Source organism: Mobula birostris, chromosome 10 (assembly GCF_030028105.1).
Source record: "Mobula birostris isolate sMobBir1 chromosome 10, sMobBir1.hap1, whole genome shotgun sequence".
NCBI classification, from domain to species: domain Eukaryota; kingdom Metazoa; phylum Chordata; class Chondrichthyes; order Myliobatiformes; family Myliobatidae; genus Mobula; species Mobula birostris.
In genome coordinates, this window is record NC_092379.1 from 3,345,075 (window position 1) to 3,489,253 (window position 144,179).

General features: G+C 46.1%; 2 protein-coding genes across 5 annotated transcripts in view; one reads left to right on the forward strand and one right to left on the reverse strand.

Annotated features, from left to right (window-relative positions):
• The window catches only part of LOC140204424 (regulator of microtubule dynamics protein 3-like), a 39,737-nt gene extending 28,182 nt beyond the window's left edge, over window positions 1-11,555 (reverse strand). For all 3 annotated transcript variants that reach the window (XM_072271146.1, XM_072271145.1, XM_072271147.1), the window contains exons 1-3: window positions 10,990-11,555; window positions 8,464-8,586; window positions 4,126-4,369 (exon numbers count right to left, since the gene is read on the reverse strand). In XM_072271146.1, coding sequence (XP_072127247.1) covers window positions 4,126-4,369; window positions 8,464-8,586; window positions 10,990-11,456 — 834 coding nt within the window. In that variant the 5' untranslated portion in view covers window positions 11,457-11,555. The remainder of the gene's footprint in view (window positions 1-4,125; window positions 4,370-8,463; window positions 8,587-10,989) is intronic.
• Window positions 11,556-24,957: 13,402 nt separating this feature from the next.
• Window positions 24,958-113,510, forward strand: LOC140203762 (cdc42 effector protein 2). 2 transcript variants are annotated; one of them, XM_072269821.1, is made up of 3 exons: window positions 24,958-25,068; window positions 25,174-25,541; window positions 108,060-113,510. In XM_072269821.1, exon 3 carries the CDS (start codon window positions 108,241-108,243, stop codon window positions 108,967-108,969), a length of 729 nt encoding a protein of 242 aa, XP_072125922.1. In that variant the 5' UTR covers window positions 24,958-25,068; window positions 25,174-25,541; window positions 108,060-108,240; the 3' UTR covers window positions 108,970-113,510. The 2 variants fall into 2 exon arrangements, with proteins under 2 accessions (XP_072125922.1, XP_072125921.1); XM_072269820.1 differs by lacking the exons at window positions 24,958-25,068; window positions 25,174-25,541 and adding an exon at window positions 72,887-73,250.
• Window positions 113,511-144,179: the final 30,669 nt, after the last annotated feature.

The window sequence follows — 144,179 nt, forward strand, 5'->3', positions numbered from 1 at the left end:
TGAGACACCAGAGAGTAATCCTTGAGTACAACCTGAAGTCAATATTGGTACGATTATAAAACCCTGGTCCTTCCCTAGTTCAGAGAAAACATACAAGATACAATTGATACATGACAGCTGTATGTACTGTATATCAGCTGAAGGCATCACAGATGGCACAGTGGTTAGTGCAACACTATTACAGCTCGGGACGTCGGAGTTTGGAGCCCAATTCTGATGTCATTTGTAAGGAGTCTGTAGGTCTTCTCTATGGAATGCGGGTGGGTTTTTCCAGCTGCCTCACCGGAATTGTTTAATATCTATAGTGAAATGATTCTCAGAGAAACAGAAGACCTAGATGGGATAAAAATTGGAGGTGTTAACATCAACAATATAAGATATGCAGACGATTCCACCCTAACAGCAAGAGCTGCAGAAGACCTACAAATCCTCCTGGACAAAGTAAAACAAACAAGTGCAGATTTTGGTCTAACCGTCAACTGTAAAAAAACCAAATGTATGGTAATATCAAAACAGCAGGATACTCCCAACTGCCAATTGTACATCAGTAACCAAGAGATTGAACAAAAGACCAGCTTTAATTACCTTGGTAGTTTTATATCACAAGATGCTAGAAGTAAAGTAGAAATAAAAAGAAGAATTGCCATTGCTAAAACTAACTTCCAAAAAATGAAACACGTTTTTACCAACAGACACATTTCTATGACAACAAGGCTTAGGCTACTAAAATGTTACATCTGGTCAATTTTGCTGTATGCTTCCGAAACATGGACTATAACACCAGAACGCCAAAGAAACTTAGAAGCAACAGAAATGTGGTTTCTTAGAAGAATGCTGAAAATTTCATATAGAGATAGGGTAACTAGTGAGACAGTACTCCAATGTGCCCAGACAAAAAGATCTTTAATGAGAACATTAAATGAGAGGAAACTTAAATTCCTGGGCCATGTCATCAGAAAGGGAGAAATAGAATGCCTTACATTACAAGGCCGTATGCCTGGGAAATGCGGAAGAGGAAGGCAAAGAAGAAAATATATGGACACTGTGAAAGAACAGATATCATTGTTTGTGCGAGATATCATTGACGCTGCATGGGATCGCTCAATGTGGAAAGCCATGATCGCCAAGCGTGTAACACGCAAGGCACATGAAGAAGAAGAAGATCCTTACAAAGATCTGCGGTGCACTGTCATAGGAAAGTAGCATCCATCAACAAGGACCCCCACCACCGAGGACACGCTCTCCTCTCACTGCTGCCATCAGGAAAGAAGGTACAGGAGCCTCAGGACCCACACCACCAGGTTCAGGAAGTTATTGCCCCTCAACCGTCAAGCTCTTGAACCAGAGAGGATAACTTCACTCAACTTCACTTGCCGCATCACTGAACTGTTCCCACAACCTATGGACTTACTTTCAAGGACTCTTCATCTCATATTCTCGATATTTATTGTTTGTTTATTTATTTATTATCATTAATATTATTTATTTTATTTCTTTTTGTTTTTGCAATTTGTTGTCCTTTGCACATTGATTGCCTGTCCAGCCAGTTGGGTGCAGTCTTTCATTGATTTGACTGTGTTTCTTGTATTTGATGTGAATACTGGCAAGAACATGAACCTCAAGGTTGTATATGCTGGCATAAATGTACTTTGATAATAAATTTACTTTACTTTTAAATGGGTTCACTGTAATGCCACTTTGCTAGTCTTACCAAGACCTATTGGCTGGGAGAAAAAAAGCATTATTGATACAGACTTCTATTATTGCAGATTTCTAAACAGCAACTGAACATGAACAAAGTTTTTGGAAACTGCTGCGATCTATTTATCCTTGCATTAGATTTGTAACATTTTGCTAATCTCTAGATTTAAAATAGAAAATGCTAGGTCAATAATCCTTTATCTGCATTATAACTTATTGCTTCCCTACTTCATAATCAAGTGAAATTAAATGAATCTGTTTATAATAATACCTAACTTTTTAGTTAATTAGCAATTTCAAAGGATTCAAAGTACGTTTATTATCGAAGTATGTATGCAGCATTCAACCCTGAAATTCGTCGTCCCACAGACAACCATGAAACGAAGACAGCCACTGAATCCATTCAAGGAAAAACATCAACCCATCCCCCATGCCCAAAAACAAATCGGGCAAATGGCAAAAAATAACGAGCAAAAACACAGAATATAAAACACAATAGCAAAAGAATCCATACTCAGTTCATCTCAGTGTTCATGATCTGCAGGGCGTCTTGATTCACAGTCACCCAACAATAGCAACAGAAAAAGGAGTGACCAGGAACCAGAAAACACATCGGTTTCTCTAGAGATTCACGGAATCAATGTTGAAGCTACAATTTTATTTATTTATCTATCTATTTATTTATTTATTGAGATACAGTGCAGAATAAGCCCTTCCAGCCCTTGGAATTGTGCCGCCCAACAACCCCATGATTTAACCCTAGTGTAATCACAGGACAATTTACAATGACCATTTAAGCTACAAACTGGTACGTCTTTGGACTGTGGGAGGAAACCCACACACTCCATGGGGAGAATGTACAGATTCCTTACAAAGGACGTTGGAAATGAATGCCAAACTTCGATGTCCCAAGCTGTAATAGTGTTGCACTACCACGGTACCCAGAGAGGATGTTGATTTTCACTCGCGATTAATTTCCTCTGTTCTGAGAACGTGTCTGGTGATGACAGGGCTATATTTATTCTGCATGCCACCATTTACAATGTGGCTTCCAGGATGACCTTTGAAGTTAATTGCAGGGAGTGGGTGTCAGGCAGGGATCAGGGGAAAATGAAGTGGGCACATTGATATTAAAGTATTATTGTCGGAAACTTTGAATTCAACTGGTTAAACAAAAAATTTAACGAATCACTTAGTCAGTTGATCAAAGCATTACTCTCTGTATTTGTCCATGATTCATGGTATTGGAATAACTGTAAAGAATCAACACAGTTGATTCTGGTTAATTGAGTCATCAGTTAATCAGGGCAGCAACTTATTTGTGACAACTCTTACATAACAAAAACTAATCGAGAAAATAGATGGGATTTCCTTCATGTATTTGGGACAGGGGACAGTTGCCGAATAGGTTCTAACTAGTGTCAGATGCACGCAGTTCTGTAGCTGTTAGAGACTAGATAGTGTTTAGAGTTAACAGCTTTTAAATAGTACCAGTTGTGTGTGGTTGTGTTCAAAAAACTGATTTTTGTCACTGATAGTTGGCGAGAAATAAGTAGCAAGACAACTCCAAACTGTTTTGCTCACTGTGGTTTCAAGCATTCGGGCTTACAGATCCCAGAAACAGCTGGGAGTGAAAATGAAACAATTTCACTTTGAAGTGAAACTACTAAGAATTTGAAGGTATTGACAATCTACAACCTTCACAGTACTTTGCATACAAAGCTAGACAGGGAGTTACACACCTTCTCAAAAATCAGCTGAGCCGGAAGCTTTCTTCAGCGTTGTTAAAGAAAAAACTGTGAAAGTGGATATTGCTGTTTCAAGGGAAAATAGTGGATGAAGTTTAATGTCTTTCTACTGTCTGTGCTTCAAGTGAAAATCCAAATTAATCCGTGCAGGAAATGATGTAAAAAATTGCTTATGAATAGAAAGTAACGTTTGTACAAAACAAACTGCATACCAAACAACCAGCATCTCTCGAGGCTAGAACAGCCAATCACCTCGAAAGTTATAATTAAAATAAAGATTTGGAGGATGTAGTCATTGAAAGCATTGTGTGAAGGCAGCCGATTATCTACACTATGTATCTGCGCTAATTTTGTTCCTTTACAGTCAATCACAAGAATGTGGCAGCCTACACTGGATGAATTCCTGTCAATAACTAATAGGAACTAATACACAGTTTTATGGTGCTGTGGTAATATTGGTAGTGTTCGAATTTGTTTTGCAGTTCACTTAAATACATAATTTGTTACTCAGTTTGTTTGTTTAATACTTTTTTAATGATTTTCATGAAACTTTGACTAATTGGGGTAACTGCTTATTGGGACAAAACGTACTGATCCCAATGACCGAAATCCACCTGTGGGTATTACAATAATTGTAAAGAAGTGAATCGAACAAACTATTTTGATTTGTTGCTACCTTATTTTTATAGTCCAAAAGGACTTTGAATCCTTGCTCTTGTTCTTCCTTGGTTCCGTCATGCAACCTGTCAATTTCATGCAGCAGGGAGGTAATTTCACTTTTATCACCTTCAGGAGGTTGCAGGCACTGTATGGAGTTGGCCTCATGCTCCAGTGGAGGGGAGAAATTCAGAGCCTGTACCAAGTCGTTGACATCTTCTTCATCCTTTTCCATTTCTGTTTCATTCGTTGCCATTGCATGACTGGAATAAATGAATTTCAGAGTTCATAAACTTAATAACATTTAGAAATGTCAATGGAGTTGAGAAACTTTGTAAACTTGGCCCACAGAAATTCCTAAACAACAGGAATTCTGCAGATGCTGGAAATTCAAGCAACACACATCAAAGTTGCTGGTGAATGCAGCAGGCCAGGCAGCATCTCTAGGAAGAGGTGCAGTCGACGTTTCAGGCCGAGACCCTTCGTCAGGACTAACTGAAGGAAGAGTTAGTAAGAGATTTGAAAGTGGGAGGGAGAGGGGGAGATCCAAAATGATAGGAGAAGACAGGAGGAGGAGGGATAGAGCCAAGAGCTGGACAGGTGATAGGCAAAAGGGGATACGAGAGGATCATGGGACAGGAGGTCCGGGAAGAAAGTCAAGGGGGGGGGACCCAGAGGATGGGCAAGAGGTATATTCAGAGGGACAGAGGGAGAAAAAGGAGAGTGAGAGAAAGAATGTGTTCATAAAAATAAGTAACAGATGGGGTACGAGGGGGAGGTGGGGCCTTAGCGGAAGTTAGAGAAGTCGATGTTCATGCCATCAGGTTGGAGGCTACCCAGACGGAATATAAGGTGTTGTTCCTCCAACCTGAGTGTGGCTTCATCTTTACAGTAGAGGAGGCCGTGGATAGACATGTCAGAATGGGAATGGGATGTGGAATTAAAATGTGTGGCCACTGGGAGATCCTGCTTTCTCTGGCGGACAGAGCGTAGATGTTCAGCAAAGCGGTCTCCCAGTCTGCGTTGGGTCTCGCCAATATATAAAAGGCCACATCAGGAGCACCGGACGCAGTATATCATCCCAGTCGACTCACAGGTGAAGTGTTGCCTCACCTGGAAGGACTGTTTGGGGCCCTGAATGGTGGTAAGGGAGGAAGTGTAAGGGCATGTGTAGCACTTGTTCCGCTTACACGGATAAGTGCCAGGAGGGAGATCAGTGGGGAGGGATGGGGGGGGACGAATGGACAAGGGAGTTGTGTAGGGAGCGATCCCTGTGGAATGCAGAGGGGGGGGAGGGAAAGATGTGCTTAGTGGTGGGATCCCGTTGGAGGTGGCAGAAGTTACGGAGAATAATATGTTGGACCCGGAGGCTGGTGGGGTGGTAGGTGAGGACCAGGGGAACCCTATTCCTAGTGGGGTGGCGGGAGGATGGAGTGAGAGCAGGTGTGTGTGAAATGGGGGAGATGCGTTTAAGAGCAGAGTTGATAGTGGAGGAAGGGAAGCCCCTTTCTTTAAAAAAGGAAGATATCTCCCTCGTCCTAGAATGAAAAGCCTCATCCTGAGAGCAGATGCGGCGGAGACGGAGGATTTGCGAGAAGGGGATGGCGTTTTTGCAAGAGACAGGGTGAGAAGAGGAATAGTCCAGATAGCTGTGAGAGTCAGTAGGCTTATAGTAGACATCAGTGGATAAGCTGTCTCCAGAGACAGAGACAGAAAGATCAAGAAAGGGGAGGGAGGTGTCGGAAATGGACCAGGTAAACTTGAGGGCAGGGTGAAAATCCATCCCCCATCAGGAAGGTCACAAAGCTCTACGCTTCTTTTTGGATTCCAGACCTAATCAGTTCCCCTCTACCACCACTCTGCTCCGTCTAGTGGAATTAGTCCTTACTCTTAATAATTTCTCCTTTGGCTCCTCCCACTTCCTCCAAACTAAAGGTGTAGCTATGGGCACCCGTATGGGTCCTAGCTATGCCTGCCTTTTTGTTGGGTTTGTGGAACAATCTATGTTCCGTGCCTATTCTGGTATCTGTCCCCCACTTTTCCTTCGCTACATCGACGACTGCATTGGCGCTGCTTCCTGCACGCATGCAGAACCCGTTGACTTTATTAACTTTGCCTCCAACTTTCACCCTGCCCTCAAGTTTACCTGGTCCATTTCCGACACCTCCCTCCCCTTTCTAAATCTTTCTGTCTCTGTCTCTGGAGACAGCTTATCCACTGATGTCTACTATAAGCCTACTGACTCTCACAGCTATCTGGACTATTCCTCTTCTCACCCTATCTCTTGCAAAAACGCCATCCCCTTCTCGCAATTCCTCCGTCTCCGCCGCATCTGCTCTCAGGATGAGGCTTTTCATTCTAGGACGAGGGAGATGTCTTCCTTTTTTAAAGAAAGGGGCTTCCCTTCCTCCACTATCAACTCTGCTCTTAAACGCATCTCCCCCATTTCACGTACATCTGCTCTCACTCCACCCTCCCGCCACCCCACTAGGAATAGGGTTCCCTTGGTCCTCACCTACCACCCCACCAGCCTCCGGGTCCAACATATTATTCTCTGTAACTTCCACCACCTCCAACGGGATCCCACCACTAAGCACATCTTTCCCTCCCCCCCTCTCTCTGCATTCCGCAGGGATTGCTCCCTACACAACTCCCTTGTCCATTCGTCCCCCCCATCCCTCCCCACTGATCTCCCTTCTGGCACTTATCCGTGTAAGCGGAACAAGTGCTACACATGCCCTTACACTTCCTCCCTTACCACCATTCAGGGCCCCAAACAGTCCTTCCAGGTGAGGCAACACTTCACCTGTGAGTCGACTGGGGTGATATACTGCGTCCGGTGCTCCCGATGTGGCCTTTTATACATTGGCGAGACCCGATGCAGACTGGGAGACCGCTTTGCTGAACATCTACGCTCTGTCCGCCAGAGAAAGCAGGATCTCCCAGTGGCCACACATTTTAATTCCACATCCCATTCCCATTCTGACATGTCTATCCACGGCCTCCTCTGCTGTAAAGATGAAGCCACACTCAGGTTGGAGGAACAACACCTTATATTCCGTCTGGGTAGCCTCCAACCTGATGGCATGAACATCGACTTCTCTAACTTCCGCTAAGGCCCCACCTCCCCCTCGTACCCCATCTGTTACTTATTTTTATGAACACATTCTTTCTCTCACTCTCCTTTTTCTCCCTCTGTCCCTCTGAATATACCTCTTGCCCATCCTCTGTGTTCCCCCCCCCCCTTGTCTTTCTTCCCGGACCTCCTGTCCCATGATCCTCTCGTATCCCCTTTTGCCTATCACCTGTCCAGCTCTTGGCTCTATCCCTTCCCCTCCTGTCTTCTCCTATCATTTTGGATCTCCCCCTCCCCCTCCAACTTTCAAATCCCTTACTCACTCTTCCTTCAGTTAGTCCTGACGAAGGGTCTCGGCCCGAAACGTCGACTGCACCTCTTCCTACAGATGCTGACTGGCCTGCTGCGTTCACCAGCAACTTCGATGTGTGTTGCCACAGAAATTCCCCATGTGGACCACAGAAAACTGGAATTGCTACACGATGAACAGAATTACATTCCACAATTGTGGATGGTGAAATAAGCAGCAGAGAGATGTGAACTCAGCCAGCTCCAGCAGGGGCACTAGCCTCCCCAGCATCCAGGACATCTTCATGGAGCGATGCCTCAAAAACGGTTGTATCCATCATTAAGGACCCCTGTCACCAGGACATGCCCTCTTCTCATTGCTACCATCAGGGAGGAGATACAGAAGCCTGAAGGCACACATTCAATGATTCAGGAACAGCTTCTTCCACCCTGCCTTCAGATTTCTGAATGGACAATGAACCCATGAACACTACCCCTCAATACTTTCTTTTTCATTTTTTGACTTATTTAACACACACACACACACTTCTTACTGTAATTTAGTTTTTATTATGTACTGCTGCCACAAAACAACAAATTTCATGACATATGCCAGTGATATTAAACCTGATTCTAAACAAAAAAAGGGGTTATTGAATCAAGATGGAATGCAAACTATGGGATGATATCCTGAAATTGGTGCGGCATCCTCAAGTTTTTAAAATCGTTTACTACTTGGTGACTTTCAGTTGGTGATCCTCACTACTGTGAAGAGTTCTAGAATAAAAAATATAATTGGGAGGATATTTTTATTTCCTGAACAAGAGAAAATCTGTAGATGCTAGAAATCCAAGCAACACACACAAAATGCTGGAGGAACTCAGCAGGCCAGGCAGCATCTATGGTAAAGAGTACAGTCAACGTTTTGGGTTATTTCTACTATTTTTGTACATATCATACAGAAAGGTGTTAAAATAACAATGAACACATTACCCAATTTCCTCTTGAAGCTGAAGAGGTAAAGGGTCAGCATCCAGGGCAACCCTGTCCTCTGTGAGAGCTGCAGTTGCAAATGTGAGCATAGAGCAGTCTGATCCTGCAGGGATTTCTGTTTGACTGTTGATTACAAAGGAAGTATAAGTTCTTATTTTCAAACCTATAAAATGATTTGCAAAGCTCAAACACTGTTATTTTCCCTTTAAGTATTCAGTTAATCTAGTTATTTTGTATTAGAGTGATACAACTATCACAGCAAATCTCAAAGTCAAACATTAAGGTCTACATGCTGTAATAATCCAATTAAAAGTTTTATATTTGAAGTGTCTCTATCTGGTTTGATTCTGAAAAAAAAAACACAGCCTCTCTTTAACAGCATACAACCATGTACTTGTACAAGTACCATCAATTAATGAGAAGATCTCCAAATTAGAATGTTAAGGTCAAGGAAAGGTCCAAACCGTCATATTATCTACAACACACGCAAGGTAACCGGAAGACCACAATCTGTGCAGATGGGAAATACCATCTCCTTCTCGCTGATGATCAACACTGGTGCCTCAGGGATGTGTCCCACTGCTCTACTCTCTCTACACCCATGACTAGGTGGCTCAAATGTCATCTATAAATTTGCTGCTGATACAACCATTGTTGGCAGAGTCTCAGATGAAGACGTAAGTGAGATATACCAACTAGTGGAGTGGTGCCGCAGCAACAACCTTCCACTCAACGTCAGTAAGACCAAAGAACTGATTGTGGACTTCAGGAAGGGTTAGATGAGGGAACATGAACCACTGCTCACAGAGGATCAGAAGTGGAGAGAGTGAGCAGTTTCAAATTCCTGGGTGTCAATATCTCTGAGGATCGATGTAGCTACTTATAAAGAAGGCAAGACAGCAGCTATATTTCATTAGGAGATTGAGGAGATTTGGTTTGTCACCTAAAACACTCGAAAACTTCTACAGATGTACTGTGGAGAGCATCCTGGCAGGCTGCGTTATCAGTGTCTGGATGGGGGTGCTAATGCATAGGATCGAAAGAAGCTACAGAAAGTTGTAAAACTAGTCAGCTCCATCATGGGTACTAGCCTCTGTAGTATCCACCACATTTTCAAGGAGCAGTGCCTCAGAAAGGCAACGTCCATTACTGAGGACCCCCATCATGCAGGACGTGCCCTCTTCTCATTGTTACCATCAGCAAGGAGGTACAGAAGCCCAAAGGCACACACTCAGCAATTCAGGAACAGCTTCTTTCCCTCTGCCACCTGATTCCTAAATGAACATTGAACCATTAACACTATCTCACATTTATGTTTTTGTACTATTTTGAATTTAACTATTTCATACACACACACACAGTATATATATATATATATATATATAAAATATACATTTAATTATTTATTTCTCTATATTCATTGTACTGCTGCCACAAAGACAACAAATTTCATGACATATGTCAGTGATATTAAACCTGACTCTGAGGTACTGAGAGAATTGGAACATACGCCAAGGTGTTTTTTCAAGCTGAAAAGACTGGAACATGTGTGGGCTGTATTTGGAAAGGATTTGTTCAGTTAGAACTGAGATCGTGAGAAATTCCTTTCATTAAGGATTGTAAATCTGGAATACTTTACTCCAGAGACCTTCAGCTGTTCAGTCAGTCACTGAATTAATATATGAAATCAAGAGATACTGAGACATTCAGGAAACTGCAGGATATGGGAACTGGTTGGGAAAACAAACTTGAGCAACAGCATCAGTCACCTGAATGGAGCTGTCTCAGAGAAACAAAAGGTCTACTAAGCATTGTGCAGGAAAGACAGAATGCCTGGAAGTTCTTGCACCAAAGGTTCTTTCCCTAGGGCTGGGGAAACCAAGAACGATGGGGGCATAGGTTGAAGGTGAGAGGGTGAAAAGAGGCCTCTTCACACAGGTGCAACCATCAGCTCGGCCTGCACATCCCTCTGTGGCAACAAGTTCCCACAGATTCTCCATCCTTCGCAAGAAGAAATTTGCCCTGTGGGATTCGTTACCACTGGCGGCTGTGGAGGCCGAATCATTGGGGTATACTTAGGGCAGGGGTTGATAAGACTCTTGATTTGTCAGGGCGTGAATAGACAATAGACAATAGGTGCAGGAGTAGGCCATTCGGCCCTTCGAGCCAGCACTGCCATTCACTGTGATCATGGCTGATCATCCACAATCAGTATCCAGTTCCTGCCTGATCCCCATAGCCTTTGATTCCACTATCTTTAAGAGCTCTATCCATCTCTTTCTTGAAAGCATCCAGAGACTTGGCCTCCACAGCCTTCTGGGGCAGAGCATTCCATATATCCACCACTCTCTGGGTGAAAAAGGATAGGAGAGAAGGCAGAAGATCGGGGCTGATATGAAAAATGGATCAGCCATAATGAAAAGGCCTAATTCTGCCCCTATGCCTTTATTCTGCGGCCATGCACTCGGATTCCACACTCTCTGCTTCTGGACACCCTCTATCCATGCCCATTACAGTACGACTAACCCTGCTTCAGCCTCACTCTCTGAGGTTTTCTCAGCATTTGCTGTGAAGTAGATGGAGAGAGACTCTGCAGAATCATCGCTGTCTCTCCTGGATTCGTATCTCTTCTTCTTCCTCCTGGCACTCTTGCGCTTCTTCCCGCTAATCTGCTTCCCTACGAAGCCTTGGATGCACTCCTTCAGGGAGGTCACCTCTTCCCTCAGACCGTCCAGGCAGCTCTGGATGGAATCGAGGTGCCACCGGATTTCGGCCTGCTCCTCTGAGACCCCGCTGGGGGGCTCCTGGGCATCTGCCAGGGTGGAGGTCTGCTTCGGCCCACCTGGCTGGACCACGTCTTCCCCCTCCTCCAGGGCTTCCAAGAGGATGGAGCCCCTCTGCTGCCTCCACAAGTAGTAAATACCCAAGGCTCCCGAGGCCGCCCCAATCCCTGCCAGCAAGCCCGCGGGCCTGAAGTGCTGCTTGCTGAACATCGGCCTACACGCCCGGCCGCGCCATTGCGCCCATTGTGGTCAGGCGACGCCGCGCCGCCCGTTGCTAGGGACGCGCGAGCCGGGAGCAGCGGGTCAAATCCCGGGCGGCCCCGCCAAACTCTCGCGAGACTCGCCTCTCCGGGGAGGGGGTGCGGGACAGCACTGCGTTGTTATAGCAACGCGGGAGATTGACTGTTACCAACCCCGTAGGCCCCGCCCCCGTTTCTGTCTGCTCCCCAGGGTCCACAAACCCGCTAGTCCTGAACTCACATCTACTATAAGCCTACTGACTGTCCCAGCTATCTGGACTATTCCTCTTCTCACCCTGTCTCTTGCAAAAATGCTATCCCCTTCTCGCAATTCCTCCGTCTCTGCCGCATCTGCTCTCAGGATGAGGCTTTTCATTCCAGGACGAGGGAGATGTCTTCCTTTTTTAAAGAAAGGGGCTTCCCTTCCTCCACTATCAACTCTGCTCTTAAACGCATCTCCCCCATTTCACGTACATCTGCTCTCACTCCATCCTCTCGCCACCCCACTAGGAATAGGGTTCCCCTGGTCCTCACCTACCACCCCACCAGCCTCCGGGTCCAACATATTATTCTCCGTAACTTCCGCCACCTCCAACGGGATCCCACCACTAAGCACATCTTTCCCTCCCCCCCTCTCTCTGCATTCCGCAGGGATCGCTCCCTACGCAACTCCCTTGTCCATTCGTCCCCCCCCATCCCTCCCCACTGATCTCCCTCCTGGCACTTATCCGTGTAAGCGGAACAAGTGCTACACATGCCCTTACACTTCCTCCCTTACCACCATTCAGGGCCCCAAACAGTCCTTCCAGGTGAGGCAACACTTCACCTATGAGTCGACTGGGGTGATATACTGCGTCCGGTGCTCCCGATGTGGCCTTTTATATATTGGCGAGACCTGACACAGACTGGGAGACCGCTTTGTTGAACATCTACGCTCTGTCCGCCAGAGAAAGCAGGATCTCCCAGTGGCCACACATTTTAATTCCACATCCCATTCCCATTCTGACATGTCTATCCACGGCCTCCTCTGCTGTAAAGGTGAAACCACACTCAGGTTGGAGGAACAACACCTTATATTCCGTCTGGGTAGCCTCCAACCTGATGGCATGAACATTGACTTCTCTAACTTCCGCTAATGCCCCACCTCCCCCTCGTACCCCATCCGTTATTTATTTATATACACATATTCTTTCTCTCACTCTCCTTTTTCTCCCTCTGTCCCTCTGACTATACCCCTTGCCCATCCTCTGGGTTTTTCCCCCCCTCCCTCTTTTCCTTCTCCCTGGGCTTCCTGTCCCATGATCCTCTCATATCCCCTTTTGCCAATCACCTGTCCAGCTCTTGGCTCCATCCCTCCCCCTCCTGTCTTCTCCTATCATTTTGGATCTCCCCCTCCCCCTCCAACTTTCAAATCCCTTACTAACTCTTCCTTCAGTTAGTCCTGACAAGGGGTCTTGGCCCGAAACATTGACTGTACCTCTTCCTAGAGATGCTGCCTGACCTGCTGTGTTCACCAGCAACTTTCATGTGTGTTGCTTGAAATTCCAGCATCTGCAGATTTCCTCGTATTCACATCTGCATACCTCGACCCTGTCTCATTCCCACCCCAGTTCAATCCCTTCCTACTTACATCCATGACACCTCACACTCTCTTGATCTTTTAAATAATTTCAAGTTCCCTGGCCCCAACCATGGATGTCCAGTCCCTATACACCTCCACCCCACACACCCCCCCACCACCGGGAAGGCCTCAAAGCTCTCCGTTTCTTCCTCGTTCCCCTCCACCGCCTCTCCCCTCCACCTGGCAGAACTTGTCCTCACCCCCAGTAATTTCTCCTTCTGCCCCTCCCATGTCCTTCAAACAAAAGGTTTTTGCCATGGGCACTGGCATGGGTGCCAGCTATCCCTGCCTTTTTGTCAGCCACGTGGAACAGTCCATGTTCCAAGCCTACACTGGTGACCATCCCACACTTTCCCTACGCTACATCGATGACTGCATTGGTGCTGCTTCCTGCACCCGTTGACTTCATTCACTTTGCCTCCAACTTCCACCCTGCCCTCATATTTAACTGGTCCATTTCCGACACCTCTCTCCCCTTTCTCCATCTCACTGTCTCTATCTCTGAAAACAGCTTATCAACTGATGTCTATTATAAACCCCCGGACTCTCACAGCTACCTGGACTACTTGTAAAAACACCATCCCCTTCTCTCTGTTCCTCCGTCTCTGCCACTTCTGCTCTCAGGATGAGGCTTTTCATTCCAGAATGGAGATGTCCTCCTTCTTCAAATAAAGGGGCTTCCCTTCCTTCACCGTCAACGTTGCCCTCAACTGCATCTCTTTCATGTCATGCATGTCTGCTCTCACCCGATCCTCCTGCCACCCTACCAGGGATAGGGTTCCTCTTGTCCTCACCTACCACCCCACCAGCCTCCGTGTTCAGCACATAATTCTCTGAAACTTCTGCCATCTCCAATGGGATCCCACCACCAAGCACATCTTTCCCTCCCCCCCACCCCACTTTCTGCTTTCCACAGGGATTACTCCCTGTGCGACTCCCTTGTCCATTCATCCCTCCCCACTGATCTCCCTCCTGGCACCTATCCTTGCAAGCGGAACAAGTGCCACACCTGCCCCTACACCTCCACCCACACTACCATTCAGGGCCCCAAACATTCCTTCCAGATGAGGCAACACCTCACCTTCATGTTTGTTGGTGTCATATTCTGTGTCTAGTGTTCCTGGTGTGGCCTCCTGTACAGCAGTTTGACCTGACGCAGACTGGGAAACCACTTTGCCGAGCATCTATGCTCCGTCCGTCAGAGAAAGCAGGATCTCCCAGTGGCCACACATTTTAATTCCACTTCCCATTCCTATTCCGATATGTCAGTCCACGGCCTCCTCTACTGTCACGATGAGGTCACACTTAGGTTGGAGGAACAACACCTTATATTCTGTCTGGGTAGCCTCCAACCTGATGGCATGAACATCAATTTCTCAAACTTCCAGTAATCCCCCTCATCCCCTTTTCCCTCTCTCCTTGACCACCCATCACCTCCCTCTGGTGCTCCTCCCCCCCTTTACTTTCTTCCATGGCCTTCTGTCTCTTTCACCCATCAACTTCCCAGCTCTTTACTTCATCCCGCCCCCCTCAGGTTTCACCCATCACCTTGTGATTTTGTCTCTCCCTCCCCCCCCCCACCCACCTTTTAAATCTGATCCTCAGCATTTTTTCTCTCACAGAAACTGTCCTGTCGAAGGTTTCGGCCCAAAACTGTACTCTTTCCATAAATGCTGTCTGGCCTGCTGAGTTTGCCCAGTAGCAGATTTTTCCTTGTTTGTAAGACAATTCCGAACCATTCTGCTCTCTGCAGGCTTGGAGACGCTGGAAATGGCCGGGAGTGAAAACGAAACAATTTCACTACTTCAACAAGTTAGAAACCACAAAAAATTTGAAGGTATCAACAATCATCTTAAATGTTACAATGAAAATGAAGATTTGGAAGATGCTATCCTTGAAAGCATGGTATGAAGGCAGTTTATTATCTGCACTAGATGTCTGCTCTGATTTTGTTCATCAAAAGAACAGTGCAGCATACATTGGATGAGCTGTTAGGGACTAACACACAACCTTATAGTACTGTAGTAGTATTTATAGCATTCTAATTTGTTCTGTATTTCACTTAAATACATAGTTTGTTACTCATTTAAACAGTAGTTTGTCTTTTTTGTACCTGTTTAACTATTTCCATGAAACTTCGACTAATTGGGGCAGCCACTTAATTGGGCCAGAAAGTACTGGTCCTGATGTGTTCCAATTAAACAGAATCCACTAATTACCCCTTTAGTGAAAGGTGTTATGATACACTTCTTTAACGTGTGTATATATATATACAGCACATCACACAAACCAATCTTCCGTCCGTGGACTCATTTTACACCGCACGCTGTCGGAGCAGTGCTGCCAGGATAATCAAGGACACGACCCACCCAGCCAACATACTTTTCGTCCCTCTTCCCTCCGGGAGAAGGCTCAGGAGCTTGAAGACTCGTACGGCCAGATTTGGGAACAGCTTCTTTCCAACTGTGATAAGACTGCTGAACGGATCCTGACCCGGATCTGGGCCGTACCCTCCAAATATCCAGACCTGCCTCTCGGTTTTTTTGCACTACCTAACTTTCCATTTTTCTATTTATGATTTATAATTTAAATTTTTAATATTTACTAATTTTTTACTATTTTTAATATTTAGTATTTGTAATCCAGGGAGCGGGAAGCGCAGAATCAAATATCGCTGCGATGATTGTACGTTCTAGTATCAATTGTTTGTTGACAATAAAGTATAAAGTATATAAGTATAAAGTATACATTTAATGTCAGAGAAATGTATATAATTTACATCCTGAAATGCTTGTTCTTCGCAACCATCCATGAAAAACAGAGGAGTGCCCCAAAGAGTGAACGACAATTAATTGTTAGAACCTTGAAGTCCCCCCCACCTCCCAGCTGCCCTCCTGCACGTAAGCGGCAGCAAGCAACGATCCCCCCTCCGGCCACCGAACACTCAAGCGTGCAGCAAAGCATTAACAAGGACTCAGACTTTCACCCACTAACGTCATTTACAGACTTGCAGGCAATGCTCCCCCAGAGATCCGAAGACACACTACAACAAAGATTGAAAAAGGTAAACAGAACTCGGATCCACGGCACCCACTGCATCATCATGTGCCAGTTTCCAACCGCCTAAACTCGAGGAAAAGCTTTGCTACAGTGGAGGAACTACCGCACAGAACATCCCCCCAAACACACAGGATTAACCTCTGGCAACAAACAGAAGCCAGAACCCACCAAACAACACAGTGCAAGACCCCACAGAAATGCTACCAGACGGGGCACTGCTTGGCAGACGGAAGAGGTGCACTCTCAACAGAGCGAGAGAGGGAGTTTGTAGGACGGGAGACAATATGGTGAAGTGGGGTTTAAAGACCAGAGAATCCTGTGAGTGTGGCGAAAGGATGCAGAACATGGAACACGTTCTGCGCAACTGCCCACTTTCACCTGATTTAGCCGACACTGACCTGCTCAACGTCAACCAAACAACACGAGAGCGGCTGGCTGTCTGGTGTGACAAGCTATGAATGAAGTACTCCAAAGACTGCTTGTTCACCCGGTATTCAACATACCACAGGCTCTCTCTCTCTCTCTAATAAAGGAGAAAGAGGCGTCTCTGTTTCACAGCAAGAGGGGGGACGTAACAAACAACTTGCTGGTTTGTGATGCTAGAAGTCTGTTGTGTCATTTTTTCCGAGCTCTGTGTCCAAAGATTTCGGGTCTCTGGGTGCACAGCCTTAGATCTTCCATCTCCCACGACACACCGATCTCCTACCCGGATACCGATCTTCGACCTGCCCATCTCCAGAGCCTCAAGATCTCGGCCCCCCCCCCACCGAAGGGAAGCTGGGCTCCTAGGTTGTGCCCTTGGTGTGTCGGATAACGGCCAGATGTGAAACCCTGAGAACGTGTCCCTTTCCCGCAAAGAACCGTAATCAGCGTGTAACTCCAGGTCAGGGTCTTCAAAGAATCCTTAAAGGAAAAATAAAGATATTAAAGATAGAAATAGAGCTGTTTCTGAAGATACAAGCAAGGAGTTGTCATTAGGTGCCGCTAATCCTCCTAAGCTCCTCCTCCAATATTCGTGGTAATCCGGAACTTCCTACTCCCAAAATTGTTTGGATTGAATCCGTTAATCCTGGGGTTCTTGACATTATTCATGCCATGGACCAATACTGTTAAAGAAGGGTCCGTGGAGCCCAGGTCGGGATTTTTTTTTGTTCCTCTCACAAGCCGCCTTTCCATTTCTTCAGCACCTGTCTGTTTTTTTATGGGACCGAGTTGCTCGACGCTAAACCCAGCACGGATAAGAAAGCGTGCAAGGAGCCGCTGGATCCACTGGCTTCAAAGTCCGTTGCGGATGACACGACACGACTGGCCGGCTTTCTCCGGGTGGGAACCTCCGCTTTATCTAAACCTTCCAACCAGGTGTTGAGGGTTTGTTGGTGAAGAAATGGGAATTAAACTAAAAATAAGCCATTCTGTATCAGGGCAGAAAATTCCTCTTTTTAATTGATGGCACTTAAATGCTGAGATTGGGATAGCACAGTGGCCCAGACAGGAGAGCTGCTGGCCCACATCTCCAGCGACCTCTGGTGCTGTCTGTGTGGCATCTGTACATTAATGATTAATAGGTGAAAGCAGCATGAATGCAGGCCTTTCGGCCCAGCCAGTCTATGCTGACCACAGTGCCCACCCAGCTAGTCACAATTTCCTGTGTTTGGCTCATACCCCCGTAAATCTCACCCCTCCATGTACCTATCCGAGAGCTTCTTAAATGATCCTACTGTACCTGACTCAAACACTTCCTGTGGAAGCTCGTTCCATATCCTCACCACCCTCTGCCTGAAAAGGTTGCATCTTAGCTCCCTATTTAATCTTTCCCCTCTCACCCTAAATCTATGCCCCCTTGCTGTGGTCTCCTACCCTGGGGAAAAGACACCATCGCCGGACAATTTTAAATATCTATATAAGGTCAGCTCTCATTGTCCTACATTCCAGGGAATAAACACCCAGCCTGGCCAACCTCTTCCTGTAACTCAGGCCCTCGATCCTGGAAACATTCTAATAATTCTTCTCTGCACTCTTTCTACTTTAACCACGTCTTGCCTTGATTTCAGAGGGCAGGCTTCAACCATTTTGGTTAGCTCCACGTAATGTCAAAGAACAGTTGAGAGGTTTGTTTAAGGTCCTACCCTGACCGGCCAAAGCTCTGTAAGTCACCACACTGACACCTACCCAACGAAGCGCAAAAAGTAGGAGTAATCCATTCTGGTTTATTACTACCCAATGTCTTCACACAATCGGCAAAGTGAGGGAAAGTTACACCAATGACATTATCAAGTGATTCTTACCCTCCAATAATCCACTCACTGACGCTTGGCTGAGGTCACTGTGCTCCAGCCATGGTGAATTGCCCTGCACAGCACATACTGCAAGTGCAATTACGAAGAAAAAATGGCAGCACCTCTACTTCCTTAGGAGTTTGTGAAGATTCGGCGTGACATCTAAAACTTTGACAAACTTCTATAGATGTGTGGTGGAGAGTATATTGACTGGCTGCATCACAGGCTGGTTTGGAAACCTCAATGCCCCTGAATGGAAAATCCTACAAAAGTAATGGATAAGGCCCAGTCCATCACAGGTAAAACTTTCCCCACCGTTGAGCATGTCTATGTCATGAGCTGGTGCAGGAAAGCAGCATTCATCACGAGCGAACCCCACCATTCAGCCATGCTCTCTTATCACTGCTGCCGTCAGATAGAAGGTACAGGAGCCTCAGGAGCCACACTACCAGGGGCAGGAACAGTTATTACTCCTCAACCATCAGGTTCTTGAACCAAACTTCACTCACTCAATCACTGAACTGTTCCCACAACATACGGACTCACTTTTGAGGACTCTTCATCTCATGTTCTAGATATTTATTACTTATTTATTTATCATTATTATTTCCAGACATCCCACCTCTCCTGGAAGTTCTGGGAGTCTCCCGCATATTGATAGTGGCTCTCTGATGCCTGCAAATTATATACAATATCCCGGAAATCAATTTTTCTGAGAGTGAGAGAGAGAGAGAGTAAGAGTGAGCGCGTGAGAGAGTGAGTGCGCACGAGAGAGAATGAGAGAGCACGAGAGAGAGCGACAGTGCGCACGAGAGAGAGAGAGAGAGAAAACGAGAGCGACCACGAGAGAGAGAGAGAGAGAGAGTGTGCGCCATGGCAGAGTGTTCCAAAAAAAGAAAACATAAAATGTACATCACCCCAGACTACACTAAAGTGTACCCCTGCCTAATAGGGGTCAAAAATAATGACAGCGTTGCTCGCTGCACTGTTTGCAACAGTGACTTTTCCAATCCTCATGGTGGGTTAAGACTGTAAAAGACAGGTTGAGGTGAGTTTAACAGGAGTCATTCGTTCATTAGCATAGCTAACGTTATTTAAACTAGCTGGCTAGCTGCTAAGGAGCTACTCTATTGCAGACATCCCACCTCTCCCGGAAGTTCTGGGAGTCTCCAGTTGGTAGTGCTACCTCCTTGAAATGAGTTTTTGCAGGGTGGGATGTCTGTATTTCTTCTTTTTGTATTTGCACTTGTTGTCTTCTGCACTCTGGTTGATCACCCTAGTCAGTGCGGATTTTCATTGATTGTTATGGTTATTAGTCTATTGAGTATGCCCAGAGGAAAATGAATCTCAGCGTTGTGTATGGTGACATATATGTACTTTGATAATAAATTTACTTTGAACTTTGAATTCAAATTCAATTTTATTGTCATTAAACAAAGACATGTATACAGCTAAATGAAACGATGTTCCTATGGGGTGTAGGTGTAAAGCACAGTACACATGGTCACACATGGTTCGTATAGTTATTATCCAGCACATGGAGTCACAAAATAATATCAGAGAGTGACACGGCCTGAGGATTGACAGGCTGACATAAAGAGCGAGGTGCATGTCTATGTAAGACAGTATAATGTCACTGACACTATCACAATAAAACAAGCAGTCGAGTGAACAGTAACAATGAAAGGTGAAAAGTGATGAGTTAGCTGGGGAGGGGTAGGGCATTCAGATAGGATATGCGTATGTGCTAGGTGGCAGCCTGATGTTAAAAGGTCTAACGTCCCGGGGAAAGAAGCTGTTACCCAGCTGGACACTTCTGGTTCTCATGTTATGCCATCTTCTGTCTGATGACGGGAGGTCAGGGAGATTGTGAGAAGGACGAGAGGGGGCTTTGACAATGCTGGAGACATGGTGTATGCAGTGCTTCTGATATACGTTCTGAGTGGAGAGAGGTCGCGGGGAGAAAATCACGATGGGGGTGGGGGAGAGATGCTGATGCTTTCAGCAGTCCTCATTATGCTTCGGAGTGTCTTGTGATGTTACAAAAAATTCCTGAGAGCAGTCCAATGCCCAACCGACACCAGTTACCCTACAGCTACATTCTGAAAAGTCAATTGAATAATAATCAATGATTTTGCTGCCTTCACTTTATAAGTTTGGGTGGCAGGGTGGAAATATGTCTCTACCAAAGGAGGTGTAAGGTGCTCCTTCCCTCCGCTAGCCTGCAGGTCACCCTTGGGCAAGGTGTAGCACCTGCTTAGTCCCCCGACCCTGATCAGGGTCACGTGAAGCCATGGGAGCAGGTGGTGGATGGTCGTGTGAGCAGCCGGTGCAGATCACAAGTCCTGTTTATGCGACCACTGACACCAGGCAGACAATCTCTGAAGAGTATCGATAATGGCTGGGGTCACCCATCTTGTAAAGACACTGCCCAGAAGAAGGCAACGGCAAACCACTTCTGTAGAAACATTTGCCAAGAACAATCATGGTCATGGAAAGACCACGATCGCCCACATCATACAACACGGCACATAATGATGATGATGACTTCGGTGTAATCCTGATATCATTCTTTAAAAGCGGTTCAGTGAAGGAAAATCAAGTCACAGTTCATCATATGACATGGCATATAACAAAGGAATACTTCGTAAGTAAAACCAGGAATGGGCTCTGCAGTATCGCAGACCTTGTTCCACAATTCATGGCTAACCTTTTACCTCCTTCACTTTCCATTGATACTTAAAATCCTATTGATTTCAGCCTTGAATATCATCAAAGGCTGCGTACACATTGTCTCTTTATAATCCTTTGAACAGACAATTTTGTTTACATCTCAGTAGTTATCCTGAGATTTATGCACCCAGGGTTTACTCTGTGGAGGCTGAGAAAACAGGCTGTCAACCTCTAATGTATCAATCACTCTCTAATCTTTATATTTCATTAAGATCACCCCTCACTATACTAAACACCAATGGATTTAAAAGGCTGGGATTTCCCATTGCCCTGCCCCCACACCAGACTAATATCTTGAAACCTCTGTAAATTTAAGATTATTGAATAGTTCCGTAGAAGGGTAAGATGGATTCCTATCTTCACAGTCCACCTCGTTATGATTTTGTATGTTACTGATGCACTTTCTCTGTAGCTGTTACACTTTATTCTGCAAACACAAGAGATTCTGCAGATGCTGGAAATCCGAGACAACACACGCAAAATGCTGGAGGAACTCGACAGGTCAGGTAGCGTCTATGGAAAAGAGTAAACCGTCGATGATTTGGGCCGAGACCCTTCATCAGGACCCCTCGTCTAGTCCTGATGGAGAATCTCGGCCACCAGCATTTTGTGTGCGTGTGTTGCTAAAATGTTGATTTCCAAGTTCAGTAAACCCTGCAACATCAAACACCTCAACGTGAACTACCAATGTTCACAACCGTCCTAAACATTGGATGTTTGTCACTCCTTGTTTGTGTGCAGTTTTTCATTTGATTCTATTATATTTCGTCATTCTACTGTGAATGCCTGCAAGAAAATGAATCTTAACGTAGTATATGTTGACATATAAATAAATTTACTTTAAACTTCATGAGCTACTTAGGCTTTAGGTCTGGCAACATCTCAACTTTAATACTCACATCATTGTTTTTAACTTCCATAATGGCCCTGTTCTTTTTACACACAATCACATTCATCCCTTCCTGCCTATCTTCAGCTACTCAGAGTTTGAATTTCAGGAAAAAGTTGATCATTGGATGTACGACCACAAGGGGGCGCATGAGAGGCAATGGTGCTCATGCAGCAACTACGATACCACTGTGTACAGATCCAGCCACACTGAGGGCATTGACCAAACAGCACCAAGAATGTAAACAGCTTACTGTAGCACTGCCTTCCTTTGTTGTATATTTGCTTTTCAAATAAAGTTTACTTTTGTAATTTAAAAATTATTCCTTTCCCCCCATATGTCTGTAGGGAGTTTGCACATTCTCCCCGTGACCGCGTGGGTTTCCTCCGGGTGCTCTGGTTTCCTCCCACAGTCCAAAGACGTATGGGTTAGTAAGTTAATTGGTCACAGAAGTGTAACTGGGTGACGTGGCATTGTTGGGTCAGAGGTGCCTCTAAGCTAAATTAACTAAAGTTAACGACGCTCAGGCTGCAGTGTTCCCCCAGCAGATTGTTGCTCCAAACGCCAGTACTTGCAGATTCTTGCATCCCTCCCTTAACCTTGTTAATTCACTGCCTCTACCCTTTCCTTTACAGTGACCTTGAGAACATAACTTTTAGAACAACCTTTTGGTCATTTGAAGCTTTATGGCCTGAAATTTTAATTTTATTTGCTATGTGGAGAGCATCCTAACTGGTTTAATTGCCATCTGGTATGGGGTGGTACTGCACAGGATTGAAATAAGCTGCGGAGGGTTGTAAACTCAGTCAGCTTCACCACAGGGCACCAGCCTCTGTAGTGTCCAGGACATCTACAAGGAGAGATGCCTCAGGAAGGGGGCATCCATCATTAAGAACCCCCATCACCCAGGTCATGCCTTGTTCTCATTGCTACCATCAGGGAGGAGGTACAGGAGCCTGAAGACACACACTCAACGATTCAGAAAAAGCTTCCTCCCCTCTGCCATCTGATTTCTGAATGGACATTCAACCCATGAACACGACCTCACTACATTTTTATTTCTTTGTTTTTACACTACTCATTTATTGTAACTATTTAGTATATATCTATATCTATGTATCTATTGCTATATCTATCTACATGTAATTCACAGTTTTATTTCTCTGTTACCGTGTATTGCATTGAGCACAAACTCTTCCCATTAATGCCAGGTTCTGTTGTAACTGAAACAGCCAGTAGGTGGCGCTTTTGTACCAATTAATTAACGATGAATCACAGAAACATAGAAACATAGAAAATAAGTGCAGGAGTAGGCCATTCGGCCCTTCGAGCCTGCACTGCCATTCAGTATGATCATGGCTGATCATCCAACTCAGAACCCTGTACCTGCCTTCCCCCCATAACCCCTGATCCCTTTAGCCACAAGGGCCATATCTAACTCCCTCTTAAATATAGCCAATGAACTGGCCTCAACTGTTTCCTGTGGCAGAGAATTCCACAGATTCACCACTCTCTGTGTGAAGAAGTTTTTCCTAATCTCGGTCCTAAAAGGCTTCCCCTTTATCCTCAAACTGTGACCCCTCGTTCTGGACTTCCCCAACATCGGGAACAATCTTCCTGCATCTAGCCTGTCCAATCCCTTTAGGATTTTATACATTTCAATCAGATCCCCCCTCAATCTTCTAAATTCCAACGAGTACAAGCCCAGTTCACCCAGTCTTTCTTCATATGAAAGTCCTGCCATCCCAGGAATCAATCTGGTGAACCTTCTTTGTACTCCCTCTATGGCAAGGATGTCTTTCCTCAGATTAGGGGACCAAAACTGCACACAATACTCCAGGTGTGGTCTCACCAAGGCCTTGTACAACTACAGTAGAACCTCCCTGCTCCTGTACTTGAATCCTCTTGCTATGAATGCCAGCATACCATTCGTCTTTTTCACCGCCTGCTGTACCTGCATGCCCACTTTCAATGACTGGTGTATAATGACACCCAGGTCTCGTTGCACCTCCCCTTTTCCTAATCGGCCACCATTCAGATAATAGTCTGTTTTCCTGTTCTAACCTCACATTTATCCACATCAAAAAGCATTTAGAGCCTCAAACTCAAACTCAAACTGAGATTTCAAATCCACTAGTACAACAAAGAAAGCGATTTTCAATGTATGTAGCATCTGAAGTAATTTTTTTAAAATTACTGTGGATATAGCAAGAATAAGGCCAGGAATAATGGTGTATTTTGTTGCCAAGTGGACTGAGATATCTATAATGCTTTCGCTCTACTTCCTTTAGCAGATAATTTTGGAACTAGTTCAAGACCAGTGTACGTCTTGTGCAGTATTTATTGTTTAATCAGTAGTTGGAGTTCTGTCTGGATTTCTGTAATGCTTTTAACATTGCAAAATTTTCCAAGGCATTCAGGAACATTGTCGCTAAATATATGACACCCAGCCACAGAAGGAGATATATTTAAAAAGTTTGGTAATGGGAGGTAGGTTTCAAGGAACATCACAAGGGTAAAAGGAGACAACGAGGAGAATAGATTTAATAAGGAAAATCAAGAACTTTGTACCCTGCTAGTTGAGAACACAGAATATATAAGACCATAACATGTAGGAGCAGAATTAGGCCATTTGGCCCAACGAGTTTGCTCCCCCATTTCATCCTGGCTGATCCATTTTCCCTCTCAGCCCCAATCTCCTGCCTTCTCCCCGACTAACCTTTCATGCCCTGACTAATCAAGAAATTATCAGTCGCAGACTTAAATACACTCAATGACTTGTCCTCCACACCCACCTGTGACAAAGAATTCCACAGATTCACCACCCTCTGGTTAAAGTTCCTCCTCATCACCATTCTAAATGGACTTTCCTCTACTCTGGGGCTGTGCCCTCCGGCCTTAGACCCTCCCACCACAGAAAACATCCTCTCCACATCCAGCCTGTCGAGGACTTTCAACATTCGAAAGGTTTCAACGAGTTGAAGGAATGAGTTTCTGAATTCCAGTGAGTAAAGACAGAGATATGATGTTGCCAGAGTGAGGCTTCTTGGAGCTCATCTGCGAGACAGCATAATTTCTTCCCTTTAATTCCTCTTTTTCCCTTTTCTAGGTGGATGGGGTTCTGTCAGAGTCTGTGATCTACAGCTGCACTCAAACTGTTGTTCCTTACAGCGATGGTTCCTGCTCCCAGAGCTCACCGACTGGCCGCTTTTTGATATCCCCAGGATGAGGCCTGGAGGAAGTGTGCCTTCGGGGTACGGTGTGAATGAACCGATTCCGCGCTGGTGTTGACAACTGAGGCATCGCGGGGGAAACGGAACATCACGAACAGAGGCTCAGCTGTTGGAGGCCTCTGTATTCGGGCAATTGCCCTGTCTCCTCTTTCTTTCTCTTGATGGTGGGGGAGAGTTAGCTGCTGATTCTCGAGTTGGAGAACCTGGAACAAAAGTGACGTGACGGACTGCAACATCGGAGCCAGTGAGTCGTTTTGTTTTATTGGCGTCCCCTCTTGCTATGGAAAAGGGGCGACTCCTCTCTGACCCTGTTAGTGAGAAAGAGCCCGTGGCGTGTGGAATTGTCAGGTGAACAGCAGTTCTTGTTGGACTGCAGACCATGGTCCCCCTCTGGGGGCTTTGCTGTTGCTTGCTTGGTGGGTGGTACCTCCTGAAATGTGGGGGAGGGTTGGTGTTTCTGTGTGGGATGGGGAGAAGGGGGCTTTGGGATTCTAATGTTTTTCTGCCATCCATTCTTTGGGGTTCTTTTCTCTCTGTTTTGCGCTGTCTGCCGAGAGGAAGAATTTCAGGTTGTATGTTATATACATTCTCTGATATTGAATTGAACAGGCCCAGAGCCCGTCAAACGGTCCTGATGTGATAATCCAGTTAAAATCATGGATTGACAACTATTAGAACTGTAGACGCAGGGAGGTGTTGGAAGTTTGTATTGAGGTACTTGTACTGAGGTATGACGTCATGGAGAGATCTGCCAACAGAGTTAAGGACTTTAAAGTTGAAGTTTCTGGTCATTGAGCACAGCAGTGATGAACCCGAGGGTGTTATTAGTGTAAGTCAGGCATCACGTCATACCAACCAGAGCACTGGAGTCCTGTGCATTCACAGGTTTGCATTAACTACCCACCCAACCTCGTGATTAACTGATTCTCCCCTAATTCAAATGATTTTAAATTGCATCGATGATGCCAATGACGGTAAACATTGAGGACTCACATTGAATTCTGCAGTCCTCTCTTGTAGCAAGAGGATGATGTTGATAGATTAAATGCCAGAGAAATTCCAAATGAATGTTAATACAGTGGATTCCAGTTAATTGGGACACGTCAGAACCAGTGCATTTTGATTCAATTAATTAGCTGTCCCAATTAGTAGAATTCTCATGGAAACAGGTAAAAGGGTATAAAAAAGACAAACTACTATTTAACTGAGTAACAAATTATTTATTTAAATGAAATACAGAACAAATCAGAACACTATCAATACTACTACAGTACTCTAAAACTGTGTATTAGTTCCTAATAGTATGCTACTGTGGTTTTTGATTGACTGTGAATGAACAAAATCAGCACGGACACTGAGTGCAGATCATGGACTGCCTTTATGCAATGCTCTCGATGATTGTATCCTCCAAATCTTCATTTTCATTGTAAATTTCAAGATGATTGTTGATACCTTCAAATTCTTCGTAGTCCCTAACTTGTTGAAGTAGTGAAATTGTTTCATTTTCCCTCCCGGCCGTTTCTCCATTCTCCAAGCCTGAATGCTTGAAACTGCAGTGACCAAAACAATTTGGAATTGTCTGACTGCTTATTTCTCGCCAACTATCGGTGATAAAAATCACTGCTTCTTGAACACAAACACATACACCGATACTAATTAAAAGCTGCTCACTGTAAGCATGGTGTAATGACTAACGGCCATGCAAGTGCGTGTGACTGACACCAGGTAGAAACCGATCAGCAGCAGTCTCCTGTCCCAATAAAGTGCATAGTGTCCTAAGTACATGAACGGAATCCCGGCTGTTTTCTCAATTAGGTTTTGTTCTTTAAAAGTTGTCCCAAATAAGCAGCTGTACCAATTAACCGGAATTCAGTGAATATCCATCATTAATACTACAGAGCAGGCTTCAGCTCTTTATGAGATTGCAAAGCTATAAGAGTGGAACAACAAGATTTGTATCAGTGTAGGATGAATTTACTTTTCCATCCCTGTGCCACTGTATGAAGTGATGGAATGATTACTGGTTCCTAAGGTGTGGTAGTGGGGACAAGCTCCCGCTGCCTATAAAGTGCTCTAAATGGCGTCCATCTCTAACAGCCTCTGACAACCAAGTCCGACTCTCGGCCTTCACCTGTGGCTTAGCTACCAGTCCCGGTGGAGCTGTTTTTATTGACAGGAGAAGGGGCAAAGGTGGACCACTGGCGCCTCAAAACCAGTTGCTTCGGGCAGGTGGGGCTCGTCAGCCTTGGATGGCAGCCCGCCTAGGAGATGGAAAACTCTGATTTTAAACCTCCGCTGGCTTGCGGCCATACCCACCCATGGGAAAGGCTTCGGGAGTAAACCCCGAGGAAGAAATCTGGAGCCGGGGTCCCTAAGTCAGTTTGATGTTGTTTACAACCTCACTCTGGCAACCTCTGCGACGACACAGGTGCCGAGCTGTATTGGCTCTTGCCCTTCCCTTGGATACATCAGTGACGTGGAGAGGGGGATCCCGCTGCATGGGCAACAGCTGGTTCTTCATGTCTTTCTGCCCAGGCTTGTGCCCTGGAGAGGACACAGTCCACCAGAGGCGCAAATCCATGATCCTCTGGGATCGACGGCAGCCGACTACTACTTCTAATGATTATTATGATTCCATTGCACTTTACTGCATCTTACAATCAGTTATTTGTCCTTCTGATTCATCAGCATGTTAATTCAAACGCCACTGCACAATATGTCTACGATGTGGACACTTCAGAACGGACCAGAGAAACCCTGTAGATTATTGTGTTCCTGAACCAGCCCTGTCAGTCCAGAAACACTTACACACTTCATTGCTTCTGCTGGGCGCAACTGAATGAGTGTTCTTCACATTTATACCAGCGAAATCATATAAAAATAATTAACCAGCTATTTCGAAGATTCAAAGTACATTTATTATCAAGGTATGTATGCAGTGTACAGCTCTGAGATTTGTCTTCCCCCCAGACTGCCGCAGAACGCATTCAAAGAATAAGCACGCACACAAACAACAAATCGGTCAAGTAGCTTTAAAAAAACAAGCAAAGAGCACAGAATATAAAACACAACATGGAAAGAGTTCAGGCATATCCAGTTCAGCTCAGTGCTCGTTACCTGCAGGATGCCTCGATTCAAAATCGTCCAAAATAACAACATGAAAAAGGAGTGACTGGAAATTAGAAATACTTAGAAATTAGAAATGCCCCATAATGTGAACTGCAGAGTCCAACTCATGAACCACTTTGATTAAGCCTTGCCCAAGAACTCCGGCGCGATCCTCCGACAGCACTGAAGGAGAAAGGTATCTTATCTTGTTGTTTATGGGAACTTCCCGGTATCCGTGAACGCATTGTGTTTAGAATGGTTTGGGATGTTTCCTGGGAGAGGCTATAACCTATCGCACGCATGCAATTCCTTTTCAAAGTTCAAAGTAACATTTATTATCAGAGTTACAGATACGCCACCCACTTACAACCCTGAGATTCATTTTACTGTGGGCGTACTCAACAAATCTACAGAACATTGACTGTAAACAGAATCAATGAAAGGTGAAATAGAGGATAAAAAACAACAAACTGTGCAAATGAAAATGTAAGTAAATAATGAGAGCGTGAAATAACAAGATAGAGGGTCCTTAAAGTAAGATCAACTGGTTGTGGGAACATCTCGATAGATGGGTGTAATTATCCTCTTTTGTTCAAGAGCCTGATGATTGAGGGATAGTTGTCACAACCATGGATTCGGCTGCGCAGTAGGTACAGCAATTGTGCTTGTGAACTTACACTAATTATTATTTAATTGTGACAGTATTTAACTCCATACTTGTCATTGTAGTGCTTGTCGAGACTTGGACAGAGCACAGCAACGCTTTGCTGCTGTTTTGCATTGGGCCTTCCCTGAGATGTTGGACTTTCAAGTCAACTGACTCTGAAGACCAGCGGTATTGGTTTAATGTTTCGATGTTCTTTTCGGCCGCAGTGTCGGCTTCGTTTTCCTTTTGAGGGTTTTAGTTAACGGCCCTGTTTGGCCTAGCGTTTATTATTTTATTTTCCCTTTAACACTGTTCGCATTAAAATCTGTGATCTAGCGACCTGCTGCAGTGTCTCTCACTCCACACTTGGGCCGTGTCCAAACCTGGTGACAGTAGTAACTGTTCTTGAATCTGGTGGTGTGAGTCCTGAGGCTCCTGTACCTTCTACCTGATGGCAGCAGTGAGAAGAGAGCATGGCCTGGGTGGTTAGGATCTGTGATGATGATGCTTTCCTACAACAGCGTTTCGTGTAGATGTGCTGGTTGGCAGGGCTTTACCAGTCTTGTAGATGGTTGGCAGGGCTTTACCTGTAATGGACTGAGCCGAATCCACTACCTTTTGAAGGATTTTCACAGTACAAATGACATGTAATCAAATTGATTGCCACATATAACCTGGTTTTAATTGAAAATATGACAAGCATTAGAAAGCTGCAACTTTATATCATGTGATTATACATCTGAAACAGTATGAAGTGCTGTTTAACACAGGGTCTCAGTTCCAAGATATAGACCGTTTATTCCCTTCCTGACCTGCTGAGTTCCTCCAGGTGTGGGGGTGTATGTGTTCCACTTGCAAACAATCTGTTTCAGGGATTTTTTGATGGCAGATCCATGGTAGGTTGCTATCAATTCCAGTTTAATTGTCATTCAACCATACATGAATATCCATGAATACAGAAAAACAAGACAGTGTTACTCCGGGGCCAAGGTACAAAACGCAGTACCAACAGTCACACACAGCACAAAGCACACACAAAATACAAGCACAAATGGTAGCACAAGCGTACAATAAGAGTCTCGAAACTTGTGCCATCAATCCACAGTCAACCACAATAGAGTTTGACTCCCACCGAGTGAACACTAGGGGGCAGCACCGACTCCAGCCTGGGTACCACACCACACCACCCATGGTAGAGAGCACTCGCCCCCCCCCCCACCCCCTCCTGGTAAAATATCAGTAAAATACAACTATGCTAAATATATCCATTGGACAACTCTGAAAGGTCTTGGAAAAATTCATTTGACATCTCAGCCATTAGTTATCAAGCTAAAAGAAGCTGGCAATCGAAACTATCAATAAAGAGAATGTAGTTCTCAAGTATAGAAACATAACTTGTCACAGAACGACAACTCTGCTCCCACCTAGATATCTAAATTGTGTGATAATGCCGATAATAGACATCTTTTAAGCACATTGTGTTGTTATATATACAAGCTCTGGGCCTGTACTAACTGGAATTCAGAAGAATGAGGGGAGACCCAATTGAAACCTAATGAATGGTGAAAGGCCTCAATGAAGTGGACGTTTTCTATGGTGGGGAAGTCTAAGATCAGAGGACACAGCCTCTGCATAGAGGGGTGTCCATTTAGAATGGAGACGAGGTGGAATTTCTTTAGCCAGAGAGGGGTGAATCTGTGGAATTCATTGCCACAGGCGGCTGTGGAGGCCAAGTCGTTGGGAAGATTTAAGGCCAAGGTTGATAGATTCTTGATGAATCAAGATATGAAGGGATATGGGGAGAAGGCAGGAGCTTGGAGCTGAGCAGGAATTGGATCAGTCATGATAAGATGGCAGAGCAGACTTGCTGGGCCAAATGGGCTAATTCTGCTCCTATATCTTAAGGTCTTATGGTCTCATATCCAAACAATAACTGATGTTATTTATTGCAATTGAATGTTTTCTGAACCAAGCCAAGCAGCATACTTCTCCAAATGGGACAGTAGGACTCAAAGTGAAGGACTACTGTGTGATCATTTGTCCAGAGCGGAGGGGGTGAACCAATGCCATGTGCTGCCCAGGATGGAATGGGCAAAAATTTGGTTGGCACGCAGCATGCAGTGCTGCTTCTCAAATCTTTAAACTCCACCCATAACAAAAAGATGCACAATGATTGTCTTTGCTGCCAAACGAAGTGGCGAATAATTTTTTCAACCCGAGAACAATGAGATGCTTTCACAGGAAACATCTCACACCCTGGCTTGGCGTCAGCTAGATGGCTGCGATGGTTGTGATGTTGGTTGATACGTTTTGAAATCCTTCCAGACCTGGTGTACACACAGTACAATAACAGTATTATTCAGAAATGATGTTATCTTTCAATTGTCTCTTCAAAAGATTTATAGTAAGAATTTTTTAACGTTTTCTAAAATGCTTCATTGATTTTAATCAGTCTCCTTTAATCTTTTATTAATAGTAACACAGTAAATAAGCATACAATTCCCATAAAATGTATTCACATCCCCTTGGCAGTTTTCATGTTTTATTGTTTCACAACATTGAATCACAGTGGATTTAATTTGGTTTTTTTGACACTGATTAACAGAAAAAGACTCCTTTGTGTCAAAGTAAAAACAGATCCCTAAGAAGTGATCTAAATATAAAAAAAAAACAAAATAATTGATTGCATAAGTATTCACCCCCTTTAATATGACACAACAAATCATCACTGGTGCAGCCGATTGGTTCTAGAAGTCACATAATTAGTTACATGGAGATCTGTTTTTGGAGACCCATGTGCAGTCAAGTTGCTTTAATTAATTGTAGTGAAAATATGCCTGTATCTGGAAGGTCCAACTGCTGGTAAGTCAGTATCCTGGCAAATACTACACTGTGAAGACAAAAGAACACTCCAAGCAACTCTATGAAAAGGTTATTGAAAAACACAAGTCAGGAGATCCATACAAGAACATTTCCAAGTCATTGAATATCGCTTAGCAATCATCAATAAATGGACAGACTATGACACAGCTGTAAATCTGCCAAGAGCAGGCCGTCCTTAAAACTGAGTGACTGTGCAAGAAGGGGACCAGTGAGGGAGGACACCAAGAAATCTATGATGACCCTGGAGGAGTTACCAGCTTCAGTGGCTGAGATGGGAGAGACTGCGCATATAACAACTGTTGCCCGGGTGCTTCATCAGTCACAGCTTTATGGGAGAGTGGCAAAGAGAAAGCCACTGTTGAAAAAAACTCCATGAATCTCAGCCAGAGTTTCCCAGAAGGCATGTGGCAAACTCTGAAGTCAGCTGGGAGAAGGTTCTATCAGACATCCCACCCGGCAAAAACTCATTTCAGGGAGGTAGCACCATTAATTTGCGGGAGACTCCTGGAACTTCCGGGAGAGGTGGGATGTCTGCAATAGAGTAGCTCCTTAGCAGCTGGCCAGCTAGTTTAAATAACGTTAGCTATGCTAATGAACGAATGACACCTGTTAAACTCACCTCAACACGTCTTTTACAGTCTTAACCCACCATGGGCAATAGAAAAGTCACTGTTGCAAACAGTGCAGCGAGCAACACTGTCATTATTTTGACCCCTATTAGGCAGGGGTACACCTTAGGGTAGTCTGGGTGACGTACGTTTCATATTTTTTTGGAACACTCTGCCATGGCGCGCTCTCGCTTGCGCGCGCTGTCTCTCTCTCTCTCTCTCGTGGTCGCTCTTGTGTTCTCTCTTGCTTTTCTCTCGCTCGCTCTCAAAAAAATTGATTTCCGTGATATTGTATATAATTTGCAGGCAACAGGGAGCCACTATTAATATGCGGGAGACTCCTGGAACTTCCGGGAGAGGTGGGATGTCTGTTCTATGGTGTGATAAAACCAAAACTGAGCTTTTTGGCCATTAGCCTAAACGCTGTGTTTGTTGTAATCATCAAAAACACCCCATCCCTACCATGGAGCATGGCGGTGGCTGCATCATGCTCTGGGGATGTTTCACTGCAGCAGGTCCTGGAAGGCTTGTGAAGGTAGAGGGTAAAATGAATGCAGCAAAATACAGGGAAATCCTAGGGGAAAACCTGATGCAGACTGCAAGAGAACTGAGACCTGGGAGCATGACGATGACCCCAAGCAGCCCCAAGACCCCAATGTCCCCATGCAGTCACCAAAATGCTTTTACAGTTATAGACACTTGCAGCCACAGTCCATTATATTGTATCTTTGAAAGAGGTTTCATGCAGCATTTCTTTGCACATCGCCCTGTAACCTTTTTATTTCCATTAAGAATTTCTGAAGCCCCTTTCGAGAGTGCTGCCTCCAAGAAGACCACACCTTGACATTGGGTTTGGAGGCTTGCGTGCCTCAAAGACCTGGAGAGTGATGTTGGCTGGAGTCAGGGCTTTATGCTTTGGCTCATGGTGGGGTCACCTACAGGTCAAAGGGTAGTGGTCAAACTAAGAGTGGTCCTCTGGTCCTCCAGGTTTGGGGGTTCATCTCAGGGCTAACAACTCTGACTGGTCAAACAAAACTGTTATGGAAACAGCAATGATGAATCCTTCTGCATCTGAGTGTGACGGTGTTCCTGAGTCTCCAGCCGGGACTGGCATGACTGACAGTAGTGAAAACTGAGAGGAAGCTACCGACACGATGAAGGAAGCCCTGAATACGCCAAAGTCAAGATGAAAATTGGCCAAGGGCAGACGGAGATAGAAACATAGAAACATAGAAAACCTACAGCACAATACAAGCACTTCGGCCCACAAAGCTGTGCTGAACATGTACTAACTTTAGAAATTACCTAGGGTTACCCACAGCTCTCTATTTCACTAAGCTCCATGTACCTATCGAGGAGTTTCTTAAAAGACCCTATTGTATCCACCTCCACCACCGCCGCGGGCAGCCCATTCCACGCACTCACCACTCTCTGCGTAAAACACTAACCCCTGACACCTCCTCTGTACCTACTTCCAAACACCTTAAAACTGTGCCCTCTTGTGCTAGCCATAAAGATGGAGGACCTTCATTGCTGCCCTAAATGTCAGTGGCATAACAGGCAGTAAGTACCTAATAAATCTGAAACTACCACCTGAGGAGAGTTAAGACAGGTGTATACAGTCGGCCTCCCGTATCTGCGGGTTCCGCATCTGTGGATTCAACCAACCGTGGATCGGGATCGGAAAAAAAACCTGGAAGTTCTCTCTCCAGCACTCGTTTGAGCACAGTTCGCCTCACGTCTCGTTCGGTCGCTACTTGTGTTGTGTGCACCCTTTGTTTCTGTGAAAAAATGGCTCCTAAAGAGCAATTAAGTGGTCAAAGCAATTCCTCAAAGGCTAAGAGGGAGCGTAAAGTACTGTAAACTAGAGATGATTAAAAGTATTTACTCATTGTTTGAGCATTGTTCGCCTCGCGTCTCGTTCGTTCGCTACTTGTGAGCGAGAGGAAGGAGTTTAATTGTCTTACACCATTTATTTTTGAAATTTATCAACTTTACGTCCTGCTCTGTACCTCAGAACAACACATTTGTTCAAAGTACATTTATTATCAAAGTATGTATAAATTATACAACCTTGCCATTTGTTTCCTTACAGGCAGCCACAAAACAAGGGACCCAAAAAAACCCATTAAAAAAAAAGGCCAATAGACACTCAGTGAGCGAGTGATAAAGACACACACTCCATGCAAACAACAGCATTCAGAACAAAATTAAGTCCATAGGCACAAAGAAAACCCTGAGCGGCTGGAGTAGGCCCACAGCCTCGGCCTCAGTTCATCACACTGTGGGGCAAATCACCACGAATCTCGCAGACACAAGGCCCGGAGCGGCCAGAGCAGGCCTTCAGCCTCGGCCTCAGTTCATCACACCTTTCTGTGATCACAATTCTGATATTGAATGTGAGATGTGAAGCCTCCTTCTGAGCCATCATAAGCAGTAGTTGGAAGAAGCGGAGATGTATAAAAGTCTTCGCAAGGAAACTTGTGTAAAACTTAAACCAACCTAAGAACAACTCTGCTGGAAAGAAACATTGATGTCAGCATATGCTGGACAAGCAGTGTGTGTCAATAGGGTTAAAAGGGGTCTGGCCTTGGATTACTTCAGTAGCTGTTATCAGCTCTATGAGGTAGGTGTGAGATCACATACAGGATGTTCTCACAATACCAATAAGGAAAAGGAACTCAGATGTCAAATGCAAACACTTTGTCTCCTTGGGAAACTCCAGTATATTATCTCATTTTTGAGAATAGTACATCCTTAGTTATGTGCCAAAGAGTTCTCTTTCTTTGGGGCTTCAAAGATCGTTGTGGCAAATGACATTTCAGATTACAAAAGCATACTAGCTTTTTCTTTACACTTAAACTGAAATAGCTCAATATCCTTCACACAGTAGCCTAAGTTCAAAGTTCAAGAAGTTGTTATGTAGACAAACGGTGACTCTTAGTTATCCTGCTAATATTTTCAGGAGCAAAGCTGGTTGCCAGCCAGTTTTGTTGGCCCAGCTGGAAGGTGTCGGCTGAACTTCCTAATATTTTACCAAGATTTCTTAACTAAGGAAAAAAACTTATTTCACCTTTTAAATCTATTCACGTTTCAGGATTTGGGTATCACCAATAAGACCAGCATTTGTTGCCCACTAATCTAAAGGTAATGGACTGCCTTCTTGAAATCTTCCTGGCAAAAGTACTTGGGAAGATGCAGAAACCGCAGAGGAAGCAGCAGAGCAAGGTGTTTCCGTGCATTTGTAATCCTTGCCTTTCCTAGAAGAAGAGGTTGTACATTTGGGAAGTGCTGTCATCGTAGCCAAGGCTAATAACTGCAGAGCAGCTTAACAATACGGTCACTATGCATTACTGATGGCAAGAAAGAATAATCAGACTACATCGACCTTGTAGGGGCTGCAAGTGTCGGACTGTGTCTCAGGCGCCATGTTCGTTCGTTCATTCATTCTCATTCATCTCTCTCATTCATCTCTCCCTCTCTCATAAGAACATAAGAAATAGGAGCAGGAGTCGGCCATCTGGTCCATCGAGCCTGCCCCGCCATTCAATAAGATCATGGCTGATCTGTCCATAAATTCAGCTCCATCTACCTGCCTTTTCCCCGTAACCTTTAATTCCCCTACTATGTAAAAATAGTCATAGTCATAGTCATACTTTATTGATCCCAGGGGAAATTGGTTTTCGTTACAGTTGCACCATAAATAATAAATAGTAATAAAACCGTAAATAGTTAAATAGTAATCTGTAAATTATGCCAGGAAATAAGTCCAGGCCAGCCTATTGGACCAGTCAATCTATCTAACTGTTTCTTAAATATATTTATTGAAGGCGCCTCGACTGCTTCCCTGGGCAGAGAATTCCACAGATTCACTACTCTCTGGGAAAAACAGTTTCTCCCCATCTCCGTCCTAAACTTTCTTCCCCGAATCTTGAGGCAATGTCCCCTAGTTCTAGTCACAGCACTAGAAGCTCCAGAGGGACATTCTGTAATGATTAATAACCCAATTGTTTGGAATCAAATGACCTTGACTGGTGTCTCAGGGCTGGGTGTGTCTGTACCCACCACCCACTGCCCCAGCACCTCTCCTCTGCCACCTGTCCCACACCCCTCCCACGGCACTCCACCCTCACCATTCCCAACACCCTTTGCTCCTGCCAGATTGACAAATTTGGTCTCTGTTCCACATTGACAAATACAGTGCTGTGCACCACAGGTGTATGTATGTGTCTCGGACTTTGGGACAGTTCTGTGTATGGACAAGAGAAGAATATTCTATCAAGCTACCGCTTTGCGCCTTGTACTTGTTGAACAGGCTTTGGAAAGATCCCTTATCTCACCAAACCTGATCCATGTACCATGAGGCTAGTCCAGTTGAGTTTCTGGCCATTGGGAGTTCTCCAGGGTGTCAGGATGTTGATAGTGTGAAGGAATTCCCAAACATATGTGTTTCATCTCTGTCTTGTTGGGGAGGATTCCTATCTCACCAGTTTTCACAGACACACGTAGGAAGCAGTCCATCCGGAACATCATGGCCTGGTACGACAACTGCTCTGCCCAGGACAGCCGGAAACAGCAGTGCTGTCGGCTCCAGTCGGCACATCCCAAAAACAAGTGTCCCCTCCATGGACTCTGTCTCGCTGCCTCAGTAAAGCAGCCAAAATAATCAAACCCCACCCGCCCCCACACATCCTGGATATTCTCGCTTCTCCCCCTCCCCCCCGTCGGACAGAAGACACAAAAGCCTGAAAGCACGTACCACCAGGCTCAAGGACAGCTTCAATCCCACTGTTGTCAGACTATTGAAACCCATTATGGCCTTGTACTTTCATGTCTGCTGGTACTGCTCTTTCTCCGTAACTGTGACACTTTATTCTGCATTCTGTTATTTTTCTCTTGTTCTACCTCAATAATTATCATCAACAAATCACTTGTACTGCCAGAGGAACCAACACACTGTTATGCCACATTCAAGAGAGCTTACCGTGCTACTCCACGCCCTTGCTTTGGGAAGTCTGATCACCTAGCTGTACTTCTACTCCCTGAGTATAGGCAGAGACTGAAGACTGCAGCACCAGTAGTGAGGACCAAGAAGGTGTGGAGAAGGGAAGCACAGGAGCGCCTACAGGACTGCTTTGAATCGGTGGACTGGACTGTATTCAGGGATTCATCTTCGAATCTGGACGAGTACACCACAGTAGTCACCGATTTCACTAAAACCTGTGTGGGTGAGTGTGTGCCTACAAAGACTTAAAGTACATTCCCAAACCAAAAGTTGTGCAAGAACCAGGAGGTACATCGTCTGCTGAAGGCTAGATCTGTGGCATTCAGGTCTGGTGACCTAGGCCTGTACCAGAAAACCAGGTATGACTTGAAGAGGACTATTTCATGAGTGCAGAAACAATTCCAAGCGAGGCTGGAGGCACCACTGGATGCACGTCAACTGTGGAAGGGTTTGCAAGACATAACTTCCTACAAAGCGAAACCCAACAGCATGAATGGCAGCGATGCTTCACGACCAGATGAACTCAATGCCTCTATGCCGGCTTTGAAAGGGAGAATGAAACTACAGCTGTGAAGATCCCTGCTGCACCCAGTGATCTCTGGAGGCCAACGTCAGGCGGTCTTTCAGGAGGGTGAACCCTCACAAGGTGGCAGGAGTACCTGGTAAGGCGTTATGCCAACCAACCGTTGGGAGCATTCAAGGACATTTTCAACCTCTCACTGCTACGATCAGAAACTCCCACCTGCTTCAAAAGGGCAACACTGTACCAGTGTCCAAGAAGGGCAGTGTGAGCTGCCCTAATGACTATTGTCCAGTAGCACTCACTTCTAGTGAGTGAAATGCTTTGAGAGTTTGGTCATGGTTAGAATCAACTCCTGCCTAAGCAAGGGCCTGGACCCACTGCAAATTGCCTATCACCAGAACAGGTCTACGGTGGACTCAATCTCAGCAGCTCTCCACGTGCCTTGCATCACCTGGACAACACAAATACCCATGTCAATATGCTCTTCATTGACTAATGCTCAGCATTTAACACCATCATTCCTACAGCCCTGATCAAAAAACTATAGAACATGGACCTCTGTCCCTCCCTCTGCAATTGGATCCTTGGGTTCCTAACCGGAAGACCACAATCTGTGTGGGTTGGTGATAACATCTCCTCCTCGCTGACAATCAACACTGGTGCACCTCAGGGATGTGTGCTTTGCCCACTGCTCTACTCTCTCTACCTATGACTGTGTGGGTAGGCACAGCTCAAATTCCATCTATAAATTTGTGATGATACAACCATTGTAGGGTAACTAATGAGACAGTACTCCAACATGCCCATACAAAAAGATCTTTAATGAGATTAAATGAGAGGAAGCTTAATTTCCTGGGCCATGTCATCAGAAAGGGAGAAATAGAATGCCTTACAAGGCCGTATGCCTGGGAAACGTGGAAGAGGAAGGCAAAGGAGAAAATATATAGACACTGTGAAAGAACTAACAATTCTGAAGGTGTGAGATATCATTGACGCTGCGAGGGATCGTTCGATGTGGAAAGCCATGATCGCCCAAGCATGTAACGAGCAAGGCACATGAAGAAGAAGAAGACAACCATTATTGGTAGAATCTCAGGTGGTGATGAGAGGGCATACAGGAGTGAGATATACCAGTTAGTGGAGTGGTGCCGCAGCAACAACCTGGCACTCAACATCAGTAAGACAAAAGAGCTGATTGTGGACTTTACGAAGGGTAAGACAAAGGAACACATACCATCCTCATAGAGGGATCAGAAGTGGAGAGAGTGAGGAATTTCAAGTTTCTGGGTGTCAAGATCTCTGAGGATCTAACCTGGTCCCAACATATTGATGCAGCTATAAAGCAGGCAAGACAGTGGCTATATTTCATTAGGAGTTTGAGGAGGTTTGGTTTATCACCTAAAATACTTGAAAACTTCTACAGGTGTACCATGAAGAACGTTCTGGCATGTTGCATCACCGTCTGGTATGGGAGGGATGGGTGACTGCACAAGATTGAAATAAGCTGCAGAGAGTTGTAAACTCAGTCAGCTCCATCATGGGTACTAGACTCTGTAGTATCCAAGACATCTTCAAGGAGCGGTGCCTTAGAAAGGCAGCGTCCATCACTAAGGACCCCCATCACCCAGGACGTGCCCTCTTCTCATCGTTACCGTCAAGAAGGAGGTACAGACGCCTGAAGACACACACTCAACGATCCAGGAACAGCTTCTTCCCCTCTGCCATCTGATTCCTGAATGGACACTGAACCCATGAGCACTTCCTCACTACTTTTTTTTTCTGTTTTTGCACTACTTAATTTAACTATTTAATGTACATATTTACTGTAATTCACATTATTACGTATTGCATTGAACTGCTGCTGCAAAGTTAACAAATGTCACAACATATATCGGCGATATTAAACCTGATTCTGATGCTGATGTGCTGACGTGATGAAATAGTCTGTGTGAAAGGAATGCTAAACAAAGATTATCACTGTACCTCAGCTCACGAGACAATAATAAACCGATTTTCTTTTTCATGGCATAAATGTAATGCCACCTGCCATTTCTCAACCCGGTCTGAATGATATGTACTCTGGCTGTGTACGTTCACTGGCTCCTTTGTTCAGGAGTCGTGAACAGAAATAAGCACTGCATAAACCTCAGCAAAGTTCCCCTATGATGGAACGAAGACCTTCGACAAAGCAGCTCTGACACCACCCCGAGAAGCCTTGCAATAATGGGGTGGGACAGTGAAGACTGACCCTCAGCAAGCACAATCATTTTACTTTTGAAAGGTATGATTTGAGACACTGGAGTGTTACCAGTCGTTCGATGGTTCCATTTATTATCAGCGAATGTATATAGTGTACAACGTGACACTCTTATTCTTCTCGAACATCCACAAAACAGAAGAGAACCCCAAAGAATGAATGACAGGAAAACATGAGAACCCCAAAGCCCCCCACCCCTTCCCACGCACAAGCATCAGCAAATCATCAACACTCCCCCCCCACTCATTCTGGCAAGAAGCATCAGTTCCTCCCCACCATGCAAGCAATAGCAAAGCCCCCCCCCCCCAAAGAAACCATGATCTAGAGTCTTGACGCCTGTTGACTTTGGACAGACCAGGGCTTCAATGGTATGATGTTCCCACCGTGAGGTGAAATTACTCGACCAACATTCCACAGAGCTGAGTTACAGCAGCCTAGGAATTCTAAATTACTAAGTAAAAACCTCTGCAGCAACCACAAGAGTTCTGGAAATCTCCAGAATTAAAAGAAACTACTAGACGTTTGATGTTGTGGGATTCGCCGAGCTTGGTAATTGGCTCGCAGGTGTTTCATCACCAGTCGAGGTGACATCCTCCATGCGTAGTTGTTGGTGTTTCTCCCTGGGAGAGCTCACGTTTACATAGGCCCCCGTTCACTTGCCTCGGTCCTGATTGGTTACCCCTTCAGTTGACCTTTGAATTCTATTGGCTTTTTTTTTTGACTCTTAGGCATCTATTTCGATAGGTTTGTTTACGGAGTTATCAGAAGAGAACCACGCTTTTAAAAGTTCTCGTGTCTGCTTCATGCTAGCCTCTGCCAGAAGCTCTGCGGTGTCCCGGTTAAAGTAATTGCCAAGTTCAGTGAACACTGCAAACATCGAACACCTCAACCAGAGCTCCCACTATTCACCACCATCCTAAACTACCGGACTATTTCTAGAACCCACCAGAAACCTCCTCTGGGGGTAAGAAATTTTCCATCCTTACTCAGTCCGGCATAAATGGGACTCCAAACCAACCCGTCCTATGCGAATGTCTCTGAGCGGTGCAGAGAGCTGGTCGGCCGGAGATGGCTTACCCACCACTGCTTCACAGACAGTTAAAGAAGAACAGTGAATGCTGGTTTTGCCAGTGATGTGGCAAAGAATTCACCACCATCTGGCTAAATAAATTCCTCCTCATCTCCATTCTAAAAGAATGCCCCTCTATTCTGAGGCTGTGTCCTCTGGTCTTAGACTCTCCCACCACAGGAAGCATCCTCTCCACATCCACTCAATCAAGGCCTTTCACCATTCGATAGGTTTCAATTAGGCCACCCCTCATTCTTCTGACTTCTGGCGAATACAGGCCCAGAGCCATCAAACGCTCTTCATATGACAAACCCCAGAATCTTTTTCGTGAACCTCTTTTGAACCGTCTCCAGTTTCAGCACGTCTTTTCTAAAATAAGGGGCCCAAGACTGCTGACAGTACTCCAGGAAAGCCACACTCAGTCAAATGCAGCATTAATGTCAAGCGCTATTCCCACCTGGCCTCTGGACCTCCACTCGGTGGTCTGTGCTTGGATTGAGGCTGAGTGGTCCTGAAGAAACCCAGGCTGGGGTCTATGAGCACGTTATTGATGAATAAGCCCCACTCGATAGCACGGAGACCTTCCATCACATTAGATTTTGGATTCTGAGTTAGAGATACAGCACAGTAGCGGCCCAATGAGCCCACGCCACACAGTTACACCCACGTGACCAATTACTAACCCACAAGTCTTGGGAACCTGGGAGGAAACCCACACGGTCACAGAGAGAAAATGCAAACTACTTACAGACAGAGTTGGGAATTGCAACCGATGAGCTAACTGCTCTGCTGCTGCGTCACCCAATGCAAGTTCAATGGGCTGGGCAGTAATCATTTGGAGTAGGTTTGTCCTGCTTTTTGTGACTAGCGTCTGAGCCATTTGCCGTGCTGTTGCGTAGATGCCAGTGCTGATAAGTGTTTTGTAATAGCTTGTGTGGAGGCACAGCTGGTTCTGGGGTGCGAGCCTCCATACTGCATACTGCCACCAGGAAGCAGGTACAGGAACCTTAGCTCCCACACCACCAGGTTCAGAAAGAGTTACTTCCCCTCAACCATCATACCAGTGAACCAGCGTGGATAACTTCACTCACCTCAACACTGAACTGACTCAACAACCTATGGACACACTTTTGGGGTCTTTACATTTCATGTTTTCATCTTCCTTCCTCTCCTTCTCTCTCTCTTTCTTTTTTTGAATTTGCAGAGATTGTCTTCTCTTGCACATTGGTTGTTTGTCAATCTTGGTGTGTAGTTTTTTTATTGATTCTAGTGTAGTTCTTTGTCCTATTGTGAATGCCTCTGAGAAAATAAATCTCAGGGTAGGATATGCTGACACATATGTAACGCTCTGTAATGTTTCACTGATAATTCACTGATGTTTCACTTGAATCCTAGGGGGACCAATATCCTGGCAGGGAGATTAGCGGGGGCTACTGAGGTGACTTTAAACTAGAATGGTTGGGGGGTGGGAATCAAATTAAAGAGGCTAGGCGTGAGGAGGTTAGTTCACAACAGGGGGATGGGAACCAGTGCAGAGAGGCAGAGGGGTGTAAAGTGAGGGTAGAAACAAAAAGTACTATGGAGAAAAGTAAAAGTGGCAGGCCGACAAATCCAGGGCAAGCATTAAAAAGGGTCACTTTTCAGCAAGGGCTAAGAGAGTTGTAAAAGAGCGCCTGAAGGCTTTGTGTGTCAATGCAAGGAGCATTCGTAATAAGGTGGATGAATTGAAAGTGCAGATTGTTATTAATGATTATGATATAGCTGGGATCACAGAGACATGGCTCCAGGGTGACCAGGGATGGGAGCTCAACGTTCAGGGATATTCAATATTCAGGAGGGATAGACATGAAGGAAGGGGAGATCGGGTGGCGTTGCTGGTTAAAGAAGAGATTAACACAATAGAAAGGAAGGACATAAGCCGGGAAGATGTGGAATCGATATGGGTAGAGCTGCGTAACACTAAGGGGCAGAAGACGCCGGTGGGAGTTGTGTACAGGCCACCTAACAGTAGTAGTGAGGTCGGAGATGGTATTAAACAGGAAATTAGAAATGTGTGCAATAAAGGAACAGCAGTTATAATGGGTGACTTCAATCTACATGTAGATTGGGTGAACCAAATTGGTAAAGGTGCTGAGGAAGAGGATTTCTTGGAATGTATGCGGGATGGTTTTTTGAACCAACATGTCGAGGAACCAACTAGAGAGCAGGCTATTCTGGACTGGGTTTTGAGCAATGAGGAAGGGTTAATTAGCAATCTTGTCATGAGAGGCCCCTTGGGTAAGAGTGATCATAACATGGTGGAATTCTTCATTAAGATGGAGAGTGACATAGTTAATTCAGAAACAAAGGTTCTGAACTTAAAGAGGGGTAACTTTGAAGGTATGAGACGTGAATTAGCTAAGATAGACTGGCAAATGACACTTAAAGGATTGACGGTGGATATGCAATGGCAAGCATTTAAAGGTTGCATGGATGAACTGCAACAAATGTTCATCCCAGTTTGGCAAAAGAATAAATCAAGGAAGGTAGTGCAACCGTGGCTGACAAGAGAAATTAGGGATAGTATCAATTCCAAAGAAGCAGCATACAAATTAGCCAGAGAAAGTGGCTCACCTGAGGACTGGGAGAAATTCAGAGTTCAGCAGAGGAGGACAAAGGGCTTAATTAGGAAGGGGAAGAAAGATTATGAGAGAAAACTGGCAGGCAACATAAAAACTGACTGTAAAAGCTTTTATAGATATGTAAAAAGGAAAAGACTGATAAAGACAAATGTAGGTCCCCTGCAGGCAGAAGCAGGTGAATTGATTATGGGGAGCAAGGACATGGCAGACCAATTGAATAATTACTTTGGTTCTGTCTTCACTAAGGAGGACATAAATAATCTTCCAGAAATAGTAGGGGACAGAGGGTCCAGTGAGATGGAGGAACTGAGCGAAATACATGTTAGTAGGGAAGTGGTGTTAGGTAAATTGAAGGGATTGAAGGCAGATAAATCCCCAGGGCCAGATGGTCTGCATCCCAGGGTGCTTAAGGAAGTAGCCCAAGAAATAGTGGATGCATTAGTGATAATTTTTCAAAACTCGTTAGATTCTGGACTAGTTCCTGAGGATTGGAGGGTGGCTAATGTAACTCCACTTTTTAAAAAAGGAGGGAGAGAGAAACCGGGGAATTATAGACCGGTTAGCCTAACGTCGGTGGTGGGGAAACTGCTGGAGTCAGTTATCAAGGATGTGATAACAGCACATTTGGAAAGTGGTGAAATGATCGGACAAAGTCAGCATGGATTTGTGAAAGGAAAATCATGTCTGACGAATCTCATAGAATTTTTTGAGGATGTAACTAGTAGAGTGGATAGGGGAGAACCAGTGGATGTGGTATATTTGGATTTTCAGAAGGCTTTTGACAAGGTCCCACACAGGAGATTAGTGTGCAAACTTAAAGCACACGGTATTGGGGGTAAGGTATTGGTGTGGGTGGAGAGTTGGTTAGCAGACAGGAAGCAACGAGTGGGAATAAACGGGACCTTTTCAGAATGGCAGGCGGTGACTAGTGGGGTACCGCAAGGCTCAGTGCTGGGACCCCAGTTGTTTACAATATATATTAATGACTTGGATGAGGGAATTAAATGCAGCATCTCCAAGTTTGCGGATGACACGAAGCTGGGTGGCAGTGTTAGCTGTGAGGAGGATGCTAAGAGGATGCAGGGTGACTTGGATAGGTTGGGTGAGTGGGCAAATTCATGGCAGATGCAATTTAATGTGGATAAATGTGAAGTTATCCACTTTGGTGGCAAAAATAGGAAAACAGATTATTATCTGAATGGTGGCCGATTAGGAAAAGGGGAGGTGCAACGTGACCTGGGTGTCATTATACACCAGTCATTGAAAGTGGGCATGCAGGTACAGCAGGCGGTGAAAAAGGCAAATGGTATGCTGGCATTTATAGCGAGAGGATTCGAGTACAGGAGCAGGGAGGTACTACTGCAGTTGTACAAGGCCTTGGTGAGACCACACCTGGAGTATTGTGTGCAGTTTTGGCCCCCTAATCTGAGGAAAGACATCCTTGCCATAGAGGGAGTACAAAGAAGGTTCACCAGATTGATTCCTGGGATGGCAGGACTTTCATATGAAGAAAGAATGGATGAACTGGGCTTGTACTCATTGGAATTTAGAAGATTGAGGGGGGATCTGATTGAAACGTATAAGATCCTAAAGGGATTGGACAGGCTAGATGCAGGAAGATTGTTCCCGATGTTGGGGAAGTCCAGAACGAGGGGTCACAGTTTGAGGATAGAGGGGAAGCCTTTTAGGACCGAGATTAGGAAAAACTTCTTCACACAGAGAGTGGTGAATCTGTGGAATTCTCTGCCACAGGAAACAGTTGAGGCCAGTTCATTGGCTATATTTAAGAGGGAGTTAGATATGGCCCTTGTGGCTACAGGGGTCAGGGGGTATGGAGGGAAGGCTGGGGCAGTGTTCTGAGTTGGATGATCAGCCATGATCATAATAAATGGCGGTGCAGGCTCCAAGGGCCGAATGGCCTACTCCTGCACCTATTTTCTACGTTTCTATGATAAGGACCAGACCATCAATGAGGGTAATGAAAAAATGAATATGCTGAAAGTACTCTCATGAACAGCCATTGCCTCAAATTATTAACTCTGTTTCTCTGATTGCAGATGCCTTTTTCAGTATTTTCTGTTCCAGTTCCAGTTTCCAATGTCTGTGGTGATAGTTATAATTATCCCTTGATACCTCTGCAGTTTATTGCAGTCCCATCTAACAGGTAGCCTCAGCTATTCTCCCTCCTGTCCGAGCAATGCACACAAAATGCTGGAGGAACTCAGCAGGCCAGGCAGCATCTGTGGAGAGGTGTACAGTCAATGTTTTGGGCTGAGACCCTTCAGCAGGAAATCTTCCCTCTGATCCAACTTAACCAAGCCCTTTGGCCCATCTCCTCCATACTGACCAGCACAAATAGGCACAGATGCAATGAAAAACCTGCTTGCCACAGTATCACCAACACATGGCATTGTATGAGGAGCACTCACAAGAAAAGCACACATTGAGCACAAATTATGCAGAATTTTTTCAACATAATTCATAATTAGAACAAAAACAAAAGGGTTCATCATCGAAGAGGGGTGGTGTACGTTCTCTTGTTCTTGTCATTAGAGCTGAGGTCAAGAGGGCTGAGACTTTCAAGGTGCTAAGAGTGAACATCTCTGCCAGTCTGTTCTAGTCCAACCAAGAAAGCTCACCAGGGCCTCGACATCCTCAGGAGGCTAAAGAAATTTGGTCCTTGACTCTCACAAATTGTGATGCATCGGGATAGAGTAAAAATTATTATCGATGCTCCGTGGAAGGCATTCTATCCCAAGGCATCTCAATTTGGTGTGGTAACTCACAAACACGAGGCATTCTGCAGATGCTGTATTGGCAAGAACATCTCCTCTGCGATCTCCATCAGCCCGGGAGCACCAAGGGACGTGTAGCCCCCTGCTGTACTCAGTTTACACCTACGAATGTATGGCTAAGCACAGCTCCAACACCGTATACAAGTTTGCTGATGACACCACTGTCGTGGGCTGGGTCAAGGGTGGTGATGGATCAGCATTCAGGAGAGATTAAAAATCTGTCTGAGTGATGTCATAACAACAACCTCCCACTCAATGTCAATAAGGCCAAGGAACCTGAATGTAGACTTCAGGAGAGGTCCATGAGCCGGAAATCAGCAGAGGACCAGAGGTGGAGTAACTTTAAATTCCTGGGTGTCACTATCTCAGAGGACCTGTCCTGGACCCATCATATAAATATATTTGCAAAGAAAGTACAGCAGCATCTCTACTTCCTCAGGAGACTGCGGAGATTCAGCATGTCATCAAAACTCTTGGCAAACCTCTATAGATGTGTGGTGGAAAGAGTGCTGACTGGCTGCATTACGGCCTGGTATGGGAACACCAATACCTTTGAGTGTAAAATCCTACAAAAGGTAGTGGAACACTCAGCAGGTCGGGCAGCATCCGTGGAAAAGATTGGTCGACGTTTCAGGCCGGAACGGTTCCGAAGGGTTCCGGCCCGAAACGTCGACCGATTGTTTCCACGGATGCTGCCCGACCTGCTGAGTTCCTCCAGCGTGTTGTGAGTGTTGCTTTGACCCCAGCATCTGCAGATTATTTTGTGCTTACGAAAAGGTAGTGGATTCGGTTAGTACATCTTGGATAACACCCTCCCAACCATTGAGCACATCCACATGAAATGTTGCCATAGAAAAGTAGCGTCCATCATCAAAGATTCTCATCTCCCAGGCCTTGCTTTCTTCTCACTGCTGCCATCATGAAGAAGGTACAGGAGCCTCAGGTCTCACACCACCAGGTTCAATAACAGTTACTACCCCACAACCATCAGGCTCTTGAACAAAAGGGGATAACTACATTCATTAACTGATGTTCTCGCGTTAACGACCCTTTATCTTGTTATTTCATGCTTGTTATTTATTGCTATTTATTTATATTTGCACTTGCATAGTTTGCTGTCCATAGATCCTGTCCACAGTTACCGTTCTATGGAATTGCTGAGTATGCCCACAGGAAAATGAATCTCAGGGTTGTATGTGGTGATGGGTATGTACTCTGATAATAAATTTTACTTTGAACTTTGAATCCAAAGCAACACACACAGAATGTTGGAAGAACTCAGCAGGTCAGGTAGCAACTAAGGAAATGAATAAATAGTTAACGTTTCGGGCCAAGACCCTTCTTCAAAACTGGACAGGAAGGGGGAAGATGTCGGAATAAAAAGGAGGGGAAGGGGAAGGAGGCTCGCAAGAGGGTGATAGGTGAAGCCGGGTGTATATGAAAGATAAAGGGCTGGAGAGGAAGGGATCTGATAGGAGAGGAGAACGGACCATAGGAGAAAGGGAAGGAGAAGTGGACCCAGGGGAAGGTGATAGGCAGTGAGCAGAGGTGAGAGGATGCTGCCTGACCTGCTGAGTTCCTCCAGCGTTTTGTTTGTATTGCTCTGGATATCCAACACCTGCAGAATCTCGAGTGTTTGAGTTGTGGACACAGCCAACCACACTACAGAATCAAGCTCCCTCTTTACGGACTCTGTCTACACCACTCACTGCCGCAGTAAAGCAGCCAGCGTCACCCACCCCGGATATTCTCCCTTCATGCCCATCAGACAGAGAACACAACTGCCCGAAAGCACTTACCACCAGGCTCAAGGGCAGCTTCTATCCCGCTGTTATAGAAGTATTGAATGTTTGTCTAGTACACTGACCTCACAATTGACCTCATTGTGACCTTACTCCTTTTACTGTCTCCCTGCACTGCACTTTCTCTGTAAACGTAACACTCTGTTCTGCATTCAGTTATTGTTTTACCTCGAGGGGTGTCCAGCGAGGGCAGCACCTCTGCTGAAGGGGCTTGTCTATTGTATGGCAGTGTGGGCACGTGGCCAAGTGGTTAAGACATTCGACTAGCGACCTGAAGGTCGTGAGTTCGAGCCCCAGCTGACGCAGTGTGTTGTGTCTTTGAGTAAGACACTTAACCACACATTGCTCTGCGACGACACCGGTGCCAAGCTGTATGGGTCCTAATGCCCTTCCCTTGTACAACATCGGTGGTGTGGAGAGGGGAGACTTGCAGCATGGGCAATTGCCGGTCTTCCATACAACCTTGCCCAGGCCTGCGCCTTGGAGAGTGAAGACTTTGCAGGCACAGATCCATGGTCTCGCAAGACTAACGGATGCCTTAAAAAAAAATTCTATGGCAGCTCTCTCACCTTTGGTCCCCACTGGATCACCTCTGGCTCCAAGTCGCTGTTTGCATGTGAGAGCAGCCACACCCCGGTGCACCACTTCGACAGGCGGGCTAAACCAGGTGAGGGTAGCCGGCGGCCTCATACCCCAGTGAGATAGGGACATGCCTGTCCTAGCCTGCAAAATCAGCTCACTGGACAGGGCGGATGAGATCTATACTGCAATCCAACAGCCAGGAAGGCAGTATTGCGACGCTCCGTGGAGAGCGAAGGGCGTGACGAGGCACAGAAGACGTCACGGTCATCCACAGCAACCAAGGAAGACCCCAGCTCGAGATGCTTGTTCGTACCACTGGACCCGGACTTCTGAGGTCGACAGAGTGGAACTGCCCCAGGGCCACGGCTTTTCCACTTTACAAACTCTCCCACACAGGTGTCCTGTCATCGTCAGGCCCTTGTCTGACAATCACCACCTCGATGCACCGTTTTAATGATTTGATCTATATGGGTGGTATTGAAAACATGTTTTTCACTGTACCTCAGTACATGTGACAATAATAAACCAATTTAAATTTACAAAAATAACAAAGCCTATTTATTAATTTATTTATTTGGCAATATGGTGCAAAATGGGCCCATATGGCCCAACAAGCCACACAGCCCACCAACCCACCTATTCAACGCTCGCCTAATTACCGGACAGTTTACAATCAACACCCGAGTTCTGGTTTAGGATGGCACTACCGAAGGTGGATGACAACTTACTGGTGGTTTTCAAAGCAAGAAATATGACAAAATTATTAACAACACATTTTAGGTGGAAAACTGTGGTAGCCATAAGCAATGAAGAGGTGAGCAAAGATGGGGCTGGTCCGAGGCAGATGCGAGGCAGAGTTGGAGACGTGTAGCCCAGGTGTGTTCGGGTAGCTGGAGTGAAGAGGTCGAGGCATATTCAAGGAGGAGTTAGAGATGGAGCTGGAGCAAGCACAGTGGAGAATGGTTGACACAGAGTTGATTTGGAGCCTGTCCACCTAAACCGGGAGTGAGGTTTGATCTATCGAAGCTCTGGGCCGATTTGGAAAGGTTGAGGATGGACTGGAACCGGCCCTGAGGGTATCAGTGCGGCGGGGCCCGAGTGCGGGCGGAGCGACCTGGCGCTTGGACAATTTAAGCGCTGGGCCAGATGGGCTGAAAAGGCAGAGTGCCAGGACCAGAGACGAGGGCCGGAGCCGGTTCTATTCGCCGCCCCTCAGCACTGAGGTTGAGGCTGCGTCGTGCTCTGGCTGCTCCGGGTTTCGTGTCTGCACGCTTCGCGATGATTTGCCCCACAGTGTGACGAACTGAAGCTGAGGCTCTGGGCCTGCTCCAGGCTTCAGCTTTATGGACTCAATTTGTTTCTGACTGCTGTTGCTTACTTCTATTTTTTACAAGATTTTGTTTTTTTTTCTCCTTCTCTGCACATTGGGTGTCAGTCTTTCTTTTTTAAACTGGGTCCTTTCAGGTTCCTTGTTTTGTGGCTGTCCGTAAGCAGCCCAATCTCAAGGATGTATAATTTATACCCACTTTGATAATAAATGTACCTTGAACTTTGAACTTTGGGTTTCTTCCAGGTGTTCTTGTTCCTCCTGCAGTCCAAAGACTTACCAGTTAGGTTAATTGGCATTGCAAAGTGGCGATAGGGTTGTTGTACTGAGGGTGGTGGTGTGGAGGTGTGTCTTCACCAAAGGAGGTGTCAGATACTCCAGCCGGCAGCTCCCCTTTGGGCGAGGTGAACCTCCTGCTCCGCCTCTTAGAGTCACGGAGCACTACAGCACAGGTCAGATGGTGGCATGTTCAGTCGCTGCGGCCTCTTCAGGTCCAAACAAAGGCGTAATTGTTCGTCCTTTGCATCCTTTGTGCAATCTCAAGACACTGCTGGACACCGAGACCATCAACTGCAGCAGCTCCGTCCCACTGGCGAGTTGTCGATGGCGGTGGAGCGCCGTCGTTGAGCACCGTGTTGCCAGCGCCCAAGGGGAAGGCGTCAGGGGTGGTGGGCAGTCCAGCAAGTGACTACCTTGGATGTTTTTCTTGCGAACGCGAGATAACGTCGGATGTTGGTAATGTGGAAAATAGCAAGTCCAGTCCTCTGGTTCCTTGGTAAGACTGATGGGAAAGGAGCTGTGTGGCTGTTGCTCAAGCCAAGCCCTCACTCTTGGCAGGGGAATAGGAATCAGGATGGTAGAGCCGAGGATGAGCCAGCAGCTTTACAAGTACTGTAGATGATGGGTGTAACATGAACGTAAGAAAGGACAAGCCAATGATTGGGTACAAATGGAGACAAAGCAAAGAGTAAAATCATACCATCCATAGTGGAGTTTCTATCTATCTATCTATCCATCTATTTATCTATCTACCTATCTGCTTGTTTGTTTGTTTATTTATTGACTGACTGGATTAGGCCCTGCTTGGCCCTTTGAGCCGTGTCGCCCAGCAACCCCCAGCTTAACCCCAGCCTAATCATGGGACAATTTACAATGAACACTTATCCTACCGATCAGTGCGCCTTTGGACTATGGGAGGAAACCAGAGCACCTGGAGGAAACCCACGCAGTCACGAGGAGAGTGTACAGACACCTGGGTCGCTGGTCCTGTAGAGTGCCATGCTGACCACTACACTGCCGAGCCGCCACGGTGAAGTTGAAGGAAAGTCGCAGAGCTGAATGAAGACCACCCATCTGGAAATCCTGGACATGACCTGCTGCCGCTGAGGACACGGCTTAAACAAATACTAAACAAGGCTATAAATAGATGATTCATTGTTAATCATCTTACAGTCTGACCCAAGTTAAGCACTTAGTCTGATTGGAATGTACTCTTGCTAGAAGCATTATCCAGACTGTTGCCAAAAGCTGTCCCAGGTGTACTCTTTTCCCAATTTCAGAAGAATGGAAAGGAAAAAATATGTGTTTTGTTAGCAACTTTCACCATCTCCAAATGTCCTGAAGCCGCTGTAATACTGGAAAGACGGCGGCTGTTTTGTAGACACCATGCCTTAACGGACAGTGAGGCGTGAGGCCCTCGGAATCGATGTAGCAGTCGTGATTCAGATTTAAGGTGATGCTGCTGAAGCACAGTGGCGACTTGCTGGCCGGCAGAAACAACTGTCGGCTACAAACACGAAAGAGTGTGCGGATGCCGGAATTCTGGAGCAAAACCACACACACAATGCTGGAGGAACTCAGCCAGCCAGCCGGCATCTACGGACATGAACGTTTCGGGCCGAGACCCTTCAACAGCAGTCCTGGCTGCTTGTTCATTTCCACCAGTGCTGCCTGGCCTGCTGAGCTCCCCCAGCAATTTTCTGTGCGTTGCTTTGGATTTCCAGCATCTGCAGAATTTCTCTTGTTCATCATTGATGTCTGTCTTTGCTGAGATATGAGAGGTGGTCCATACTTTCTAGGATCACGGTCAGCAGAGCAGCGTGTTTTGTAGTTGGGTGTAAGACCCATCCTCTTGTTTGTATCAGTGAATGGATCGTCTGCTTCCTGGAGCTTGGGCCATACGCATATGAATACCCTTGATCTCAATGCCCCCCCCCCCCGAGTTTAATTATTACCAACTTTATGAGGAGTGAGGCCCTCCCCTTGGTTGGGTTCAACCACGGATGTTGCATGGCAGCTATCTGCGTGATCTGCAAGCAAGCTAGGCCGGTGCACTATGGAGAGCAAGCTGCTGGCCATGCAGGAGTTTCTTGCTCTCCGTGCATCTGATGAACCCAAAGGAACAGGCGAGACCGATACAGTTCAGCACCAGCAGCGTCATAGGAGCTGCTCATCAGCGTTGAACTCAATGTGGGACTTAGGGACACCAGCTCCGGATTTTTCCCTCAGGGTTCACTCCAAAACTCTTCCCCGTGAGTGGGGGTGACTGCAAGGCAGCGGAGGGTTGAGATCAGAGATTTCTTTCTCCGAGACGAGCTGCCCACCACAGCTGACAAGCCCCACCTGCCCGAAGCGACTGATTTTAAGGCGCCAGTAACCCACCTTTGCCCCTTCTCCTGTCAGTAGAAACAGTTCCGCCGGGCTTAGTAGCTAAACCACCCGTGAAGGCCAGTTGGACTTGCTTGTCAGAGGCTGTTTGAGGTGTATGTCATTGGGGGTATTTAACAGGTAGTGGGAGCTTGTCCCCATTACCACCCCTGGCTATGACAACTTCAAGGAACCTTTACGAGTTGTAAGCCAAGTTAAACTGTTCACACTGACTGGAGAGGGGGCAACCCACACGATATAAGCCAACACAAAGAGAACGAGGAATGGTTCTTACGCAAGGTCCAGCACACTGTGCCTTCTCCCACTGCAAATTCAATAAAATATTGATGACCCGTTGAACTGCAACATTAAATAAGGCTTGATTACATTTTTTGCTTTTTACTTTTATCATATTAGTGTTTGGCAAAAATTGCACATTTTTGTTTCTTTGGGAAGCATCAACTGTTGTCCAGGTCTCTGGACTCCTCCCACATTCCAAAGATGTTCAGGTCAGTAGGTTAATTGGCCACATGGGAGTAATTGGACGGTATGGGCTCTAAATAAAAATAAATAAACTAATTAAAATTAATAATAATTTCAGACAGCTTCAGAATTGAAAATTTTTTTTCTGAAGGTCCACACAGCTTTCACATAATGAAGAACATCTTTTGCTTTACTCTATTTCTCTCTGCACTTCCAATCTTTACCACCATGAAACCAACACATTCCACAAACAAATAGTGGTCGTTTTCAACGTTATGAAAACCATATGTGGAATTTGTAAAGCAAACAGCGTTGCTGGTCTTTGTCGTGGAGTGTAGCTTTATGAGTGGAATAAACCAAAACCCGATTTTTTTCAGGGAAAACGTTGTTTTTCTTTTGGTTACTTTGTTTAAGAGCAAAGAATTCCAGCTTGAGCATTAACAGGTGCTGCCCATTACGCTGCTGGTCTTTAGGGCAGCAATGAAGGTCCTCCATCTCTGTCGGATTCAGAGCTTCCTTCATCGTGTCGGTAGCTTCCTCTCAGTTTTCACTACTGTCAGTCATGCAAGTCCCGGGTGGAGACTCAGGAATACCATCACACTCAGATGTAGAAGGATTCTTTATTGCTGTTTCTGTAACAGTTTTGTTTTACCAGTCAGGGTTGCTAGCCCTGAGATGAACCCCCAAACTTGGAGGACCGGTGGACCACTCTTAGTCTGACCTCTACCCTTTGACCTGTTTGGCATGGATGACCCTACCAAGAGCCAAAGCATAAAGCCCTGACTCCAGCCAGCACAGCTCTCTGGGTCACTGAGGCACAAACCTCCAAACCCTACAACAGGATTGTGGTCCTCTTGGAGGATTAACGGGGTAGATTCAGTGGCGATTTTCTCAGTTACTGAGTGTCACAACAACCAATAACTGAACTGATGAAGACCTACAGAGGATAAAGTAAATTTTAGATACATTTTCACATGCCAAAATGGAAAAGGTTATGTTGGAATATGCTGTATTCAGGCCCATACAGCAGAGATAATTTCAGGGGCCAAACTTAGATGAATTCGAGCAAAATGGATGAAATTAAAATCAGAATCAGGTTTAATATCACCAGCATGCCATGAAATTTGTTAACTTTGCAGCAGCAGTACAATGCAATGCATGATAATAGAGAAAAAAACATGAATTACAGTAATTATATGAGTTAAGTGGCTAAATTAAATAAGTCATGCAAAAATAGAAATTTAAAAAAATGTAGTGAGGTAGTGTTCACGGGTTCAATGTCCATTCAGAAATCAGATGGCAGAGAGGAAGAAGCTGTTCCTGAATTGTTGAGTGTGTGTCTTCAGGCTCCTGTACCTCCTCCCTGATGGTAGCAATGAGAAGAGGGCATGTCCTGGGTGATGGGGTCCTTAATGATGGACGCCCCCTTTTTGAGGCACCCCTCCCTGAAGATTCTAAGATATTACAGAAGAGTATCAGGGAGTATTAAGTAGCAGTCATTTTTCAAAATGTACTTCAGAACACATTTTGGATTTAGAGCTTGTTTGAGGCTGATTAAATGCAATTTTGACAGCACAACATCAGCCTTCCGTTCCCACCGGCTGAAACGCAGACCAGGTGTTTTCAGTATGATCATATTTTCCTCGGAAGGGCCTCTTCCGAAATCCTAATCCCACACGAGTAAAGACTTTGTCATTTACAATTCATCTGGTGTTGAAACAGATTCATTTTTTTCTGGCCAAATATGGAGCCAAGGCAGAAAGCGAAGGTAAATTTAAAACTACTAGGTCGCAGGGTTAACCCTGTCAGAACTAAATCCCTTGCCACTCGGGACAAAGTTAACTCTTCTTAATAATCCCCTCGTGTCTAATTACACTTGCAATGACCCTCGATAAAACTTTCTGCAAACAGCACATACAGTAAATTGCACGGCATCTGTTGTGAGTTTTACTTCAGCAGGCAGATCTCCAGCATTCCAGAGATGACTGGGCCATCTCCCGTGTGTGTAAAAAAGACAGCAACATGTTTTTTGAGAAAGACCGAGGAACCCTCCTCAGTGTCCAGGCCAAGTATTACCCAACTCCCTCAAGTGCAGCGCACAGCAATAGGAAAATCTGATCATTGAGGTGGGGCAATCTCCAGCCATGGGGAAGATCGACCCCGAACAGCATGAAATACTGTAATATTCATGAGGAAATTGACTCACTGGCCACTTTATTGGGTATGCCTGTACTCCTACTCATTAATGCAAATATCTAATCAGCCAATCACGTGGCAGCAACTCAGTGCATTAAAGCACGCAGACATGGTCAAGAGGTTCAGATGTCGTTCAGATCAAACATCAGAACGGGGAAGAATTGTGACCCAAGTAACTCAGAAACTGCTGATCTCCTGGGACTTCCGTGCACAACAGTCTCCAGAGTCTTACAGAGAATACCCTGCTATCTGATTCCTCTCTCTCTCTCTGGCTAGGCTGATGATGGTTCCTTTCGGTCAGTTAGTTGGGTTTGATATGTGCGTCCTGCAGTGGCTGTACAGGCCGATCCTTGACAGGCACTGCTTGCCACGTACTCGGCGGGTGAGGTCTGGAGGGGTAGCAGGGGCAGAAGCTCTTAAATCCGATTCCTAAATGGACGTTGAACAAAACCACACTTTTATTATTTCAGTTTCTGCACTATTTTTAATTTAGCTATTCAATATACAGATATATACACATACTGTAATTGATTTACTTATTTATTTTTTCGGTGTTTATCACGTACTGTTTTGTGCTGCTGCTGCTAAGTTAACAAATTTCACGACACACGCCGGTGACATTAAACCTGATTCTGATTCTGAGAAAGGAAGAGCACCCAGTGAGCGGCAGCTCTGGGTGAAAATCCTTGTTAGTGAGAGAGGGCGGAGGAGAACGGCCAGACTGGTGCAAAGTAAATATATTATCAAAGTACTTCGTGCTTTGATATCCTACCCTGGGATTCATTTTTTGATGAGCACTCACAAAGCAATACAACAGAATCATTGAAGAACCACATACAAGATGGACAGACGACCAATGTACAAAAGACAACAACTGTGCAAATACAAAATGAGAAAAACAAACAAATTAATAATAATAATAAATAAATATCAATAAATATTGGGAACATGAGAAGAGTCCTTGGAGTCCATAGATTATGTTCAGTGTTGGGGTGAGTGAAATTGAGTGAAGTGATCCCCTCAGGTTCAGGAGCCTGACGGTTGAGGGGTAATAACTGTTCCTGAACCTGGTGGTGTGAGTCCTGAGGCTCCTGTACCTTCTTCCTGATGGTTGAGAGATAATGACTGTTCCTGAACCTGGTGGTGTGGGTCCTGAGGCTCCTGTACCTTCTTCTTGATGGCTGAGGGGTAATAACTGTTCCTGAACCTGGTGGTGTGGGTCCTGAGGCTCCTGTACCTTCTTCCCGATGGAGGCAGCAAGAAGAGAGCATGGCCTGGGTGGTAGAGATTCCTATGATGGATGCTGCTTTCCCATGACAGCGCTCTGTGTAGACGGGCTCAATGGTGGGGAAGGCTTGACCAGTGATGGACTGGGCTGTATCCACTACTCTTTGTAGGACTTTCCATTCAAGGGTATTGGTGTTTCCCACACCAGGCTGTGATGCATCCAGTCAATACACTCTCCACCGCACTTCTTTAGAAGTTTGTCAAAGTTTTAGGTGGCATGCTGCAGCTGACAGGTAGGTGGCAGTATATCAAAGAACCACCATTACACCAGTGGAGTGCAGAAGAGCAAACTTCAGCACACAGCACTTTGAACCTGACATAGATGGGTTACAGCAGCAAACGACCTCGAACGTACACTCAGTGGCCACTTTGTTAGGTACTGAGTGTATATGTACAGTAAAACAATGATTTGGATGAGGAAGGCGTAATTAGTAAATCTGAAGGTGACACTGAAAGTGGTGGTTGAGCAGACAATGAAGTTTGTCAAGGGTTACTATCAGATATTGATCACCAGGGAAAATGAACAAAGGGAATTGGCAGATAGTATTGAATCACAAACAGGAGAAAATCTGCAAATGCTAGAAATCCAAGCAACACACACAAAATGCTGGAGGAACTCAGCAGGCCAGGCAGCATCCATGGAAAAAAGTACAGTCGACGTTTCGGGCCAAGACCCTTTGGCAGGACCGGAGGAAAAAGAAGATGAGGAGTAGATTTAAAAAGTGAGGGGAGTGGAGAGAGAAACACAATGTGATAGTGAAACCAGGAGGGGGAGGGATGAAGTAAAGGGCTGGGAAGTTGATTGGTGAAAGAGATACAGGGTTGGAGAAGGGGGAATCTGATAGGAGAGGACAGAAGGCCTTGGAAGAAAGAAAAGGGGGGAGGAGCACCAGAAGGAGGCAATGGTCAAGTGAGGAAATAAGGTGAGAGAGGAAAAAGGGGCTGGGGAATGGTGAAGAAGGGGGGCATTACCAGAAGTTCAAGAGGCGGATACAATAGTGTCTTTTAAGAGACTGTTAGATAGGTACATGGAGCTTAGAAAAATAGAGGGCTATGCGGTAAGGAAATTCTAGGCAGTTTCTAGAGTAGGTTACATGGTCAGCACAACATTGTGGGCCGAAGGGCCTGTAATGTGCTATAGATTTCCATATTCTATGATATTCACATCATCAGGTTGGAGGCTACCCAGACGGAATATAAGGTGTTGCTCCTCCAACCCGCAACGGTAGAGGAGGCCATGGATTGATAATATCTAACTTGGCCAAGTTGATGCATTCTGGGAAGTTAAACCAGGCCAAGACATACACAGTGAATGGCAGGGTACCGGGAACTCTCATTGAACAGAGATACTTAGGGGTGCGTAGATAGTTCCCTGAAAGTGGCTACTATCGGGGAACTATCTACCTACTCCTAAGTAGTTAGATAGTTCTACCTATTTAGAACTTGGGGAGACAGGGTGGTGAAGAAGGCATGTGGCATGCTTATTTTCATCGGCCGTAGCTGCACGAAATGTTGGTGAGGCCTCAGAAAAGTACGGTGTGCCTTCTGGTCGCCATGCTATAGAAAGGGTGTGATGGAGCTACAGAGAGTGCTGAGAAGACTCACAGGGATGTTGCCTAGACTGGAGAGCTTGAGTTATAGAGGGAAATTGAATAGGCTGTGACTTTTGTCCCTGGACCAGTGGGTGCTGAAGGGTAACCTTAATGGGGTGCATGAAATTTTGAGGGGGATAGGGGGACAGAGGGGAGATAGTCACAGCTTTACCCTGTTGGAGTCTAAAACTAGAGGGTCATATGAGGAACGTTTGATGGCTCTGGGCCTTGAGTCACTGGAATTCAGAAGAGTGAGTAGTGAAAACCGAGCCACTGGTACTGAACAATGCCAGAGGTGGAGGACTTTGCTTGCTGCCCTAATGGGCAGGAAAGAGCTAGCAGTGGTGTGCGGAAGAGCATCTCTGAACGGTCAACCCATGGTTCCTTGAAGCGGATGGGCCACAGCACTGGGAGACCACACCGGGCCCCACTCCTGTGGCTAATAACGCGGATGCCCTCAAGCCGTGGCAACCAGCCAGAGCACAAAATCTGAGCGAGTTGTTAATTGTTGAGAATTCCAGAGCTGAAAAATAAAACAAGCTGCTGCAGGAACTCGGTGGGTCTGTGGAGGAGAGGAATGATGGACATTCTAGATCGAGTCGCTGCATCAGGACTGCTGAGGACGTGTATCATTTCCCACTGGATACAGGAGGAGACATTGAGTGAGGAGAAATCCATTTCCAACATCTTGCAGCAATCAATTAGGAAAGCAAACAGCAGGTTGGCCTTCATTGCACCAGAATTTGAGCAAAACAGAGAATGGTACAGCACAAGAAAAGGCCCTTCAGCCCATCAGGTCCGTGTCAACCATGAAGCCTATCTAAATCATTCCATCTGCCCACATGTTGTCTATATCCCTCGAATCCCTGCCTTTTCAAAGTTCAAAGTAAATTTATTATCAAAGTGCATATACATCACCACATACATCCCTGACATTTATTTTCCTGTGGGCATACTCAATAAATCTTTAGAGTAGTGACTGCAACCAAACCAATGAACGACCACCCAACTAAGGCGAACAGCCAGAGTGCAGAAGAGAACAAACTGTGTAAATGCAATAAGTAGAAACAATAATATAAATAAGTAAGTAATAAATATCAAGAACACGAGATGAAAGAGTCCTTGAAAGGGAATTCATTGGTTGTGGGAACATTTCAATGATGGGGTGAATGAAACTGAGTGAAGTTATCACTTTTGCTTCAAGATCCTGATGATTGAGGCGTAGTAACTGTTCCTAAACTGTTCTTGTGTCTTTCTAAATGTCCCTTAAATGTTAAGAGGCACTTAGACAAATGTTAATTGCTGTAACATCTGCTTCCAGCACCTCCCCGGGAATGAATTCCAGTCACCTACCACTGTCCTTTCCAAAAACTTGCCCTGCGCACACAAAATGCTGGAGGCGAATCCCAAGTCAGCCGCTATCTATGGAAGTGAATAGGCGTTCGAAGTTTCGAGCCAAAATCCGTCTTCGGTACGGCGAATCTTATCTCTGTCTATCGGGTCACCCCTCAGACCCCCGGTGTTCCAGAGAAGAATAAAGATGGAGCCCCAGTAACATGCATCAATATTGAGTTCAGATCCGGTCCCCCAACCAAAGAAAGGATACGTATTCAGTGGATCTAGTTAATTGGTACACCTTGAGACCGGTACATTTTGGCCAATGAAGTGGCTGCCCTCGCTTGCAAAGTTTCACGGAAATGGTTTTCCATCAAAGCCGAAATTTCATGAGAAGAAACATAAGATAAGGCAAGATAAAACTTTATTTATCCCGAAGGAAATTATGGTTGCCAGGTTGCTCGGTCAGAAATATATACTTTAAAATACAAAATGTAAACATTGGGGAACGAAAAAGAATACAAAATGTGCATTGCAAAGTAATCGTGCAAAATGCAGACGTGCAATGAAACCATGTGCTTATGTACTCAAGGAGGAGGGGTTGTAGAGTTTTATAGCCACAGGGAGAAAGGATCCTGTATTTAAACTACTTAAAATTACTTAAACAGCAAAGAATGCTGAATCAGGCAATATATTGACAGTATGACTTAATTAATACTGAAATAGTAAATATACAATATCATTCTCTTGCCTTCTCCAATAACCATTTACACCAGGAGGAACAAACCAGAGGTCAATGAGCCAGTGGCCACTGGGGGAATTAGAAGCGGAGGGGGTCAGTAACTTTAAATTCCTCACAGTTATCATTCAGAGGACTTGTCCTGGGAGCCGCACATAAGTGCAATTATGGAAGCACAACAGTGCCTCTATTTTTTTGAGGCATCGCTCCTTGAAGATGTCTTGGATACTGTGGAAGCTAGTGTCCATGATGGAGCGGGCTTATCTGTGGCAATGAATTCAACAGAATCACCATCCTCCGGCTAAAAAACAAACAAATCTAAACAGAATTAATCAACTAAACTAAAAAGACCTGGGCAATTTTAACAACGTAAAAATGGAAGAAAAGAAAACCTTCATGTCGACGACTCCGTCCCTCTCAACCAACACTACGGAGAAGTAAAATAAGTTTGGAAATGTCAGATTACATCATATGAAAATGCTGAATAAATGGTCTCCAAGTTTTTTCAAATTTAATGGAAGGGTCATAAACCACACTTCTAATTTTTTCCAAATTTAAACACAACATAGTTTGTGAAAACTAGTGAAATACAGTAGGAGGGTTAATCTCTTTCCAATTCAGCAAAATGGATCTTCTAGCCATTAAAGTAAAAAATGCAATCATCCGACGAGCTGAAGAGGTTAAATTCATTCTTCTAAACTCCAGTGAGTATAGGCCCAGAGCCACCAAATGTTTCTCGTACGTTGACCCCCTTCATTCCTGGGATCCTTTTTATTCTTGATTGTGCTGAGTGCAGCCGCCACAGGATAGGCGCAGAGTGTCTGCAAACACTGGCGTCAAAGAGGGAGTCATAATCTCCTCTGGACCCTCTCCAACATCAGCACACCCCCTTCTCAGATAGCAGGCCAAAACTGCTGACAATGTTCCAAGTGTGGCCTGACCAATGCCTTATAAAGCCTCAGCATTACATGCTTGCTTTTATGTGGTCTAGTCCTGCCCAGTGTCTTTGCCAGCTTGTACGGTGACTTTTGTTATTACATGACACTCAGATAGTGTATGAACTCTGCCATGAATAGTCCCATGCCAGACTGGGAAAGGTGGAGGGCTGGGCATGGAACTAGCAACCTCGTCTCGTAAAAACTCAGTGCTACAGAAACTCCTCATCCCTGGAAGAGGAGGGAGAGCACAGCCAAGAAGGGCCAAAAGGCCTGTTTCTGTGCTGTAGTTTTTCTATGGTTTCTATGGTAAGAAGGGCCACACCTGGGATAGATATCTTGAAAACCTGAGCCGGAACAGAGAACTCTGAACCAGAAACAATCTGAACCAGCTTTCATATCACCGGCGTGTGTTGTGAAATTTGTTAACTTTGCGGCAGCAGTACAACGCAATACATGATAATAGAGAGAAAATTACAGTAAGTATATATATGTCTATCAAATAGTTAAATTAACTAAATAGTGCAAAAACAAACGAAAAAGTAGTGAGGTAGTGTTCATGGGTTCAATGTCCATTCAGAAATCAGCTGGCGGAGGGGAAGAAGCTCTTCCTGAGTCGTTGAGTGTGTGTCTTCCAGCTCCTGTACCTCCTCCCTGATGGTAACAATGAGAAGAGGGCATGTCCTGGGTGATGGGGGTTCTTACTGATGGATGCCACCTTTCTGAGGCATCGCTCCTTGAAGATGTCCTAGATACTACGGAGGCTGGTGCCCATGATGGATCTGACTGAGTTTACAACTCTCTGAAGCTTACCTCAGTCCTGTGCAGTGGCCCCCCCCACCCCACCCCCACCTCCATACCAGGCAGTGATGCTGCCAGTCAGAATGCCTTCCACTGGAGAAATTTTCGAGTGGCTTGCTGCTGCCTGCGGCCGATGCCCCGAGGGGTAATGGACTTCCCAGTAAAGCCAGAGGCTGTTTGATATTGAAAGAAGGAAAGCAATAATGAATCGGTTTCAATTTGTTTGGCATTGAAAACTATCATCCACTCAAAACTAATCAATAAGCTTCAAGACCTTGGCCTCAATGCCCTCTTGTGCAACTGGATCCTCGATTTCTCACCTGTAGACTCCAGTCAGTTCAGATTGGTAACAACATCTTCTCCACAGTGTCCATCAGCACAGGTGCACCACAGGGCTGCGTGCTTAGCCCCCTGCTCGACTCACTTTACACCAATGACTACGAAGCTAGGCACAGCTCCAATGCTATACTTAAGTTTGCTGACAACACCATTGTTGTGGGCTGAATCAAAGGTGGTGATGAATCAGTATATAGGAGGGAGATTGAAAATCTGGCTGAGTGGTGCCACAACAACGTCCTCTTACTCAGTGTCAGTAAGACTAAAGAGCTGGTTATTGACTTCAGAAGGAGGAAGTGGGAGGACCATGGGCCAGTCCATGGGGGATCAGAGGTGGAGAGTGTCAGCAACTTTAAATTCCTCGGTTTTATCATTTCAGAGGACCTGCCCTAGTCCTGTACATAGGTGCTATTACAAAGACAGCACAGTAGCACCTCTACTTCCTTAGGAGTTTGCGAAGATTTGGCATGGCATCTAAAACTCTGACAAACTTCAATGGATGTGTGGTGGAGAGTGCATTAATTCACTGCATCACAGCCTGTATGGAAACATCAATGGCCTTGAATGAAAATTCCTACAAAAAGTAGTGGATACGGCCCAGTCCAGCACGGGTAAAGCCCTCCCCACCATTGAGCACATCAACACGGATCGTTGTTGCAGGAAAGCAGCATCCATCATCAGGGACCCCTCCACCCAGGGCAAGCTCTCTTCTCACTGCTGCCATCTGCAGGAAGATGCCGGAACCTCTGGACTCACACCACCTGGTTCAGGAACAGTTGTTACCCCTCAGCCATCAGGCTCTAGAACCGAAGGTCTAACTTCACTCTATTTCACTCACCCGATTACTGAACTGTTCCTGTGGACTCATTTTCAAGGACTCTTCATCTCATATTAACCATATAACCATATAACAATCACAGCACGGAAACAGGCCATCTCGGCCCTTCTAGTCCGTGCCGAACTCTTACTCTCACCTAGTCCCACCGACCTGCACTCAGCCCATAACCCCCCATTCCTTTCCTGTCCATATATCTGTCCAATTTAACTTTAAATGACAACATTGAACCTGCCTCAACCACTTCTGCTGGAAGCTCGTTCCACACAGCCACCACTCTCTGAGTAAAGAAGTTCCCCCTCATGGTACCGCTAAACTTTTGCCCTTTAACTCTCAACTATATTTATCCAGAGTAACCCCTAAATCCCAAAGACAATCACTCTAAACATTGCCTTGTGAAGAAATGGAAGGAATTGGTACATTGTCTCACTGTTGCTTGAGTTCTCTCTCCCAGGGAGTCTCTCCATCTGCTGCAGGTATCTTCCTTCCCCTTCAGATGTCTCCACCTATCCTTTGTGGGTGTCTTTCTTCTCTTCAGAGTTTTGATGTTGAAGATTTGGTTCAGGGAAGTCAGTCAAGTCTGAGATGCAGTCCTGCCAAGGACCAGGATGCTGAATCTCAGTAAGAGACCCTTTGTCCCATCATGGTGCTGCTACAAAGAATGCTCCACAGATCCTCGAGCTCATTTTCTTTCCTGTCCTCTTTCGTCCTATCTCCAGCTCATCCTCTCTCAGGGCCTCCGGCCCCTCAAAAGAATGTGTTCTCTTCCACATCCATTTCACTGTCTTCCAATAGAGAAGATACAGCTTGGGAAAAGTATTTGACATGTGATGAAGGAAGAATTCTGGAGTCCAAGACAAGACCTTTCAGCCCATTGTGGTGCTGCTTGGTTGTAGGTTTGTGCCTCTCCATTGGGAAAGCTGGTGAGTAGGGCAATCCAAGGACCAGATTTGTCACTTGGGGACCCAGCAAATCTCAACATCACCATCCATGAATGAGCCCAAAATGAGGCATTTTAACACATCATGTCTACACCAGCCTCCAGGTTATCAAAACATCCTCCAGCCATGCTCCCGTCCAGGTGACCAGAGTTTAAATCCGGTGTGATGTGTATATTCTCGATATTTTTTGCTTATTTATATATTATTATTTTTATTTCTTTTTCTTTCTTTGCACAGATTGGTGTCTTTTGCACACTGGTTGCTTGTCCGTCCTGTTGGGTGAGGTGTTTCATTGTTCTGTTGCGTTTCTTGGATTCACTGAGTATGGGCAAGAAAATAAATCTCAGGGTTGTATATGGTAGCATATATGTACTTTGAAAATAAATTTACTTTGATCTTTGAAGTAAACAGCAGCAGCCATTCCTAATAATTCAAAGTTCTGAGATGCAATGGAACTTGGGAGTCCTCATACAGGATTTCCTTAAAGTTAACCTCCAGGTTGAGTCAGTAGTGAAGAAGGCGAATGCAATGTTGGCATTCATTTCTAGAGGAATAGACTATAGGAGCAGGTATGTGATGTTACATAGAAACATAGAAACATAGAAAATAGGTGCAGGAGTAGGCCATTCGGCCCTTCAAGCCTGCACCACCATTTATTATGATCATGGCTGATCATCCAACTCAGAACACCGCCCCAGCCTTCCCTCCATACCCCCTGACCCCCGTAGCCACAAGGGCCATATCTAACTCTCTCTTAAATATAGCCAATGAACTGGCCTCAACTGTTTCCTGTGGCAGAGAATTCCACAGATTCACCACTCTCTGTGTGAAGAAGTTTTTCCTAATCTCGGTCCTAAAAGGCTTCCCCTCTATCCTCAAACTGTGACCCCTCGTTCTGGACTTCCCCAACATCGGGAACAATCTTCCTGCATCTAGCCTGTCCAATCCCTTTAGGATCTTATAGGTTTCAATCAGATCCCCCCTCAATCTTCTAAATTCCAACGAGTACAAGCCCAGTTCATCCATTCTTTCTTCATATGAAAGTCCTGCCATCCCAGGAATCAATCTGGTGAACCTTCTCTGTACTCCCTCTATGGCAAGGATGTCTTTCCTCAGATTAGGGGACCAAAACTGCACACAATACTCCAGGTGTGGTCTCACCAAGGCCTTGTACAACTGCAGTAGTACCTCCCTGCTCCTGTACTCGAATCCTCTCGCTATAAATGCCAGCATACCATTTGCCTTTTTCACCGCCTGCTGTACCTGCATGCCCACTTTCAATGACTGGTGTATAATGACACCCAAGTCACGATGCACCTCCCCTTTTCCTAATCGGCCACCATTCAGATAATAATCTGTTTTCCTATTTTTGCCACCAAAGTGGATAACTTCACATTTATCCACATTAAATTGCATCTGCCATGAATTTGCCCACTCACCCAACCTATCCAAGTCACCCTGCATCCTCTTAGCATCCTCCTCACAGCTAACACTGCCACCCAGCTTCGTGTCATCCGCAAACTTGGAGATGCTGCATTTAATTCCCTCATCCAAGTCATTAATATATATTGTAAACAACTGGGGTCCCAGCACTGAGCCTTGCGGTACCCCACTAGTCACCGCCTGCCATTCTGAAAAGGTCCTGTTTATTCCCACTCTTTGCTTCTTGTCTGCTAACCAACTCTCCACCCACACCAATACCTTACCCCCAATACCGTGTGCTTTAAGTTTGCACACTAATCTCCTGTGTGGGACCTTGTCAGAAGCCTTCTGAAAATCCAAATATACCACATCCACTGGTTCTCCCCTATCCACTCTACTAGTTACATCCTCAAAAAATTCTATGAGATTCGTCAGACATGATTTTAACTTTCACAAATCCATGCTGACTTTGTCCGATCATTTCACCACTTTCCAAATGTGCTGTTATCACATCCTTGATAACTGACTCCAGCAGTTTCCCCACCACCGACGTTAGGCTAACCGGTCTATAATTCCCCAGTTTCTCTCTCCCTCCTTTTTTAAAAAGTGGAGTCACATTAGCCACCCTCCAATCCTCAGGAACTAGTCCAGAATCTAACGAGTTTTGAAAAATTATCACTAATGCATCCACTATTTCTTGGGCTACTTCCTTAAGCACCCTGGGACACAGACCATCTGGCCCTGGGGATTTATCTGCCTTCAATCCCTTCAATTTACCTAACACCACTTCCCTACTAACATGTATTTCGCTCAGTTCCTCCATCTCACTGGACCCTCTGTCCCCTACTATTTCTGGAAGATTATTTATGTCCTCCTTAGTGAAGACAGAACCAAAGTAATTATTCAATTGGTCTGCCATGTCCTTGCTCCCCATAATCAACTCACCTGTTTCTGCCTGCAGGGGACCTACATTTGTCTTTACCAGTCTTTTCCTTTTTACATATCTATAAAAGCTTTTACAGTCAGTTTTTATGTTGCCTGCCAGTTTTCTCTCATAATCTTTTTTCCCCTTCCTAATTAAGCCCTTTGTCCTCCTCTGCTGAACTCTGAATTTCTCCCAGTCCTCAGGTGAGCCACTTTCTCTGGCTAATTTGTATGCTGCTTCTTTGGAATTGATACTATCCCTAATTTCTCTTGTCAGCCACGGGTGCACTACCTTCCTTGATTTATTCTTTTGCCAAACTGGGATGAACATTTGTTGCAGTTCATCCATGCAACCTTTAAATGCTTGCCATTGCATATCCACCGTCAATCCTTTAAGTGTCATTTGCCAGTCTATCTTAGCTAATTCATGTCTCATACCTTCAAAGTTACCCCTCTTTAAGTTCAGAACCTTTGTTTCTGAATTAACTATGTCACTCTCCATCTTAATGAAGAATTCCACCATATTATGGTCACTCTTACCCAAGGGGCCTCTCACGACAAGATTGCTAATTAACCCTTCCTCATTGCTCAAAACCCAGTCCAGAATAGCCTGCTCTCTAGTCGGTTCCTCAACATGTTGGTTCAAAAAACCATCCCGCATACATTCCAAGAAATCCTCTTCCTCAGCACCTTTACCAATTTGGTTCACCCAATCTACATGTAGATTGAAGTCACCCATTATAACTGCTGTTCTTTTATTGCACACATTTCTAATTTCCTGTTTAATACCATCTCCGACCTCACTACTACTGTTAGGTGGCCTGTACACAACTCCCACCAGCGTCTTCTGCCCCTTAGTGTTACGCAGCTCTACCCATATCGATTCCACATCTTCCCGGCTTATGTCCTTCCTTTCTATTGCGTTAATCTCTTCTTTAACCAGCAACGCCACCCCACCTCCCCTTCCTTCATGTCTATCCCTCCTGAATATTGAATATCCCTGAACGTTGAGCTCCCATCCCTGGTCACCCTGGAGCCATGTCTCTGTGATCCCAACTATATCATAATCATTAATAACAATCTGCACTTTCAATTCATCCACCTTATTACGAATGCTCCTTGCATTGACACACAAAGCCTTCAGGCACTCTTTTACAACCCTCTTAGCCCTTATACAATTATGCTGAAAAGTGGCCCTTTTTAATGCTTGCCCTGGATTTGTCGGCCTGCCACTTTTACTTTTCTCCATAGTACTTTTTGTTTCTACCCTCACTTTACACCCCTCTGCCTCTCTGCACTGGTTCCCATCCCCCTGTAGTGAACTAACCTCCTCACGCCTAGCCTATATGTTGAGGATCTATAAGGCTCTATAAGGCTCTATAAGGCTCTACAAGGCGCTGGTGAGACCTCACTTGGAGTACTGTGGGCAGTTTTGGTCTCCTTATTTAAGAAAGGATGTGCTGACGTTGGAGAGGGTACAGAGAAGATTCACAAGAATGATTCTGGGAATGAGAGGGTTAACATATGAGGAACGTTTGTCCGCTCTTGGACTGTATTCCTTGGAGTTTAGAATAATGAGGGGAGACCTCATAGAAACATTTTGAATGTTAAAAGGCATGGACAGAGTGGATGTGGCAAAGTTGTTTCCCATGATGGGGGAGTCTAGTACGAGAGGGCATGACTTCAGGATTGAAGGGCGCCCTTTCAGAACAGAAATGCGAAGAAATTTTTTTAGTCAGAGGGTGGTGAATCTACGGAATTTGTTGCCATGGGCGGCAGTGGAGGCCAAGTCATTGGGTGTCTTTAAGGCAGAGATTGATAGGTATCTGAGTAGCCAGGGCATCAAAGGTTATGGTGAGAAGGCGGGGCAGTGGGACTAAATAGGATAAAATGGATTAGCTCATGATAAAATGGCGGAGCAGACTCGATGGGCCGAATAGCCTACTTCTGCTCCTTTGTCTTATGGTCTTATGGTCTTATGGTCTAATCTGGTGGGAGTTGTCTATCGGCCATCAAGTAATAACATTACAGTGGCACAGGCAATAAACAGAGAAATATCTGAGGCATGTAAGAACAGAACAGCAGTTGTCATGGGGGATTTTAACTTGCACATAGACTGGGTGAATCAAGTTGGTCGAGGCAGTCTTGAGGAGAACTTCATTGAATGCATCTGTGATGGCTTTCTTGAACAACATGTTACTGACCCTACAAGGGAACATGCCATCTTAGATCTGGTTCTGTGCAAATAGTCAGGTAAAATTAGTGATCTTGTAGTTAGGGATCCTCTTGGAAAGAGTGATCACAGTATGACTGAGTTTCTCATACAAATGGAGGGTGCAATAGTTCGATCTAAAACCAATGTATTATGCCTAAACAATGGAGACTACAATGGGATGAAGGATGATTTGACTGGGAACACGGGCTATACGGTGGGACGATTGAGGAACAGTGGAAGACTTTCAAAGAGATTTGTCACGGTGCTCAGCAAAAGTATATTCCTGTTAAAAGCAAGGACAGTAAGGGTGGGGAGAGCCAGCCTTGGATAACTGAGGAAATGAAAGATCATGCATATAAAGTCGGCAAGAGCAGTGGGAAACTGGAAGATTAGGAAAACTTTAAAAAGCAACAAAGAACCACTAAATGACCAATAAAGAAAGGGAAGCCAGATTATGAAAATAAACTAGCCCAAAATATAAAAACGGATAATAAAAGTTATTATAATTATATTAAGCAGAAAAGGGTGGCCAAAGTGAATGCAGGTCCCTTGGAGGATGAAAAGGGGGAATTGATATCGGGTGATAAGGAAATGACAGAGGCTTTGAGTGACTATTTTGTGTCGATCTTCACGGTGGAGGACACGTCTAACATGCCAGACAGAGATGTTATAGATGCAACAGGAGGTGAGGACATCGATACAATAGCTATCACTAAAGAGGTAGTGCTGAGCAAACTTGTGGGCCTGAAGATAGGTAAGTCCCCTGGTCCTGATGGAATGCATCCCAGGGTACTGAAAGAAATGGCGGAAGTTATAGTAGAGGCTTTGGTGAACATTTACCAAAATTCTCTGGACTCTGGGCAGGTCTTGGCAGATTGGAAGACAGCTAATGTCACGGCACTGTTCAAAAAAGAATATAGGCAAAAGGCAGGTAACTATAGGCCAGTTAGTTTAACATCTGTAGTTGGGAAAATGCTTGAAGCTATCACTAAAGAAGAAATAGCGAAGCATCTGGAAAGAAATGGATCCATCAGGCAGACGCAGCACGGATTCAGCAAAGGCAGGTCCTGTTTGACAAACTCACTAGAGTACTTTCAGGATATAACGAGCGCAGTGGATAGAGAGGAACAGATGGATGTTATTTACTTGAATTTCCAGAAGGTGTTCGATAAGGTGCCACATAAAAGACTTATCCATAAGATAAGGATGCACAAAGTTGAGGGTGATGTGTTAGCATGGATAGAGAATTGGTTAACTAAAAGAAAGCAGAGAGTTGGGATACATGGGTGTTTCTCTGGTTGGCAATCAGTGGTGAGGGGTGTGCCACAGGGGTCGATGCTGGGCCTGCAACTGTTCACACTATACACTAACGATCTGCAAGAGGGGACTGAGTGTAGTGTATCTAAGTTTGCTGATGATACTAAATTGAGTGGAAAAGCAGAAGATACGGCGAGCCTGCAGAGAGATATAGACAGGTTAAGTGAGTGGGCAAACGTCTGGCAGGTGGAGTACAATGCTGGTAAATGCAGGGTCATCCACTTTGGAAGGGAAAATGGAAGATCAGATTATTATTTAAATGGTAAAAATTTGCAGCATGCTTCTATGCAGAAGGACTTGGGAATGCTTGTGCATGAATCACAGAAGGTTGGTTTGCAGGTGCAGCAGGCTCTCGAGAAGGCAAATGGAATGTTGGCTTTCATTAATGGAGGGATTGAATTTAAGAGCAGGGGGGTTTTGCTGCAACTGTACAGGGTACTGGTGGGGCTGCACCTGGAGGACTGCGTGCAGCTCTGGTCTCCTTACTTGAGGAAGGATATACTGGCTTTGGAGGCAGTGCAGACGGGGTTCACCAGGTTGATTCCAGAGATGAGGGGGTTAGACTATGAGGAGAGATTGAGTGTCCTGGGACTGTAATCACTGGAATTCAGAAGAATGAGAGGAGATCTTATAGAAACATATAACATTATGAAAGGGATGGATAAGTTAGAGGCAGGAAAGCTGTTTCCACTGGTAGGTGAGACTAGAACTAGGGGACGTAGCCTTAAGATTCGTGGGAGTAGATTTAGGATGGAGATGAGGAGAGACAGCTTTTCCCAGAGAGTGGTGAATCTGTGGAATTCTCTGCCTGATGAAGCAGTGGAGGCTACCTCAGTAAATCTATTTAAGACAAGGTTGGATAGATTTTTGCATGGTAGGGGAATTAAGGGTTATGGGGAAAAGGCAGGTAGGTGGAGATGAGTCCATGGCCAGATCAGCCATGATCTTATTGAATGTTGGAGCAGGCTCGACGGGCCAGATGGCCGACTCCTGCTCCTATTTCTTGTGTTCTCATGTAATCTGAAATGTACCTGTTCTTTAACCAACACACACAAAAAATGCTGGTGAACGCAGCAGGTCAGGCAGCATCTATAGGAAGAGGTACAGTTGACGTTTCAGGCCGAGACCCTTTGTCAGGACTAACTGAAGGAAGAGCTAGTAAGAGATTTGAAAGTGGGAGGGGGAGGGGGAGATCCCAAATGATAGGAGAAGACAGGAGGGGAGGGGTGGATCTAAGAGCTGGAAAGTTGATTGGCAAAAGGGATACCAGGCTGGAGAAGGGAGAGGGTCATGGGACGGGAAGCCTGGGGAGAAAGAGAAGGGGAGAGGGGAGACCGGAGGGTGGAGAGCAGTCAAGGAGTTATAGTGAGTGGGACAGAGGGAGAAAAAAGAGAGAAAAAAGGGGAAAAAGAATATATAAAAGATATATTAGATAAATAAATAAGAGATGGAGTATGAAGGGGAGGAGGAGCATTAACGAAAGTTAGAGAAGTCAATATTCATGCCATCGGGTTGGAGGCTACCCTCTGTACCCATTGCAGTGACACTTGCCCCTCTCTACAACACCTTGACAGTTTCTAACACCAATGCACCATGGACTACATAGATACAGCACAGGAACAGGCCATTCGGCCCACACTGTTGTGCTGACCCGGCTAAAAAGCAAATCAAAAACACTCAAACATTAATCTCTCCTACCTACACCATGTCCATGTCCTTCCATTTTCCTTACATCCATGAGCCTGTCCAAATGTCTCTTAAAAGCCTCTGATTTATCTGCCTCTACCACCAAACCAGGCAGGCATTCCAGGCAACACACATCAAAGTTGCTGGTGAACGCAGCAGGCCAGGCAGCACCTCTAGGAAGAGGTACAGTTGACGTTTCGGACCGAGACCCTTCGTCAGGATCGTGTGTTGCTTGAATTTCCAGCATCTGCAGAATTCCTGGTGTTAGCACATTGCGGGCATCCACCACTCCGAGTTAAAGAGCTTACCCCTCACATCCCCTTTGAACTCACCCCCTCTCACCTTCAGTGCATGTCCCCGTTATTGGACATTTCATCCTGGGAAACAGATACTCTCTGTCCGCTCTCTACGCCTCTCATAATATTCTAAACCTCTAACAGATCTCCCCTCAGCCTCCGGCGCTCCAGAGAAAACAACCCAAGTTTATCCAGCCTCTCGTGATATCAATTGCCCTCTAAACCAGACAGCATCCAGTTAAACCTCTCCTGCACCCTCTCCCAGTACGGCCTGTGTTCCATAGCATCTTGATTACTCACAGGCTGGAAAGCTCCGACTTTGTCATTTTGAATAAACTTTTATTGTAGGCGGAATAAAACTGGAGCAAAGGCAGCTGAGCCAGTCCCTCAACTGGGTCAATCAGCAGTGCTGAGAGATAATCCAAGTGTGGAGATAATGTTTTCCAGATCCTCAGGAGGGGATAAACTGAAGCGAAGTTGCCGTTCTGACGTCAGTGGAAGCTGCAGTGTGTTAACCCGTCCTTCCCTCCCGTTTCCTCCTCTCAGCACGCCCTCTCACACTTCAAGGCATGTGCTAGACTGACTGCCTGTCGTTAGAATTCTTCACGATACTCCAGCTGTGTTCTATCCGCTCAGGATCTGCTGCTGACTGCAGGACACTGTGCTGATACCGCCTTGCCTTCTCCTTCCCTCTTCATCACATTTTGTTCAAGGAACAATCTGAATGGGCAGCTGATTCTGGTAAGAACGCTCCAATTACGCTTAGTAGAATAAAGGAAAGTTTTACTGATAATTCGCTGCGTTGCTGGAGAAAACCAGTTTCCAGATAAATGCTTTACATTTTTTTTTCATTTCAAAACCACCCTTTTTTTGCGCGTCGGGGCACAAATTTAGACTTAAATTTCTGTACAACGGATTATCTACTGGATTATCGTTGCTAAAGCTGCCGGTCTTTTGGATTATGAACCTCAGCTATGGGAAGCAAAATTATAATCGATCAAATCTCTTGAATGATGCTCTTTAGCAAATTAGAAAGGCACTTTCCATAATCAGCTGCAGTGTTGGGACAGGTTTTGTTCGAGCTGGTCTCTCTTAGTTACACTTTTTTCCGTATTTCAGCTGTATTTCCAGCCCACAAACGACCAGAAAAGTAAACTGATGGCAGAAGTGAGTGAATTATCCAGACCTTGGACCTTGGTGAAGAGCAGCATCAATATTATCTTTCCTTCAGTAGTATGATATTGAAACAAATCGAAAGGTCAAATGACTAGAAAGGAAAAAAATCAGGAAAAGAAATAAGAAGAACTAAGTTATGAAAATTGCAGAGCACTGCATGTGTGTTAGAGTAATGTTTTCACGTCGAACTGGAAGTTGATTCCATTGACTTGTTTAGTTCTTGAAAAAGAGGGCACGTTTGTGCTCCGTAAGTTTTTTAAATGCCTGCATAATTTTCTGACTGTGGGAATGAGATGCCTCTGTTTAAACTGTTCTCTTGAAACAGTGAAAATTGAATCGAATTGAGAAACGTAAATCTCATTATCAAATGTTTCTAGTATTGCTAAATAGCAGCCCTATTATTTTATGGTAAATTTAATCGAGTAGGTATGTAAAATTTATTGTCAAAGTACGTATATGTTACCATATACTACCTGAGAATCATTTTCATGCTGGCATTTACAGGGAATAAAGCACAACAGAATTTATGAAAAAACTACGTGTAAGCAAAGACCGACAAACATCCGAAGTTGTTAAGATGAATTTTACTGAAACTGTCGGGGATGCTGAGGATACGTAGCAGACACTTTGATGCTAAGATCTCAGTACCAGACATTTTGATGATTTCCCTTGCTGCAGTTACTGCATTACGGTCTATGGCTGCTTTGCCATTGAATTCCGAGCCACCAGCTATCATGGCATGTCAGACATCCCACCTCTCCCGGAAGGTCCGGGAGTCTCCCGCAAATTGATGGTGCTACCTCCCTGGGGTGAGTTTTTGCAGGGTGGGGATGTCTGGCATGTAAAACAGCCTCAGAACGGCGGGGCGTCATTTTAGAATGGAGATGAGGAGGAAATTCCTTCTGCCAGAGAGTGGGGAATCCATGGAATTCTTTGCCACAGGCAGCTGTGGAGCCCAGTCACAGGGTATATTTAAGGCAGACGTCGATAGATTGTTAATTGGTCAGGGGGGAGAAGGCAGGAGATTGGGGCTGAGAGAGAAATGTTGAATCAGCCATGATGAAATAGTGGAGCAGACTCGATGGGCCAAATGGCCAAATCTTGCTCCTATATCTTGTGGTTTTATGGTCTTATAGTAAACTGCTGTCCAACCCTGCTGGCATGACTGCCAGACATACCGATACAGGCAGGTTGAAGGTGTTTCTTTGTTTTTACCTGGGTCTTTCAGAGGCATTAACTTTGGCAACACACACAGTATGCCGGAGGAGCTCAGCAGGTCAGGCAGCGTCCTTGAAAGGTCTCAGCCCGAAATCTCGACTGTTTGCTTTTTTGCACAGACGCTGCCTGAGCTGCTGAGTTCCTCCAGCCTTGTTAGTGTGCGCGTGTGAGAGCATGTGTGTGAGCGTGAGTGAGTGTGTGTGAGAGTGTGTGTGAGAGTGTATGTGTGAATGTGTGTGTGAGAGTATGTGTGTGAGTGTGTGTGTGTGAGAGAGAGGGAGTATATGTGTGTGTGTGTGTGTGAGTGTGTGAGAGAGAGAGTATATGTGTGAGAGTGTGTGTGTTAATGTGTGTGTGAGAGTGAGAGGGAGTATATGTGTGTGTGTGTGTGCGCGCGCACGCACGCCTGAAGACTTTCAGGTGTTTGTGATCAACTTTGACAAAACTGGCTGATTATACTTTCCAACTCAATGTGACAGAGTTAACTAAGACAGCATTTGATTAAAAGCATCGGGGCGAGCCATTACTACCCTCGGGTGGGGGAGGTACAGGAGCCTGAGGACACACGCTCTACCCCAGGGGTTCCTAACCTGGGGTCCACAGACCTCTTGGTTAATAGTTGTGGTCCATGGCATAAAGAGGTTGGAAAACCCTGCTCTACATTTTAGGAACATCTTTCTTTTCCCCCTTTGCCATCAGATTTCTGAACGGTCCATGAACCCATGATCATCACCCCACTATCCCTCTGCCATCAGATTTCTGAACGGTCCGTAATCACTACCTGACTATTTCGCTCTCCTTTTGCACTACTGATCAATTTTAAAAAAATATTTATTTTAATAACTTATGGTATCTTTTATGCACTGCACAGTACTGCTGGCACAAAAGAATACATTTCATGACAATTAACCTGATTATCATTCTGATTCTGAAAGGAACAGATTGCACAGATATAGCACCTCTTTCAGATTGTCAGGGTTTCCTAAAGTGTTTCCGAACAGTGAGGTCATTTCCGAGAGGGGTTACAAGGCACAAAATCAGCAGGAGAGTTCTCCCTGGTCCCGGCCAACACGCATTCGAACTGCCTGCATCACCATCTGGTACGAAGATGCCACTGCACTGGATTGAAAGGAAGGTGCCGAGAGTTGTGAGCTCTGCCAGCTCCATCCTGGGCACGAACCTCGCTGGCATCCAGAACATCTCCAAATGGTAATGCCTCAAAAAGGCAGCCTCCATCCTTAAGGACCTCATGACAATGTACCCACAAACTCTACCCCACTGTATTACCTCTCTTCCTGCACCTCTTATTTACTTTAAATTTTCTTTTTTATATGTACTTCTTATTGTAATTTATATTTTTTATTACTCTATGTAGTACTGTGGAAAAGTCTTAGGCACTCTAGCTATATAAATGTGCCTGGTACTGTATTTGTCAAGGGGGAGCGGAGAGCGAGTTTGTAGATCTGGCGAGAGTAAAGGATGTTGGGGATGGCGAGGGTGGAGCGTCGTGGGAGGGGTGCAGGACAGGTGACAGAGAAGGAGAGCCAGGGGCGGGTGTAGACACACCCAGCCCTGAGACACCAGGCAAAGTCATTTGATTCCAAACAATCAGTTTATTGATCATTACAGAATGTCTCTCTGGTGCTTCCCTCTCCCTTCTCCTTTTCCCAACCACAATTCTCCTCTCCCTGTCCCCCTTCCCACTCTCAGTCCACAATAGAGACCCACATCAGAATCAGGTTTATCATCACTCACATCTGTCATGAAATTTGCTTGTTGTTTTTGCGGTAGCAGTACAGTGCAATACATAAAATTGCTACAGTACTGAGCAAAAACCTTAGGCACCCCGGCTATATGCATGTGCCTAAGACTTTGACAATACTGTGTTGCAGTGAACTGCTGCTGCAGAATAACAAGTTTCATGGCAATATGCCAGTGAAATTAAACCCAATTCTGATTGTTGGTTTCCTCCCACAGTCCAAAGACGTACCAGTCAAGTACATATATTATCAAAGAATGCATAAGTTATACAATCTTTATACAATTATACAATGCTCGCTCATTTGCTGTTAGTAGGTTAACTGGTCATTGTAAATTGTCCCGTGATTAGGCTGGGGTTAAACTGGGGGTTTGTTGGGCAGCGCAGCTCAAAGGGCTGGAAGGGCCAATTCCACACTGTATCTCAATAAATTAATGAGTCCTGCCAAAGGGTTTTGGCCTGACCTTGGACTGTACTCTTTTGCTTAGATGTTGCCTGAGTTCCTCCAGTATTTTGTGTGTGTGTGTGTGTTTGTGTGTGTGTTTTTGCTTAAATAGATAAATAAATAAATGCCGATGAAGAGGGGATGATATGGTAATTTTCTTCGTAGTTATTTGTGGAATGTTACCGTCTATCAATGGCTTTCTCTACCACTCCTGCATTGGAATGGTGTCCACACCTCACAGGCTGATGTACTGTTGCCTTCTTAAACATTCTATGCCTATAAAGTCAACGTGATTCTAAGCGAGATGTTGCTTAAAATTCAGTTGTCAAATTACATGAATTAGGAATGTTTGATATTAGGGCGGCTTGGTAGTGTAGTGGTTAGCACAATGCTTTACAGTACAGGTGACCTGGGTTCAATTCCCGCCACTGCCTGTAAGGAGTTTGTACATTCCCCCCATGACCGCGTGGGTTTCCTCCGGGTGCTCTGGTTTCCTCCCACAGTCCACTGGTTGGTATGTTAATTGGCTGTTGTAACTCGTCCTGTGATAAGGCAAGGATTAAATCAATGGATTGCTCGGTGGTGTGACGTGAAGGGCTGGAAAGGCCTGTTCTGCGCGGTATCTCAAAAATAAATAAACTAACAACTAAATAAATATTCAGCAGGGGCTCCACTTTCCTCTCAGCTTTTAGCTGAGTGGGTGGCGCAGTGGCGTAACGGGCTAGTGCGATGCTATTACAGCTCGGGGCATTACGAAGTTCGGAGTTCAATTCCGGCGCCATTACGTAAGGTGTCTCTGTACGTTCTCCCCGTGACCGCGTAGGATTTTCCGCCGGGTGCTCTGGTTTCCTCCCACAGTCCAAAGATGTACCGGGTCATTGCAAATTGTTACGTGATTAGGCTAGGGATAAACCAGGGTTGCCGGGGGTTGCCGGGGTGGGGTACCTCAAAAGGCTGGGATGGCCTACTCAGAGCTGTACTACTAAATAAAACATAGAAACAGAAACATAGAAAATAGGTGCAGGAGTAGGCCATTCGGCCCTTCGAGCCTGCACCGCCATTTATTATGATCATGGCTGATCATCCAACTCAGAACCCCGCCCCAGCCTTCCCTCCATACCCCCTGATCCCCGTAGCCACAAGGGCCATATCTAACTCTCTCTTAAATATAGCCAATGTACTGGCCTCAACTGTTTCCTGTGGCAGAGAATTCCACAGATTCACCACTCTCTGTGTGAAGAAGTTTTTCCTAATCTCAGTCCTAAAAGGCTTCCCCTTTATCCTCAAACTGTGGCCCCTTGTTCTGGACTTCCCCAACATCGGGAACAATCTTCCTGCATCTAGCCTGTTCAATCCCTTTAGGATTTTATACGTTTCAATCAGATCCCCCCTCAATCTTCTAAATTCCAACGAGTACAAGCCCAGTTCATCCAGTCTTTCTTCATATGAAAGTCCTGCCATCCCAGGAATCAATCTGGTGAACCTTCTCTGTACTCCCTCTATGGCAAGGATGTCTTTCCTCAGATTAGGGGACCAAAACTGCACACAATACTCCAGGTGTGGTCTCACCAAGGCCTTGTACAACTGCAGTAGTACCTCCCTGCTCCTGTACTCGAATCCTCTCGCTATAAATGCCAGCATACCATTCGCCTTTTTCACCGCCTGCTGTACCTGCATGCCCACCTTCAATGACTGGTGTATAATGACACCCAGGTCACATTGCACCTCCCCTTTTCCTAATCGGCCACCATTCAGATAATAATCTGTCTTCCTATTTTTGCCACCAAAGTGGATAACTTCACATTTATCCACATTAAATTGCATCTGCCATGAATTTGCCCACTCACCTAACCTATCCAAGTCACTCTGCATCCTCTTAGCATCCTCCTCACAGCTAACACTGCCACCCAGCTTCGTGTCATCCGCAAACTTGGAGATGCTGCATTTAATTCCCTCATCCAAGTCATTAATATATATTGTAAACAACTGGGGTCCCAGCACTGAGCCTTGCGGTACCCCACTAGTCACCGCCTGCCATTCTGAAAAGGTCCCGTTTATTCCCACTCTTTGCTTCCTGTCTGCCAACCAATTCTCTATCCACATCAATACCTTATCCCCAATACCGTGTGCTTTAAGTTTGCACACTAATCTCCTGTGTGGGACCTTGTCAAAAGCCTTTTGAAAATCCAAATATACCACATCCACTGGTTCTCCCCTATCCACTCTACTAGTTACATCCTCAAAAAATTCTATGAGATTCATCAGACATGATTTTCCTTTCACAAATCCATGCTGACTTTGTCCGATCATTTCACCGCTTTCCAAATGTGCTGTTATCACATCCTTGATAACTAACTCCAGCAGTTTCCCCACCACCGACGTTAGGCTAACCGGTCTATAATTCCCCAGTTTCTCTCTCCCTCCTTTTTTAAAAAGTGGGGTTACATTAGCCACCCTCCAATCCTCAGGAACTAGTCCAGAATCTAACGAGTTTTGAAAAATTATCACTAATGCATCCACTATTTCTTGGGCTACTTCCTTAAGCACTCTATGATGCAGACCATCTGGCCCTGGGGATCAATAATCCAGTTTGAAGATCCCATAGCAGAGCCTCAGGGATTGTTGGTCTGCCTTCTTTATTTACTGCCTGCTACGCAGTGAAGGTCCTCCATCGCTGGCTTCCTTCATCGTGTCAGTAGCTTCCTCTCAGTTTTCGGTACTGTCAGCCATGCACGTGCTGGGTGGAGACTCAGGAATATCATGCACACAGATGTAGAAGGATTCCTCATTGCTATTTCCGTAACAGTTTTGTCTGACCAGTCTGGTTGTTAGCCCTGAGCTGAACCCCCGAACCAGGAGAACCAGTGGACCTCTCTTAGTCTGGCCTCTACCCTTTGATCTGTTTGGCAAGAGCCAAAGCATAAAGCCACGGCTCCCGCCAACATCGCTCTCCGGGTCACGGAGGCAGGCGAGCCTCCAAGCCCAACGACAAGGTTGCGGTCCTCTTGCAGGGTTCCTATGTTCAGGTGTGACCATAAGTCGGGCATTCCCAACTCGGTGTTGGCCTCTGCTATCTGCTTGCCTGCTGTTCTACTTTTCAGTCAGACGCTGGGTTGCAGCCTCGGCTCTCTCATCAAACGCTAAGTTGTCTGCGTGAATTTGATCAACAAAATATGGAGTGAATTATCTCCTTGGCTTTGGTTGTTGTGACCAAGCTGAAGGAATGTGCTCAGTTTGGGAACCCTGCCTACAGAGTCTCAAGTTGATGACCTTCTAACAGATGTTTGGACTGGGACCATGATTTCAAAAAGATACTCCCTACTGGTTTTCTCCATTTGGGAATAATGAGTACAGACGTTCCTGATGGACTTTTCCTCTTCTGTCCCAGTCCGGACTCATTGACCCACAGGACACACCAATGTGAGTAATTTTCCTCAGAAATGGCATTATGAGCTGATTTGTTCAGAGAGAATTCATGTTGCATAATAATTGCATCTTTTTTCAGAACTCATAAACAAGAGAAAGTCTGCAGATGCTGGAAATCCATAACAACACACACAAAATGCTGGAGGAACTCAGCAGACCAGGCAGCATCTATGGAAATGAATAAACAGTCAACGTTTCAGGCCGAGATCCTTCTTCAGGACTGGGAAGGAAGGGGGGAAGATGCCAGAATAAAAAGGTGGGGGGTGGAAGGGCAAGGAGGCTAGCTGGAAGGTGACAGGTGAAGCCAGGCGGGCAGGCAAGATAAAGTACTGGAGAGGAAGGAATCTGATAGGAGAGCAGAGTGGACAATAGGGGAAAGAGGAGGAGGAGGGGATTCAGGGAGAATTGATAAGCAGGTGAGGAGAGTTAAAACATAGTGTAGGGAGACTCAAATTAGAAGTTCATCATGTCTAAACTATAACCTACTTAAGCAGAATTGATAACTTCGTTTCATGGTTGAAAAACAAGGCCTCCAGTGGAAGAGTGGTTGAACAATGAAAGATTTAAATCGTGCTCTAATTGGATTTGGATCCAATTCCTGTGTGTGGAGACACTTAAAGAGGGGTCTGCTTCACACCCATCCTAGGTTCGTTCTGTACCTTCAATGTCATAGATATTCCTCACCATGGATCTGGGCCAAACACATGCAGATAGGACGAGCTCAGGGAGGCATCTTGGTCGCGTGACCCATGGCCACACGAAGCCGAAAAGCCTGTCCCCATGTTGTATGTCTCGATAATTTCCTGGGAACAATATTAAGCAACATTTGCGACTGAGATACTAAGAAGATAACAAGATGGATGGCTAAATAATTGGCAAAAGAGAGAGATTTAAAGGAGCATCTTAAATAGAGGAAAGATGTGCCAAATGAAGATTAGGGACCGCATTAGAGCTCAGAGCCTTCACACCTACAGCGGTCAGTTTGTTTGTTTTGTACCGCGTTGTACGACGTGGGCGATCAGTCTTTCCATGACGATGATTGTTCTTGGCAAATTTTTCTACAGAAGTGCTTTGCCATCGCCTTCTTCTGGGCAGTGTCTTTACAAGACGGGTGACCCCAGCCATTATCAATACCCTTCAGAGATTGTCTGCCTGGCATCAGCGATTGCATTACCAGAACTTGTGATATACAACCACCCACCACCTGTTCCCATGGCTTCTTGTGACCTTGATCTGGGAGTGGGGGTGGGGGGCTGTTAAGCAGGTGCTACACCTTGCCAAGGATAACCTGCAGGCCAGTGGAGGAACAGGGCGCCTTTACACCTCCTTTGGTGGAGATGTACCTCCACTCTAAAGTTTAGTTGAAGGAAATCTCTGCTTCTGGTTGTGATTGCCGGACAGGCAGCCTGACAACCTGGAGACATTGAGATGGAGCTGGGTGCCACCAGAAAACATGTAGAACCACTCCATCTTTGGATGAAATTGCAGAGCGATATTGACTTAATGAGAAGGAGGAGGGACCTCTGGAGATGATCAAAGTTCAAAGTAAATTGAACCCTGAGATTCATTTTCCTGCGGGCATACTCAGCAAATCTAGGGAACAGTAACTGTAAACAGGATCAATGAAAAATCAACCAGAGTGCAGAAGGCAACGAACTGTGCAAATGCAAATATAAATAAATAACAATAAATAATGAGAACATGAGATGAAGAGTCCTTAAAGTGTGATCACTGGTTGTGGGAACATCTCAATGGATGGGCAAATGAGGGTAGTTATCCCTTTTTGTTCAAGAGTCTGATGGTTGAGGGGTAGTAACCGTTCTTGAACCTGATGTTGCAAGTCCTGAGGCTCTTGTATCTTCTACCTGATGGCAGCAGTGAGAAGAGAGCGTGTCCTGGGTGGTGGGGTCCCTGATGATGGATGCTGTTTTCCTATAACGGTGTTTTGAGCTGATGTGCTCAGTGCTGGGGAGGACTTTACCCAGGACGGACTGGGTTGTAGACACTAATTTTTATAGAATTTTCTGTTCAAAGGCATTGGTGTTTCCATACCAGACATCCCACCTCTCCCAGAAGTTCCGGGAGTCTCCAGCATATTAATAGTGGCTCCCTGATGCCCACAAATTATATAAAATGTCCCAGAAATCAATTTTTTTGAGAGAGGAAGCGAGCGAGAGCGCGCCATGGAAGAGTGTTCCAAAAAAAGAAAATATAAAACGTACGTCACCCCAGACTACACTAAAGTGTACCCCTGCCTAATAGGGGTCAAAAATAATGACAGTGTTACTCGCTGCACTGTTTGCAACAGTGACTTTTCTATTGCCCATGGTGGGTTAAGACTGTAAAAGACAGGTTGAGGTGAGTTTAACAGGTGTCATTCGTTCATTAGCATAGCTAACGTTATTTAAACTAGCTGGCTAGCTGCTCAGGAGCTACTCTATTACAGACATCCCACCTCTCCCGGAAGTTCCGGGAGTCTCCCGCAAATTAAAGGTGCTACCTCCCTGAAATGAGGTTTTGCAGGGTGGAATGTCCTGCCATACCAAGGCTATGATGCAGTCCAGTCAATACACATTCCACCACACATCTATAGAAGTTTGTCAAAGTTTTAGATGTCATGCCGAATCTTTGCAAACTTCTAAGGAAGTAGAAGTGCGGCTGTGCTTTCTTCTCAATCGCACTTGCATGCCGGGTCCAGGACAGATGACAGTGCCATTTTAGGAAGCAAAGGCATGGCCGACAACATGAAGAGATTAGTGAAGTTTGGATAAGTCCATGAATGAGAGAGAGATATGGAGAGTTACGTTCCAGCTGCAGGCAGATGTGACCATATGGATCTGAGTAAACCAGCCACGGGCCTAGTTTCCCTACTCTAGATCTCTCTGACTATGCTCTAGATATATCACAGTTGATCCAGCTGAGGGTTTCGGTTGACAGAGGAAACCAGATGCCTTTGGATGAATGAAAGATGCAGGCACGTTGAGAATGATGACAAGAGAGTGCTAACATCTACCGCTATTCTCTTATCTGTGAGAGGTTGCTCCAGTCCCTTCCCCCGTTTGAAGGGACAGAAATGTAAAATTGTGCATTTTATTGCTACTTGAAACGTTCCTCAATGGTGACTGTAAACCTGCAGCTGTCCGACCCTGTGTGGTGCACTGAAATAAAACAGAACTAGGGTCAAATGTTAACGTAAACAACAGGAATTCTGCAGATGCTGGAAATTCAAGCAACACACATCAAAGTTGCTGGTGAATGCAGCAGGCCAGGCAGCATCTCTAGGAAGAGGTACAGTCGATGTTTCAGGCCGAGACCCTTCGTCAGGACTGACTGAAGGAAGAGTTAGTAAGAGATTTGAAAGTGGGAGGGGGAGGAGGAGATCCGAAATGATAGGAGAAGACAGGAGGGGAAGGGATGGAGCCAAGAGCTGGACAGGTTATTGGCAAAGGGGATACGAGAGGATCATGGGACAGGAGGTCCGGGAAGAAAGACAAGGGGGGGGGGACCCAGAGGATGGGCAAGGGGTATATTCAGAGGGACAGAGGGAGAAAAAGGAGAGTGAGAGAAAGAATGTGTGCATAAAAATAAGTAACAGATGGGGTACGAGGGGGAGGTTGGGCCTAGCGGAAGTACGAGGGGGAGGTGGGGCATTAGCGGAAGTTCCACATCCCATTCCCATTCTGACATGTCTATCCACGGCCTCCTCTACTGTAAAGATGAAGCCACACTCAGGTTGGAGGAACAACACCTTATATTCCGTCTGGGTAGCCTCCAACCTGATGGCATGAACATCGACTTCTCTAACTTCCGCTAAGGCCCCACCTCCCCCTCGTACCCCATCTGTTATTTATTTTTATGCACACATTCTTTTTCTCACTCTCCTTTTTCTCCCTCTGTCCCTCTGACTATACCCCTTGCCCATCCTCTGGGTCCACCCCCCCTTGTCTTTCTTCCCAGACCTCCTGTCCCATGATCTTCCCGTATCCCCTTTTGCCAATCAACTGTCCAGCTCTTGGCTCCATCCCTCCCCCTCCTGTCTTCTCCAATCATTTTGGATCTTCCCCTCCCCCTCCAACTTTCAAATCCCTTACTCACTCTTCCTTCAGTTAGTCCTGACGAAGGATCTCGGCCTGAAATGTCGACTGCACCTCTTCCTACAGATGCTGCCTGGCCTGCTGCATTCACCAGCAACTTTGATGTGTGTTGCTCAAATGTTAACGTGTTCATTTGAAATTCCTGGTTCACTCTTGTAACTGTCTCAGTGCCCATTAATTTCAGTGAAGTAGGAGGAAAGCAGAATTTCACCCAAAGGTGTTATTAAATTTGCACTGTGCAACTTTTACAATACAATCAATTCAGTAAGCTGTATACATACCTTAGCCTTGCCTACATGTTAAATATTTGCTGTCGTACAGGAACATAGCCCTGCCCTAGCGTTTATGGACTGCAAACTTTGAAGGATAGTTAAATTAGTCCCATCCATTGCTCTTCTTCCACAGCAGGGGTTCCCAACCAGGGGTCCTCGGACCTTTTGATTAAGGTAGGGGACAGTGGCATTAAAACGGTTGCCAACCCCTGAACTACAGTATCCAGCTCCCTGATGAAAACCACTTTTGTGTCATGTTCCACCAATGTCTCAGGCACTTCACATCCTAATCATGTCCTAATTAAAGCCATTTTTCTTAAAGTCATCAAGAGTCATAGAGAAGTACAGCACAGAAACAGGCCATTCAGCCCATCTCGTCTACGCTGAGCCATTTAAACTGCCTAGTCCCATTGACCCACACCCGGACCATAGCCCTCCAAACCCCTACCATCCACGTACCTATCCAGACTTCTCTTAAACATTGAACTCAAGCTTGCATGCACCACCTGTGCTGGCAGCTCATTCCACACTCTCACAGCCATCTGAGTGAAGAAGTTTCCCCTCACGTTCCCCTTAAACATTTCACTTTTCACCCTTGACCCATGACGTCCAGTTGTAGTCCCACCCAACCTCAGGGGAAAAAACCTGCTTGCATTTACCCTATCTATACCCCTCATAATTTTGTATACCTCTATCAAGTCTCCTCTTAATCTTCTACGTTCTAAGGGAATAAAGTTCTAATCTATTCAAACTCTGATCCTCAAGACCAAGCAACATCCTTCTAAATTTTATGGTTCATTTTTCAACTGCCTTAAATCAGAGCCAGTTGGTTATCCACCCTTCATCCATCAGAAACAGTTTCACTATATCAAGGTCTTTCCCATCTTCCGATCTGCTTAAGCTTGTTGCATAACAGGCCTTGACCTTTCATCCAGAGGTTCGCTATATTAATAAGAGTGCGTGTTACATGTGGCAACAATTTGATAAAAATACTTCGAACAGAACTCTCACAGAAATGCTGACTCTCAGCACAAATGTCTTTGGTTAACTGTGCTTATCAGGGACAATGAAACTGAAAGGAAGGAACTATCAGTTATCTATTCACCTAATCTTTCATATGTTGTTTTGGAACTTGTTGAAATTCTCTGCACTCAGTGAAGTGCAATCAATATCTATAGGTAGACAATTTGCCTCATTTGAGGGTGTAGACAATTTTGTGCCTCAATGCAGAAAGCAGAGTTAAGGGCAGGATTCTTGACAAGGTGGAGGAACGGAGGGATCTTGGTGTCCACGTCCATAGATCTCTGAAAGGTGCCATACAAGTTGATACGGTGTTGCCTTTCATTACTTGGGAGTTTGAGTTCAAGAGCCACGAGGTAATGATGCTGCTGTTTAAAACCCTGGTTTAGACCACACTTGGAATATTGTGTTCTGTTCTGGTCACCCCATTATAAGGAGGATGTGGAAGCTGTAGAGAGGGAGCAGAGGAGATTTACCGGGGTGCTGCCTGGGCTGGAGGGCACGTCTGCAGAAGACAGGTCCCTTTGGAGCGAGGGAGGATGAGAGGTGACTTGACAGAGGTGTATAAGATGATAAGAGGCACAGACTGAGGGGATGGATTGAGACTTTCTCCCATGGCAGAAGTGGCTAATACAATGGGGCGTGATTAAGATGATTGGCAGAAAGTGTAGGAGGGTTGTCAGAGGTAGATTCTATATACAGACATTGATGGGTGCATTGATGGGTGGTAGTAAAAGCAGGTATATTAAGGGTATTTATTTATTTAGAGATACAAAGCAGAATAGGCCCTTTGAGCCATACCAACCAGCAACCCCCGACAGCTCCGATTTAACCCTAACCTAATCACAAGAAAATTTACAATCACCAATGAACTTACCCGTTACATCTTTGGACTGTGGGGGGAAACCAGCAGACATGGAGACATAAACACGAGGAATCCTGCAGTTGCTGGAAATTCAAGCAACACCCATCAAAGTTGCTGGTGAACGCAGCAGGCCAGGCAGCATCTCTAGAAAGAGGTACAGTCGACGTTTCAGGCCGAGACCCTTCGCCAGTCCTGATGAAGGGTCTTGGCCTGAGACGTCGATTGCACCTCTTCCTAGAGAGACATGGAGACAGTCCATGTACAGAGACGCCTTACACAGAATGCCGGCATTGAACTCTGAACTTTGACACCAGGAGCTGTAACGGCGTCGCACTATCTGCTACACTACTGTGGCGCCCCCAGGAGACTCTTCGATATTCACATGAATGTTAGAAAAATGTGCGGGGGGGGGGGGTTATGTAGGAGGGGATGGTTAGATTGATCTTAGAGTAGGTTAAAAGGCTGAGTAATGTCCTAAGCTCCGTGTTGAAAGTTCAGTGGGTAACCTCCTTGGCCTGTTAGTAATGTCATCCTCAGCTCGAATGGAATTCTTGCTGGAAGAGTCAGATATCGGAGAAAGAGAAGAGCAACGCCCAATGGTAGGAACGAGGGAACATTTCCACAACCCGACGAGATTTAGAGTTTAATATAGAGGAGGGATCTGGTCAAACAGAAATAATATAAGCTCTTCAGAAAAGAGTGTTAGAAGAAAAAAACTTGCATCTAAAATTTGGTTTTTAAATTCCTAAGTTTAAAAAATATGTTGGGCTGTATATACTATGTACAGGAATTTGGCAGTCAGATATTTAAATTGTTCCTTTTGTAAATCTGAGATGCTGATTGGCCATGCAATCACAATTATGTCCTCTTTAAAAGGCACTTATTGTTAATTGGCCCTTTCAGTTTGGTCAGTTCGACAGATAATTGACATGCAAATCCAGGAAGCTTTTAAAGTTTCAGAATCAGATCCGTTATCACTGAAGTGAAATTTGTGTTTTGTCACAGCAGAACACAATGAGATAAATTACTCTTTATTGGACCCTTTCGTTGAATGGCTGTGTCTTTCTATTTTATATGTGAGTCCTACCGAAGGGTCGTCAACTGTACTTTTTTCCCACAAATGCTGCCTGGCCTGCTGAGTTCCTCCAGCGTTTTGTGTGTGTTGCTTACATAGCCATATAACCATATAACAATTACAGCACGGAGACAGGCCATCTCGGCCCTTCTAGTCCATGCCGAACTCTTACTCTCTCTGTATGTGCTATGTGTGACTGTCAGTGTAACACCTGGGCCCGGAGTAACGCTGTCTCGTTTGGCTGGGCACACGAGTAGTCATGTGTGGCTGAAGGACATTGAGCTTGAATTGAATTGAAATTACAGACATCAATAAAGGCAGAGTGAGAAGCGACTGCCAGAGCAGCAATAAGCGACCAACATTTTGTTTTGGAAATTGACCAGTAACGGCAATTACTATCCTGAACCTATTGTTTTTGTAAGAATCATTTACAGTGAGAATATTAACATGGAGTTATTTCCCTAACTAAATACCAAATTGTGGTTTTGATGGTGTACAACCTGAAATTTGAAATTTATTTATGACTGAGGTATGGTGAAATATAGCAGCTTCTGGCTCCTTGAACCACATCCACCAGCAACCCCCAATTTAACCCCCCCAGGGGTCCCAATCTTTTTCACACCGTGGACCCCTACCATTACTGAGGGGTCAGTGAACCCTGGATTGGGAACCCTGCCCTCGCCTGATCATGGGACAATTTACAACGAGCAATTAGCCTACTAACCGGTAGGCCTTTGGACTGTGGGAGGTAGCCAGGGGTAAACCCACGCATTCCACGGGGAGAGTTTACCGGGGGCACCGGGATTGAATTCCGAACTCCGGCGCCCTGAGCTGTAATAGCGTCGGGCTAACCGTGGCGCTCTATAAAACGCGCTGTAAGTGGCAGCTCCTCTGCCGATACTTCAGTGAAGTGCCAGGCTGGGTTAGACCTGACAATATATTTGGTCTTGCATCCAATTCTTGTCTGAATAGTGTAATCCAGGGGTTCTTAATCTGGAGTCCACTGACCCTTCGGGGGTTCATGAATGTCGATGTGGACATATTTACATCTTTATTTTCACTAACCTCAAACTGAAATTTAGCATTTCCTTCAATGACGAATGTGGGCAACAAACCACAGTAGAAATTAGCAGACTGTTTGAGTTTGTCACCAATAGAAGTCACAGATATTTTCGTATCACATTACAGTTGTTATGAATATCTCAAAATATCATTCGTCATTACCAGTACTTGGAATTCATGATAGTTATTGGACCTGCGGCTAAATCAAATGTGGTAGGAGTCTTCCATTCATGTGGTGTAGATGGACAACTATCGAGCAGCCCTGCGATTGGATAGCCAACTTGACATGCATGTGGCCTTGTCAAAGATACCCCCCACAGTTATTATTCAAACTAAGCAAAACCGCCTTCACACGGATATGTCTTTAAAAAATAAAATTTAACTTTGGCTTTCCTATATTTTAAATGTACTGTTTGTTATTTAGTGTGTTAATAAAGAAACATGTATATTACTATATCACAATATTTTTTATTGAGATACAGCGTGGAATAGGCCTTTCCAGCCCTTCAAGCCACGCTGCCTAGCAACTTCCGATGTAACCCTGGCCTAATCACGGGACAATTTACAATAACCAATTAACCTACCAACCGGTACGTCTTTGGACTGTGGGAGGAAACTCGAGCACCCGGAGAAAACCCTTGCGGTCTTGGGGAGAACGTACGAACTCCTTACACACACTGACGGGATTTGATTTTTAAAAATATTTTGATAACTGTATTTCAATATAATTGGTTTCTTTCGTGATCCATTTTCCCTCTCAGCCCCAGTCTCCTGCCTTCTCCCTGTATCCCTTCATGCTCTGACCAGTCAAGAACCTATCAATCTCTGCTTTAAGTATACATAAAGCCTTGGCCTCACAGATGTCTGTGGCAGCAAATTCCACAGGTTCACCACTCTCTGGCTTATCTCCATTCTAAAAGGATGCCTCACTATTCTGAGTACTCTGAGGCTGTGTCCTCTGGTCTTAGACTCTCCCACCATAGGAAACATCCTTGCCACACTCACTCTATCAAGGCCTTTACCATTCGATAGGTTTCAAGGAGGTCACCCCTCATTCTTCTACATTCCAGTGAACACAGGCCCAGAGCCATCAAACGCTTTTCATATGACAAGCTGTTCAATCGTGGAATCATTTTTTGTGAACCTCCTTTGAACCCTCTCCAGCTTCAGGAAATCCTTCCTCAGATAAGGGGTCCAAAACTGCTCACAATACTCTGAGGGAGGCCTCACCAGAGCTTTATAAAGCCTCAACATTACATCCTTGGCAGATTTTCTCATGTTTACGTTAATATATTCAGGCTTTGGGGTTCTAACGGTTTTTCTGTCCCTCATTCTTTGTGGGGAGGGGGTTCTTCTGTTTTGTGGATGTCTGCAGAGAGTAAGAATTTCAGGATGTATCCTGTATACATTCTCTGATATTAAATGGACTATTAAACATTTTTGTGAGAAGGGGTCCATTTGCTTTACCGGTCTGCCTGAGGGGGTCCATGGTATAAAAAAAAGTGTAAGCGAACCAGGAGCTAGAGGTCTAAAATGTGCTACTGCAGTCCGCAAAATGTATTCTTTAAAGGAGAAATTATACTGGATAGATACCCTCCATTTACAAAAACATCTGCTACACTTCATGGTGCGAAGTGACTAATCCTTACTATTCCTCATGTTTACCGTAGAAATACTCTGCTGGAGCTTGTGAACTGGGTGAGGTTAAGAATTTGGCCCCTCTGCAGATGTCATTCCTAATTCCTGAGAACGCCAGACCAGCTGAAGTCAAAATGTTTTCAAGATAAAGGATAGGAATGACTCTCAGAAAACTCCAGTAAGTGCAGATGCATTGAGTAATTACCAGCAGAGTTTTTGCAGTATTATTCACAGATCCAAGGTTTTGTTTTCCAAATTCCCTCGTTCTTCGTCTTCCTCTTGGAAGTGTTGCATCCTGTTTTTATTTCTCTTGTCCTTGATTTTGTAAATTTTTATCACTACATTTGTATCTCTTTTGTTTGGCATCTTTGTTGCCTTCCACAACACTCCATGTGACTTTAAAAATATTTAGTGTATTTGCACAAGCTACCAATTAGAGGATTTTTTTGTATAAGTATCTTCAGATGTTAACATATAAAAGCAAGAATGTAATGTTGAGGATTTATGAAGCTCTGGTGAGGCCTCACTTGGAATATTGTGAGCAGTTTTGGGCCCTTTATCTTAGAAAGGATGTGTTGATATTGGAGAGGGTTCAAAAGATTCACGAAAATGATTTCTGGATTAAACGGCTTGTCATATGAAGAGTGTTTGATGGCTCTGGGCTTGTATTCACTGGAATTCAGAAGAATGAGGGCTGACCTCATTGAAACCTATCAAATAGTGAAAGGCCCTGACAGAGTGGATGTGGAGAGGATGCTTCTTTGATGGGAGAGTTGAAGACCAGAGGACACAGCCTCAAAATTGAGGGGCGTCCTTTTAGAATGGGGATGAGGAGGAATTTCTTTAGCCAGAGAGTGGTGAATCTGTGAAATTCTTTGCCACAGGCAGCTGTGGAGGCCAAGTTTTTATGTTTATTTAAGGTAGAGATTGATAGACTCTTGATTATTCAGGGTATGAAGGGATATGGGGAGAAGGCAGGAAATTAGGGCCGAGAGGGAAAATGGATCAGCCGTGATGAAATGGTGGAGCAGACTTGATGGGCCAAATGGCCTAATTCTGGTCCAATATCTTACGGTGTTATGGTGCACCAGTCCATGGTGGACGTCCCTTTTGAGGTTTCTTAATCAGAATCACAATCGGGTTTAATATCACCAGCATACGTTGTGAAATTTGTTGCTATGGAGGCTGGTGTCCATAATGGAGCTGACTGAGTTTACAACCTTCCACAGCTTGTATCGATTCTGCGCAGTAGCTGCCCACTGCCCTCCTGCCCCCCCAATACCAGGTGGTGATTTAGCCAGCTACATTGCTCTCCATGGTATATTTGTAGAACGTGTAGAAACAGTTTTATTTAGAAATAGTTTTAAAAATGGTTTGCCTGTTATTACCATCAGACGCTGTCCATTGGTTGGACAGAACTACAGAGAAAATTAAACAATCAGATATTCAGATAACTGCATTGTTGCTGCTTCCTGCTCTTGCACAGAAACGCTAGTTACGAATTTCCACCAATCTCTCTGATTCTTCCCCTACCTTTTCTTGTTTTCTTTCATTCCATCTCAGGGAATTGGTTAGCAGCCAATATGCTTTCAGGTTCACCTGGAACCTACCAGCCTTCTCCTTCCCACCCTCCCCCCACCTTCTTTATAGGGCCTCTGCCCCTTCCCTCTTCAGTCCTGACGAAGGGTTCCGGCCCGAAACGTCGACTGATCTTTTCCACGGATGCTGCCCGACCTGCTGAGTTCCTCCAGCGTGTTGTGATTGATGCTGTACAACCCCGCAGATTCCTGCAGCTATCCCGACTACAAATCCTCCCACCCTGATTCCTGTAAGGAAGCCTCTCCATTCGTCAATGCAACCTCTGGCTGTTTCGCTCTTGTTCTCCTCCTCCACTGCAGCTAATGGGTTAATTGATTTATTTATTGAGATACACATGGAATCGGCCCTTATGGCTTTTCAGCCCCAAAGTTAACCCTCGCCTAGTCACGGGACAATTTACAATGACCAATTAACCTACCAACCGATGCGCCTTTGGACTGTGGGAGGAAACCAGGGCACCCGGAGGAAACCCACGCAGTGATGGGGAGAACGTACAAATTCTTTTCTGGTAGCATCGGAGGGAATTGAACCCGGGTCGCCTGTACTATATACCGTGGTCCTGGCCACCAGGCTACCGTGCCGCCCCACCTGGGTTTTCATTCTCATCTTTTCCATCTCCCATCGATCGAAGGTGATCTCTATTTGATTTAGAGATACTTCCAGCCCAATTAACCCATGCAGTCCATGTCCACCCATTAACCCACCAACCTGTACACCTTTGGATTGTTCACAGTGCAAAGTAAATTTATTATCAACACACAACATACGACCCTGAGAATCGTTTTGTTACGGGCATACACCATAAATCCAAGAAATGCAATGAAAGACCACACCTAACAGGATGGGCCAACAACCAAAGTGCAAAAGACAACAAACTGTGGGAGGAAACCAGAGGGAACCATGGGGTCATGAGGAAAACATAGAAACATAGAAAACCTACAGCACAATACAGGTCACACATATCAAAGTTGCTGGTGAACACAGCAGGCCAGGCAGCATCTCTAGGAAGCGGTGCAGTCGACGTTTCAGGCCGAGACCCTTCGTCAGGACTAACTGAAGGAAGAGTGAGTAAGAGATTTGAAAGTGGGAGGGGGAGGGGGAGAACCAAAATGATAGGAGAAGACAGGAGGAGGAGGAGGGATGGAGCCAAGAGCTGGACAGGTGATAGGCAAAAGGGGATACGAGAGGATCATGGGACAGGAGGTTCGGAAAGAAAGACAAGGGGGGTGCGGGAAAACCCAGAGGATGGGCAAGAGGTATATTCAGAGGGACAGAGGGAGAAAAAGGAGAGTGAGAGAAAGAATGTGTGTATAAAAATAAATAACGGATGGGGTACGAGGGGGAGGTGGGGCATTAGCGGAAGTTAGAGAAGTCAATGTTCATGCCATCAGGTTGGAGGCTACCCAGATGGAATATAAGGTGTTGTTCCTCCAACCTGAGTGTGGCTTCATCTTTAGAGGATAGACATGTCAGAATGGGAATGGGATGTGGAACTTCTGCTAATGCCCCACCTCCCCCTCGTACCCCATCCATTATTTATTTTTATACACACATTCTTTCTCTCACTCTCCTTTTTCTCCCTCTGTCACTCCAACTATACCCATTGCCCATCCCCTGGGTCCTCCCCCCGCCTTGTCTTTCTCCCTGGACCTCCTGTCCCATGATCCTCTCATATCCCCTTTGCCAATCACCTGTCCAGCTCTTGGTTCCATCCCTCCCCCTCCTGTCTCCTCCTATCATTTCGGATCTCCTCCTCCCCCTCCCACTTTCAAATCTCTTACTAACTCTTCCTTCAGTTAGTCCTGACGAAGGGTCTCGGCCTGAAACATCGACTGTACCTCTTCCTAGAGATGCTGCCTGGCCTGCTGCGTTCACCAGCAACTTTGATGTGTGTTGCTTGAATTTCCAGCATTTGCAGAATTCCTGTTGTTTGCACAGTACAGGTCCTTCGGCCCACAAAGCTGTGCTGAACATGTACTTATTTTAGAAATTACCTAGAGTTACCCATAGTCCTCTATTTTTCTAAGCTCCATGTACCTGTCCAGGAGCCTCTTAGAAGACCCTATTGTATCTGGCTCCATCACAGTCGCCGGCAGCCCATTCCACACACTCACCAATCTCCGTGTTAAAAAAACTTACCCCGTCATCTCCTCTGTACCTATTTCCAAGCACCTTAAAACTGTGTCCTCTCGTGCTAACCATTTCAGCCCTGGTGAAAAGCCTCTGACTATCCACATGATCAATGCCTCTCATCATCTTGTACACCTCTATCAGGTCACCTCTCATCCTCCGTCGCTCCAAGGAGAAAAGGCCGAGTTCACTCAACCTATTCTCAGAAGGTATGCTCCCCAATCCAGGTAACATCCTTGTAAATCTCCTCTGCACCCTTTCGATAGTTTTCATATCCTTCCTCTAGTGAGGCAACCAGAACTGAGCACAGTACTCCAAGTGGGGTCTGACCAGGATCCTATGTAGCTGCAACATTACCTCTCAGCTCTTGTACTCAATCACATGGTTGATGAAGATCAATGCACTGTATACCTTCTTAACCACAGAGTCAACCTGCATAGCAGCTTTGAGTGTCCTGTGGACTCGGACCCCAAGATCCTGCTGATCCTCCACACTGCCAGAGTCTTACCATTAATACTATATTCTGCCATCATATTTGACCTACTGAAATGAACCACCTCACACTTATCTGGGTTGAACTCCATCTGCCACTTCTCAGCCCAGTTTTGCATCCTGTCGATGTCCTGCTGTAACCTCTGACAGCCCGCCACACTGTCCACAACACCCCCAACCTTTGTGTCATCAGTAAATTTACTAATCCATCCCTCCACTTCCTCATCCAGGTCATTTATAAAAATCACTAAGAGAAGGTGTCCCAGAACAGATCCCTGAGGCACACCACTGGTCACCGACCTCCATGCAGAATATGACCCATCTACAACCATTCTTTGCCTTCTGTGAGCAAGCCAGTTCTGGATCCACAAAGCAAGGTCCCCTTGGATCCCATGCCTCCTGACTTTCTCAATAAGCCTTGCATGGGGTACCTTATCACATGTCTTGCTGAAATCTATATACACTACATCTACTGCTCTACCTTCATCAATCACATCCTCAAGAAATTCTATGAGGCTCAGAAGGCACAACCTGCCTTTGACAAAGCCATGCTGACTATTCCTAATCATATCATGCCTCTCCAAATGTTCATAAATCCTGCCTCTCAGGATCTTTTCCATCAACTTACCAACCACTGAAGTAAGATAATTTTCTGGGCTATTTCTATTCCCTTTCTTGAATAAGGGAACAACATCTGCAACCCTCCAATCCTCCAGAATCTCTCCTGTCCCCACTGATGATACAAAGATCATTGCCAGAGGCTCAGCGATCTCCTCCCTCGCCTCCCACAGTAGTCTGGGGTACATCTCGTCCAGTCCCGGCGTCTTATCCAACTTGATGCTTTCCAAAAGCTTCAGCACATCCTCTTTCTTAATATCTATATGCTCAAGCTATTCAATCTGCTGTAAGTCGTCCCTACAATTGCCAAGATCCTTTTCTGTAGTGAATACTGAAGCAAAGCATTCATTAAGTATCTCTGTCATCTCCTCTGGTTCTATACACACTTTTCCACTGTCACACTTGATTGGTCCTATTCTCTCACATCTTATCCTTTTGCTCTTCACATACTTACCATATAACCATATAACAATTACAGCACAGGGACAGGCCATCTTGACCCTTCTAGTCCGTGCCGAACTCTTACTCTCACCTAGTCCCACCGACCTGCACTCAGCCCATAACCCTCCATTCCTTTCCTGTCCATATATCTATCCAATTTAACTTTAAATGACAACATCGAACCTGCCTCAACCACTTCTGCTGGAAGCTCGTTCCACACAGCTACCACTCTCTGAGTAAAGACGTTCCCCCTCATGTTACCCCTAAACTTTTGCCCTTTAACTCTCAACTCATGTCCTCTTGTTTGAATCTCCCCCACTCTCAATAGAAAAAGCCTATCCATGTCAACTCTATCTATCCCCCTCATAATTTTAATTACCTCTATCAAGTCCCCCCTCAACCTTCTACGTTCCAAAGAATAAAGACCCAACTTGTTCAACCTTTCTCTGTAACTTAGGTGTTAAAACCCAGATAACATTCTAGTAATCTTCTCTGTGCTCTCTCTATAATTGTTGACATCTTTCCTATAACTTGGTGACCAGAACTGTACACAATACTCCAAATTTGGCCTCACCAATGCCTTGTACAATTTCAACATTACATCCCAACTCCTATATTCAATGCTCTGACTTATAAAGGCCAGCATACCAAAAGCTTTCTTCACCACCCTATCCACATGAGATTCCACCTTCAGGGAACTATGCACCATTATTCCTAGATCCCTCTGTTCTATTGCATTCTTCAATGCCCTACCATTTACCATGTATGTCCTACTTTGATTAGTCCTACCAACATGTAGCACCTCACATTTATCAGCATTAAACTCCATCTGCCATCTTTCAGCCCACTCTTCTAACTGGCCTAAATCTCTCTGCAAGCTTTGAAAACCTACTTCATTATCCACAACTCCACCTATCTTAGTATCACCTGCCTTGTAGAGTGCCTTGGGGTTTTCCTGAATCCTGTCCGCCAAGGCCCTCTCATGGCTCCTTCTGGCTCTCCTAATTTCTTTCTTAAGCTCCTTCCTGCTAGCCTTATAATCTTCTAGATCTCTATCATTACCTGGTGTTTTGAACCTTTCGTAAGCTCTTCTTTTCTTCTTGACTAGACTTTCAACAGCCTTTGTACACTACGGTTTCTGTACCCTATCATCCTTTTCCTGTCTCATTGGAATGTACCTATGCAGAACTCCATGCACATATCCCCTGAATATTTGCCACATTTCTTCCATACATTTCCCTGAGAACATCTGTTCCCAATTTATGATTCCAAGTTCCTGCCTGATAGCTTCATATTTCCACTTACTCCAACTAAACGCTTTCCTAATTTGTCTGTTCCTATCCCTCATCAATGCTATGGTAAAGGAGATAGAATTGTGATCACTATTTTCAAAATGCTCTCCCACTGAGAGACCTGACACCTGACCAGGTTCATTTCCCAATACCAGACCAAGTACAGCTTCTCCTCTTGTAGGCTTATCTACATATTGTGTCAGGAAACCCTCTTGAACACACCTAACAAACTCCACCCCATCTAAACCCCTTGTTCTGGGGAGATGCCAATCAGTATTTGGGAAATTAAAATCTCCACCACAACAGCCCTATTATTATTACACCTTTCCAGAATCTGTCTCCCTATCTGCTCTTCGATGTCCCTGTTACTATTGGGTAGTCTATAAAAAACACCCAGTAGAGATATTGACCCCTTCCTGTTCCTAACTTCCACCCACAGAGACTCGGTAGACAATCCCTCCATGACTTCCTCCTTTTCTGCAGCTGTGACACTATCTCTGATCAACAGTGCCACATCCTCACCTCTTTTGCCTTCCTCCCTGTCCTTTCTGAAACATGTAAAGCCTGGCACTCTAAGTGATCATTCCTGCCCCCGAGCCATCCAAGTCTCTGTAATGGCCACAACATCATAGCTCCAAGTACTGATCCGTGCTCCAAGCTCATCCGCTTTGTTCATGATGCTTCCTGCATTAAAATAGACACATCTCAAACCATCGGTCTGGGTGCATTCCCTCTCTATCACCTGCCTATCCTCCTTCTCGCACTGTCTCCAAGCTTTCTCTATTTGAGCGCCAACAGCCCCTTCCTCTGTCTCTCCAGTTCATTTCCCATCATCCGTGTTTCTTACCTGCATCCACAGAATTACCTGTCTGCCCCCTAACTATAGAGTCCCCTATTACTGCTACCTTCTTCCTTTCCCTACCCTTCTGAGCCACAGGGCCAGACTCTGTGCCAGAGGCACAGCCACGGTTGCTTCCCCCAGGTAGGCCACCCGCCCTTCAACAGTACTCAAACAGGAGTACTTATTGTTAAGGGGGACAGCCACAGGGGTACTCTCTGGTATCTGACTCTTGCTCTTCCCTCTCCTGACTGTTACCCACTTATCTGACTCCTGAGGCCCCGGTGTGACTATTTCCCTGTAGCTCCTCTCTATCACCTCCTCACTTTCCCTGACCTGATAAAGGTCATCGAGCTGCATCTCCAGTTCCCTAATGCGGTCCCTAAGGAGCTGCAGCTTGACGCACTGGTGCAGATGTGGTCGTCAGGGAGACTGGGAGTCTCCAGGACATCCCACATCTGAAACCCAATACAGAACGCCGGCCTCACAGACATACCTCCTGCTTCTATTCCTCACAGGTAACCTACCTCGCCTCGACCCATTATCACTGAAGCCCTGTTGAGCCAAAGCCCTCCTGCTCTGACTCCCTCTACTCTGTCGCCCGCTCCTCGGGTGCCCACTCTATAACGCTGTCTTCTTTTTAAACTCTTCCTGCTGGTCTAACTCACTGATGTCCATGTGTCTGCGCAGTCATTCCTTGAAAACGTACAAACTCTTTACATGGATGAGTGAGAGGTATTGATCAGTCCTCTAAAAAAGGTCCCCCTGCTCTTCTACAGAGAAGTAACCATGGTACAGTATTTTTTCAAGTTCACCCAAGAAAATAGTTGATTTCAGACAGTCTACAATTTGTCTTTAGAGTAGAGTTTGGAAACCAGTGTCTGGTGCAGCCTCCTCTACATTGGTGAGACCTGTAGCAAATTGGGGGAATGCTTCACTGAGCACCTCTGCTCTGTCTGCCAATGGTGGGACTTCCTGGTGGCCAAGCGTTTTAATTCTGATTCCCATTCCCATTCTGACATTTTGGTCCATGGCCTCCTCTTGTGCCATGACGAGGCCTCTCTCATTGTGGAGAAGCAACAACCTTATATTAGAAACAGTTCCATCTGGGTAGCCTCTAACTTGGTGGTACAAATATCAATTTCTCATTCGGGGGGAACAAGTCTTCCCTTCCTCTCAACCTTCTTCTATTCCCCACCCTGGCCTCCTAGCCTTTCTCTCCTGCTTATCACCTCCCCCTGGAGCCCCCGCCTCTTCCCTTTCCCCTTTGCTCCACTCTCCTCTCCTAGCAGATTCCTCCTTTTCCAGACCTTTATCTTTCCAATCTACCTGGCTTCACCTCTCGACATCTGGCTATCCTCCTTCCCCTCCCCCTATCTTTTTATTTTGACGTCTTCCACCTAGCTTTCCGGTCCTGAAGAAGCCCATCAACTGTTTATTCATTTCCAGAGATGCTACCTGACCTGCTGAGTTCCTCCAGCTTTTTATGTGTGTTACTGGAAGCCAAAGTCTTTTGATTCAGACAGTGTTTTATCTTAGTGGCCCTTGGATGATGTCTAGACACACGCTGTAACTTAGACCTTTGAAGATAATTTTTCCAAAATCATCGTCTTGAGGCATACAGCCAATGACCTATACAAGTAATAAAGGCCATACGGAGAAAAAAATGCAGATTTTACTTGTATTTTTCCTTTCCAAAACCTTTGGAATGGAAATGTTTATCCAGATCTTTGCATTTTCTTCCAAATGGTGGGGTGTGGGAATATCCATTCGTCTAGACAAGTGTCCTATTGGTCCTAATCTTGCTTTCCTTTGATGCCTGGGGCACAGAGTAAAGGAGGATAATTTTCTTTAAATGGAGATGTCTATTATTTTTCCTGAAGTGAAAAACAGTCAGTGATTCAATCTCTTAATCAGGGTACTTCATTAAGCAAACATTTTCTTCGAGGGGCGGTAAACTTGTGGCATACTTTGATACAGGCAAACTAGTTCTGCCCGGTTTTAAAGACAAATTGCTGGAGGAACTCAACAGGTCGGGCAGCAACTGTGAGGCGGAGGGATCTCCCGATGTTTCGGGTCGAGGACCTGCCTCAGGGCTCGGTATGGGTTTCAAATGGAAGTGTTGACGATGGCTCGGCCTCACTGATGTTGTTTAACCTGCTGAATTCTGCCAGCATTTTGTTCTTGTTCCTGAGTGCAGCCTCTGCAGACCTCCACTAAAATGTGCTGATGGCAGTTGGCCACATGCTACAATTCTTAAGAAGTACCCAACCGATATTATGTAAGCAATGTACCCTCTGTGGCCACTTTATTGGGCAGCTCCTGTCGTCTTCTGCTGCTGCAGCCCATCCACTTCAAGGTTTGATGTGTTGTGCATTCTTCTGCGCTCCTCTGTTGTAATCAGTTACTGTCACCTTCCTGCCAGCTTGAACCAGTCTGGCCGTTCTCCTCTGACCTCTCTCACTAACAAGGCACTTTCACCCACCCACAGAACTGCCGCTCACTGAATACTTCCCTGCCACAGGAAACATCCTCTTCACATCCACTCTATCAAGGTCTTTCAACATTCGATGGGATTCAATGAGGTCACCCCTCATTCTTCTGAATTCCAGCAAAGCCTACCTGGGCGAAGTGTTGCAGGATTAACCATAGAAACGTAGAAAACCTACAGCACAACACAGGCCCTTCGGCCCACAAAGCTGTGCCGAACATGTCCTTACCTTAGAAATTACCTAGGGTTACCCATAGCCCTCTATTTCTCTAAGCTCCATGTACCTATCCAGGAGTCTCTTAAAAGACTATCGTTTCTGCCTCCACCACCATCACCGGCAGCCCGTTCCATGGTTAGCTGTAGCTTTGGAATTTATTTTGCATAATTCAGGAGCCTGACAACTGAAAGAGAGTGCTGGGTCATGATTGGATAACTCCTGTGTTACTTAGGAACCGGAAAAAACATTCTTAGGGTCTTTTAAGAGACTCTTAGATAGGTATATGGAGCTTAGGAAAATAGAGGGCTATGTGGAAGGGAAACTCTAGGCAGTTTCTAGAGTAGGTTACATGTTCGGCACAACATTGTGGGCCGAAGGGCCTGTAATGCAGACACCCCACCTCTCCCGGAAGTTCCAGGAGTTTCCCGCAAATTAATAGTGGCTCCCTGATGCCCGCAAATTATATACAATGTCCTGGAAATTGATTTTTTTGAGAGCGAGCGTGAGAGAACGCGCGAGAGAGAGAGTGAGAGAGCGAGCGCAAGAGCAAGAAAGCAAGCGCGAGTGAGAGCGACCATGAGAGAGAGAGCGCGAGAGTGAGAGAGCGAGAAAGCAAGCGCGAGAGAGAGCGAGTGAGAGTGAGAGCGACCACGAGAGAGAGAGCGCGAGAGTGAGAGAATGTGCGCGAAAGAGAGAGAGCAAGAGCGAGAGAGTTCCAAAAAAAGTCAGAGTGGCAGAGTGTTCCAAAAAAAGAAAATATAAAACGTATGACACCGCAGACTACCCTAAAGTGTACCCCTGCCTAATAGGGGTCAAAATAATGACAGTGTTGCTCGCTGCACTGTTTGCAACAGTAACTTTTCTATTGCCCATGGTGGGCTAAGACTGTAAAAGACATGTTGAGGTGAGTTTAACAGGTGTCATTCGTTCATTAGCATAGCTAACGTTATTTAAACTAGCTGGCTAGCTGCTAAGGAGCTACTCTATTGCAGACATCCCACCTGTCCCGGAAGTTGCGGAAGTCTCCCGCAAATTGGTGGTGCTACCTCCCTGAAATGAGTTTTTGCAGGGTGGGATGTCTGGTAATGTGCTGTAGATTCTCTATGTTCTGTGTTCTATGTTCTAAGCGGGGTCCCAGAACCATCAATCACTCCTCATATGACAAGCCATTCATTCCTGGAATCACTTTCGTGAATCTCCTTTGAACCCTGTCCAATGTCAGCACGTCACTTCTTAGGTAAGGGGCCCAAAACTGCTCACGATGCTCCAAGTGAGGCCTCACCAGTGCTTTATAGAGCCTCGACACTACATTCTGGCTTTCAAGTAAAACTGTGTGTATCCTGCTGCTTCCCACGGCCTCTATTGGGTAACAGCGCTTATGGGACATTGCTGAGAAAATCTGGCTGCCACATTTCAGGAGAGAAACTCTTTTGTGTACGCCTGCCTTTAAAGATGAATGTGGACAAGGATATTGAACCAGCACTGACAAATGTCTCTTGCATTATGTAAAGACTTGGCAGCTCTACCTTTAAACTAGTCACATACCTGGCATTCTGTGAGTGAAGCAGCAGTAATCCAATACACTTTTCTTTGTTTATTTTAGCACGCTCTCTTCAGTAATTAAGCCAAAAACAACACTTGGTGGTAGTTCTATAGCTACTCACTGGGGACAGGGTGTTATCAGGGCTGAAACACCTGGTAAAGTAAGATTTCAATCTGAATTTTACCAAGGCTTCAGAGTGTGACCTGGATTTCAATGCGAACCAAGCGAGGTATGACAATTAGTTCAGATTTCTGAAGTGATCTTGCATTTAGCCAACTTGTATTACAAGGAGCCATTCATAAATTCCAACATTCATATTTCCCTTCGTGGGAAACGGTGTCGGGCAGCTCTGGCACGACTAACCCCGAGGGAGGAGGTCAAGGTGGTGGTTTGAGTAAATCTGCATTTCAGTTTATCTTCCCTGAGCCACGTTTTTTTTCCCCCTGGGGAAGTTTAAATAAAAGTAACCTGTTGATTCTTTGTGGGCGTTATGAATTCAACATGGGCTTGCTGCCTGTGAGCCAAGACCTCGTATAGAGAGAGATAGAAACACACATCAAAGTTGCTGGTGAACGCAGCAGGCCAGGCAGCATCTCTAGGAAGAGGTGCAGTCGACGTTTCAGGCTGAGACCCTCCGTCAGGACTAACTGAAAGAAGAGTTAGTAAGAGATTTGAAAGTGGGAGGGGGAGGGGGAGATCCAAAAAGATAGGAAATGACAGGAGGGGGAGGGATGGAGCCAAGAGCTGGACAGGTGATTGGCAAAAGGGAATATGAGAGGATCATGGAACAGGAGGCCCAGGGAGAAGGAAAAGGGGGAGGGGGGGAAAAACCCAGAGGATGGGAAAGGGGTATAGTCAGAGGGACAGAGGGAGAAAACGGAGAGGGTGAAAAAGAATGTGTGTATATAAATAAATAACGGATGGGGTACGAGGGGGAGGTGGGGCATTAGCGGAAGTTAGAGAAGTCGATGTTAGAAAGAGATGTTGTATGAGCACTTAACAACTATCACGAAGAAAGCACTTGTTGGTCCACAGCACCTCAGGATGTCTTTGGGAAAATGCTGGCGGTCGGCACGTTCCAGGCCGCAGGGGGACGTGCTGAGGGCCACACTGAAGCTTGGTGCAGCCACCCCAAGGGATCGGTGGGAAAGAACCACAGTGTAGGGTTCTTCCCCTACTGGAGGGGGAGCGGCTGGCTGGGGGGATGGGGGTTGGGGGAGGCCTCTGTCGGTCAGGCTGGAGCATGGTTATTGCGTCCTAGCTGGCTGGGTATGCGAACCAGGGCAGTACGGTATGGAGAGCAAGTTATTTCCCATGTAGCCAGCTCCCCCTCTCCCCGCAGCTGAAGAACGGCAGAGACCGATACAGTTTGGCACCAGCAGCGTCGCAGGAGTTGCCGGTCAGCACTGAACTCAACGTGGGACTGCTTTAGGGACTCTAGCTCCGGGTTTTTCCCTGGGGAGTTCGTTCACTCCCGAAGCCTTCCCCATGAGTGGGTATAGCCGTAAGGCAGCGGAGGTTTGAGATCAGAGTTTCCCTTCTCCGAGACGAGCTGCCAACTACGGCTGCCGAAGCGACTGGTTTTAACCTGCCTTCACCCCTTCTCCTGTCAGTAGAAACAGTTCCATTAGGCTTAGTAGCTAAGCCACACGTGAAGGCCTGGAGCTGGACTTGGTTTTCAGAGGCTGTTTGAGTGCACGCCATTGGGTGCATTTAATAGGTATAGGAGCTTGTCCCCGTTACCAGCCCTGACTACAACAACCATAAGGAACCGTGAGTGAGAAAGCCCCTCAATTATTGCAGTAGTTAATATAGCACCCCGGGGTGCTCTCTGAGTGGCTACTATCCTATTGATGTGCAGTGGTTTATTTATTATTTATGAATAAAGTTTATTTGGAAATAAAAAAAAGACCTGTTTTCAGTGGAGGTATTAGGCGTGACTAGAAATGTCAAAAGTCACTCTACTAGAGAGAGTTGGTGGTGTTGGAGACAGTAACTGTTACTAGGCTAACCAGATCTCCTTGGGGACCAGGCTTCTGTGGTGTTAGTAGATACACCTAGAAATACCAAGTGCAACTCGACTGACCGGGCTTCACTGTAGGTCCAAACTATCGCCAGGCATACCGGGCTTAACATTTAAAGATTTAAAAGCTCCTGATGCAGGAGATAACCTATTGTCATGGCTAGAAGACTGGTTGGCCAGGGCCTTTCAGTGGTTGGTAAAGTGTAGTGGGTGTTATGCCACAGGGACTGTTGTAACAACCTTTTGTTTTATGAAAGTGACTTGCGTAAAGTCCAGGAAGGTGGGGTTGCTGTTGTTACCAATGTTGCAAAGATGGGCGGAAAAGTTGTGAAGAGAACATAAAGAGCCTACAATGGAATAGTAATCAGTTGAATAGGTACAATGTGGGAAATAGTGAAATTGTCCCTTTTCGCAGGAAAGATAAGGGAGGGGTCTGAGCTCTGATACGCAGAGGAATCTGTGTGTTTCAAATTCAAAGTTCAAAGAACATCCACTGTCAAAGTATGTATACATTATACAACCCTAAGATTCACCTCCTTATAGGCAGACATGAAACAAAGAACCCATTGAGAAAGAAGACTGTCAAACACCCAGTGTCAGAGAGAGAGAAAAAAACAAATCATGCAAACAATAAAACAGAGCAAACAGCATTCTGAACTGAAGCCCACGGAGGACGGTTGTCCAGCGCAGAGCCGAGTAAACACTGTAGGACAGTGAGCTGAACCTCTGCCTGCAACACCCTGATCTTTTTCAATATGGCCCGGCGCTTAAACCATCGTCCAAACATCGGGCTCGGTTGCTTAGATACACTCTGGGGCCTGGATCCAGCCGCCTCGATTTCGCCTGTTCCTGACCTTTCCAGTTTGGCCCAACGCTTAAGTCGATTGTACTTTGGGTCCCTCTCGTTCTTGGTGACAGGTCCGCTGCCTCGCCCTGCCATGTCGAATTGCTTCCAAGTCCAAAGGGAAGTTGCAGGGTATTGCCTGCGATGATCGTTTACCAGAAAAAGAGTGATTGACAAAGTACTTAGTTGCTTTTTCTGTTTTACTCCATGAGACCAGAACTAGGGGACATGGCCTCGAGACTCATGGGAGGCTAATCCAGAAGATTAAGATCCACGGAGTCCGCGACAAATTGGCTGTTCACATTCAGAACTGGCTGGTGCGTAGAAGACGGAGGGTAGTGGTTGAAGGGACTTTTTCGAGCTGGAGCAGAGTTAAGGCAGAGCTGCGGCGTACCCCCTGAGCCAGGAGCATCCCGATGCCTAACTGAGTTAGGTGCCGGGCTGAATTGTAAAGGTCGGGTACAGGACGAATCGGGACGGCGCGATTCAGGCCCAGGAGCAGTCCAAGAGCGAGGAATGATCCGATGTCTGGACCATTTCAGTGCCGGGGCCGGGTTGAAAAGGTAAGGGAGGAAAGGTGAAGGCTGGTCTGAGAACGAGGAATGATCCGATGTCTGGATGATTTCAGCGCCGGGGCCGGGTTGAAAGGGTAAGGGAGGAAAGGTGAAGGCTGGTCTGAGAACAGCGAATGTCTGGATGATTTCAGTGCTGGGTCGGATTGTAAAGGTAGTGGTGTTGGGACTGCAGCCAGAGTGAAGGCTGGTTCCGTTCGATTCTACTTGCTACTCTGCGATATTTATTCAGTAGCGCGCTGAACTTAGGCTGTGGTCTGCTCTGTCTGCAGTGATGCCTGGCTTTGTGTCTTTGGTAAAACTTCAGTTCAGAAGCTATTTGCTTATTTTTATTGCTTACACAACTTGTTTCTCTCTTTGCACATTGACTGTCAGACTCTCATATTTTTTCAATGAGTTCCTTTGAGGTTTCTTTGTTTGGTGGCTGCCAGTAAGGAGACAAACCTTACTGTGTAACCTTGCTGTGTAATGTTTATATACCTTGCTGTGTAATGTTTATATACTTTGATAATAAATGTACTTTGGACTTTGAGCGATCTGCTGCCCCCACACCTCTCACCGAGTGCTGGGTGCCAAGTCAGTGAGGGTTATGTGGGCAATCTCCCTCACCCCCTCACCCCCTCGCCCTGCTGCCTTTTTCTTCCATCAAGAATGGAGTTCAGCGCGTCCCCCTCCCGTTGAGAAGCGACAGCTGATGTGTAAATGGTTGCACGTTAGTTTCAGCTGGTGAAATTAGGTGTGTTTGATATAATGATGTGTGTGTTTGAAATGTGTTGCTTTCAAAAACATCACAACAGGCTCTTACTTGGATAAGCTGGAACGGCTTGCGGTGTTCTGCTGAACGCTGTGGGTACGCTACATTGATGCCGGAAGTGCAGGCGTCCCTCAGCACATCCTTGTGTGCGTCGGCTGTCAACGCAAATGACGCATTTCACCATATGTTCCAACATGCATGTACTGTGCAAAACCCTTAGGCACGTATACATAGCTCGGGAGCCTATGGCTTTTGTACAGTAGCGTACTTGTCAACGAGGAGCGGAGCGTGGGTTTGTACATCTGGTGGGAGCAAAGGATGTTGGGAATGGCGAGGGTGCAGTTCTGTGAGGGGTGTGGCACAGGTGGCAGAGGAGTGCCGGGGGTGAGGGATGGCACAGGTGCAGAGACCTTCAGATCCCTAGTCCAATGTCTTAACCACTTGGCCACGTGCCCACACGTAAAGGCTGTATATATATATATGTGCCCAAGACTTTTGTCCAGTTCTGCACGTCAGTGATAATGAACCTGATTCTGATTCAGTCTTGCTTTGATAAATAAATCTGAATCTGTATCTAAATCCACCTACAATACGTCTCTACCACAGGAGGTGTAAGGCACACCTTCCCTCCGCTGGCCTGCAGCTCACCTTCGGCTCGGGCGAGGTGCGGCACCTTCCCTCCGCTGGCCCGCTGGTCACCCTCGGCTCGGGCGAGGTGCGGCACCTTCCCTCCGCTGGCCTGCAGCTCACCCTCGGCTCGGGCGAGGTGCGGCACCTGCTTAGACCCACCCCACCCTGATCAGAGTCATGTGAAGCAGGTGGAGAAGATCGCAAGTCCTGGTTATGCGACAACTGACACCAGGCAGACAATCTCTGAAGGGTGTTGATAATGGCTGGGGTCACCCGTCACGAAAGAGTCTTTTGCCGTCGATCAGTGTCAAAAAAGCCAAATTAAATCCACTGTGGTTCAATGTTGTAAAACAATAAAATATGAAAACTTCCAAGCGGGCCGGGGAGGGGTGGGTGAATACTTCTAACAGGCACTGTATACACAGATTGATTGTACGTCCGTAAAGTGATGCCAGGCCGTTCATAAGGTGACTGACGGGAAATAACAAATCATTGGAGGAGTTAGCGGGTGGAGACATTGATCCGTCTAAACAGGAGAAGATCTGCGAATGCTGGAAATCCAGAGCAACACACACAAAATGCCGGAGGAACCCAGCAGGTCAGGCAGCATCCATCAAATTGAATAAAGAATTGATTTTTCAGTTGAAGCATCGACTGTACTCTTTTCCATAGACGCTGCCTGGCCTCGTTCAGCATTTTGTGTGTGTTGTCCTTGAGTCTGGTGATCCTGGTGGGGATGTTATGCGGCCCCGTTTTTATAATTAGATGGCATAGGCTCGATGGGTAGAAGAGCCTGTTACCGTGCTGAATCTCTAATTAAAACTGCACATCGCTCTTCAATTTTAACGTATTGAAGTTTCATGGATGCTGAAATCTGTACAGGCAGGTTCGAAATGAAAGAAATCTGATGTGAAATCTGAATAACATTTGCTATGTAAATGGGGGAACATGCCCAACTCTTTGTGTGGGAGTTCTTTAACTAACATTGAACATTTGTCTTGCTTGTGTGTTTTCAGGCTGTGAGCAAGCGGACTTGACTTGTCTTGATGGTCGCCGTTTCACACGAGGCATAGCCAAGGCCGGTAACGCAGCTTTTAAATTGGGAAGTGGATCTGAAGACTATAATCGGTCAGGACCCGGTGCAGGACAGAAACCGGGAGCTGTTCTCAGTTTGTCAGCTTCATCTTCTGCTGCAATATGCCCGCAAAAACTCCCATGTATCTAAAGACATCAACCCCCAAACGGGGCAAGAAGCAGAGACTGCGCGACGTTCTGTCCGGTGACATGATCAGCCCTCCTCTGGGTGACTTTCGCCACAGCGCCCACATCGGAAGAGGCGGCGAAAGTGATATGTTCGGAGACATCTCCTTCTTGCAGGGCAAGTACGACCTCCTTCCCCACGTCAACGGGCGGCCAACTTCTAAAAGCACAGAGCAAGGGCTGAGTGATGAGTACGCCTATGAGCGGGCATTTAACAATGGGGACGGTGTGTATCCCACACTGCTGAAGGCTGCTGTTTCCCTCCCTGTCTTCAGCGACGTCCACGAAAGCCAGGAGCAAGAGCAGGCTCCCCCGAAACCCCCCAGACTCCACCTGGAGGAAGGCCCTGCTCAGAGGTCAATGTCAGTCAGCTGCACGGCCGGGTGCTTCCAAGAAATATCCACATTTGACAAGACTGTCGGGTCATCTGTTTCCCTGTCCGCCACATCGCGCACCTCCTCCGAGTGCTCAGTAATTGACATTGGGCAGGTGGATGGCAAGAGAGCTATAATCTTCAACAGTGAGACGTCCCTCGACAACGGCAGCCCTTTCCCATCCGATTCCTACCTGAGCGGCTCAGAACATTCGCTTGGCTTGGACTTGGACTTGGGACCTTCAATACTCGACGATGTCCTCAGAATTATGGATGGGTACAAGTTACACTGAAGTAAAGAGACCTGAGAGAGTTTGTTCAGAAAGTCGGTGGTGAAAGGACTTGAAAGGGGGGACAAAAGATGAGCAAAACCAAACTGGTATTCAGTCCAAAGTGAACTCCTGCAGTTGCAGGCGATGGTCCAAGAAAAGATTTCCTGAAGTCTCGATTAGAGAACAAACATAGATACTTTCAAACTCTAAGGATCTCTTTCTAAACTCTATCCACATATTTCAGTAAAGAACCCTGCAACGCTAATTGAACAGATAAACTGTGACTTGATTTTCCTTCACTGAACCGCTTTTAAAGAATGATATCAGGATTACACCGAAGTCACCATCAACATTATGTGCCATGTTGTATGACATGGGTGATCATGGTCTTTCCACGACTACGATTGTTCTTCGCATAACTTGTCCACAGAAGTGGTTTGCCATCGCCTTCTTCTGGGCAGTGACTTTACAAGACAGGTGACCCCAGCCATTATCAATACTCTTCAGAGATTGTCTGCCTGGCATCAGTGGTTGCATAACCAGGACTTGTGATCTGCACCGGCTGCTCATACGACCATCCACCACCTGCTCCCATGGCTTCACGTGACCCTGATCGGGGGCTAAGCAGGTGCTACACCTTGCCCAAGGGTGACCTGCAGGCTAGCAGAGGGAAGGAGCACCTTACACCTCCTTTGGTAGAGACGTATCTCCACCATGCCACACTGATGTAGAAACACTAAAATGGGCACAAAGGAAGAAAACCCTGCTAAACTCCTGACCTCAGAAGGTATAAAGTATGTAGTACTGGATACTGAGGCAGAAAACATAGAATTATGGCGAGAATCATTGGGTTTGAATGGAACCATTTGGGTTTGAATGATAATCTAATGGGTTCCTGATAATGCAAACATGAGGAAATCTGCAGATGTTGGAAATTCAAGCAACACACACAAAAATTGCTGTCCGCCAGAGAAAGCAGGATCTCCCAGTGGCCACACATTTTAATTCCACATCCCATTCCCATTCTGACATGTCTATCCACGGCCTCCTCTACTGTAAAGATGAAGCCACACTCAGGTTGGAGGAACAACACCTTATATTCCGTCTGGATAGCCTCCAACCTGATGGCATGAACATTGACTTCTCAAACTTCTGCTAATGCCCCTCCTCCCCCTCGTACCCCATCTGTTATTTATTTATATACACACATTCTTTCTCTCTCTCTCCTTTTTCTCCCTCTGTCCCTCTGACTATACTCCTTGCCCATCCTCTGGGTTCCCCCCCCCCACCTTTTCCTTCTCCCTGGGCCTCCTGTCCCATGATCCTCTCATATCCCTTTTGCCAATCACCTGTCCAGCTCTTGGCTCCATCCCTCCCCCTCCTGTCTTCTCCTATCATTTTGGATCTCCCCCTCCCCTTCCCACTTTCAAATCTCTTACTAGCTCTTCCTTCAGTTAGTCCTGACGAAGGGTCTCGGCCCGAATCGTCGACTGTACCTCTTCCTAGAGATGCTGCCTGGCCTGCTGCGTTCACCAGCAACTTTGATGTGGGTTCCTGATAACCATTACCAACAATGATTGATAACAACAGATGTAAATAGGTATAAAATTAGCTGGTTATTCTCTCGATCTATAGCTACCTACAGGCCCACTAATTCTCCTGAACTCAGTTACAGCCTCCAGAACCGGAGTCTGCAAAATCATTGCTCTTATCCAACTCAGTGCTCCTGTGTCCCAGTTTATATTTGCTGTGCCTTTGACTGCTTTGGACCCAGCTCAGAATATACCCCTCCTCTTCATCATTTAACCTGCTGAGCGTTCGGTCAGCCCGAACTTATGCTGCCGGGGTCAAAGTTCATTGGCAGTGATCCCGTGGGACAGCTCGATAAACGCAATATATTGATCCAAACCTGAACCAGACAAAGACCGAGAAAGGACCAAGACGAGATGCTGGGATTTACAGCTCTGTACTCCCTGTAGTAGTGATGGCAATGAATAGTGGAGCACATTCGTCAAACTGAATGGCCTAATTCTGCTGCTGTGTCTTATGGTCTCATGGTCACTCTGGCTGGACTGGGCGCAAAGCACAAACACAACGGATTCTGTAGATGTTGGAAATATAAAGCAACGCACACAAAATGCTGGACGAACTCAGCAGCTCGGGCAGCATCTATGGAGAGAGTTAGATAGTCAACGTTTCAGGCTGAGATCCTTTTTTAGCACTGAGAAGGAAGAGGGAAGACGCCAGAATGAAAAGATGGAGGGGGAGGAGGGAAAGGTGATAGGTGAAGCCATTTGGTGGGAAAGATAAAGGGCTGGAGGCAAAGGGATCTGATAGGAGAGCGGAGAATGGACCATAGGAGAAAGGGAAGGAGGAGAGGACCTAGGGGGAAGTAATAGGCAGGAGAGAAGAGGTAAAAAGTTAGAGTGCAGACTAGAGGAAGGGGAAGAAGTTGATTTACTGGAAGGAGAAATCGATGTTCATGCCATCAGGTTGGAGGGTATCCAGATGGAATATAAGGTGTTGCTCCTCCATCCTGAGGGCACATGAATTCTTCACTGAAATGTTGACCATTTCTTGATTGAGAGGGTTGAGTTTTGGGTTCCCCTTCTCTGTTCCACACCCTGAATCTTACAGACAGCCAGCTGCCTGCCTCCTATTACTCACAATGTTGCTTTGAGAATGAGGGAAGGGATCTGGCTGCTGTGTGTCTTTCTGTCTCTGGAGGGATTTGCCCCATTTATGTGCAGATTAACTTGGTGTTTTCTTTTGGTAGTGAAATCAGGCCAATCTAACTCTGGGAATGTGAAGAACAGAACTATCTCTAGATATGAGATGGGAGATTAGAAGTCTGTTGGCTCTCTTTAACGAGGGTCCATTATTTAGCAGAATGTGACCGACAACACAAATTTGCCATTGCTATGCATGGAATGTCGTGCCCATGTTAACAAGTAAAGCAACTGAAACTCATCAGCTCTCCTGAGAAATGGAATACAATCATATTCTTTTGTTTATTTACTGAATGTTAAAATAACTCTATTGTACTGGCTGCCATTTCTATTGAGATGTTGGTTACAGAATGTGTGGTGATTAACATAATAATAATAACCAGGTGGTTAACACAAAAAATATCCAAATACATAATAAAAGACCAACAAATTCAAGCCAATAAATGCAGAAAATACCAGGAGAAACCAGAAACAATCCAACACATTACAGGATCCTGTAGCAGTTTAACTCAATCTGATTACTTACACAGGCACAATCAAGTGGCAAACATCATTCAACAAAATCTTGTTTCACAATATGAACTCATAAAAGTCACCATTCCTTATTATAAGTACAAGCCTTACTATAAATACTGTTGATTGTCAATAGTGTTTGGGAAAGTGGGTGGGAGAGAATGTGTGCGCAGGGAGAGGGAGGGACAGGAGTGAGTGAATAGGAAGGGTGGGAGGACGTTATGTGAAGGAGTGAGTGGGTAGAGGGGGGGAGAGAGAGAGCACAGAAAGGGATGTGTAAGTGGAGAGAGGGGACTGGGAAGAGTATGTACCCAGAGTTGGAATGGAATTAGAATTGGTTTATCTGCAGTGAAAAGCATGTTTTGCAAATTGTTCATAGAGATTGATTCATTACACAGTGCATTGAGGTTGTACAAGGAGAGACAATAACAGAATGCAAAATAAAGTGTAACAGCTGCAGAGAAAGTGCAGAGCAGGTAGATCGAGAGGCAGAGGCAGATTGTGAGGTCAAGAGTGGGTGAGTGGACAGCAAGGTGTATGGGAGGGATTGCTCAGCAGTGTGGAAGAAAAGAGAGATGGGAAAGAGTATGTTGGCCAAGGTGTGCGTATGATCTGCTCGTTAGAGCCAAGTGGTTGACAGTTTGAAAGACACCACACAGCAGGTGTAGATGTTTCATCACTGTCTGTTCATGTAAACTGGCCAGATCACTCACTGTCTATCCACATCTACAGCCTGTCCATATCCCCCACTGTGTATCCACACCTGTCCATATTCTCACAGTGTATCCACATCTACTGTCCATATCCCCCACTGTGTGTCCACATCTACTGTCCATATCCCCCACTGTGTGTCCACATCTACTGTCCATATTCCTCTGTGTATCCACATCTACTGTCCATATTCCTCTGTGTATCCACATCTACTGTCCATATCCCCCACTGTGTGTCCACATCTACTGTCCATATCCCCCACTGTGTATCCACATCTACTGTCCATATCCCCCACTGTGTATCCACATCTACTGTTCATATCCCCCACTGTGTGTCCACATCTACTGCCTGTATCTCTCAATGTGCACCTTCATCAGCTGATTAAAATGAACCTTTTCGCATTCACACACCTGTTTGTGCTAATATGTTAACACTTCCTGTTCTAGAAACCTGTGTTCTGGATTTTAAAATGGTATATACGTTATTAGACACTCAAATTTGCTGTGAAAATTCAGTCTAAAATATCTACTGCTTAAATATGTCTGTCAAATTATTATTTAATCCGCTGGCAGTGTCCTGTGTTGTAATAAATGAAAACAGATCTTCAAACATGAGTGGATTCAGTCTTTTTTATTGCAGTATAAAGGGCTTGCGTAGGATAAATCAGAGGAATTATTCCCACTGCCAGGGTGGTCATGGTAGCGTGGTGGTCAGCATGATGCTTTACAGGTTCATTTCCCGCCGCTGCCTGTAAGGAGTTTGTACGTTCTCCCCGTGACCAAGTGGGTTTCCTCCGGGTGCTCTGGTTTCCTCCCACAGTCCAGAGACGTACCAGCCGGTACATTAATTGACCATTGTAAATTGTCCTGTGATTAGGCTAGGGTTAAATCTGGAGGGTGGGGGCAGTGGAGTTTGCAGAACGGTGTGGCTGACAGGGCTGGAAGGGCTTATTCCACATGCTAACTCAATAAGTATATAAACACATTAACTTGATTTAAAACAACAGGAGAAAGACCCGGAGGGTGGGGCAACATGATAAATGAGTTGCTATGACAGTCTGAACACTGCAGATGTGTTCTTCCTTACTGACTGCCCGTTATTCTGCTGCCGTTTAGGGCAGCAATAAAGTGCTCCATCTCCGTTAGCCCTTGGACATCTTCTCTACTGTGCCCCGGCGAGGTTGAGGATCATCATTTCTGACTCTACGTTCAACCTTGGCGGTGTCCACGGGCTTCCTTTGTCATGCCAGTATCTTCCTTTCAGTTTTCACTCCTGTCAGTCATACAGGACCCAACTGGAGACTCAGGAACACCGTCGCACTCAGATTTAGAAGGATTCTTCATTGCTATTTCCATCACAATTTTTTTTTGACCAGTCAGGGTTGAGAACCCCTAAATCTGGGGGACTGGTGGATCACTCCTAGTCTAGCCTCTACACTTTGACCTGTTTAGCATGCGTGACCCTACCAAGAGCCAAAACATAAAGCCCTGACCCCGGGTAACGTAGCTCCCCGGGTCACTGAGACACACAATTCTCCAAACCACGACAAGGTTGTGGTCCCCTTGGAGGGTCAGTGATGGGTGAAGTCAACAAATACAACCACACATACAGACGGCAGGAGTTCAAAACTCTCTCCTTAAAGGGAGTCAAAAACTAAACTTTAACTCTGAGATTCATAGTCTCCTTCAAAAAGGAAAGTCGAGTTTATTATCGTATGCACAAGCACACGTGTGCACAATTGCACTGAAAACTTAGGTGCAGCAGCATGACCGGTCAGAGAACACTGAGGCTGTCTACAAGAAGGGTCAGAGCCGTCTCTATTTCCTGAGGAGACTGAGGTCCTTTAACATCTGCCGGACGATGCTGAGGATGTTCTACGAGTCTGTGGTGGCCAGTGCTATCATGTTTGCTGTTGTGTGCTGGGGCAGCAGGCTGAGGGTAGCAGACACCAACAGAATCAACAAACTCATTCGTAAGGCCAGTGATGTTGTGGGGATGGAACTGGACTCTCTGACGGTGGTGTCTGAAAAGAGGATGCTGTCTAAGTTGCATGCCATCTTGGAGAATGTCTCCCATCCACTGCATAATGTACTGGTTGGGCACAGGAGTACATTCAGCCAGAGACTCATTCCACCGAGATGCAACACAGAGCGTCATAGGAAGTCATTCCTGCCTGTGGCCATCAAACTTTACAACTCCTCCCTTGGAGGGTCAGACACCCTGAGCCAATAGGCTGGTCCTGGACTTATTTCATAATTTACTGGCATAATTTACATATTACTATTTAACTATTTACGGTTTTATTACTATTTAATTATTTATGGTGCAACTGTAACGAAAACCAATTTCCCCCGGGATCAATAAGGTATGACTATGACTATGACAGGCACACAGCGTCAGATAAGCTGGTTTCATAAAAAACATAAATTATACACTTTTTTTAACAAGAAAGAGCATAATTTGAACAAAAAATAACAAAGTTCAAAGATCAAAGTGGTTATAGTGTTGCTAAACTGTAGTGATTAGGCTTGTGCTGGCTGGTTGAAGGACCGAGCGTTTCACTAAAGGATCTGAGGGGAAGGGGTGCATCAAAGAGTAGAGAAGATTAAGGGGCCAAATATTCTTCTTCCAGTGTTTGGCACAATAGAACATGCTGTTGTAAAAACTGTTAACAGCAAATTCAATAATAATTTTAAGGTTAGTAGCACTAAGAAGTGGAAGAAGAAGGTCCCAGCAAGTCAGATAGCATCTGTAGACAGAGAAACAGTCAATCTTTTGGGTTGTAGAACAGAGAAAGAAAGAGATACAACATTTTCAGTAGAAGAGAAGAGATGGGAGGGATATCTCGAATTAGGGGAACGTCTGCGATTAGGTGAATCAAAGAGACACAAATTAGTTTTCAACAGCAGAGAAGAGAGGGGAGGGATGTATTCAACTGAGGGAATTTCTGCGATAGGATGAATCAAAATGGTTTAACTGGCGGCTGTTACCGGCACATTGAGCTTTTTGGTCTGGGTAATATAGTGTTAATTGTAAAGTGCTGGACCTGCTAGCAGTCCAGACTTAAATGATGAGGAAAAGGAAACCTCAGCCAACATGGAAAATAGAAACTAATGGCCTCTGTTTCAGTAATAAACAGACCTGGCAGAGCTACAATGGATCGAATGTTCTCCACCACTCTACAGTTCTATACCTCAACCATGACTCCCCTACTGATGTAGGATTCTTGAGTAACAGAGACCACTGTACCAGAAGTTTGATACTTGTGGGACAATCTTGGAAGATGGGAGTCTTCTGATAGTAGAGGAAGAAAGCCATGCAATCTTTTACACCAATCGCAGTTCATTGCTGGTTGCCGAATGGTTGAGAGGAAGGTGCAAAGGACCTTCATGGGGCTATAAACAGGTTGACTGACTGGGCAGGGACATAGCAGGTGGAATAGCAGTAGGGTAGTAGGCCTCCACTGGTCGGGGTCGACCATGGATGTTCTCTCCATGATACACAAGCCAGGGCAGTACGATATGGAGAGCAAGCTGTTGCCCATGCAGCAGACTCCCCTGCTCCATGAATCCAAAGGAATGGCAGAGACCGATACAGCTTGGCACCAGCAGTCCATGGAGTTGCCAGTCAGCATTGAACTCAACGTCGGACTGCCTTAGGGACTCCAGCTCCGGATTTTTCCCTCAGGGTTTACTCCCAAAGCCTTCCCTATGAGTGGGTACAGCCACAAGGCAGCGGAGGGTTGAGATCAGAGTTTTCCTTCTCCTTAATGAGCTGCCAACCACGGCCGACGAGCCCCGTCTGCCCAGAGCAACTGCTTTTAAGGTGCCAGTAACCCACCTTTGCCCCTTCTCCTGTCAGTAGAAATGGTTCCACCAGGTTTAGAGGCTAAGCCACGCGTGAGGCCAGGAGCTGGACTTGGTTGTCAGGGGCTATTTGAGAAGCACACCATTGGGAGCATTCAGTAGGTGGTGGGAGCTTAACCCTGCTACCACCCCCAGCTATGAAAACCTCGAGGAACTGCAGATGGAATATAATGTGGGAAAAGTATGAAGCTGGTAGAAGCAAATAAAGCAGCAGCATTTAAAAGTGGAGAGAGTTTGAAAGGTTCAGACAAAGTTAATGGCTAGGTACCACAAGGAATTTGAAAGGTAAATGGTTTACTGGTCTTTATTACAAGAACGTGGATATCTTACTGTAATTGGATCAGGTATATGACATCACACACTGGGAATTCTGAAGCAATCTCTCTGGATAAAACAACAAAATCTGCTGGAGGAAAATGGACAACTGATGCTTCAGGTTGGGAGCTTTCATCTGGACTGAAAATGTGGGTGTGTGTGTGGGGGTGGGGGGGAGGTTGCCAGTATAAAAAGGGAAGGGGAGGGGGTCAAGAGTGGATGCAGGGGAGGGGGTGATAGGCAGATAGAGAAGAGCAGAGTGGGAATAGTGACAGAGGCCAAGAGGTGATAGGTGGATCTAGGAGAGGGGGCAATAAGCAGATGAAAGAGGGAAGAATGGGAACAGTGACAGAGGCTGGGAAGTGATGATGGAGATGAGAGAGGACTGAAGATGATGGGATCTAATTGAAGAGGAAGTTGGAGCATGGAACCAGATGAGTGAAGAGGGGATGACCGATGGGAATGGTGGATGAGTGAAGAGAGGATCTCTGATGGGAACTGTGGGTGAAGAGGACCGTGTGTGTGGACGATTGGTTGATGGCTGGAGGAGGGGAGAGAACAGAGTGATGGGATGGGGGAGAGATGCTGGATGATCTAAGGATGGGGAATGGCTTCCGCACTATTTGGGTGGGTCCTGAGATGAGGCAAGTCTGGGACATACAGACTCTGTCACATGTTGGACAGGAGGTGACTGATGGAGCGAATGGGCAGGAAGTGTGAGATGATGTACCGTTTCTGCCGTTGACACTGGTCTCCCAGTGTATGGGATTCACCCTTCACCTGAGCTGACTTGAAATAGGATTTTTCTGGGAGTCAGTGGAGATTTTCTAACGGTTAGGAGGAGGCTTTGACAGCAAGTTGGTAATCTTTACCCGTGACGGGGCGTGGGAAATGGTATTTATTTCAGGAGTCTGCCGCTGGGCATGCAGGTGATATCACCTGCCCACTGGACCAAGTTCCTTACAGCTTTGTCCTCTCTGCCGGGACAATGCTGGAGGAGTTCAGGGGGCCGAGGAGCATCCGGGTAGGGGGAGTGGAATGTCGAGCCGAACCCTGCACCAGGACTGCGTGTGGAGAGGGGAGACGGCCGGTTTAAAGCGGGGGAGTGGTGCGAAAGGGGCCACTCGAGATTGGAAGGGAAGAAATGGCGTGAATGCTTTTTAAAAATGTAATCAACTGCTAATATGCTGGAAAACTGTGGTTGTTTACATTGTTAAAATATCCTGGGAAAGTGTTCATATTAATTATTTCACTCTGGTGAAAGTGAGGAAACGCTTTGTTTGCTGTGATTACTCCCAGAACACCGGCAGATGACCGCTTCGAGCCCTTTACACATGGTGACAGCGTGCTTATCCTCCTCGGCTTTTGACTGACTGCCAGCTTGCGGCCCAGCAGCTGCAGCGGTTCAGCAGCGCTTTGGTCTGACTGTCCCTGTCCCAGCCGACCCAGGGGCACCGATCTCCCGGCGGCTCCCAGCCGACCCGGGGCACCGATCTCCCGGCTGATCCAGGGGCACCGATCTCCCAGCGGCTCCCGGCCGACCCAGGGGCACCGATCTCCCAGCTGATCCAGGGGCACCGATTTCCCGGCTGATTCAGGGGCACCGATCTCCCGGCGTCTCCCAGCCGATCCAGGGGCACAGATCTCCCGGCGCCTCCCAGCCGATCCAGGGGCACCGATCTCCCGGCGTCTCCCCGCTGATCCAGGGGCACCGATCTCCCAGTTGATCCAGGGGCACCGATCCTCCCAGCGTCTCCCAGCCGACCCAGGGGCACCGATCTCCCAGCGGGGGCGCAGAGCTGACTCACGTAGCGTCAGGGGTGGAGGTGCCCGAGGGGCCAGTGATCGAGGTTCGATGTTACACGGTCAGCGAGGGAGGGTCAGTGCTGGAAGGACGGGAGTCATTGAAAAGTACAGCACAGAAACAAGACTTTCAGCCCATCTAGTCCATGCTGTTACAAGAATCATCCCTTGTAATAATGATCAGAGAGACACAGAAAAAAATCTGTATTTACTGACAAAGTAACTTTTATTGTCTCAACTAAAAAGCACGGGGGTTCACAAACCATCTATCTGCGTGCACCCCACTGGAATCCCTGACCCTCCATGAACAGTCAATGAAGAGACAAGGTATTACCTGGGAAAGGAGTCTACGGGGCCAGGCGTTCCTCGTGGTCCCGATCGCCACGTATCCGTGGGGTGCTCCTCATCAGCGATGGTTGGTCTCCGGTTGCTGGAGAGTTATCGCCCCTGCGCATTTGGAGCTCCTGAGTCTTATAGTGTGCTTTATCAGTTGAGCTGGTTGATCTCCATCCCATTGGCTCAAGGTCAGCTGACCTACCTGGGTCACCACCTTTGGCCAGGGCTGCAACCAACATTGTTTCATGGTTTCTGCTCCCACCCACCCCACCCCAGCCCACCCCACAACACAACACAACACCTCCAGCCTCATGTTTTTGTTCCTTTCAACTGACTGACTCAAACCAGTCAAAACTAGGTGACCCAGACACTGAGTCTGATGAGATTACAGACTGCTTCTCTGTACGGCCTGGTACTTTGCATAATAAATAGCCACTCATCTGAGAGTGGTCTCCGGTTTAGCAGGTCATCACCTGAAGCTCCTTGTGTCCATGTTCAATTGCTGTGATTAGATTATCCCAGGGCAATAGTCCACAGAATGAGGGGCAACAAAGACAAATGGTTTGTCAGCTTCCCCGGTCCTTGATTCGTCAAATCTGCTAATTTGCAGACTGTAGTTCCTTCTGGCCAACGGTGTCAAATCATTTAAACTGCCTACTCCCATTGACCACAGCCCTCCATATCCCTCCCATCCACGTACCTATCCAAACTTCTCTTCAATGTTGAAATCGAGCTTGCATGCACCACTTGTGCTGGCAGCTTGTTCCACACTCTCACCACCCTCCGAGTGAAGAAGTTTCCCATCATATTACTCTTAAACTTTTCACCTTTCACCCTTAACCCATGACCTTCGGTTGTAGTCTCACTCAACCTCAGTGGAAAAAGCCTGCTTGCATTTAGCTGATCTATACACCACATAATGTTGTACACCTCTATCAAATCTCCCCTCAATCTTCTGCATTCCAAGGAATAAAGACCTAACTTATTCAATCTTTCCCTGCAACTCAGTTCCTCCAGACCCAGCAACATCCTTGTAAGTGGAGGTGTCCGAGGGTCCGGTGGTTGAGGTTCAATGTATATGGTCAGGGAGAGAGGGGTCATTCAGGGAGGGGTCAGTATGGGATGTTAGTGGTGGCTGATGGGTCAGCGAGGGATGGGGGAGGTGTTTAGTTTTGGATTAGTCAGTGTGAGAGTTGTCAGGGATGGACGGTCAGTGGTACAGGCCTGGGTCTGGACAGTACTGTTTGTGTTGGTGGTAACGTTGGACACAATCCCGGAGTGACCACAGATCTGCTTTTTCCCACCAGGAAGGAAAACCTCGCTGAAGGGTCTCGGCCTGAAACATCGACGGTATTCTCTTCTCCATTGATGCTGCCTGACCTGCTGAGCTCCTCCAGCACTTTGTGTGTGTTGAAGGGAAAACTTGCTCCCAGTGGGAACATTGAACTTCCAGCTCAACAACACCTTCCACCTGTACAGCCCCTGTTATTAGTGAAACCTGATAAACTGCTTTAAAACACCATTTCCCATCACAAGGATAGATGGCAACTCCCATGGGTTGTGAGACCAGAACACTAAAAGCTTGGGTCAAAATTCAAAGGGATAGAGAAGTTTGGGAGGGAATTCCAGAGTTTAAGAGGTCTGAAGGTGAAGGAATGCGAAGAACCAACTTTTGTACTAATTGGTATTTTGTCCTCCTGGCCTCATGGAAGATTTTAGCCATCGAAGCCTTAGGACTTTGGGGAGACACTGATCTCATTGTGTTGGGATCCCTCAGTTCCTGTCCAGTGACCAGATGTCAGTGAGGTCATCACCATCTGTCCCGTCCCCGCTGCAGTCTCGATCTCTCTCAGCTTTAGATGACTTCACCGTGGTTTCCATAAATAAACAAATCCTTTCAGAAACCGCTTAGCCTGGCATGAGAGACAGCACTTACGCCAGTGTAGAGCAAGCTCGGCCTGGCTTTAGTTGACAGTTCAGTACACATTGTTGTTTTTCTGTACCATAAGACCATAAGGTATAGGAGCAGAATTAGGCCATTTGGCCCATTGAGTCTGCTCCACCATTTCATCATGGCTCATCCATTTCCCTCTCAGCTCCAACTCCTGCCTTCTCCCCGTATCCCTTCATACCCTGACTAATCAAGAATCTGTCAACCTCTGCCTTAAATTTTCCAATGGCTTGGCCTCCGCAGCTGTCTGTAGCAAAGAATTCCACAGATTCACGCCCCCTCTGACTAAAGAAATACCTCCGCATCTCCATTCTAAGTGGTCTATTCTGAGGCTGTGCCCTCTGGTCTCAGACTCCCCCACCAAAGGCAACACCTCCTCCACATCCACTCCATTGAGGCCTTTCACCATTCGATAGGTTTCAGTGAGGTCACCCCTCGTTCTTCTGAACTCCAGTGAGTGGAGGCCCTGAGCCATCAAACGCTCCCCATATGGCAAGCCTTCCAGTCCTGGATCTCTACATGGTTGTGGCCAGGAGAACCAGGTTTGAGGACCAGGTTACCCGGTGCTGAAGGAGTGCTGCACGTTACCCGGTGCTGAAGGAGTGCTGCACGCACTTTGAGGTATAGTCTCAGATGAGAAGTTACAATGAGGCCCCACCTCATTTCTTGGCTGATTTGAAGATCTCACAGGCACTCCATGAAGACCAGAGGTCCTCCCAGTAGTCTCTTGAACAATTTTAAGCCTTCACACAGGACCTGAAGAGAATATCAGGCGATTACCATATCGTCAGAATCAGAATCAGGTTTATTAATACTGACTTATGTCTTGAATTTTTTTGTTTTGTGGCATCACAAGACTTAATAAACATAAGAACAAAAGGACTTAAGAAATAGGAGCAGGAATCAGCCTTCTGGCCCGTCGAGCCTGCTCTGCCATTCAATAAGATCATGGCTGATCTGGCCATGGACTCATCTCCACCTACCTGCCTTTTCCTTATAACCCTTAATCCCCTACTATGCAAAAATCTATCCAACCTTGTCCTAAATATATTTACTGAGGCAGCCTCCACTGCTTCATTGGGCAGAGAATTCCACAGATTCACCACTCTTTGGGAAAAGCAGTTCCTTCTCATCTCCATCCTAAATCTACTCCCCCGAATCTTGAGTCTGTGTCCTCCAGTTCTAGTCTTACCTACCAATGGAAACAACTTTCCAGCCTCTAACTTATCCATCCCTTTCATAATGTTATATGTTTCTATAAGATCTCCTCTCATTCTTCTGAATTCCAGCGAGTACAGTTCCAGGAGACTCAATCTCCCCTCATAGTCTAACTCCCTCATCTCTGGATTCAACCTGGTGAACCTCCTCTGCACTGCTTCCAAAGCCAGTATATCCTTCCTCAGGTAAGGAGACCAGAACTGCACGCAGTACTCCAGTGTGGCCTCACCAGTACCCTGTATATTTGTACTAGTAACCTCCCTGCTCCTAAATTCCATCCTTCTAGCAATGAAGGCCAATATCCCATTTGCTTTCTTGGTAGCCTGCTGCACCTGTAAACCAACCTTTTGTGATTCATGCACTTAAAAAAATTACGTTTGAACTCCTTTGAACTTAAGCACAAGAGATTCTGCAGAGGCTGGAAATCCAGAGGAACACACACAAAATGCTGGAGGAACCCAGCAGGTCAGGCAGCATCCATGGAAATGAATAAACAGTCGATGTGTCTGTCTGAGACTCTTCATCAGAATTGGAAAGGAAGAGGGAAGACGACAGAATAAGAAGGTGGGGTGCGGGGGTTGGAGGGGAAGGGTGATAGCTAGAGGGTGATAGGTGAAGCCAGGTGGGTGGGAAAGGGAAAGGAATCTGATCGGAGAGGAGAGTGGACCATAGGAGAAGGGGAAGGGGGAGGGGCAATGGGGGGGCGTAGTTGGCAGGTGAGAAGAGGTAAGAGGCCAGAGCAGAGTATGGAAGAAGGGAGGGGACGGACAATTTTTTTACTGGAAGGAGAAATCGGTTTTCCTGCCATCAAGCTACTCAGACAGAATATAAGGCATTTCTCTCCTTTGAACGTCACCCTCTCACTTTTAAAGTATGCCCTCTGATTCAAAGTAAAATTTATTATCAGGATACATACATGTCATCCTTATTCCTGCGGGCATACTCAGCAAATCTATAGAACAGTAACTGTAAATTGGGTCAATGAAGGAGCAAGAGTGTAGCAGACAACAAGCTGTTCAAATGCAAATATAAATACATAAATCATGTTTCATAAACAAATAATAATAAACACATAAACAATATCTGTACCGCTCACAATCTTGTAAACCTCTATCAGATCACCCCTCACCATCCAGCATTCCAGAAAAAACAACCCAAGTTTATCCAGCCTCTCGTGACAGCACATGCTCTCTAAACCAGGCAGCATCCTGGTAAACCTCTTCTGTACCCTCTCCAAAGCCTCAACATCCTTCCTGTAGTGGGGTGACCAGAGCTGAATACAATACTCTAGAATTTTATAAAGCTACAACATCGTGACTGCAAATATAAAATTTGGGACCACCGTTGAGATGAGAAGCTTCCCGTTCTTGAGTGTCAACATGTCAGATGACCTATCCTGGGCCCAACATAATGTTCCGTAGAAAAGTTCTGTAGACCAGTTCTGTAGAAAAGTTTGGCAAGAACAATCATGGTGATGGAAAGGCCATGATTGCAAACATCATAGGACACGGCACATAATGATAATGATGATGTCATACAGCACTGCGCATTAAAGATGATGTCATACGACACGGTGCATAATGATGTCATACAGCACGGCACATAATAACGATGTCATATGACACGGCACACAATGATGATGTCATACAGCACGGCCCATAATGACGATGACAATGATTTCTGCGCACAGGGAATGAGGATTTGGAGAACTACTCCCCCTCCACTCCAGTAACAGCCATCGAGGCTGTGGAACGATGTCTCAGGGCTGAATGGCCCCACCCCGTGCCCCATGGTCTTGACACCACTATTCCCAGCTCCCACACCCACTTTCCTGATTCCTCAGCAAAGGATTTCCTTTGCTGAATTCATGTTTCCTTTTCAAATAAAATTAGAATTTATTTTTTTCAGGTAACCTTGGAAACAGGAAGTGGGATTCATGGGTCAACGATACAATGTATCTCAGAGTTTTGTAATATTTGACCCTGAGTGACCTGTTCTTTTTATATCCAAAACAACATGACTCATGTGCTTTATTTATGGTCTGTAAATAAAGTTTTCAGTAAATCAGCACAATCTGCATTCTTTATCGGACAAAGTAAAATTCGTGGGCTCTGAAGTTCAAACAGGAAGTGTCAGAAGGTGAGGCAGCACCTGTGGAGACAGGAACCATTTGAAGTTCAAAGGTGGAGCATCCCTCCTCAGATGATTCTGGTGAAAGGGCGTTTGACCCAAAAGGGTGCCAGCCACATTTTCAGTATTTCAGATTTCTACCATCTGCATTTCTTTGATTGCCATGCACTTTAAATGCCTTATGAATCTTTGACGGAGAAATTCTCTAGTCTGAGTTTTGAATACAAATATTCAGAAAAAAAAACTGGGATTCTACTCGTATGAAAGGCCTTATTGCCACACTTCTCTCTGCGAAAGCTATCTCCACAGCAACAGCTTTGGAGGTGGTGGCTGGTGTGCATCTACAAAGGTTGTAGTGGACGTGGAGGTAACTGGGGAAAAATCTTATAGAGAAGGCAGAGCTTAAGTGAAGGTACATCATTATAACACTCGACAAAATCTCTGCCAAATATCCGAATGAAGGTTTTGCTAAGGCAGCCAAAAATATGGCAGGTGAGACTTGTGGCTGAGAAACAATCTCAGGTTCTGGGTCCTCCTTCATGGTGGTTGGAGAAGTTGACTCTGGGACTGCAGGAAGTGGTTCTGACAGGAGTAGCCACCTTTTTTCTTGTTCTATTTTCTTCTTCTAGTTTGTGCATCTTTGTCTTGGGAAGGTGTGTTTAGTTCACTGGGGTATTCTCTTATTAATAAACACAAAATAATCTGCAGATGCACTCAGCAACACTCACAACACGCTGGAGGAACTCAGCAAGTCAGGCAGCATCAGTGGAAACGATGAGACGACATTTCAGGCCAGAACCCTTCGTCAGGACTGAAGAAAGAAGGAGGGGGAAGGATTTGAAGAATGCTTGTAGGTTCAGTTGAAAAACCAGTAATTTGAAAGACAAAGGGGTGGGGGAGGGGATAGGCAGGAAAGGTGAAGAAGGAATAGGGGAAAACACAATGGGTAGTAGAAGGAGGCGGAACCATGAGAGGGGTGATAGGCAGCTGGGGGTGGGGGCAGAGTGACATAGGGATGGGGGAAGGGAGGGGGAGGGAATTACCGGAAGTTGGAGAATTCTATGTTCATACCAAGGGGCTGGAGACTACCTAGACAGTATATGAGGTGTTGCTCCTCCAACCTGAGTTTAGCCTCATCATGGCAGTAGAGGAGGCCATGTATGGACATATCCGAATGGGAGTGAGAAGCAGAGTTGAAGTGGGTGGCTACTGGGAGATCCTGTCTGTTGTGGCGGACGGAGTGGAGGTGCTCAACGAAGCGGTCCCCCAATCTGCGTCGGGTTTCACCGATGTAGAGGAGGCCGCACCGGGAGCACCGGATGCAATAGATGACCCCAACAGACTCACAAGTGAAGTGTTGCCTCATCTGGAAGGACTGTTTGGGGCCCTGAATGGTGGCAAGAGAGGAGGTGTAGGGACAGGTGTAGCACTTGTGCTTACAGGGATAAGAGCCGGGTTGGAAATCAGTGGGGATGGACGTGCGGATCAGGGAGTCGTGGAGGGACCAATCCCTGCAGAAAGCAGAGAGGGGTGGAGAGGGAAAGATGTGCTTAGTGGTGGGGTCCTGTTGAAGGTGGTGGAAGTTGCGGAGGATAATGTGCTGGATCTGGAGGCTGGTTGGGTGGTAGGTGAGGACAAGGGGAACTCTGTCCCTGTTGTGGTGGCGGGAGGATGGGGTGAGGGCTGAAGTGCGGGAGATGGAGGAGATGCGGGTGAGGGCATCATCTCTTATTAATCCTTCTATTGTTCCCTTTAATATCTGATCTCCCCTTTCTGATCTGATGGCCCAGTGGTTAAGGTGTGGGACTTGAGATCCAATGGGTGTCTACCCAGGTGGGTTCAAATCCTGCTCACTGCGGTGCTGTATTTAGGTGGACAATGGTTCAGCTGGTAGAGCTCCTGATTCACAGAGCCGGAGACCCTGCTTTGAGCCTTGTCTCTGACGCTGCGTACCTTCAACAGTATGGGCTTTCCCTTTCCTCCTACACCCCAAAATTGTGTGGGATGACAGGCTAATTGGCCACTGTAGTGGAGTGCCACAGGGATCAGTGCTGGGTCCACTGTTGTTTGTCATCGATATCAACGATCTGGATGATAATGTGGTTAACTGTAGTAAACAGTGAGAAAGACTATCATAGCTTGCAGTGGGACCTGGACCAGCTGGGAAAATGGCAGATGGAATTTAAGGTAGACAAGGGTGAGGTGGTGAACTTTAGGAGGACCAACCAAGGTAGGTCTTACATAGTCAGTTTCGGGCACTGAGGAATGTGGTAGAACAAAGGGAGCTGGGAATATAGGTTCATAATTCATAGAAAGTTGCGTTAAAGGTAGATAGGGTCACATGGAAAGCTTTTGGCTCATTGGCCTTCATAAATTAATGTATTGAGTACAGAAGAGGGGATGTTAAGTTGAAATTGTTCAGACACTGGTGAGGCCTAATTTGGAGTATTGTGTGCAGTTTTGGTCACCTACCTATGGGAAAGATGTAAATAAGGTTGAAAGAGTACAGAGAAAATTTACAAGGATGGTGCCGAGAATTGAGGACTTGAGTTAAAGAGAAAAGTTGAATTGGTTTGGACTTTATTCCCTGGAGTGTAGGAGAATGAGGGGAGTCTAGCTAGAGGCGTACAAAATTCTAAGGCGGAGCTTAAGAGGGTGAAGGCGCCTAACGGCGACTCCTTTGCTCACATCTTCAGAAACAGCTCAATTTCTATCTCACTATTTCTGTTTCTATCTTTGCCATCTCTTTTTTTCCCTTTCAAGGTACTTTTGAAGACCCTGACCTGGAGTTACAGGCTGACTTTGGTTCTTTGGGGAAATGGGACCCACTCTCAGGGCCTTGCGACCGGCCACTTTTTGATATACCAAAGATGCGGCCTAGAAGACTAGCACGCCTTCAGGGTGCTGGATTTTGGTGGCTCTGGAGGCGGGCGGATTCGAGGCAGGCGCCGCCACCTGGTGCGTCGTGGGAGTACGCGGAAGATCATAAGCAGCAAGCAGGCTGCTGGCTGTGTACTCAGAGACCCAAGTTCTTTGGCACAGAGCTTGGAAAAAGCAATGCAATGGACATCTTAAAGTCGTAAATCAGCAAGTTTTTTGTTGTGTCTCCCCTCTCGCTGTGAAATGGAGACATCTCTTTTTACCTTATTAGGGAGAGAGAGCCTGTGGTACGTCTAATTACCGGGTGAATGAGTAGTCTTTGGGGTACTGCAAGTCTGTGTCTTTATTGATGCTTTGCTGCACACTTGAGTGCTCAGTGGGGGGTGTCAATGCCTTTTTTTGCTGGTGGAGGGGGATCGTTGCTTTGCTGCTGCTTACGCATGGGAGGGGGGAGCTGGGGGGCCGTGGGGTTCTAACATTTAACTATCATTCATTCTTTGGGGCACTCCTCTGTTTTTGTGGATGTTTGTGAAGAAAAAGAATTTCAGGATGCATATTGTGTTCATTTCTCTGACATTAAATGTAGCTATTGAAACCTATTGAAAGATAGGGTCAATGCAAGCAGGCTTTTCCCACTGAGATTGGGCGGGACTACAACCAGAGGTCAGGCCTTAAGGGTAAAAGGTGAAAAGTTGAAGAGGAACATGAGGGGAAACTTCTTCACTCAGAGGGTCAAAAGAGTGTGGAACGAGCTGCCAGCACAAGTGGGGTTTCGCAGGGCCGATTTCAACAGTTAAGAGAACTTTGGATAGGTACATGGATGAGAGCGGTATGGAGGGCTACGGTCTGAGTGCAGGTTGATGGGACTAAGCAGATTCAGCACAGACTAGTTGGGCCAAATGGCCTGTTTCTGCGCTGTAGTGTTCTATGTCTGTAAATTCCCCTTGGTTGTGTAGGTGAGAGGTATAATCTGAAGGGAGTAGGGGTAAATGAAATGTTGGGAACGTGGAGAGCATTAAAAATGTTGGATTAGTGTGGGATTAGAGTAAGTGGGTGGTTAATGGTCAGCAGGGATTTGGCGGGCCAAAGGGCCTGTGTCTGAGCTGAGCCTCTCTATGACTCCACAAATATGTGCGACACACACCTGATCCGTTCTGCTCCCCTAGCCAAACTGAAGAAAGACGGACTTAGAGTCGTTGAGTTGGACGGTGCGGTGCGGCCCAATTGTGTTCCAGGTGCCTTCCCTCTTATATTCACCTTTTTATATTCAGCCTTAGGTGTGCAAGGACAAATTAGGGCCTCCAGGGTGGAAAAGAACGGTGGACAGTGAAAGGCAAGTTGTGATGCAATAAGTAGATAAATCACGTCCATATTCCCCGGAGAGTCACTTCATCCTGTGACCCTGACCCGCAGAGACATCTTGTTACAGCTGTCGGATCTCTGTTCATTTTCCGATCCTTAGGGTTCTTCCCCAGTCAAGAATGAAGGGCAGTCACAATTCTTACAAGTGTTTATTTTAGAGTGCAGTGAACATACAAATACTGAGCAAACTGGATAAAGAGCTGAGAAACGATGTGAAACACTTTAGTTTCCTTGGCTGTGTAAGTCTAGAGCGGACACTCTTGTCCCACCAAACTCAGGAGACTGAGACAGCTCGTCCCATCCCAGACCCCGGTTTGTGTGGATGCTGTGTCACTTGCCACAAAATAACAGACAGCAGACAGTGCACTGCGTACAATTAAAGGAATTATATTTATGAATCTTAACGAAAGGGTTAGTAAAGAAAATCAAAAAGAAAAGGGCCCATTCTAACTAAACAGTCAAATGTGCACAAGTTGGAGATCACCTTGAACTTCTCTCACTCACGTGCTGGGCCCCCAATCAACGTGAAAGCACACATCACCTTCCGAACGTCGCTCGTAATCCATCTCGAACAAACGGGTCTCCCACAGGATCATACGCTACGACCGGTTCTCCCCAGCGTCTTCTCTCTTCATCTCCTCGCGAACAAAAGCCCAAGACCAACCTTATTGTCCCTCACCAAGAAACACCTCCTGCTAAACGGATGGCACGCATTCCACATCGTCCCTTATCTTCAACAATAACCCAAGCAGACTAAAGCAGAACAAGTTGCTCCTACAGAGCTGCCATATGAAACACCAACAGCACAACAGTACAGGTGTGATCCAGGGCATTACACGATGTTAAGAGGTAGAATGAATGCAAAGACAAAAGGAATAAAGATGGCGCCTCTGAAAAGTCCATCACTTTCATAGATAAGAAATTCCTTAGATAGGGATAAACTAGTCAGTAGGCTACATAATTAAAACAATTAAATCACATGGGTCAGTGCTAATCACAGTCATCCGTTAGTCTTGCAAGACCATGGATCTGCGCCTGGAAAGTCTTCGCTCTCCAAGGCGCAGGCCTAGGCAAGGTTGTATGGAAGACCGGCAGTTGCCCATGCTGCAAGTCTCCCCTCTCCACGACACAGATGTTGTCCAAGGGAAGGGCATTAGGACCCATACAGCTTGGCACCAGTGTCGCCGCAGAGCAATGTGTGGTTAAGTGCCTTGCTCAAGGACACAACTCGCTGCCTTGGCTGGGGCTCGAACTCACGACCTTCAGATCGCTAGTCGAACGCCTTAACCACTTGGCCACGTGCTAATACATGTGCTAATACTTAGCCAATAAAAACGGAGAAAAGGCGTAACCGTTAGTTTAGCTGCTATACCGCTTTCTGCCAGTGAGTGAGGATGAAACACCATGTACTGTGAAAAATAAGTGGGTTTGTTAAAAAGTACAAATGTTATAAAAAAGTATTATTAAAAGAACAGTGGTTTCCAACAGAGTGAAACTCCAACAGCTCTACATCTAATTGTTTGGAAATTCAGGCAATCCAGCATCTGGCTCACTGGGAGTTGGAATAGGGAGTTCCAGCCAGGTCTAGGGTCGGGATCTGAGATAACAGTGCCAGGCACTAGGGTAGGTAAACTCACAGGCGGAGAGAAAGTCAGAAGTGCTCATGTATTCACCTTTCCCTTTAAACTCAGAGAGAGACACAGGAGAGTGCAGATGCTGGAACCGGGAGTAACACACTGTTACAAAGATCTATCCCTTAGTAATAATGATCAGAGAGGCACAGAGAGAATCTGTCATTACCAATAAGTACCTTTATTGTCTCAATGGAATATGCACAAATTTACATAACCGAATACCTGGATGTACGCCTACTAAGTTTTCCTGAACAGTCAAAGAATAGAAAATGTGATACCAGGAACAAGAAGTTTCTGCTGGCCATGTTCCCTGTAATCCCCTTGTGAATCTCCATGTGTCTGTTGGGCACTCCACATCTATAATATTGGGTCTCTAGAGCGTTACCACTGCCAGAGCACCCAAAGCGTCTGCTTTTATATTTATTCCTTACCAGTTCAGATGTTGCATTTTAGTGTTATTGGCTATGGGTCATCTGATTGATCTTTAACACCTTAATAAGACATTCATCAAGCCAAGCAGCTTCAGTTCACAAAATGGATAACGCAGTGCTGCTTCACAAAATGGCAGCCTCCATCTCCTTTGACCTCATGGCAAGAACAAATGCAATTGGTCTGTCTGCTTTCACTGTCCTTGATTCATTCAAATTCACTGATTTGTAGACGGTGGTTCTTTCTGGCCAACAACACAAAACATGGAAAGAACTCAAAGAGTCAGGTAGCATCTGTGGAGAAAATGGACAGTCGACATTTCAGATCGTGAATATGGCAAGCCCATGCTCTTTTTTGTTGCTGCCTTTGGGAAGGAGGAACAAGGGCCTTAGTTCCCACACTACCACGTTCAGGAACAGTTATTACCTTTCAAGCATCAGACTCCTGAACCAGAAAGGATAACTTCACTCACCCCAACTCTGAACTGATTCTACAACCTGTAGACTCACTTTCAAGGATTTGACAACTCATGTTCTCTGTATTATCTATTTACGTTTTTTTCGTAGTTGTGCAGTTACCCTTTGTTGCATATTGGTTGCTTGTCAATCTCTGACATGGAGTCATCGAGAAGTACAGCACAGAAACAGGCCATTTGGCCCATCTAGTCTGTGCTGAACCATTTAAGCTGCCTACTCCCATCAACCTGCACCGGGACCATAGCCCTCCATATCCCAACCATCCATGTACCTATCGAAACTTCTCTTACACATTGAATTCGAGCTCGCATGCACCATGTGTGCTACAACTCATTCCAAACTCTCACAATCCTCCGAGTGAACAAGTTTCCCCTCGTATTCCCCTTAAACTTTTCACCTTTCGCCCTTAACTCATGACCTCAGGTTGCAGTCCCGCCCAACCTCGGTGGAAAAAAACCTGCTTGCATATACCCTATCTAGGTAATTTTGTGTAGCTCTAGCAAATTTATTCGATTCTGTTGTATTTCTTTGTTCTACTGTGAATGTCTGCAGGAAAATAAATCTCAGGGTGAAATATAGTGTTTGTCCATCCTGTCGGGCGGTGATGGGAAACGTGTGCGGGACAGTTTTTGAAGTGGAAAAGCCGTTGCCCTGGGGCAGTTCCGCTCTCTCTACCTCAGAAGTCCGGGTCCAGTGGTATGAACAAGCGTCACGAGCTGGGGTCTTCCTTGGTTGCAGTGGATGACCGTGACGTCTTCTGTGCCTCGTCACGCCCTTCGCTCTCCACGGAGCGTCGCAGTACTGCCTTCCTGGCCGTTGGACCTTACTGTGGATCTCATCCACTGGAGCTGACTTCACAGGTTAGGACAGGCAGGTCCCTATCTCACTGGGGTATGAGGCCGCCGGCTCCCCTCACCTGGTTTAGCCCGCCTGTCGAAGTGACGTACCGGGGTGTGGCTGCTCTCACATGCAAACAGCGACTTGGAGCCACAGGTGAGAGCTGAGTGTCCAGTGGGGATCAAAGGTGAGTGAACTGTTCCAAAATGGACACGACAAGCCCCTTCACCAGAGGTGTTGCCCACTCCTCGAACGTCTCATTGTGACATATACAGTATGTAGTTTGATAATAAATTTACTTTGAACTTTGAACTTTTCAACTGGACTGAAAGGAGATAGTTTAAAGAAGTGAAGCTCCTTTGTCCAATTGCAATCATCTTTGATTTCATCTTCAGGGAATATTAATCCCACGAGGTGGTCTGCAGTATCCAGCTGAGCTGAAACCATTTTCTGGGACCTCTCCTCCTTCAGAAGACCTCTTGAGTGAAGACTACTCAGTTGTCTGGTCTTAGTTTCTGTTATGGTAATTATTCTATAGATTTATTGAGTAAGCCCACAAGAAAACGAATCGCAGGGTTGTATATGGTGACATATTTGTACTTTGACAAGAAACTTACTTTGAACTTTGAATCCCTTCGTCCACAGGAGTGGGGTTGCTGCTGTGATCAACGGCAGAATCTGGACACAATGCCCCACCTGGTGGCAGCAGTTTGCAAGTGCAAGCGTAACCCACATGAACGTCCGCGCTGGACCTGGTGGTGCATCCTGCGGGTCAAAGATTCACTCAGAAGGGCAAGAATCAAAGATACTCAGCAGACAGGGAATCTTGCTGGAATAATGCCCCATATAATCCCTCTCCATGCGTTGGAGCAACATTCCAGTTTATGTGAGAGACGAGAGATTTGAAGGAGATGTGAGCTGCAGATTTTTCACACAGAGGGTGGTGGGTGTAAGGAATGAGCTGCCAGAGGAAGGAACAGTTACAACTTTTAAAAGATACTCGGACAGCTACATGGATTGGAAAGATTTAGAGCAGGCGTTCCTAGCCTGCGGTCCATGGACCCCTTGCTTCATGGTAAGGGACCATGGCATGAAAAAGGTTGGGAACGCCTGGGATATGGGCTGAATACAGCCTAATGTATTAGCGTTGACTGGTTTGCATGAATGTGTTGGGCTTAAGGGGCTGTTTCTGATCTCTGTCACTCAGTAAATGAATGAATTTAACAAAACCGCAGAAGCTGGAATGTTGCTATCCTGGCAGGGAATGGGAATCTGGAGCACGCACCCTGTAAAACTCCTCAGTCTTCTGAGAAGCAAAGATCTTTGCTGGTCTTTGATCTCCTCAGAGAAGCCACCAAAGATGTCTGCAAGACCCTCCATGTTTCCTGGAAGGACAACAGAGCAGGGCTGGGGTCCTCTTCCAGAACAACATGCCCAGCAATGAGGCATGTTCCTTCCACACCTCAAAACCAGTGATGAGGTGTGATGGGTTAACAGGTCACTGTGGGTGAGCAGGGGAGTGGGTTAGCAGGTTGCTGGGGATGAGTGGAGGAGATTAGCGGGTCGCTGTGGGTGAGTGGGGGGGTTAATGGGTCATTAAGGGTGAGTAGGGGGTGGGTTAGTGTGTCACTGTGGGCAAGTGGGTGGGTTAGCAGGTTGTTGTGGGTGAGTGGGAAGGAATGGGTTAACGGGTCATTGTGGGTAAGTGGGGAGGAATGGGTTAGCGGGTCATTGTGGGTGAGTGGGGAGGAATGGGTTAACAAGTCACTGGGTGAGTGGAGAGGAATAGGTTAACGGATCATTGTGGGTGAGTAGGGGGTGGGTTAGCGGGTCGCTGTGGGTGAGTGGGGGGTTAATGGGTTGCTGGGGGTGAGTGGGAGGGTTAACACGTCATTGTGGGTGAGTGGGGGGTGGGTTAACGGGTCATTGTGGGTGAGTGGGGGGTGGGTTAGGGGGTCGCTGCGGGTGAGTGGGGAGGAATGGGTTAACAAGTCACTGTGGGTGAGTGGGGGTGAGTGGGGTGGTGGGTTAGCGGGTCGCTGTGGGTGTGTGGGAGGGTTAATAGGTTGCTGTGGTGGGGGGTTAATGTGTCACTGTGGGTGAGTGGGAGGGTTAATGGGTTAGCGGGTCATTGTGGGTGAGTGGGGAGGAATGGGTTAACGGGTCATTGTGGGTGAGTCGGGAGGAATGGGTTAACGGGTCATTGTGGGTGAGTGGGGAGGAATGGGTTAACGGGTCATTGTGGGTGAGTGGGGAGGAATGGGTTAACGGGTCATTGTGGGTGAGTGGGGAGGAATGGGTTAACGAGTCATTGTGGGTGAGTGAGTGGGTTAGCGGGTTGCTGTGGGCGAGTGGGGGGAGGTGGTTTAACGGGTCACTGTGAATGAGTGGGTGGGTTAGCAGATTGCTGTGGGTGAGCGGGGGTGGGTTAATGGGTCACTGTAGGTGAGTGGGGGGGTGGGTTAACGGGTCACTGTGGGTGAGTGGGGGGGGTGGATTAACGGGTCACTGTGGGTGAGTGGGGGTGTGGGTTAACGGGTCACTGTGGGTGAGTGGGGGGGTGGGTTAGTGGGTTGTTGTGGGTGAGTGGGGGTTAATGTGTCACTGTGGGTGAGTGGGGGGTGGGTTAGCGGGTCGCTGTGGGTGAGTGGGGGTGGGTTAGTGGGTTGCTGTGGGTGAGTGGGGGGGTGGGTTAACGGGTCACTGTGGGTGAGTGGGGGGGTGGGTTAGTGGGTTGTTGTGGGTGAGTGGGGGGTTAATGTGTCACTGTGGGTGAGTGGGGGGGTGGGTTAACGGGTCACTGTGGGTGAGTGGGGGGTGGGTTAGTGGGTTGTTGTGGGTGAGTGGGGGTTAATGTGTCACTGTGGGTGAGTGGGGGGTGGGTTAGTGGGTCGCTGTGGGTGAGTGGGGGTGGGTTAGTGGGTTGCTGTGGGTGAGTGGGGGGGTGGGTTAGTGGGTTGCTGTGGGTGAGCGGGGGGTGGGTTAGCGGGTCACTGTAGGTGAGGTGGGGGTGGGTTAGTGGGTTGCTGTGGGTGAGTGGGGGTGGGTTAACAGGTCACTGTGGGTGAGTGGGGGTGGGTTAGTGGGTTGCTGTGGGTGAGCGGGGGGTGGGTTAACGGGTCACTGTGGGTGAGTGGGGGTGGGTTAGTGGGTTGCTGTGGGTGAGCGGGGGGTGGGTTAACGGGTCACTGTGGGTGAGTGGGGGTGGGTTAGTGGGTTGCTGTGGGTGAGTGGGGGTTAATGTGTCACTGTGGGTGAGTGGGGGTGGATTAGCGGGTCACTGTGGGTGAGTGGGTTGCTGTGGGTGAGTGGGGGTTAATGTGTCACTGTGGGTGAGTGGGTTGCTGTGGGTGAGTGGAGGTGGGTTAACGGGTCACTGTGGGTTAGTGGGTTGCTGTGGGTGAGTGGGGGTTAACGGGTCACTGTGGGTGAGTGGGGGGTGGGAGGAGCTCGTGAACAGGCTGTGTTTGTGTAGGATTGGTGTAAATGGCTGGGTGATGATTATAAATCTTTGTGCTGTTACGTCTCCATACAAGTGTACAAGTGTGGAAGGATCAGGAGCTTGGCACCAACTTTATCAACAAGCATTCTTCCCCTAGATGGACAAAAGACTACACTGGGGCAATGAGGATGTACTACGCTGCAGCATTGAAGGCTCAAAGTTCACAGTAAATTTATTATCAGAGTACATATTTGTCACCACATACAACCCTGAGATTCATTGTCTTGCGGGCATACTCAATAAATCCATAATAGAATAATGGCCATAACAGAATCAATGAAAGACAACCCAACTTGGTCGTTCAATCAGAGTGCAGAAGACAAAAAACTCTGCAAATACAAAAAGAAAGAAATAATAATAATAAATAAAAAAGCAAAAATGATCAAGAACACGAGATGAAGAGTCCTTGAAAGCGAGTCCACTGGTTGTGGGAACAGTTCAGTGTTGGGACAAGTGACGTTCAGTGAAGTTATCCCCTTTGGTTCAAGAGTCTGATGGCCGAGGGGTAGTATCTGCTCCTGAGCCTGGTGGTGTGGGTCGTGAGGCTGCTGTACCTTCCTCCTGATGGCAGCAGTGAGAAGAGAGCGTGTCCTGGGTGGTGGGGGTCCCTGATGATAGATGCTGCTTTCTTGAAACAGCATTTCATGTCGATGTGCTCAATGGTGGAGAGGGCTTTACCTGTGATGGCCTGGGCCGTATCCACTATTTTTTGTAGGATTTTCTGTTCAATGGCATTGGATTTTCCATACCAGGCTATAATGCAGCCAGTTAATATACCCTCCACCACACACCTATAAAAATTTGTTAAAGTTTTAGATGAAGTTTTAGGTGAACTGCACTGATGCATCAGAGGTGCATTGCACTACCTGCAGTACTGCACTGGTGCATCAAGTATGAACTACACTGCACTGTAGTGCTGCACTGGCCCTTTGAAGGTGAATTGCATTGCACTGGACTGCACTACTGCTCTGGTGTATTGAAGGTGAACGCACTGCACTGGCGAGCAAAATCCAGAGTGAGCTTTGAACCCACCAGTCCCTGACACGGCGTAACTTGCTAACCACTGGGCCACTGCTGACACAACGGAGGTAATTCCTCTGGGCTAGATCTGGAATACATAGGGGTTTTCCATGGATTTGACCATTAATCAGTCTTCCGGTACAATTAATTCTTGTCTGCATGATTTATTTTGATGATTTACAACTTCACCTCCACCATCAATAGGGTCTTTTAAGAGACTCTTGGGCAGGTACATGGAGCTTAGGAAAATGAAAGGCTAAGGGTAACCCTAGGTAATTTCTAAAGTAATCACGTGTTTGACACAGTGTTGTGGGCCAAAGGGCCTGTATTGTTCTGTAGGTTTTCTGTCTCTATCTCCACGGGGTCACAGTTTGCTTAATAGACCTACAAACCTTGCAGCAAGACTTTGGATAAAGAGGGCAGGCCATTTCACTGAGCGATACATCTGTGGGAGTGCGGAACACTCATATAGCATAAAAATACTTAGAAAGTCAAAACTAAAATATTTTCCATATGCAGCCCAGGACATAAGGAATGCAGATTTCCTGTCCTGAAGGGCAAGGAACACCGGGATGCTGCCTGGATGAGAGGGCATGTGGTATAAGGAGAGGTTGGGGAAACTTGGGTTATTGACTAGAAGACATAGAGTTAGGCCATTCAGCCCCGCCTGTCATGCTAGCACATGCCCTCTAAACCAAGCAGAACCTGGTAAACGCTTTCCATTCAGTACAAGACAGATATACAAATATTGGATATTTATATTGTGTTTCTTCACCTTGAAAAAGTCTGAAGATAATTCACAAAAGGAATTTCTCTCAACATTTGCAAATGTGACCTCAAGCAATAAGGGACCTTTGGAAGCTGTTAAGTTACTTGTAATGCACTGAGAGAGCCAAGTTCATATCCCAGCGCAACCATTCTGGAAATTCCAGACAGAGTCATGGAGTCAGAGTAAAGTACAGTGCAGAAACAGGCTCTTCGGCCCATCTAGTCCATGCCGAACCATTTAAACTGCCTACTCCCATCGACCTGCACCGGGACCATAGCCCTCCACACCCCTACCATCCATGTACCTATCCAAACTTCATTCAGGTTGAAATGGCATCTACCACTTGTGCTGGCAGCTCATTGCACACTCTCACCATCCTCAGTGAAGAAGTTTCCCATCATGTTCCCCTTAAACTTTTCACCCTTCACCCTTAACCCATGACCTCTGGTTGTAGTTCCCACCCAGCCTCAGTGGGAAAAGCCTGTTTGCTTTTGTCCTATCTATACCCCACAGAATTTTGTATATCTCTATCAAATCTCCTCTCAATCTTCTCTGTTCCAAGGAATAAAGTCCGAATCTGCTCAATTTTTTCAACCTTATTTACATCTCTCCTGTAGGCAGGTGACAAAACTGCACACAGTAATCCAAATTAGGCCTCACCAATGTCTTTTACAATTTCAAATTAACATCCCATTTTCTGTACTCAGTCCTGTACAGTCGCCCCCCCAGATCAAACGGCGATGCAGTTAGTTGGAATGCTCTCCAGGGTACATCTGTAGGAATTTGTTAGTGTCTTTGGTGACGTACCAAATCTCCTCAAACTCCAAATGAAATATAGCTGCTGTTGTGCCTTCTCTGTGATTGCATCAATATGTCAGTCCCAGAAAGGATCTTCAGAGTTGTTGACACCCAGGAACTTGAGACTTTTCTCCCTTTTCACTGCTGATCCCTCAAAGAGGACTGGTGTGTGTCCCATTCGACTCTCCCCTTCCTGAAGTCCGCAGTCTCATCTCTGAGTGCAAGGTTGTTGTTGTGACCACCACTCCACCAGCTCACCTGTCTTGCTCTTATGTACCATTCCCGAATTCTGACCAAAGCTAAAAAAAAATCATTGTTTTAAATTTGAGTCGGGGTTAACTAACTTGTTAGTGAGAGTCACCCAAAGCTCAGCCTACAGTTATTATTAACCTCAGGATAATCCTTTGATGGTTCATTGGCCCTGAAGTACAGGAAATGGTGCAGTCAATATGTGTGCATGAAACTACACAAGGGACAATGAAGTTACGAACCAATTGTTTGTTAATTTTGCTATTATTCATAGCACTCATTTCAAGAGGACTGGAATATAAAGGCGGAAGGTGATAGAGGTGGATACAATAGGGTCTTTTAAGAGACTCTTAGATAGGTACATGGAGCTTAGAAAAATAGAGGGCTACGTGGTTGGGAAATTCTAGGCAATTTCTAGAGTAGGTTACATGGTCAGCACAACATTGTAGGCCGAAGGGCCTGTAGTGTGCTGTAGATTTCTATGTTCTATTTCTATAAAAGCAAGGGTGTACTGCTAAGGATTTATAAGGCATTGGTCAGACTGCTCTTGGAGTATTATGAGCAGTTTTGGGCTCCACATCTTAGAAAGGAGAAGGTCCAGAGGAGGTTGGTGAAAATGATCCTGGGAATGAAAGGGTGAACTTATGAGGAATGTTTGAGTCTCCGGGCCTGCGCTTGCTGGAGTTTAGAAGAGTGAGAGGGGATCTCATCGAAACCTCCTGACCATTGAAAGGAGTGGACAGAATGAGTGTGGAGAATAGTGGGGAGTCGAGGGCTGGAGAACACAGATAGAGCAGAAGGGATCCCTTTAGAACAGGGACAAGGAGGTTTCCTTTTCGCCAGAGGGTGGTGAATCTGTGGAATTCTTTGCCATAAACAGCCGTGGAGCCCTAGTCACTTGGTATAGTTAAAGCAGAGATTGATAGGTAACACACATCAAAGTTGCTGGAGAACGCAGCAGGCCAGGCAGCATCTCTAGGAAGAGGCACAGTCGACGTTTCAGGCCGAGACCCTTCGTCAGGACTAACTGAAGGAAGAGTGAATAAGAGATTTGAAAGTGGGAGGGGGAGGGGGAGATCCGAAATGATAGGAGAAGACAGGAGGGGGAGGGATGGAGCCAAGAGCTGGACAGGTGATTGGCAAAAGGGATACGAGAGGATCATGGGACAGGAGGCCCAGGGAGAAGGAAAAGGGGGAGGGGGGAAGGTTGATAGGTTCCTGATTAGTAAGGGTGTTAAAGGTTACGGGGAGAAGGCAGGAGTATGGGGTTGGGAGGGATAATAAATCAGCCAGGATGCAAGGGCGGAGCAGACTCAATGGGCCGAATGGCCTGATTGGGCTCCTGTGTGTTACGGCCTTATGGACAGTTGGACAGGTTCACAGATAGGCGATTATTGGCCGCAGAGTGGCAAATGGGACTGGATTGGATGGGGCATTTTGCTCCATATTGAACAGATGGGATGACCGGTCTGCTGTCTAATTCTCTGGCTCCACTCATGGGACCACAAATTACCAGGAGAGAATATTTATTGATGTGTGGGCTGGGATGGAAAAGGGAAAACAACCTCTCCTTGAACCTCTTAGAATTGCTTTCAACCAAAAAATAAAAACAACCACATTTTTAAACATTTGACCGAAATGGTATCCCTTTGACATCAGATATCTTCTTCAGCAGACTGCTGCTGATGACTCAGATCGCCTTCATCAGCTTTTCACTGAAGCATACCAGGAAACGGACCCAAGCATTAACTCCATCGTTTCACAGTCTTGGGTTTCCCTGCAAAATACCAGTAATTACGTGGTGGGTCGACATTTCCTCCTGTGAGTCTGAAGAAGTCTCGGGGTCTTGGCCAAGCATAAAGGACCAGACCTTTTGATGAATGCTCCTTGGGATTCTACCAACCTCTCTTGTCCCCAGGGTGCCCTCAGTGAAAGCAGGACACAGCCCCAATTTACTATGGATCCTCAAACACGAGGAAATCTGCAGATGCTGGAAATTCAAGCAACACACAAAAAAAGTGCTGGTGAACGCAGCAGGACAGGCAGCATCTCTAGGAAGAGGTACAATCGACGTTTCGGGCTGAGATCCTTCGTCAGAACTCACGAAGGGTCTCGGCCCGAAACGTTGACTGTACCTGTTCCTATAGATGCTGCCTGGCCTGCTGCGTTCACCAGCATTTTGTGTGTGTGTTACTGTGGATCCAAACTGTTTATGCTGTCAAACCTACTCACAAAAGGAGGTGCTGTACAAGAAAACATACAGTCAAAATCCTGGAGGAAATCCAACCTTTTGTGCATGTTAATCTGGATCTGGCAGAATCTCTTGAGTTTTTATACAAGAATGTGACTATGTTATACAAAGGAGAGGAAAGTCTCTGATGGACTTAAATGGTTACATTTATTGAGTTTATTTATTTTTTTGGCAGTACAGTGACATGATTCATCGAGTCTCATAGTGCCAGTGACTCAGGTTCAGCCCTTGACCTCCGGTGCGGTCTGCGTGGAGTCTGCATGTTCTCCCTATGACTGTCGGTTTCCCCAGTGTGTTCCACATTCCTCTCACGCGACAAAGTCATGGTACAGGAACCTGAAGGAGCACACTCAAAGTTCAAAGTACTTTCATTATCAAAATATGTATGAATTAAACAACCTTGAGATTTGTCTCTTTACAGGCAGCCACGAAACAAGAAACTGGAAAGAATCCATTTTAAAAAAGACCAACAGACACCTAAACAACAGAGAGAAATAAAACACAAATCGTGCAAGCAATAAAAGTAAGCAACAGCATTCAGAACAAAAGTGAGTCCATAGACACGAAACCCAGAGGAGCCAGAGTAGGCCCACAGCCTTGGCCTCAGTTCATCACACCGTGGGGCAAATTGTCTCAGAGCTCACAGACACAAGGCCCGGAGCAGCCAGAGCAGGCCCACATCCTTGGCCTCTGTGCAGTGAAGAGCAGTGTAAACACTGGGGTACAGGGAGCAGATCTGGCCCAACCCTTGCCTCTGGTCCCGACACCCTTCCTTTTCAGTCCATCTGGGTCGGCATTTAAATTATCCGAACACTGGGTCGTCCTCCACACTAGGACCCAGGCCCTACTCTCTGGGCCTGGACCCTGCCAACATGTTCCAGCCCGTACCCGGCCTTTCTGAATCAGCCCCGTGCTTCGATCGATTAAACCTCGCTCCTGGTTTAGATGGACAGGATCCAAAACTCCTCTGCTCCACCCACTCCATCTCTGCCTCTGACTCTGATTCAAACATGCCTCAACCTTACTCCAACCTTGCATCACACCCACTCGCCTTGGCCCCTCGAATCTGCCTTGCCTTCACTCGCCTCTTCATTGTTTGTGGTGACAGATTACCACAATTTTCCACAGGAAAAGTGTTATTGATAAAGGATTTAGTTGTATATCTTGCTTCATGAACCACCAGTAAGCCGTCACCCATTTTCAGTAGCGCCATTTTAGACCAGAAGTTAACGATTCAGGACCAACTTCTTTCCCTCTGCCATCGGATTTCTGAATGGACGTTGAACCCATGAACACTACCTCATTGCTGTTTCTTTTTTGTACTCCTTATTGAATTTAAGTATTTAATATGTATGTAAATACTTACTGTAATTTACAGTTTTTATTATGTATTGCAATGTACTGCTGCTGCACAACAACAAATTTCTTGACTTATGCCGGTGATATTAAACCCGACTCTGATTCTGAATCTGACGTTGAGCTATAAGTGGCCCCCAGTGTGTGAGTGAGGGGTAGACCTTGGGGTACGTTAATGGGAATTTGGAGAAAGTTAGATGGGATAAAGATAATCTTTATTTGACATACAGACATTGATACATACAGTGAACTACATCATTTGCATCAAACCGTATCAGTGAGGATTGGGCTGGGCAGCCCACAAATGTCATCACACTTCCAGCACCAACATAGCGTGCCCATAACACTCCAACCCTAACCATCTACAGCTTTGTGTAAAAGTCTCAGGCACATATCTATAGCCAGAGTGCCCAAGATTTTTGCACAGTACTGTAGTAATTTTATGTATTGCACCGTACTGCTGCCACAAAAAAAAAACACAAATTTCATGACGTGTGAGTGATGATAAACCTGATTCTGATCTGGGTCTCTATTGTGGACTGAGAGTGGGAAGGGGACAGGGAGAGGGGAATCATGGTTGGGAAAAGGGGAAGGGAGAGGGGAGGGAGCAGGAAGCACTGGAGAGACATTCTGTAATGATCAATAAAACAATTGTTTAAATCAAATAACTTTGCCTGCGTGCGTCTGCACCTACACCTCACCCCTCTCCTACCATCCGCATCACTCCTTCTCTGCCACCTGTCCCACACCCTTTGCCATTTCCAACATCCTTTGTTTCTGCCAGATTTTCAAACTTGCTGTTCAGTCTATATTGACAAATACAATACTGTACAAAATTCTTACCTTTATATATATGTGCCTATGACTTTTGCACAGTCCTGCATTCTTGTTGTAAAAGGGCAGTTGATGGCCGGCATAGACTCAGTGGGATGATGGGCTGTTTCCCTGCTCTACCTCTCTATGGATCTTTGCTTTAAAGGTTTCTTGACTGTTGAATTATTTGCTATGGACATGGTGTAGGTGGGAGGGATGGAGTGATGTGGACATGGTGTAGGTGGGAGGGATGGTGTGATATGGACATGGTGTAGATGGGAGGGATGGTGTGATATGGACATGGTGTAGATAGGAGGGATGGAGTGATGTGGACATGGTGTAGGTGGGAGGGATGGTGTGATATGGGCATGGTGTAGATGGGAGGGATGGTGTGATATGGACATGGTGTAGATGGGAGGGATGGTGTGATATGGACATGGTGTAGGTGGGAGGGATGGTGTGATATGGACATGGTGTAGGTGGGAGGGATGGTGTGATATGGGCATGGTGTAGATAGGAGGGATGGTGTGATATGGACATGGTGTAGGTGGGAGGGATGGTGTGATATGGGCATGGTGTAGATGGGAGGGATGGTGTGATATGGACATGGTGTAGATGGGAGGGATGGTGTGATATGGACATGGTGTAGGTGGGAGGGATGGTGTGATATGGACATGGTGTAGGTGGGAGGGATGGTGTGATATGGGCATGGTGTAGATAGGAGGGATGGTGTGATATGGACATGGTGTAGGTGGGAGGGATGGTGTGATATGGACATGGTGTAGATAGGAGGGATGGTGTGATATGGACATGGTGTAGATGGGAGGGATGGTGTGATATGGACATGGTGTAGGTGGGAGGGATGGTGTGATATGGGCATGGTGTAGATAGGAGGGATGGTGTGATGCGGACATGGGAGTGGTAATGTGATATGGACATGGTGTTGGTGGGAGGGATGGTGTGATATGGACATGGTATAGGTGGGAGTGGTAATGTGATATGGACATGGTGTTGGTGGGAGGGATGGTGTGATATGGACATGGTATAGGTAGGAGAGATGGTGTGATATAGACATGGTGTAGATAGGAGGGATGGTGTGATATGGACAAGGTGCAGGTGGGAGGGATGGTGTGATATGGACATGGTGTAGATGGGAGGGATAGTGTGATATGGACATGGTGTAGGTGGGAGGGATGGTGTGATATGGACATGGTGTAGGTGGGAGGGATGGTGTGATATGGGCATGGTGTAGATAGGAGGGATGGTGTGATATGGACATGGTG

Excerpts from the sequence above, each read along its gene's own strand:
- LOC140203762 (XM_072269821.1), top strand. The coding sequence starts at position 108,241 with ATGCCCGCAAAAACTCCCATGTATCTAAAGACATCAACCCCCAAACGG.